Source organism: Rhipicephalus sanguineus, chromosome 4 (genome assembly GCF_013339695.2).
Source record: "Rhipicephalus sanguineus isolate Rsan-2018 chromosome 4, BIME_Rsan_1.4, whole genome shotgun sequence".
Taxonomy (NCBI): Eukaryota; Metazoa; Arthropoda; class Arachnida; order Ixodida; family Ixodidae; genus Rhipicephalus; species Rhipicephalus sanguineus.
The window spans coordinates 50,039,536-50,183,331 of NC_051179.1; the positions used below are offsets into that span (position 1 = coordinate 50,039,536).

At 45.8% G+C, this 143,796-nt stretch overlaps 5 protein-coding genes across 7 annotated transcripts in view; 3 read left to right on the forward strand and 2 right to left on the reverse strand.

The window, feature by feature from the left end:
* The first annotated feature begins 2,922 nt into the window (after positions 1-2,922).
* LOC119389940 (smoothelin) lies at positions 2,923-24,768 on the forward strand. Its single transcript, XM_049414592.1, has 10 exons — positions 2,923-3,005; positions 3,468-3,543; positions 4,288-4,447; positions 5,985-5,998; positions 6,892-7,077; positions 9,289-9,378; positions 19,208-19,274; positions 19,753-19,849; positions 20,317-20,468; positions 24,517-24,768. The coding sequence occupies exons 1-10, from the start codon at positions 2,940-2,942 to the stop codon at positions 24,638-24,640; spliced, it is 1,032 nt and encodes a 343-aa protein (XP_049270549.1). The 5' UTR covers positions 2,923-2,939; the 3' UTR covers positions 24,641-24,768.
* Positions 24,769-34,525: 9,757 nt separating this feature from the next.
* LOC119389943 (coiled-coil domain-containing protein 86) lies at positions 34,526-41,630 on the forward strand. The gene is made up of 4 exons (XM_037657398.2): positions 34,526-34,719; positions 36,742-36,871; positions 39,258-39,332; positions 41,469-41,630. The coding sequence occupies exons 1-4, from the start codon at positions 34,628-34,630 to the stop codon at positions 41,577-41,579; spliced, it is 408 nt and encodes a 135-aa protein (XP_037513326.1). The 5' UTR covers positions 34,526-34,627; the 3' UTR covers positions 41,580-41,630.
* A 4,437-nt stretch (positions 41,631-46,067) lies between these two features.
* Positions 46,068-55,307, reverse strand: LOC119389942 (F-box/LRR-repeat protein 20). The gene is made up of 2 exons (XM_037657397.2): positions 54,416-55,307; positions 46,068-52,487 (listed from the first exon to the last, which is right to left on the reverse strand). The coding sequence occupies exons 1-2, from the start codon at positions 54,959-54,961 to the stop codon at positions 51,720-51,722; spliced, it is 1,314 nt and encodes a 437-aa protein (XP_037513325.1). The 5' UTR covers positions 54,962-55,307; the 3' UTR covers positions 46,068-51,719.
* Positions 55,308-55,690: 383 nt separating this feature from the next.
* LOC119389944 (myotubularin-related protein 4) lies at positions 55,691-93,223 on the forward strand. Of its 2 annotated transcripts, XR_005183189.2 has the most exons (16): positions 55,691-55,832; positions 64,012-64,347; positions 65,245-65,402; positions 66,288-66,402; positions 66,988-67,101; positions 68,214-68,437; positions 69,302-69,527; positions 70,022-70,217; positions 73,009-73,194; positions 74,188-74,355; positions 74,632-75,491; positions 76,999-77,176; positions 82,780-82,884; positions 89,281-89,474; positions 90,922-91,023; positions 92,798-93,073. XR_005183189.2 is itself a non-coding variant. In XM_037657399.2 (15 exons), exons 2-15 carry the CDS (start codon positions 64,022-64,024, stop codon positions 93,000-93,002), a joined length of 3,255 nt encoding a protein of 1,084 aa, XP_037513327.1. In that variant the 5' UTR covers positions 55,691-55,832; positions 64,012-64,021; the 3' UTR covers positions 93,003-93,223. The 2 variants fall into 2 exon arrangements, 1 of the variants encoding a protein (XP_037513327.1); XM_037657399.2 differs by lacking the exon at positions 90,922-91,023 and having other exon boundaries at positions 92,798-93,223.
* A 6,691-nt stretch (positions 93,224-99,914) lies between these two features.
* LOC119389946 (serine/threonine-protein kinase TAO1) overlaps positions 99,915-143,796 on the reverse strand; it is a 46,544-nt gene continuing 2,662 nt past the window's right edge. The window contains exons 2-18 of one of the 2 annotated variants that reach the window (XM_037657401.2): positions 143,145-143,186; positions 141,373-141,645; positions 136,576-136,647; positions 136,370-136,471; positions 136,092-136,137; positions 135,245-135,394; positions 133,603-133,755; positions 129,096-129,189; positions 128,220-128,301; positions 126,942-127,118; positions 118,781-118,996; positions 117,791-117,970; positions 115,924-116,058; positions 114,918-115,316; positions 112,452-112,832; positions 110,813-110,995; positions 99,915-105,015 (exon numbers count right to left, since the gene is read on the reverse strand). In XM_037657401.2, the coding sequence (XP_037513329.1) occupies positions 104,770-105,015; positions 110,813-110,995; positions 112,452-112,832; positions 114,918-115,316; positions 115,924-116,058; positions 117,791-117,970; positions 118,781-118,996; positions 126,942-127,118; positions 128,220-128,301; positions 129,096-129,189; positions 133,603-133,755; positions 135,245-135,394; positions 136,092-136,137; positions 136,370-136,471; positions 136,576-136,647; positions 141,373-141,504 (2,748 nt within the window). In that variant the 5' untranslated portion in view covers positions 141,505-141,645; positions 143,145-143,186 and the 3' untranslated portion in view covers positions 99,915-104,769. The remainder of the gene's footprint in view (positions 105,016-110,812; positions 110,996-112,451; positions 112,833-114,917; positions 115,317-115,923; positions 116,059-117,790; positions 117,971-118,780; positions 118,997-126,941; positions 127,119-128,219; positions 128,302-129,095; positions 129,190-133,602; positions 133,756-135,244; positions 135,395-136,091; positions 136,138-136,369; positions 136,472-136,575; positions 136,648-141,372; positions 141,646-143,144; positions 143,187-143,796) is intronic. The other variant, XM_037657402.2, reaches the window with a different exon arrangement.

Sequence of the window (143,796 nt, forward strand, 5' to 3'; positions counted from 1 at the left end):
TCTCTGATTAGAAGCTCTCTAAGCTCACCGTACTCCTGTGCCGTCTCTGAAAGTTCGATCCACCTGTCAAAATAATGGCTGAGCCGCGCAGCATACTGCGTTGCCGTCTCGCCATCAGCTGGCTTTCCCGTACAGAACCGATCGCGGAAGCCTTCCACAGTGAATCGAAATCGCTTCAGCAAAGCAGCTTTCACTTTCGTGTAATTAGCTGCATCGGTAGGTGTCAGCCTACCGTACACACTGAGCGCTTCGCCACTCAAACAAGTGCTCAAAGCTGTTGCCCATTGCTGCTCCGGCCAATTTTGGCTTCTAGCTATCGTCTCAAACCTGTGCAGGTATGCATCAAGGTCATCTTTTCTCTCATCAAACGCCACAAGCAGTTTGCTTGGGTTCAATCGGAAGCTATGATCTTCCCTTTCGCTGCTCTCCACTCTAGCCTGGACGGGAGTCTCTATGCGCTGTTGCAAACGGAGCCGCTCGATTTCCAATTCGTGCTGCCGTTGCCTTTCTCTCTCAGCCATCTGCGCCTCTCTTTCTTCTCTATCCCTCTCAGCTGCTAGCCTCTCTCTCTCCAGCTCTGCTGCTTTTTCTTCCTTAACTCTTTCTTTTTCTTCTTTTTCCTTTTGGCTGACCCACTTCCGTAGTTCGGCCCCAGACAAACCCATCTTCTCACCAAGGGCAACTAACTTCTCGAGATCCATGATGCCCGTCAAACAAAACCTAGCCGCGTGCACAAAATCTCTGCCTAACTTCGAATTCAAAAACACTCTCTGCACACAGGTTAGCGAGAACGCGGTGCAACACTCAAAATCGTTCGCAAGCACTATCAACGTCTCAAGGCTCTTTCTCCCTACTTTGGACACACTTTTGCACCAAAAAGGTCCTGTCGCGGACGCCAGAATAATTGTCCCTGATCCCGTTAATGGGGTTCGGCAATCGCCGGGCGGATTCTAAGGGCTGGCGTCAAGGCCCTCCGAAAACGCACCACGAAAGCGCGGACAATTTAGAGTTGGTCCTTTGGCGCGCCAGCGAACGCCGGTTGTGGTCCAAAGACCGAGTCAGAGCCGAGAGTCGATAACACAAACGAAAACGAAATATATTCTCAGTTAAGGCAATACAAATAATACAAACACATGCACACTCGGCTGGTACCAGTTACAGCTTCACGGTATAACTCAGATGGTGTTTACACAACGGGAGCTAAACAACAGATCACACGCTACAAATGCAATCGCATGCATTACAACTATTCAATGACCGTTAAAGTCCTGAATATACAATGGCGTATCCAGTCCGCAATACTTGGACGGTAATCGAATGCTTCTCTTCAAGGAAACACTCACGCCAGCTCCAGCGTTGATCGTCGTAGCTCAACCGTCGTCGTGACTTGTCACGGCTCACACGGTGTCGTCATCGGATTCTTCCAGATCGATGAGCGACTGACCGCACACCATCATAAACACGTCTTCTTTGGCTAACGGAGCCACACTTAGCGTAACTTCACCATCACCGGGCCGACTGACTCGCTCCTGTCTCGACTGCCTCCTCGCTCACTGACTGTACTACCGTCGATTGCACGCTTTTATCCCTTCTCCCCTGGGTTCTAGAAGCGTCGGGATGTTTCTTCTGCGTGCAGTACAGCTAAGCCTGGGGAAAGGGCGAGAGCTTTCTCGTATGTTCGAATCGCGACGGCATCGCTCGCGGATGCGTCACCCTCTCCTTCTAGAAAGATCCAGGCCTTGCCAGGCGTTCGATCGTGTTTACGGCGTCTGGTCGAGCGGGTGAGGAGGATGCGGCGCGCCGGCGTCTTTTTATGCTTGTTTTTTCGTCTTTCGCGCTTCTTGGGCGCGCGATTCGCGCCGTTCCGTCTCGTAGCTGTTTGAAAGCGGCCTCGCGCGCGCTTTATAACGCGATCGTTTGTGACAATATTACATTCTTTGTAACACTTCAAAGCGAAATCCTGTTGCACATTTGGCAATACATAATGTAATACAAACGGGGACCAGATTTCTTTCAAGACGTAACGATCCCCAACGTAAGATTTGGTGGTCTTTGGCGATACTGGTCATAGTAATCAATATAACAGATAGCTATTCGTCCCTCCGTTGCATTTTGAGTCTCGAATCAGTACCAGGGAGTCGATAACTACTCTAGGGTTCAAAAATATTGACATGCGTAAGTTTCATGTCAGTGCTCCTTTAAATTAACTTGACGGTCTTAGTCTATTGCATTGTTCGTCCCCCACCTGAAGCTCTTTGCACCTCGTTTGACTTTACACTGCCTCTGGGATCGGCGCACCTTTGACCAAGCGACGATCTCAACCGATGACGTCACTTGATGACGTAATCATGCACACGGCTTCATGATGGCGTGATAAATTTCGAAGATTTGTGACGTCGTGATGTCGTCACAGCATGATGTCATTAGCGACCTGCCACGGTTGTCTAGTGGCAATGGTGCTCGACTGCTTACCCGAAAGTCGCGGGATCAAATCCCAGCCGCGTCGGCCGCATTTTCGATGGAGGCGAAATGCCAGAGGCCCGTGTACTTAGATTTAAGTGCACGTTAAAGAACCCCAGGCGGTCGAAATTTCCGGAGCCCGTGACGCGTCCTTCACAATCATATCGTGATTTTGAGACGTGAACCCCCCCCATTATTGCACGACATCATTACTGGCGCAGGTCAAGTGGCGTTTTTGTACCACTTCATTCGCTAAGGCTTTCGCCTCAATATTCCACCACACTACAGTTCCAGTCGACGCTGTCGCCCCAAGAGACTCATGTGAAATCTAAGAATAACGTGCACTCGCTTCTGCATCTGTGCGTGCGTCATGGAGATAGACAGCGATCGCGCCACGTGTTTGTACATGTTCGCAACCATCTAATTCGTTTGTATACGTCTACCCACTTTACTCTTCTTGCAGAAACAAAGCAGCAGCCATGGCACGTGTCGTAAAAGGCGTCAACATCGACAGTCTGGATGACGAGTTCAAGTTGATGGAACTCGTGAGTGAACTTTCTTTTATTTTTCTTCTTCGCTTGGCAATCGTTATGCGACGAGTATAATACGAAGATATGGCAGAATAATCTAACTAAAAGTGTGAAAACAAGTACCCGTATTGTTTTTTTTAAGTACAACGCCTTTTCGACACTGATACAATTTGTCATGCACTAGCCAACTTCTTGCGTTATTTTGTCGAAGTACAAGATGTTACGTTTATTATCTGATCAATTTTCAAATATACTTGGTTTAATGGTTTTCAAATATATCTTTGCTTCAGTTAAACAAATATATAAACAAAACCAAAACGACAATCACGTGCAACGAAGGACCACAGGCGTTCACAGTCGTTTACACAAGGTTATCGAAGTGCCAGAAAGAATTAAGCTTTGAAACGTTCCAGCAAAGCATTTGCCTGTACCCTCGGCGGTGCTCCACAACGTCTTCCATGCAATTCTTCCGCGCAGCTTGACTCAATTGAGGACTTCGAAGAGCGTAAAGTGGTGCGTTCCAGGCTTCAGGAAGTGAAGGCCGTAAACAAAGGTCAGTGGTCATATTATTATTATTATAATTATTATTATTATTATTATTATTATTATTATTATTATTATTATTATTATTATTATTATTATTATTATTATTATTATTATTATTATTATTATAAGACGTAGTAGTAGTAGTAGTAGTATCAGGCATTGTGCTAGGGCATATGCGACGGGCGTGGTTCTTTGTCTAGGCGTCATCGGAATGCGTACTGCTGGAACACTGATGCCTCAACTGCATGTGGTCGCGCGCCTTCCGTGGGATGCTGTAGAATGATAACTTCTGGCTAAAATTATTTCAATGTTAATCCACAAACCTCTTTTCTAAAAGGTTATCCAAGTCACGTAATCACGCCCGTCATCTCAGGTTGGGCTTTCTTAAGCCTAGGTTTCCAAGTTCTAGCACGCCAGTAGTCAGTGTCTTGAAATCTTGGAGGGCGTATGCTGTTCACGTTCACGACACCGTTTTAGCTCTCATCTTCAGCTCTTTTGCTGTCCTTCTCTTTTTTATACTCACATTCGTTCCAGTGTTAGAGCAGCGAGAGATAAGTTCTATTCAGGCAGACCTTCCAACATTTTTTTAATAAATGGTATCTGAATAAACGAAATGAGGTGCGCGGCATCGAATCACTTCATGCAAATGGAGTGAGTCGATACTGATTCATCGCGAGTGATCATGTAATATAGAGAGAGAATGACCAGCGCACCCTCAATGTTGCTTGCTCTCCTCCCTCCTTGTGGCCAGCCAAGCGCGAAGCCCTGGTACGCAACCGTGAGCAGGAGCGTGAGAACGCCATCCGGCAGCGGCAGCAGGAGGCCGCCGAACAGAAGCAACGGACACTAGCCATGTACGACAAGATGGCCAAGACCGGCAAGCTGGACACCACGCTGTACAAGGAAGGCAAGTGCATTATCTATCTATCTATCTATCTATCTATCTATCTATCTATCGATCATCTATCTATCTATCTATCTAGCTATCTATCTATCTAGCTACTAGCTATCTATCTATCTGTCTAGCTATCTATCTATCTATCTATCTATCTATCTATCTATCTATCTATCTATCTATCTATCTATCTATCTATCTATCTATCTATCTATCTATCTATCTATCTATCTATCTATCTATCTATCTATCTATCTATCTATCTATCTATCTATCTATCTATCTATCTATCTATCTATCTATCTATCTACTATCTATCTATCTATCTATCTATCTATCTATCTATCTATCTATCTATCTATCTATCTATCTATCTATCTATCTATCTATCCGTCCGTAGGTTTTCTGGGTTATCTTGATTATCGAAAATATACACACGATATAATACGCTCAATTAAGAGAGTCCTTGTTAGCGTTTGGAAACACTTTTTGTCGCGAAGATTTTCGAAGAAATATCTTGACAAACATGACAAGCGGAGGTCTGGCAACAACAGTAGTTGTTGTTGTTGTTATTTTCCTCTGGACCTGTCACATACCCAATCAACTGTAATTGAATACGCTGTTATGAATGAGTGCGCCCTCCAGAGCTCCGCAGCCGGATCGCTTGCGCTGCGCAAGAGGAGCTCGAGCTGGATTTTTGCGGTTACTCAACTCAAGAGTTCTTCGCTCACACCAGTTGCGAAATTACGTTCCGAAACCCCAACACGCCTACGGACGAATTTTGAGAGGACAGCAAACTGACGCGCCACCTGGGAGCGATGACAGAAAACACACAGCATCACCACGATCGCTGCAGTCTTCGCTGTCGTAGCTTGAGCTGCCGCGGCCAGAATTAGGAGGAGTACTCACAAGAAAGGTTGTACAGTTTCATGGCTGCAGTATCATCTGTAACACGTAAGCCGCAAGTGTAAACTCACTGCTCGCTTCATCAATGCGGCATCACCTGCGAGCATCAAAACACACGAAAAAGTCATTTATTAGTTTGTTTTCCCGCCTAAAGGTGGCACCACAACAAGCAGTCCTCCATTTCATCTAATGACATGTCCGGATTTTGATACATGGAGCCTATGGGGAGTTTCGTAACTCGCATCACGGCCGCTACGTCGAAAACACGGTCGCGCCTTTCAGTGGGTGTTTTCCGTGTCGTGTACAACAACCATGCTGTACTTAATTATTTATTATAATGTATGGAGATGCCAGGTATCGATTAAAGATCATGCGCATAATAGAAAGGGATCTATGTAGCGCTGATCACTTGTGTTTTGGAATTTTTCTAATACCTTGAGAAGCCCGAAGAATCAAGGTCGAGCAACAACCATGACTACCATTGAAAGCATGCAATCGTTGCAGCCGTCGTCTTCTGCCAAAGTTGCCGCTGCGAAGTGTTCAGTTTCGATGCCAAGCGGAAGAAAGCTCAAATAGCTCGAATGCGCGCGCAGCTGAGCACGGAACAAAATCGTTCGCCGGAATGCAGACGCTCGCACAGCGAGCAGCTTGCTACGTGAAGGCTTCTGAGTGGGCCAGTGTTGCCCGACACTCAGGCCGTTCGCGTGTTTTAAAAATATTCAATTATAAATTAAGTGCTGGACCAAATGCGCTAAAATTTTGCCAACTTGTTTGTGAACGTACAAGGATTAACCAACTGTACACAGATTATGATCCAAAATTGGGTGCCATGGCCCCTTTAACCACTTTTCCTAAACACACAGTCTTTTTGTTTTCTTTTTCGGAACACGCACTACAACAGAGGATGGTGTGGTCGTATTTTACAAAACTTCGCGTGTCCATTTTCCTTTGTTAAAGAGACACTAAAGGCAAATAACATTTTATGTTAGAGTAACAAGTAATGCTTGAGACACATGGTTGAGACCGGTCAAATCTGTGTAGCTCGTGAACATACTTATCAAGAAAATAAAAAAAACTCAGAGGGTCTCTTAGGCATTCACCTGAGGCGACCCGAAGGCGAATGCCATCTTCTTTTTCATCTAAGTCGGTGTATTGATCCTGCCCCGCAACCCTACGAAAGCTTTCTGCTCCTGATGTGGTTTTGCACTGCCTCCGTGATCGGCCCACCTTTACCCAAGCTACGATGTCATGTGATGACGTCATGATGTGACGTTACGACACAGTGACGTCATGATGACGTCACAAATTATGCTGCTCTCTGACGTTTTATGGTGACGTCATAAGGTGATGATGTTTTTTGCATCACTCGTGTTGTCCCCGACGCCGCTGGACGCCGACGACGCCGACGGTCATTTTTCCCGTTTTATGAGGCATCTAAGGTTTTCGCCTTAAAAAAATATATAGGACGAAGAGTCATCTGCAGGCCGGGCCGCTTCTTTGAGACCCGTGCTCTATACGCAATGTTCACGGTGCGTGCGCGTTCAATGTACGCAGGCGTGGAGTCTCAGGACGACGACGAGTCGGGCAAGACTGACCTCGTAGAGGACGCCATCAAGCAGCGGCAGCGTGAGGCCGATCTGCGCAAGAAGCGCATTCTGGCCGCTTACGATGCGGCCGCCAAGTCCGCCCCCGCCGGCGTCGTCAAGACGGTGGACTTCGACTCCTTCAAGAAGGCCGACGGTGAGTCACGTTTATGGCCTGTCGTCGCGGCACGATTGCGAAGGTGTCTACAAATCGACGGACAAAGAAAAGAGATGGCGCTGTTTTGACAATTACTGATACTGACTACGTGGTAATGATGAGACGAACGCTTATTACGCTACTTTTAATCATAATTAAAAGGGTCCTGCAACATTATCTGAGCGTGGTCAGAAAACGCTGCCGATCGGTAGTCGAGGCTCCTCAGTACACGTGAGCCAAACATTATAGCGCAGCACGCGACCTGGAATTTACAATTAATTCTCAGTCAGCTAGAAACTGCTACCTCTTCTCCCGACAAATAATGCCATAAACCCAAATGACGCCGTCATAAACCCAAAGTCCACGGCGATTGGCTGATTTTAGCATCGTGAGCTGCATAGTTCCCGCAGCCACCGCGGGATGCCGCTACGTGCCCGCGCGCGCGCTCGCGATCACACTACACTTTGATCTTAGCCAAAAGGCCAATGGGATCCCGGACTAAGAATCCCACTCACCGATCTTCTCAAGAACGTCAAATAAACGTTTTATTCTCTCTCTTGCGATCACACTGAAAGTAAGCCGCGCGTTCTAAGAAAAAAAAAAAGAAGAAAAGAAAGTGGTCAAGGTCACGACGCGCGCTGACGAACAGTCGTAGCTTCTTGCCAACTTACCCCCCCTTCCCCCCCCTTACCTTCCCTCCCCCTTCCCCGCGTAGCTTTCAGCACGCTCGCTGGTACGAAAGGAGAAAGCAAGCGCTTAAAGCGTGTGTCAAAATTCCTGTAACTCCGCTCGTACTTGACGGATTCTAAAAATTCTTGCGGCATTCGATTCGTGAGGCAAAAGCTCCTTTAATGAAGCCATTCGATGATTACTTGTAAAAGTGTTGCAGTGCCCCTTAATGAGAGAGAAAGACACAGATAGAAAAACGAAGAATGGGAACAGCCATGTACATACCAGGTTGGCTAACCTACACTTGACCCGCCGCGGTGGTCTAGCGGTTATGGTGCTCGATTGCTGACCCGAAGGTCGTGAGATCGAATCCCGGCCGCAGTGTCCGCATTTCGATAGAGACGAAAAGCTTGAGGCCCGTGTACTTAGATTTCGGTGCACGTTAAAAAAAACCCCCAGATGGTCGAAATTTCCAGAACCCTCCGTTACGGCGTCCCTCATAATCATATCGTGGTTATGGGACGTAAAACCTCAACAATTATTATTTACTCTGCACTTGAAGGGGTGAAAACGGCGCAATATTAGATAGAAAAGACAGCAAAAAAAATTAAAGTCAAGAAAAGATAACAAAGAAGCGGTTAATGTAAACACACAGAACCACTTCAGAAGCATCAGTTTCGTCGTGTTAGATTGACACCTTCCATCCCTATATTGTCTTAAAGGGAGCCTTTTCGAAATTATCTTCACACAAGAATGCCTGCGCAGCCATTTAGAAACTTATACTTGTCAGGATGACTTCCCGACTAAAGTTAAGAGGTATTTCTTAAAACGTTTACCTATTTTAGCTTTATTTTAATCTTATGAAAACTGCTCCATAGACATTTCAGTCGAATAACAACCTTTCTTTGATATGGTAATATGTCAATCCTGCATCATAGTTGGTTAAAGCATACATGGTGTAAATATTTAAATATATATATATGCATGCATATAGGTTGAAGTGGAACAACATTCCGCGGATCGGCATAAGTTAGCGTCATAGTGACGAACGAAAGCTTAAGCTTCATTAACGAGGAAAAAGAAGGAAACCTTTTTTTGCTACACAACGTGACGTTACAGTGTTCTTGATGTTCACAGACGATCCTACGCGCTACTTCAAACGCACCTCGGGAATATACCTCTGTTCGCAAGTAAAATGACGCTCGGTGACTAAAGGAACTTAGAACGCTATTTGCTTTCTTTCGCTGCAGAGCCCACGAACGTATGAACTACGCTCATTCCGACTTCTGCATAATCGTACCTAGCTGACAGACATTACATGCGGGACTTACAGTTGCACTAATGTTAAACTCGACGTGCTGGTTCTAGTAAGAAGTAAACGAGAACCAACATTAAAAACGTTCGGTTCGCACGAATACATAATACCAGCGCTGTTTTTCTTTCTTTTTTTTTTTAGAAAACACTAAGCTAACTAGATCCTGTTGAGGCTTGTGACTTTTATGGCTATCTGAAATACATAGCTTGCTTAACGAAATTCCACAGTGTCGACGTTCGAAGTGCCCAAGCCCACTGGCGCCGCCACAGGTTCCTCGACGTTCTGCGCAGCAGGCGGAGTTCCAAAGATCGTCAAAGGTCAGTTACCTGCCTTTTCTTTGCTTAGGTATAAGAGTTGGGGTATGTTATTGTGGCTGACAAGTCACATTTGCGAGCGTAGGAAAAAAGTGCTTGCAAATAGTATTCCCGAGTAGTGCAATGCGAAACAGTTATGTTGCATATATGGTTAGCGCACCTACGTAGGCTATCATAGGAATAGCGTAGGTGAATAGAGCATGCTAAATAGTGTAGCATTCCACCCCGGCAATGCCCCTATATACTATAGTATCGAAGCTAGATATAGCCGTAGGAAAGAAATGCCCAGTAAGTGCCTAGATCTTCAGTTATTTATTCGTCTTTCTTCTTCTATGAGAACCATTTCATTATAACCAATGTTGATAATCTCCAGCATGATCTAGGCTTCACGCATTGCGACAGGGTTTCGACAGTATTGAAGTGTGCTGCGTTTCGTTTTAAAACTGTCGTAACGATAATACGTCCTGTTAGAGAATTCACACGGGTGTGATTATGAATGGCACAGTGGCACGTTTTAAAATTCGCGTCCATAATTTGCCACTGTGCATGGCGATCACGGTAGACTACAGTGTCCGTCAAAAATGCTTTTCGAACCGGAAGGTTGTTGTCGTCAGCAAATGAATTTTGTTTTGTAACGTAGTACTTGTAGGTCACTCCTGTCATCGCTACTGTGAAGAAGTGCCCCGTTCAGTCAAGCAAAGGCTAGCTGACCAGTGTCTGAGGCAGCCGGATATCGTCACGTTATGTTGAGCTTCGAGAGTCATATAATCCAATGAGAAGACACCTGCCACTTGAAGAAAAGTTGAAATCCACAGAAAGTGCAGGAAACATACGTATACGTCTCCAGAAATCATGAAGAAGAATCGATGCTTTGTAGAATCAGAGAAAAAGTCTCCTAGATCCTATAGCCTCTAGGTTAGCACAGGAACGTCGACCCTTGAATGAGCGACCCTTAGTGCGACAATAGTGGCCAGGGTACTTTTGATTAATTACGAAGTGCACCAGCGAATCGGAGCTTCTCTTTTGATTCGTGGTGCTGACGTAACCTGGCTGTAGATGGTGTTATGTATAGGTAAGTTTAGGGAGAAACAAAACATCAAGAGTGCAAGAAAGTAGTTAACCTTGTAGTTTTTCCCATATGCCCAACAAAAGTCCGGATGGTGGGCCGTGAATCGGTGAGCTGCGAGCCATGCCAGAAACGTGATAGACCTTCGCGTACTATTCGCTTCAAAGCAAGCAAACCCTACCCCAGTTGTATTATTATTTTTTTAGTAATGTTGGCTCTCTGTCTTTCCTGTTCATGAGGATAACATAATGACAAAAAGAACGCTCGAAGATAAGTACACTGCACTGGGAATTGTTGACGTCCATGATTTCAACAAGCTTACTATTTCTTGGTGTCGATCTTCCTGCTTCTGCTCAGGCGTGTTGTCGACAAAAAAAAATCGATCGATACCCACAGACATAACACAAGACGTCACAGGCAAATGGAAAGTCGAAAGTGTGGGATCAACAGCGGACCAACAACGAATGCCTAAGGCTGAAGGAAACGTTTTTGAATTCTTGTCTTCAAATAAAGCAACTGGAAACTGCACTGACAACTGACGTAGATAACCGCAAATGTCCAAGCGTTGGCTCTATAGTTAAAAGGCATCCTTTGTACGTCCACTACTCAGAGCTATCACAGTTAGATGGACCGTTTCCGTATAAAAATCTCGTAGAATGATCTTGCTGCTTTTTGAAACAAACCGGTTCATTGTTCATTGCAGTTTCGTTCCAGTATCGTCATATAACATAATCCTTTTGGTGCTATGTCTGATGTATTTCCGTCGTACTATGCACTGACGAATACTTTTTGTCAAACCGAAATATGAAAACAAAAGATACACTTACCGTACTTGAACGTAAATACGGAAGGCGAACTCTCTGAAGAGGAACTCTAAACTTTCAAGCCCGCAAGATACGCGTGCGATAATGCATAGTTCCGATACCGCAGTGGGTACAAAAGCGCACCAGAACTTTGCTTGTCCTTGTAGCGACGCAAGCGCCGCTGCACAGCTGTGTCGTCATTCCTCACTCTTTTTTTTTTCCCAGCATGCCTTTCTTTTCTGAACACCACGTTCGCATGATCACCCCGCATGGTTGTTGTGTTCACTTGTTTTGTATGCGTGGTTAATGCGCGCCGCTTTGACAATGATTTTTTTTTTTCTTTTTTGCATCGTCTGCCACTTTTTGACACTCGAGAACTTTTTTTTTTGTTTTACGAGGCTGCGTAGTACTTAGTACACCTTTACCGTAGTCTTAGTTCTAGTGTAGAATAAAATTAACAACTACGGTCATCGGAAAACCGGCCCACGCGAACGATGATTTTTATTTCAAGTTATACTTTCGCTTTTTGTTTTTCAGTATACAGCAGTATGTATCAGTATTTGCGCCGCAGTGCTCGTACTTAAAAAACAAAATAAAGACATTTCGCGAGCTCTATGGCACTACCTCTTGGTCACGTATAGCAGTAGTCAGGGGGCAGAACATTCGAATTAGTACCACATACACAAATAATTGCGTTCCGCTGAAAGACTCAACACGTTAAGGTCTCCAGTTATGCGATTCTAAATTGCAGCAGTACCCTTTTTTTGCACCAACTTAACCAAGGTTACCAACTTAAAACCCGCAATACGTAATTTAGACCAGGTACACAAAGAACGACCCTAAACTTAAGAAATTCCCAACGCTGCGTTTTCAATCATCTTACTTGGATCGGTAGAACAAGGCTTCTTTCGCAGGCAAGACGTCGGCCCTACAGCGTTACTTGAAACACACAATGTGCTTTCAATGTGAACTAAATGAGGAACATGTATATACCTGCATCTCTGCACTTTTGCAGCTAGGTGTACTGTATTTCAACATTTATTTCGCTTATTTATTTTAAAAAGCACCCGTAACGAGAATTGAACAGGTTTACGTGGCGCCTCTGCTAGCGTGCTACTCCAGTCACTTCTTGGCGGTGAAATGAATTCTACACGATGGACACGAAACACACCCCGACCAAATACGGAAATGAAGCAGCTGCGTGAGACCAATTGCCAAGAAAAACTCAAAGGCGCATTCGTATCTCGGGACGCGCAAGTTGCATTAGTCCGTAGTATTAATACCCGTTCCTCATTGGTGCATAAAGACTCCATACGTATACTGAAAAGCTCGAAGCTTGGAGTATCGGAGGTGGGAAAAGGGGGATGGGAGCACAGGTGTAAATTGTAGCGGTGGTCGTCCCCAGCGGTGCCGGTGACTCCGCCGTCGACGGCGCCGGGCAGCGGCCCGGCGTGGCGTCAGATGTCGCTGACTGGCGACGAGGAGCCCGAGATGGACGCCATGCAGCGCGGAATCCTGCAGAGGCAGCGCGAGGCCGAGGAGCGCAAGCGACGGATCCTGGCCGCCTACCAGATAGCGGCGCGCAGCGGTGCCGGACCCAAGACCGTCTGCCTCGAGGAGTACAACAACCTGCAAGGTACGCACTAACCCCGCAGTACACCGTGGGTACGTATTTTATCACGTATAACCCGCAACATTCTTTTATACACTTTGCAGCTAAAGACAAAACGAATAACGCATAGTCTGGGCTGCAAAGATGGCTTCACCGCAGTGCTTCACAACTGTAAAAGGAAGCTATCTTCACAGCAATACTAAGGGATCATTTTTAGAAAACTTTCCGTGGTGGTTGTGCTGTTGCAGCAGGCGGGGTTAGCCTGGCCTACATGGCCGGCAGCTGCTCCGTCTGAGCATCTCCTGAACTCTAGGGGTCTGTCACCACGTGTTAAACAGCCCAGTGTATTGCAGGAAGGCCATCAAAATTCGTTGCACGCTCCTCCTCATTGCCGCGGGCCCTTTATGAAAAAAAGCATCTTCAAATGTCCAGTGAATCGTTGTTGAGGGTGCGGATTATACGCGAGAAAATACGTATGTTCATTCATGCATATTCGAGAGTAAATGTGCAGTCGGCGTCAAAGGTTTAGAGACCACTAGGTCTGAGAAAACTTTCCAAGCAATTTATGACTGTATTCGGTCGAACTGCACAGTACACGTTGTTCGAGCGTTTGGTAACGTTTGCAACATGCCCGAAATATAACTTCAAGGCTGCCTGCCGAATAACTGGAAGTATTCAGCTTCTTTTGTCTCGCGTTCCCTAGACATTTGACGCTGGCATCATACATCCAGGAGGCGAAACACTAGGTTTCAACGACTCCAGGATGTCCGTAAGCACAGCAGTTTGGCTTTACCGCATACATGCTAATGCTGTAAGAAAGCCACCTTTTCAGCGACTGAATCATATTGGCCACCGCATTACGTTTGGTATCTCAATTTCGTTCTTACATGGTAAGAAAGGTATATCGAGGCCTGAAGGCGAAAAAATGCGCGCGTTTTTTTTTTACATTTTAGCGTCCTTCGTAGCATAAGATGCTTTTTCGCGTGATGTTCTGTTTCTCAACGACCTGGTACCTGCGTGTAAGCTCAGAAACGCGCTGTCCCTCGGTACTTAGCATGTGACGTTCGGCCCAGAATGACATGCGGAATAATGGCCACGTGCCTTGACACAATCATGTTTTTGATTGGTCGACTCCAGCCTTTACTCAAGCGCCAGTTCGTCAACGAGGTGCCTTTAAAGCTCCTACCAATCTTCGCGAAGAAAAGAAAAAGAAAGAAAATGACTCATCGTTTTAGTCAAAACGTGCTAAAATTTTGATCGTATTGTTCTTCTTTTTTCTCTCTCCCTCTCCACGTCCTTTTTCCTTCCCCCATCGGCGTGTACGCAATGGTCGTCACGTGACACCGGCTACGTCGCAGTACCCGAAGACGTGACGTTCGAAAACCCGTACAGCTGCACGACGGGATTCAAGGGCGGCATAGCTGCAGTCAAGACGCCGCAGAAGCAGAGGGCGGGAGCCCGGTAACTGCCTCCGTTCCCACACCCCTTCCTCCTTCCCACTCTCTTCTCACCCATGTTACCTTCTCCCTCGCTTTCGAGTCACCACCGTCAGCGCCCTCACGCGGGCTACGCGAATCGGCAAGACAGACACTCCCCGACGATTGGTTGCGGTCCACAGTTCGACGAAAACGAAACGAAGTCTACACACAGAAGGCGCAAAGCTCTCTGTACTCTCTATAGTTCAACGACTTACCGACAACGAAGTGCTCACGTAACCCTCCAGACCGGTTAGCCAAGATCTCATTACCCCCTTGTGCCGAAGAAACATCAAAGTACTAACTGCTGTGAACGCCTCATACTTCTGGACGGACGGTCAAGCGACGTGCGCGAAGTGTGATTGTTATGTTTCTGTTGCATCGGGGGCGTCGCGCATTGCTTTGTCACTAATCCTTGAACGCCTTTGCGATTGGACTCACGACAGTCTATGACAGGGCCGGTCAGATTCTCACGATTGGCCACGAACATTAAATGACAGGCCAGCTGTAAAGTGTGACCACTAACGCCAGTGAGCCCAATTGCACTGGCGTTCAGGGACTTTTGAGATTGCTCGCGTGGCGCTTCAGTTACTTTTGTTGCTTGTTGTAATTTTTTGTTGCTATTGTTGTTTACATTTCTTGTTTGAAGAAAAAAAAAGGACACCTACATTATCTGTCAAGCTGGAGCTTCGTGAGTAGACAGAGATGACACGACAAGTTGTCGAGTGTTCAGCCATAATATTTACATTGCTGTTTTTAAATGTTAGCTCAATAAAAGAGATGGACAACTTACATCGCGGAAAATTTCGTCTTTTTTTTTTTGCATGTTTCCATTTTTTTTTTTCACGCAGTGAACGGGTGCGCACACTGAACACCACGAATACGTAAATATATGTGTGATATTATACGCCTTGTTTAAATAGGCTAACATCGGATAACGTTCGCTTCAGCCGACATACATGGACAACAAAATAACGCGAAAAATGTCTTTATAACGGATTCTTGCCATTTCATTGCGCGGAAGGGTAAAAGGAGAATGGTCTCAGACAGGCAGTACTTCGATTAGGAGAATACATTTCTCATTTTCCGCGTTTTACTGTAACAAATGGATAACTAGCACTCGCCTAAGAGAAGGCCATCCCACCAATCCTCGCGTGGTTGTGAGGAGCATATGATTTGCCAGATGTTTGCGCTGGTGAACGTATAATGTACATAATTATTTGGAAAAACAAGTTGTCCTCACCATAAGATGTAGTAGTATTATATAAATAAATAGACTAACATAACGATCGTTGGAAGCGTGTGCTTCGCCCCACTCTATCGAACTTTTACATGAACTAAGACTAAGATAGTAAGATCGATTAACATTACTCGAATAAAATGGAGATAGAGTTGAATGAAAAACTTAGAAATGAGGCACTGAATGACGCAATACCACACTAAAGGAAATGCTGAATGAAATCAAATTGCAGGTATGAGGCGCGTGCTGTTGACATGTGCTAAGAAGACGTTCACAGAAACATCTCACAGTGGACACGATTCAGCTCGCGTTAATGAATGTGATAATTGTCGACAACATCGAGAATGAACAGGTAAAAATCAACGACTGCGTTACAGCAGCAGTGAACGAGTCTCTTTTGAGCATTTTCTTCGAAGCTTATAGCGCACAGAAATTCAAGCCCGAGGAGTGGTGAACAGCGGCGCCTCTACGCAAGCCGTCTTCTCGACACCAGCCCGAAGAAAAAAAGCCTCTCGAGTTTCCCACGAACAGGTGAGCACGCTGTCTGCGCCTGCGCAGACGAGATACAACAACACCCCGCTAACCCCGCTGGCTATTCTTCGCTCTCACATTGCCGTGGTGTCTCTTTGCGCGCGCTGCCTGTGTGCGGTTTTTTTTTTTTCTTTTTCTTTTGACGTCACTAACACGGTCCTGCGTCGACCGAGTACCGCTCTGCGTTAACGCTGCTTCTTGATTTCGATGCTTCCCGTCCAATGACAGCTCTTGACAGTTGGAAGTTGCTAGCGTGGGCTCGCTCTTTTTTTTTCTGTCACACTATCGCGCATATCATTCGCTACAAGGACAAGTTGTAGATGATAGGCTATCATTCGTTGTATATATGGTTACTGAGATTACAGTTGTCGGTCTGTGACGTTGGCTCCCGCCATATTTTATATTTCTGTTTTAGTTGTCGCCCCAAAATAACTCGCAATAGTTTACTTGTTTAGCGCGCAGCTATAGCCCAACCAACGTAAGCGCTCAAAAAAACTCACCAAGAGCTCATGCTTGCCTCATGAAAGGTTTATGATGGTCTCGTAAATAAGTAATTTAAGATATCGCTAATAGATCATATATGATTCTTGATGTGCTGGTGTAAAGGCTCACGGATGACTGATAAAGAGCTCGCACTGAGCTCACAGAAACCCTCATCAAAAGTTTTTTTAATTAATCATAAAAGATACGCGCAATAATCACACATGCTCTTGGTTACATCATAAAGCACTCATAGCCGGTCCATAAATGGCTCGAAAAAAAAAACTACACGGAGGGCTCTATGCCAAAATCTCGCTGCTTCATCGTCGTTATAATAGTCGTATGGCTACAACAGGCCACCGATAAGCGTACTTATTGCAAGATTATTTGATTATACATCCCGGTATTCATTTATCTCTTGTAAGTACGCGCGGTAATCATGAGGGTACAAGAAAAACCTCGGACGGCTGCTGTTGAATATTCCTAGCGTGCAAACAGTAAGTAGTACATCTTCATAATGAGTATAACAGCACAAGAAACATAAATTTGTAAGTATAAACCTCAAGCAGCGTTTTTATTGCTTGATTTGAGGATCTGTTCGTTTTTTGTTTGTTGTTGTTAATTGTAGCAGAAAATTAAAACAACAAGAAATGGACTTGTGAGTTTCGGGAACTCACGCACTCCACAACAATAATGGACCTACAATAGAGAAACAAAACAAAATTATTAGACTCACCAGAAAGAGAAATGTTTAGGCAAACAAAATTATTAGGGTGAGGAAATGAATTTCCCGAAAGTGTGTGAATAGCAATGTCGACATATTTAAGCGGAAACAATGCTTTCACCAAATATTGCGCTACGAATTCGTTCAAATGTACATGTGGCTACGTCGAAAGAAGGGAGCTACACGTTCACTTGAGCGAGATTTGATTTGAGCATTTGATTGTTATCGATTTCTGGGATCAGCAAGGGGAACGAAGTCATGCTACGTATCCCGGGGTATTCTTGGGCATACAGGACAGGTAAACACCTTCTCAATGCAAACACACTTTATACAAACACATACGTAAAACAAGACGGGTTATTCGAACTACCGAATGTCTATTAGTATGTTTTTGTTGTTTTTTTTTCACTTTCTGTCTGAACTGTGTTCGTACTATTTCATTTAAGAGGGTATTCAGTAAAATGTAACGGCCCGAGTGGGGAGGAATATATATAAAAATCGGAAATCATATTTTGAAATTTGGTTTATTTTTTTCACATCAATACACTAGTTGCATATTTGCAGCTTGTCTAGCCCCGCCACCCCCTTCGTATAAAGACAGCAACGTGCGGCGAATAAGCAGTTCAAACGTCACGCACACACAATCTTAAATAAGAAAACAAAAACCATCGATCAATAACAGTGAAAATGTATATTTATATCTGAAAAGAAAACATAAAAAAACACCGTATTTAAAATAGGATTTTTCGACAGTACACGTAAACTCTCATCTGTTTGTCTGAATTCGTTCAATAAGTTGAGTGGTCGGCATCGGCTTTTTTTTTTTTTTTTCAAAAAAAAGTTACTGCTGCAGTTAAGTTTGAAAGCAAGAATGTGTATTTCTTAGCTACTGTAACCGCATTGCTTGCTATGCGGTAATAAAAGGTTGAAGCTTGCACCTTACACATATGCACACACTGAATGTTGGTGTTTCTGTTCAGCAGTGGCAAGCATCGTTGAAAGATTTTACAACATCAATAACAAAATAGGTAGCAATAAAGAAAACGTGCGGGTCTTATAAAAGATGTTCTCGCTAGGTTCGGCCAGAATTCTAAAATGTTCAGACGCGCTAGAAAAGGACCCAATTAAAAGAACATCGCGGGCCACTTCACAGAAGAAACGATACAATTCTTTCGCGCTCCCTTTAGTTGCATTATTAACGAATGCAAATTACTCAGCTCCTAAAATTATTAGTAATGTGTGTTGTAGGGATAGTTGGTGTCGGTTTAGTGGGCAGGATTGAGCACTAAAAATTAGACGGGGACGGAGGAGTGCGCACGACAGGGGCTCTCAGGTCATATGTAAAAAAGAACTCCCCGTGTCAGAATTCCAAATCGTTCTATGAAACGCCCATTTGTGTGCACGTCGTGGCTCGAACGTATAAATTTCATTTGTCTATTATTTCGCCCGTCCTTCTCTTCGCTCAGTTATATACAGTTACGCTTTTTTTTTTTTTATTCTTATTCGGAATGTTGCCCTGTGGCATTATGTGTTAAATTATGTGGGAATTATGTGTTAAATTACATTCCGTGAAGTAGCTCTAACAGAGATATGAGTTGTGAAGACCTTAGATTCGCAAGTAGACAGGCGGTCTCGACTTATGTGTGGCCCCTACTTTCAAGAAGCACAGTGGTACTTACGTACGCCAGCGCAGTTCTGTGAAAACCAAGCAGATATGCTCGAGTTGTTGGGAGAGTGACGGCACCACAGGTCGCGAACCCAAAGCACATGGCTTAGAAGCTTCTACTCTCCTCGATTCCAACACGAAAGAAATGGATCATTCTTTTCAAAAAAAAAGAAAGCGCGGGTAGTGGGGTTGTCAATAAAATTTCATTATCCTCTACCTCTCCCTTATTCCCAAGACACTCCCAAGAATGCCTTCGCCAAGTTCCAGCAAATGGACCAGGCTACCAAGCCGGCAAGGCCCAGGTGGGTATGCAGCGCTTTGAAACATTTTGCCGTCGTATTAACTGTTGCTGAAGCGTGTTTTCTCGCTTAACACACGTTCCATGAATCGACGTAAAATGTAACTTTGAAACACCTCTCGCCGGCGCATGTATTTCAATAAATTTCACGTTTTGTCATCTGTATATCTTTTTTTTTTTTTGGCGGACCCTTGCTATATAACATTCATAGAAAAATCTGTCGCTTCTAAAACGACTCGTCAGTCGTTCAACCAATTAACCCACGGCGAGAAAAAAGTCTGCCCTTTTTACGTCTAAACATACTAAAGCAGCAGTTCTCTTCGACGACACTGTGGGTGCAGTTTGTAAGCCTGCATATAGCACGTGTCGTTAACAAACAACATAATGCGGTAATAAATAGCTTCAAGTTTGCTTCTGTGACCGCAACATGAAGCCGTAAGACTCTAGGGAGCGTTACTCACAGTGTATCTTCGTGGTTGCAGCTTTAGCGTTCCAGTTCGTGGAGGACCTGCACGGAGTGCGAGCGACATCAAGGAGATGCTCCTGAATTGGTGTAAAAGCAAGACCAAAGGATACGAGGTGAGGGGGGTGAACGGTCTGCACGAGCTCCTGAACATTGGCTGTGCCTGACAGAACATGGCAGTGCAGTTTAAGAAAAAAGCGGCACACACTGAACTTGCTGCAAGCGTGGCATGTGCAGGTTTAAACTGGTCTGTCAACTTGAACCACGAAATGACCGACGACAACGTTGCCCTTGTGTCTTTCACTGTATAGGTCTAGCCGAGGCACTAGCTGTGAAGATAAAATGCTGTTATAGTTGCCACCATCCTGGAGCTTGAAGACTGCACTTCTGCGCTCGCTTTCGCGTAGAGGAAGGGCGTTTTCATCCATCCATAAGTCAGCTGGCATACTCGAGAGACGTTAAATGAAAATAGTACTGCGGGTATACTGATACACGGGAGAAGTAAGTCGACCTGCGGTACACGTTAGATGTATCGTCTGGTGTATTAATTCATCTTTGACGACTCTTGTATTGCGCTGTGCAGCACGTGGACATCCAGAACTTCTCGACGAGCTGGAACGACGGCATGGCCTTCTGCGCGCTCATCCACCACTTCTACCCGGACGCCTTCGACTATGAGCAGCTGGAGCCCAAGAACCGCAGGCACAACTTCGACCTCGCCTTCCGCACGGCCGAGTACGTGTGGTTGTCTTATCGAAATTGCCTCGTGAAATATACAGGGCGAATACGTTTGTTTTTTAAGGGGAAAGCCTTAGATGCCGCATGTCCGCCGCGGTGGTGTAGCGGTTACGGTGCTCGGCTACTGAACCGAAGGTCGCGGCCATGGCGGTCGCATTTCGATGGAGGCGAAATGCTAAAGGCCCGCGTTTTATGCGATGTCAGTGCACGTTAAAGAACACCAGATGGTCAAAAACCGCGGCGCACCATCGCAACGCCTCCAAGATATGGTGCGACCGCACCGCGCGCCCGCCTCTCTCGGAGGCGGCGGCAGCGAGTAGAACGCGATAGCGTAATCAGGCCGTGTTCGTATCGCCTTCTCAATCGCCAGCCTGCCTCGCTTCTCGGTGGAGAGCTAAACCGTGCCGCAAGGAAAGCCAAAGTGCGGACGCCCTCCGGCTCATATCTTTATTTGCATCGACCTCGACTTTTCGCTCACGGACAACGCTGCTTTTTCGCTCACAATCAAAGAGGACGCCGACATCGGAATTTCTGCGGAACGAGCTCTTTAACGATGTCGCGTTAATATTTCCGGAGCCATCCACTACGGCGTGCCTCATAATCATTTCGTGGTTCTGGCACGTAAAACCCCAGATATTATTATTAGATGTCTCATCAAACGTGACCGTCGACGTAAACACCAGTGATTCAAAAAGGCATGTGATGAGGTCATCTTATGACGCAATCATGGTGTCACATAATGTGACGTCACACGATCACTTCATCACGTGACATCATCGCATTGCAAAACCACGTTGGGTGCAGAAAGCTCGGGGGAAAGGGGGGGGGGGTATCTGTGCGATCGACTGAGAAGGAAAAAAAATGGCTTTCGCCTTCGAGTCGTCTTAAACGAATGCATAAGGGATCGTGCGAGTTTTCATGTCTTTGTTGTAGTAGGACAACAGGATCTGTCGTGCTTCTGTATCAAGATGGCGGAGAGCAGCGTACGTGATTCCGTCCGGCCCTGGAGCCGATGAGCGTCGGGAAAGTGAGATTGCTGCTTCCAGTTCTTGCATTGTAAAAGGTACATCAAGGCGCTCATCAACCTCCTGGGAGTCGGGAAATGTTCCAGAGAAGTGGAAGTGCAGTCGCATAGTTGCGCTGCTTAAACCGGGGAAGTGCCCTAACGAACTCTCATCCTACCGGCCGATCGCCTTAGCCAGTTGCGTTGGCAAAGTGATGGAAAGGATGGTCTTGTCGAGGTTAGAGTGGCTCTTAGAGAGCAATAATTGCTTTCCTGAATTCATGAATGGCTTTAGGAGAGGCCGATCAGCCATTGACGGTGTCATCAACTTGGTCTCCGACGTTGAGCAGGAAAGATGTCGACGCAGATTAGTGGCCGCAGTTTTTCTTGATATAAAGGGCGCCTACGACAATGTCTTGCATTATGCCATCCTTGATGCACTAGAGGATTTAGACATCGGCGGCCGAATGTATGCATGGATTGTGAGTTACCTTAGTGGCCGTACCGTGTATATGTCGACGAGCGATGGAGATACCGATCGTTATAATATTATCCGCGGAGTTCCCCAAGGGGGTGTTCTCAGTCCGACCCTCTTCAACATCACGTTGATTGGACTTGGTGCTGAACTTCCTGACACGGTGAAGGTTAGCACATATGCTGACGACATCTGCATATGGGCGTCTGGAGCTACACGTCCTCAATTGCGTGCCCGACTGCAACGTGCAGTGACCATCACAGCAAGGTACCTACGACGTCAAGGTCTCGCACTCTCAACTGAAAAATGCGCACTGCTAGCATTTACGCGCAAACAAATGACGAGGTACCCAATAATCGTGAATGGGACCGAGATTCCTACGGTAGCACAACACAAATTCCTTGGTGTCATCATCGACCGGAATCTATCGTGGTCTAAACACGTCGCTGCTATGAAGACAAAGCTGAAAAGTTTTGTCCACGTGGTTCGGTTCTTGGCAGGAGCAAGATGGGTCCGCCGGAGGCTGCTCTCCTACAACTGTACCAATCTTTATTCGTAGGATACTTACGATACAGCATGCCCGTGCTCTCCAACATGAACCTAGTTGTGTGCGCACGCTAGAAAGCATCCAAGCTCAAGGTTTGCGCACATGCTTGGGCCTGCCACGGTGCACATCAACCAATGGTACTATCGCCGAAGCTCGGGCTTGTCCCATGGATGTATATAGACTCTGCGAGCCCCTTCGAGTCCATCTTCGCTTGCTGACCCGACACAGGCAACATCCCCTATCAGCACTCCCAGTTACCCACCCAGACTGCTGTTATTCTAGAGCTCTATCGCGGCACGAGAACATTATGCCATCAAGATTCTCTCCAACATCTATTCCTGTGACACCTCCGTGGGTTCTACCTAGACCGCTTGTTAGGCTTCAGATACCTGGGATTACGAAGAAGTCCCTGGTACCATCTATCGGCCTAAAGCAACTTACCCTCCTGCACATTTCTACAATGTATGGCGGTGCGGCACACGTATACACTGATGGATCTACCACCTCACGTGCTTCCGCCGCAGCCTTTGTCATTCCGCAAATGACCGTCGCTAGAAGTTTCAAGTTGGATCACAAGACCACTTCAACTGCTGCGGAACTTGTTGCTATTCGGGAAGCAATACGATTCCTTTCCGCAGAGCCCGCTCGAAGATGGGACGATATTCTGTGATGCCAAAGCTGCTCTCCAAACCATCGATTGCATCATGATACAAGGCCCGTATTATACCTTATCGATAGAAATTGCTGAGCTTCTTGGCAATGCTATGAAAAATGGACATCATGTAGCATTCCAGTGGATACCTGCTCACTGTGGCGTGATGGGGAATGAAAAGGCTGACGCCGAAGCTAAAACAGCTTTACATAATGCCCCGGAAGTGTGCATTGCGTTTTCGCGAGCAGACACTAACGCCTTACTTCGGCAAGTAATGCGCACCTACACTTCGGAGCACTGGAACAAACCAGAACGCCGGCACAAGCGGCTTCATAAATGGGACCCAGAAATGAAGTTTCGTATGCCTCACAAGCTGAAGCGAAATATGACATGCATCATTCACCGCATTCGTCTTGGTGTGGCATTCACAAGACGCTATGCCCACTTGATCGGCTGCAGTGACACAGTTCCGATTGTGGTCATTGTCGGATACCAGAGACACTTCAACATATATTTTGCGCGTGTCCAGCGTACGCACGAGAACGACAAAAACTGATCTCATCGATTGGGCAGTATCATAGTAGGGCCTTTAACCGATGAGGTTGTGCTAGGTCCTTGCCTGACGTCAGCAGCACAAGTGTGGTCATCGATGCAGCGTAGCCTTCTTACAAGCCACTGGACTGGATGCACGTCTCTAGATTTGCCCCAGCGTCACGAACTATATTCTCATCTCCCTACCTTACCATCGTCATTCATCACTCTTTCGCTCCCCTGTCCCCCCTCCCCAGTGTAGAGTAGCAGGCCAGAGCAAACTATAGCTCAGGCCGACCTCTCTGCCTTTCTGTAAATAAATTCTCTCTCTCTCTCTTCATGTCTTTGTTCTGATTTTTTACCTTTTTTTGTAACTTGTAGTAGCTACAGTAGACAAAAGCGATAACTGAATTTACACGAGATTTGGTATAAATTGTTATTCTGATTTTTCGATTATTACGTCTTTGTTTTTTTCTCTATTTTCTTCTCAGTCGATTCTGTATACCCCCCCCCCCCCCAGAAGCTTTGTGCACCTCTGTGGCGCTGCGCTGCCTCTGGGATCGGCCCGCCTTTGACCATGTCATGTAATTACGTCGTCATAAGTCATGATGACGTCACAAATTTCGGCGATCTGTGACGTCATTATGACGCCCCATCACATCTCGTATGACCAACCTCGAAATCTCGTGTGACGTCATCCGATTTCTTGGTGCCATTCGCGTTCTCGTCGACGGCGGTCACTTTTCCCGTTTGATGAGGCATATAAGGCTTTCGCCTCCTCGGAGTGCTTCGCGATGTCCCACGTGACAACACTGACGTCATCCGTTTCTTGTCCAGGGAGCAAGCGGGAATCTCGCCGTTGCTCGACACGGAGGACATGGTGCTGATGAAGAAGCCCGACTGGAAGTGCGTCTTCACCTACGTGCAGAGCCTGTACCGCAACCTCGTCAACAAGGACTGATCCCCCGTGGTAGAGAACCGACAACTCACACATATCTAGTCTCTCTAACGTTTACTTTTATCGTTGTATTTTTCAATTGTGAAGAAAGAAAAAAATGAATACACTGCGCGTTCACGAGTGCACACAAACCCCTCGCATTTCCTCGATACGCAATAATATTGTGTGTTTCTTACGAAGGGCTTCCTTCACTCGAGAGATGGGCATTTCTTTCGTTTGTATAAACACGAGACTTTTATACTTGCCTTGCGATGTTTGCTGTAGGATAGTGTACTGATGAACAGCGGAGACAGCCGGGACCTTGGATGAAGAACTGCATTTGGAATGCAAGATATGCAAAATGACTTTGCCGTAGTTGTTCCTTGGCTTGTCGGCTCATAGTTGAGAGAGAGAGATAAACATTTTAATGAACCTGGAGATGTTTGCCTGGCTGTTCGCCTGACATGCTACTCCAGGTGCTGGGTGACGATTATGATATATACATTGATAACCACATAACACATACAGTCACACAAGTTTACAAAGTTTCGTTCAGGCTCGTGGCCCACAAGAAATTCAACAGCGCTTTCGTGGCACGTAGCGCACAGGTGCTGCTTTGCCATGGGCCCAGAACATGTCGCAACTCTAAGCACGATCCCCGTTGAAGATGCAAGGCTGCCTTCAGAGACTGTCTCTCTGATGCGTATCGCTTGCATTCACAAAGAACATGATGTAGATCTTCTTGGACGTTAAAGGGGTGGTGCCACCAAATTTGTGGCTTGCGCGTTCTTTGCTGTAAGCGTTTTCTATAGCTCCAGGAAGCATGATGCACGCACCAAGATTCATGTATTCTCGCTAAATAATTTAATATCGCCTTTTGATGTGGTCAACTTTCGGTTTCGGTTTCTGGGCGCCGAGGTTGGGCAGTGACGTAGAAGTGTAGGAGGCGTGGTCACGTGACCACACAAGGCAGTGACGCACTAGCCAGGAAGCGATCGAAACTCGGCGAGTGATGTAGCAACCGATGCTTTGCCGGCACTATAGTGAACTAGAATATATTCTAGTTCACTACAGCCGGTACGTACGGTACGTACGTTGCGGAAGTGGCGGAGGTCCGGAGGTCACTCAGGTTACTACTGCAGATTTGGTGTGACGTCACTGCAACTTTCGTTGCCCATCCTACAGATCTACGTCAGTGTTGACGCGCTAGCGATGGGTTTCGATCGGGAGAATGGGCATTTATGTACACTTTGGAAGTGAATTAAAATATATTCTAAACGTTTGCTGTGTCCGACCCTTCGTGTGGAGTGTCCTTGCATACAGAGGAAACCCACAACAGGCTTGTTATAGCCTCGAAATTTGATGGCACCACCCCTTTAATCTTGCTCCTGAAGTAGTTGGTGTATGCGACGTTCAGTCTGATGCGGTGCAAGCATGTTTCATCTTGCCTGTTTAGGTCTCGCGGCATATCAAAGTTACACGATGGGTCAATCTTGTAAAGTGGTCCATACTGGTGTTTAGCATCTGTCCAGAGGGATCGCTGGAGCCGCCAAGCGTGTGCCGATACGATTGTCGCGGCATCTTTTCTCGAGAAAGGTATCTTGATGATTTCTCTCGAGGCGTCATGTCCAGCTTTGGCAGCGTCATCAGCCTGGACGTTGCCTTGTATTCCACAGTGGGCAGGTATCCACTGCAGAGCAATGCGGTGATGGAGGTCACAGGCTTTGTTGCATAGATATTTGATGTCCATGACGAGTTGGTCTTGCGTGCGTGGAGACTTCAGAGACTGCAGCGCCGCTCTTGAGTCGGTGAAGATGACCCAAGACTCAGCTGTCTGATCTACAATGTAATTAAAAGCAGCCCGTAGTGCAGCCAGTTAAGTCGCTGTAGATGAAGTACGGTGACTAAGAGTGGTAGAGATGGTGACATTGGCAGATGGAATCCATACACCAATTGCAGACGATGTAGGTGTAACAGAGCCATCAGTGTAAATATGACGGTGAGCCCTGTAATTATTTTCCACGTGCTGTAGGGTGAAATATGTTAGTGCTGGTCCGGGTGTACGTCTCTTGTTCTTGAACCCAGGCACAAAAGTGATTATTGACCACGAAGGAATTTTCCACGATGGCTCCGTAGGCATTGATGCGCTTTGATAATGCAGCGGAAGCAAGCTCCGCACCACAAGACCGCTGTCTGAAGCAAGCGGGTGACCCGGCACTCTGGTGGCATAACGCAAGTGAACTCGAAGAAACTCCTGCTGCAGAAGCACTGCAGCTCATAGGCGTCTGCTTTCGGCAAGGGTTCCAATACTTGATGTGTTTTTTGGTAGGCCAAGGCACACTCTCAGGGCTTTCGCTTGAGCTCCAGTCAGCGCTTGTATGTTGGTTTGGGAAATGCCATGTAACGCAGAAAGGCTGTATCTTAGAAGACCTTCACAGAGAGCCGTATACATCCGCAGCAGGGCACTTACGGAGCAGCCCCCGGCGTTGCTTGATAACATGCGGAAGATGCTCGCGTATGATGCAACTTTTTCCTTTAGTATTCGAACTTGGGGCGTCCATGTCATTAGCCTGTCGATTGTCACTCCCAGAAACTTATGACTTTGCACATACCGAATGGGAGAATTCGCTACCTTTAACGTATAGCGCGAAACATCACGCCTCGTAAAAGCAACGGCGGCACATTTTTCTGGTGACATCACTAGACCTCGCCCGAGTAAGAATTTTTCGATTGAATTGAGAGCTTTTTGTAGTCTTGCTCGTAGGACACGCCTGTTGCGACCACTGCTCCATATACAAATGTCATCTGCATAGAGAGAGATTTCGACCGATGCAGGGATGCACTTCTCCAGTCCAATGAGAGAGATGTTGAATAAGGTTAAACTTAGAACACCGCCCTGGGGAACTCCTCGATGCACTGTGTGCGGGGCTGTGTCACCTTCTCTTGTGGACATGTAGACTGACCGATCAGTGAGGTAGTCCAAGATCCAGCGGTACATACGACCGCCAACTCCGACAGACTTCAGGGCGTATAGGATGGACTCGTGAGTCACGTTATCGAACGCTCCCTTGATGCCGAGGAATACGCCGATAGTGATGTTGCCCGTAGCTTTGTTGATTTTTACGCAGTTAATGAGACGAATCACATTGTCGATGCTACTGCGGCCCTTTCGAAACCCTGACATTTGTGGAGGGTATGCATTCATGTTCATCAGCAACCAGTCCAGGCGCATCAATACCATCTTCTCCATAAGCTTTCCTACGCAATTGAGAAGAGCAATGGGACGATAGGAGTTAAGGTCCGTTGGAGACTTGCCAGGCTTGAGAATAGGGATGACACGAGCTCGTTTCCAGCAAGGTTCAAGACGCCCACTCTCCCAGCTGGCATTGAATATGGCAAGAAGGTGCATCTTCGCCTTGTCGCCTAAATGCGTTAACTCAGCGTAGCTAACGCAGTCAGGTCCGGGAGATGACGCCTTGTTCACCAGTGCCAATGCTCCAAGCAGTTCCATGATCGGAAAAGGTTCATCCGCCTCTGTGGTGCTCGTCATCGCTAAAACCTCTTGTGCAACACGAGGCAAGGTTGCTTGCGCCACTACTGCAGTTATCTTAGAGCAGAAAGCCTCCGCCACGTCCAACTCGCTGCTGTTACGAGATAAAGCAACTGAACTGAAGGGATGCAGTTGAGTCGGTGGTTTTTAGGCTGCGGACGATACCCCATATTCTTGACAGCGGCTTTCTTGGGTCCAGTTTAGAACAGAAGGCCCGCCATTGCCTCCTATCTAGCTTATCCAGGTGACGTTGGATTTGTTTTTGCATTCGCCTGGCATCGTGAATGTCATCTGCAGACAATGTCCTACGAGCACGTCTTTCAGATCGGCGGCGAATGGCCCGGAGCCTCTCATACTCAACGTCAACCGTTGAATGAGTTCGAGGTGGTTCTAGGCGTTTGGTGCTACTTTGTTTTGCTTGATTGAGCACAGCCACAAACTCCTCATACGTCATTCCAGATGGGTCTGAATCTTCGATTGTAGCGTTGTATAACTCCCAGTTAGTGCAACGAACCACCCTTCGTTGCGTGTACTGCTTAGGACAGCCCAAGGAAATGTAGGTTGGCACGTGGTCACTACCATGACTTTCGATGTCAGCAAACCAGGTTGCCGTGGACATGAGGTGCGCGGAGATCATGGCGACATCTAGGGCGCTGCACCGGTCATTCTTGAAGAAGGTTGGCTGTCCATCGTTAAGAATCGCCAGGTTGTTTCGATGTGCGATATCAAAAAGGCGTCTACCGCGGACTGAAGTCTTTCGACCGCCCCAGGCAGGGTGATGCGCGTTGAAGTCCCCGGTTAGTATGTGAGGTCCAGGTGTGCCATCTATTATGTCCTGCAGCCTGTCCACATCAAATGTAGCACGAGGTGGTATGTATGCCGCAATCACCGTAAAGGCCAAAGTGTCCCATTTCACTGTCACTGCAGCATATTCATTGGATGCATCGGCTGATATGTGGTGAACATTGAAAGTTAAATCATTACGAACAGCCAAGAGAACTCTGCTGGTATCCATTCCCGTCGAAGAAACTGTGATGGTGTATCCTGAAAGACGAATGCCGGTGCGCACTCGGGACTCTGAGATGGCGATCACCGGAAAGCGGTGCTTATATACAAACTGTCTGAAGTCGGAGAGCGAGTAGCATGAACTATAGCCGATACAGAGAAGAGGCGCGTTATTTCTCAACAAACAGTAGCGTTTCTTGTGCCCATAGCTTATACGGTATAGTTTCTTCTGCGCAACATCTTCTGCGCTTACTGCCACGTGTAAAGATAGATCAACGTTAATTAGTCTCACTGAATTAAGCTGGACGGGCAGAGATCGATGAAGAGAAAATAAAGATTAAGTATCCTTTCATGCTATCCTGCACCGGGGTGGGGAAATTAGGGTTCGAAATAAGGTCATTATACATATATAACACAATGGAAGGGCGTTCCAATTACACTCCTTCACAAAGGCCCGTGGATCGCAAGAAGCGCAGATAGCTCGTACACGGTCATTTTCTGCCACGTTAAGTCGTGTCGGTGCCGTGGGATTCTTTATCGCGTGAATAATGCAAAACTTATTCCTTGAATTTCCTTCGCGGTGGTCGCAAGAGAGTCTTTTGGAATTCAATGTAGATTGTGAGTACAATGTGGCTTGTGATTATGCAGACAGATAGATATAATTGAGCTTGACATTTATTTCTTTTCTTTTTTTATCAGTCCCCTTTTATTCCGCAATTTTGTGTGTTTGCTGTACCATCCTCTGTGTCATACAGGTGTTTCAGTGCTCGCCGTCGCAATTAGCCTGTATACTCCAAAGAACATACTATTGAAGACCCTCACGCTTTTTGTGTCGCGCCCTCATCCGGTGTATAGTGAGATCTTTTGTAAGCTGAATAAAAATGATATGCAAGACAAACAATACGACCTGACTATTGCTTATTGCGTTTCGTGCGAATAAAAGATAAAATGAGATTAAGGAGTCCGTAGCTTCGCCCCACTCATCATCATTCACCCCGTGGATATGCTGTGATTTTTGAGGAGAAAACGACTAGGAAATCCTCGCCCCTAACGCAACGCAGTGCTGTGACGGTGACGCGACGGAGCGTTTGACAGCTGTGGGAATGATGCCTCATGCGATACAATCATTTACTATCTGTACCGCGCGGTTGTTGGCTGAGGGTGGTTGCAGCTCTACGGTTGCAGCACGTTTGTCAGTGTTTGTCTGCTGCACACGTTAAAACCGCCATCTATAACAAACGGTATGTGTTCCTCTTGTTTGCAACCCAAGCGAAATGTCATAAAATTATCCGCCGTACATCTATAGTAGCTTAGCACGTAAGGTGTATTGCTGCTATGCTCAAGGGCGCGGGTTCGATTCCTGGCCAATGCGGTCGCATTTCGATGGGAGCGAAATGCACAGAACAACCGAGGGCTTAGATTTAGATGCACGTCAAAAAACCCCGGTGGGTGGTCGAAATCAAGCCGGAGTCCCACACTATGGCGTGTCTCATAATCATATCGTGGTTTTGTCACGTAAAACCTCACTAATTATTTTTGTCTCATAAAGTTTTCAATGCCTATTTTTGCTGTACTTAGGTTTAACCTGTGGCGCATTTCACCCTCAATCCTCTGAGGGGTGCGCCAAGTCTGTCCGTGCCTTGACCCAGTCGGACCGAACTTAATAATAATATCTGGGGTTTTACGCGCCAAAACCACGATATGACTATGAGACACGCCGTAGTGCGGGACTCCGGAAATTCAGACCATCTGGTGTCCTCTAACGTGCAATGACATCGCACAGTACACGGGCCTCTAGCATTCTGCCTCCACCGAAATTCGACCACCGCGGCCGGGATCGAACCCGCGACCTTCGGGTCAGCAGCCGAGCACCATAACCACTGCTCCACCGCGGCGGACAGTAGAACCTGTCCCGTCATTGTTTGCATGGCTATGGCCATGCGTGCTTTTGACGATAATGGCGGCCGAGTACCCCTGATGTTGCATTCCAAGAACGGTTTAGTTCCCACCTTTGCTCCCGGAAAGCTGTGGACCAAAGATGCTGGTCACCGCTTCATATTCATTTATGCATCCATTGCTACTCTTGACTTCTTTCACACTCGAACAATCGGAGGGGGGGGGGGGGCAGTTCTGTAGAGACCCCCCCCCCCCTCCCGCCCCTAAATTGAGAACCATGTGCACGCCTATGCGGCTGTCGATGTAGTCCATAAGAAGCACAGTGACAAATAATGTACAGACACCAAGTGGCATGCCTGACGAATTCCTAGATAACATCCGTACAACGAAGCCCTGCTGGTGCATCCGCAATTTTTCGTCCGAAACCGGACATGGGCACACTCACGAGGCGCTCCTAGATGACTTCATGACCATCCTTATCTTGTCAAATCGTGACTCACATCGATGATCGTTGCAGTGTGAAGGCAAATGCGTCCCGTCCCGTCCCGTCTTTATTCTTCTGAGACAGCTCGCGTTTGAGATGAGGATCCGGCTCTTGGAAAAAGTTATAACGCAGTACCACGTGAGTCATTACCGGCTTTTCGTATCGGGAATCGTGGAACGTCGTGTGTCAGTGACGCGCCCGCCACCCTCCTTTCTGCCGAGAGTCGATTAGTTGAGCGCATGATAAGATCGGAGGGGAGCCCCCTCGAAGGTTTTTAGCGAAAGTGCGCAGCGCTTTTCCGTATCAATATATGGATTGTGTGAAACGTATGAATGAGAAGCCGGAAATCTGGCGTTCCTTCTGCTCATTTCCCTCCTAATTCCTTTTTTTTTCTTTTATGTTTCGCTAGGTGGCCATTTTTTGTCGGCTCCAACAGCATGAACCAGCCCACCAAAAAGTGTTTCTACGAAGAACTTATCGGGACGGTGGCGCACCTCGCGCCTTTTCTTATCAAACAGCACAAGTTCAGGTGCCAAATTTTTCGGTCGATTTCACTTCGTCATTGCTTCGGGCGTACAGCTAGGACTCTTTCTTCTTCGCTGCCGTTATCGCTCGTATCCATCACGCGGCGCAGAAAGTAAAAATGAAGCGGGAAATAGAACGCTACAAGGGCTTTGCATTATATTCTCATGCGATTTCCATCTAATCGCAGATCTTGTCACTAGGGGGCGGAGTAAACCAGAGCTGTCTAAAAGTATTTAACTGATTTAACGCCGCGTCGACTTTTCGAACCGTCAGACGGTGAGGACGAGGAGGGTCGAGTGCTTACGTGCCTCTTCGCACCAGAAAGAGTCAATCCAACAAACAAACAACCATCATGGCGCCGAAGCGTCGCCGCGTCGGAACACCTCGACGAGCTGCCAAGGTTAGCCGTGGAGACAGAGCGCACCGTGGCATCCTGAAACCCGCAAAGTGTTCCCCGGTACCTGCACCATGTCATCAACGTCTAAAGGTCGCGACGGCGTCTGCAACAACGGCCACTGCAGTCGGGCTCCCGGTGACCACGGCGGGCCCGTTGCAACCTCCTCCGGTTAGTGACGACGACACGGAGTCTTTGTCTTCCAACAGCAGCTTTTACGCCGCGACAACACTTTCTTACTCGCCCTCTTCATGTTCCGACGAAGAAGTTGAGAACATGCGGTGCTCCGTGGATCGTGAAGAACAGTTGGACTCGTTGGTGGCTGACGCCTACTCAAGCTTCATCCTTGCGCAAGAGTCCGGAAACTGTCGCAGCGACGCGACGCCCGCCGCCGCGTTGGCTGTACGTGCGCCAACATGCAATGGACCGCTCGATTCCGCCATGGTCGAGCAAGTTGTACCCATCCACCAGTTGCCTCAGCCCAACGTGACCGCGCGAAAATCCACGGTGCCTGACACATAAGACGAGATGGCCGCCATATCGCCACCCGTGCTGTCCCCGCTTGCATCCCCATCTACCGGTGTCATTCTTCCATGTCCTTTAGGACTGCACAGGCAGATGCAGCTGCGTGAAATGCAGCGCCATGGCGTGCGCTTCAGCTGGGAACTATCCAACCGCACGCATGACTGTCCCCGGCGCAACGGCTGTCTAAGTTTTAATTGTTTTGAAGGGGTCTTAAATGGTTTTAAGTTTTAAACTCACGATCTTTTGATTGCATTGTAATGAACGTTTATGCAGTAAAAAGCTTCTGAAAGCATGACTGGCTCCCAAGTCCCGTGGTGGTGTTTTCGGGTCTCGATCATCACCGAGTATACCGAGGCTCAATTGCTGCGCATGGCTGCGATGTACCAATAAGCTCCAAAAGCCCCACGGCCCTCTAAAAAAAATTTGTTTTCTAGACTGCATGCCCCGGAATTCGTCGAATCTGTTGCCTGAAAAAGGTTCGCGTCACAAATTAACTGCAGCCCCACGTGTCTGCGTGTAGTGAACCCGAGACGCACTGCGACAGCGACAAGTGCAAATGTTCCGATGTAAACAGGGCAAATGTTATGAATAGCCACGAAGGGAAACTTACCACCGAAAACTATAATCCGGTGACTATAATTAGTCGTCGTGTGACTCTGTGCAGCGGAACGGTTCCCCATTTCCATATGTGGGCTTTCTTCCTCCGTGCTACAAGCGGCGCGCTTTCAACGCGTGTAAATAGGACTCGTATGTCGCATGCAATTTTTTTTTAAGTAATAATAAAACTACCATGGTGAATTCATACGACAGGAAAAAATCAGGAAGGAAGACTTCTCATGGCGTACGAAAGGGACAGCTTATTCATCAAAATATTTCAGGCTTGAGTCAGCTGCCCTGAGGACAAAACCACAACGGAGCTACTGACGAATACATGTGTTTGCTGCAGCAACAGTTCGACAGTGACTCGGCACATTTAAATTCGGATTCAAGGTCAGCACAGCAAGAGCAGAACACAAAACACATTTGCCTAGGCAGAAATATCTGAATCTACCTTGTAGAAGCGGCTGGAAGCATTAACACAGCTATTGTCTCCAGTCGAGATAAGTTTAGATAAACAGATGAAACAAAAACAAAATATCTGTATTCAGCCTTCCGTCCTGGAGATAAACTGCTGAGCTCATGTTTCAGGAGTGTCAACATCTGCTACGTACCAGTTTCTGTGGTCTGACTGTGGTGGTGTACAGATTACGGTTCTCACCGACGAGACCATGCACTAGATTATGTCAATGGGACGGGCCAGGGCCATCACCATGGCCATCACAGAACATCTATGGGCCATGTTTACAGTGTACTGTCGCCATGTTGTACTTACCAACATTACTAGAACAAACTGTACTTACGTTACGGTCCCTAGAACTAGGGACCATACTTATGTTCTTACGTGCCCGCTGAAAAGGCCACATCAGTGACGTCACGATCACCATATTTAACGACGTACTACGTTGAAGAGTAATTGTAGCCGAGCCAAGTCATGAAGGCAGCCGTGTTTACAAGACGCCGTTTGCAACACGTGCTGTTGTTTCGGTAAAGCACCGTAGGACGACTGGTAAAGGATAACAACGCACGATCATTATGACCCGCTCCAAAAAGAAGAAGGACGACGTCGAAGAAATTCCAAGAGGCGTTCCAAAGTCTGGTCGAGTATGGAAAAGCGAGAAAAAAAGGTGCGGTGCATGTTCGGTGTGCTAACTCTTGTGGGAAAGTGCAGTGGAAAATGCTGGTAAAACAAAAACAGGCTCTTCTTACAAGTGTTTCTAATATTTATAAGAATATGTGCACCTATAATATCTGAAAACTTTTGGGAAGTGCTGTTTTATATATAAGAAAAAAAAATTCTTCCGTCAGCGCATCAAATGCTTCGTTTGTTTTCTCGGGGAGATTGATTATGTTGTCATCTTAGTGCTTCAACTTCGCCTCGCAATCTTGCTGGTTAAATTATTTAAATGGCGTTTAAGTCGGCGATTAAATTTTCATCGCTAATGATTGAATATTACGAAGTCGCGCTCTAATCATGCATCATTTTCGCCACTATTCAAGGTGTTGTCGGGCTTACCAGATGCTACCGTACACAAACCGAAATTTATATCTACAGAACAGTGTTGACTCACTTAAGCTTATTTTATTTGATCGGCGTGACTAGCTATCTGTCTGAGGTACTCTCAGACGATTGCTCGTGTCGTAGACACAATAATTTCCTCGAGATGTGCATACATGCCAACTCTCGCGATTTGCCCGGGAGACTCCCGAATTTTCAGCAATCCTCCGAATTCTACGAGCACGGCCATAAATCTCCCGAATAACAGTGCTAGCGCCACCGTGAAAAGAATATAGTAGCTAAGAACATCGGTCCTAAATTTTTTTGATTGCGTGCGGAATGCTTACGTTACTTTCGCCGCAGTATAAGTGTCATGCGGAAAAATGCATTAAAATTGACAGGGGCTACAAGCTGACACGAGACACAGAAGATTTTATCCCTTAATTACACACGCGTGCATAACTAATGTAGTAATTACGAGTACCACTATCATCTCTGACGTCTACAACCTTTACTGGCAAACATTCTTCATGACGTCACCGCGGCCCTGAGAAACAGTAAGTTTCTCAGGGCCAGGTTTCTTCTGCCGCGATCTGGCACAGCCATGCAATGTAAACAAGCTGGGGAAAGTTTTTCACACCTAGCAGTATGCATTATTGTCATAATATTGAGCCACACTTATCTCCTAATGATCCCTAAAGGTCTGTTTTTGCAGACATTCCCGCCGCATTCACAAGCACGCGTAGTAGTAGGTGTGCATATCAATAACGAAACAGTGCGACTTCTTCAGGCGCGAGACAAAACCAATGGGAACGACATGGTTTTGTCCCTATCTGAAGAAGTCACGTTGTTTCCTTATTACTATGCATAAAAAACTAGCCTAAAGCTTGACATTACTAAGTTTATGCAACCTTTTCGCGGTGCTACTTGAAAGTTCCCAAAATGTAAGCATTGCCGCAAAACTGTTGAACGTTGCGAAACCATTCGCAACGTTGCTACAACGTTTCATAAGCAATTCTTGCTGCTGTATAAGGACTGACATTGGTTGATAATGATGATTGTAGATGAGGTCGTTTCCTTCGTATCAGAAGACATTGTATTTGAAAAGAATTTTGATATTTTGGTCTCAGAAATTCCAGTTTGCACACATTATCATTTGGAACTTGCTTACGGCCAGTTGCTGCCTTACACGAGCACTGTAACACTGTTATGACCATTAAGACATGCCCTGTGTAGTAGCTTAATTGTTACTGTTTAGGCAAGTATCATCCAGCCATCGCACCACCCACATTAACACGATATCATCTGTACAGAACTTTACACAAAAGGTTTGTTAAAGGTGCAGGCGGCACAGGTAATGGTGCATCAGGCTTTACCTACTCATTGCAAGGCTCAAGCGTGCACTGCGCCATGTGGCATCGTGTCTTGCACTCCTCGAACTCAAGCTTGAGCCTTCTGGTTACACCTGAAGCAAATGCCAGTAACAGCAATACCATTTAGTCTGTACAGTATTCTAGTGGTGCTTATTGCTGCATTTAGATAGTAAGCACCGCTAATTTATTTAATTAGCACGAGCTTGCCTCTTCTGCTCTAGCTGCTTAGTGTTTATACTCAACATAATGCAAAACTTGTATATGTTGAACCATTTCAGGTTCTCCAGCATGGTGAAGGACAGGCCTCTCAAGACATCTTGGAAATTTAAGATGGAACAGCGTGCTGAGAGAAAGGCATTATTGGCACTTGACCGTGAAATCAAGGAAGAAAAGAAGAGAAAGATTGAGGTAAAGCTGAGCTTTCCAATAAGTGGGAACGGTGCGGCATTTATAACATAACAAAGAGATGCTGGGGTTCCGTCTTTTTGCTGCAGTTTCTTGTGTGCCAGGTTTTCAGGTACCAAAAATACTGTGCCCATTGTTCTATCTAAGCAAATGGTAATGGGATGACAGTGCCGGTTTCTCACTGTACCACATTAGTGCACAAGTACACCAAAGGATGATTGTAAAGGAACCAAAAATTAGCACATCTTCAGAAGATCTCCATCACACTCGTGGTGGCTTTCTAACAAGAAACAGATTCGCCGTTTAAACATACGAGACAATCACAAACAAAATGGAACCCTTTTGAAATACATGATTTGGTGAGACACGAGAAACCTTGTAGACAAAGAAACCTGCACTAAGAACCATAAAACTGAATATTGAAATGCAATGAGGCCTCGTCTATGAAATCCTTGTAACACGCAGCCGTTCTTACGTAGGACAAACGGGCCGTTGTATAAACGACAGGCTTCGTGAGCACGCCAACAATGTAAAAAACAAAACGGGGGGATGGCTTGCAATTCATTGCAATAGTTGTGGCTGTATTCCGGAATTTCACAAGTGCAACATAATCGCAAATAGCAACAACGAAATGTCGCGTCTCATTATCGAGGCTCACAAGATCTCGGGCTTAAAAGAAAAATGCGTCAGCCAAGCGTCCATCTCACTTTCCGACAAGGAAATCGCGTATCTGTGTGGCACAACACGTGTATATTGATTGGACCGTGTTGTTGGTATGTACTTGCTGTCATGCGCATTGAGTTTTGCCAGGTATATAAGGTCACGTCGCTCTGCTAATAAAATTTGTTGACAGTGTGCGCTCCGTGTGTGTCTTTTGTGCAGTATTAGCCAGAAAGATGTTGCTTAGTAATGATGCTATACATGATCCTACACATATGCCTTTCCTTTGACGAGTAGGTACTCCCTTCCCGTGCTAAGTACAATGATCTTAAATAACATGACAGAAGCTTGAGACACCTTGGAATTTCAGTACCTGTTGCATTTTGAAAAGTCACGGTACCTAATTCATCTGTGCACTCTTCAGTGCACAAAAGTAATTCTTCACGACGAATGGAATAGTAAAGGTCTTTTATATCTATTGAGAATGCGGAAAGCTTTCTTGGTCAATGATCCTCTGTAAATTGAATAACATCTACTGATCATTACAACGAAAAGGGTCATTAAAAGCTAGCAGATCTGTAAGCAGGCATGTTATGGTGAAAAAGTCGGTTGTACTTCCACATGTCTGGACGTTTGCAACGAATGCTTCCTTTTAAGCATTTCAAAACATCACAATAAAAGTGGTTATTCATGGTTTGTCCAGGAGGTACCAAATCCTTGTGGACAGTTCTGTTAATGTAAAAAATACACAGTCAGCATGGATATCACAATGCCTCGAACCTGGTGTGCTTTTTTTGGTTGCAATGAATTTGGCGACTTTTTGCTATGGTGACTCTTGAGTGGTTTCGGTATAGTAGCCATAAACCCGCTTATAACATTTGCGAGGAATCTGGGATCGTCTCCGACTTGTTGCCTCAGTTCTCTACAGACAGAAACATGGTGGAGCTACTGTTCTTTACTGAGCATACTTGGCACAAATTTTGCAGAAATGTGCCACATTCTCAACACAAAGGACAGAATTCATTGAACTGTGCCGCAAGATTTTTCTGCTGTATCACAGGAACTCTTTATGGCGAGCCTGTGATTTGCAAGGAGAGCTCTGTAAACTTCTGCTGTTGTTTTTGCGGGTGTGCTCATTGACAGGTGTCCGGAATGTTCTTCGTCATCAACAGACATACGACTATCTTTTAAGCACTTATACCATAAAAATGTCTTGGCTTGGCTTATGTCGTCGACTCCAAAAATGTCCACTTGCATACTACGGGTTTCCGCTGCAGTTTGGCCACGTTTGAAACAAAACTTGATCCAAATCCCTTGCTCCTTAAAGTCTGTCATATTGATTGAAAAGAAATGTGCCAAATCAGTGAAACATAGCATCACAACACCACACTTCACAAAACAGTACTTTTTCTTAGCTGCACGGATGTCAGCACACGGATACACAAGGCATACATCTTGATGGAAAAGGCACACTAGCAAACGCGGACTGTGCCTCTTCTATCAAGATGAACACATACCAACTAGCCTAGATGTCCGTTTCTCTCTACACATCTAGCTGTGAAAACATGTACTACACCCACTTTGCACATGCTGTTCAAATTCCCTGAACTTTTGGGTAACACATCACATATCTGCATGGTAAAGGCTACGTGTTGCTGTATGCGCATGTGTCAGATGTGTGCACAGTTTTGGTAGCTACTCGGTTGACTATGAGTTAAACCAATTTCAGGAGAAGAAGAAAAGGCGGGAAGAAAACCTGAGGCGACGTGAGGAGAATGCCAAGAAGTCTGAAGTAGTGCAAGTGGTGAGTCCTCACATCTCTCCCCTTCCTTTGTAACGAAATTTGTGCACGTAAGCACGACACAATCACTGTTTTCAATTGCAGCAAAAGATGTGCAAAAGTTGTGTCTACACGTACCTACCTGCTATAGCATGCAGAATATATGTCGATGTGTTTGCAGTGTGCATTTTTCAAGACTCTCAGATACCCGTATTGTCATCGTGCATCTATGTAATGTAGTGTATGGCTGTAAAGAATGCACGTTATGTATATTGCTTAAGTGCTTGTTCATACATAGGAGGTAACTGTTTTGATGCCATTGTGAAACATTTGGAACATAGCTGTAAAGGCTATAGAATATGATGAAACAGTACCTTGGTCTCGGGGGTCTCGTTTCGGTGCATCTCAAAAACCGGTAACTAGCCTACACTACCAAGGCATCACACTAAGCTAGGCCACGCCATCGTCTGTGCCATCCATGTTGAGGACAAGACTGTAGTGATGAGTGGAGTAGCCACCTTAAACGAAGGGAGTTTTTTCACGTGGTTACAATAGGTAAAAAGCAGTTGCACAGAAGTCTTCATATCTTATAGCCTTGGTGTTCCCCGTAACCCTCTACCAGAAAATCAATGACAGCATTGCCAGCCAATCCAGTGTCCAGTAGTTATAGCAGTACTCCATTTCCAAGGTGAGAAGTTTCTTCAAAGCATCTGCTCTACCCCTGGAAAGAGTCAAGTGAGTCCACTAAAAACCACCAATGGCTCTTGAGAGGTGAATGGCCCTTCTGTGTTGGACAAGCAAAGTGGCCGATGCACCTAAAGGCACTTTACACAAAGCAAGTTTTCACCTGAATGAAAGCAACCTGAAAATAAGGCCCAATCACTTGTGTACATTCATTAGAACGATAAGGATCAGGTCATTTCTATACTCTACTGTCCATAATGCCACAAAAGTGAAACCTGGTACTGACATCGTAGGAACCTTTCTGTTGCCACATTCTTATGAGACAAAGGTCAACATCCTGGGAATCATTCTTTCAGTCGTTCTCGCAGGTGGAAGGATTTACAAGTCCAACTGAAAGTTTGCCGAACTCCATCCTGGTCACTTGATTACAAAGGAGGCATTCTTAGAGAGATGCTGGACTTTCAGCATCAATGCCACACTCGGCTCCGTTCTTTCAGCGTTCTCCCAGGTGGAAGGATTTACAAGTCCAACTGAAAGTTTGCCGAACTCCATCCTGGTCACTTGATTACAATGGAGACATTCTTAGAGAGATGCTGGACTTTCAGCTTCAATGCCACACTCGGCTCCAGGAAATGTGTTGCTTCTCTCCAAAACTTCAGTGCCACATCTCCTCATTGGCTAATGTGCCATAAGTAACAAGACGCATTCACATTGAGGCATTCGGCATCTGGAGCGGTGCAGAATACAGTTCCATGGCGACGAATTCTGCCAAGTAGGCCGTATTCATGCTGATGATTTCATTTCCGGGTCTGTTTTTGCTGCCACTGCCACCGGAGCCCCTCGCCACAGCTAGTCAGTATGCAGGGCGGCTATTGCGCCATCCCCCATGGCAGATGTGTTCGCCAGAATGCCCAAAAGTATAATTTCTCCTTTCTAAGTGGCTGTCATCAGGACTAAACTACCACAAAAAAACTTGCACGATCACAACGTGCTGAATGGACGCCAGTGAAGAGAGAAACACAGTAGTATACTCAGCTGCCAGAGCTCACAGCAACTCTACGGGCTAGTGGCAGAGCAATGTGAGCGACGCGGCATTTTGGTGACACGAAATTTCCAGTCGGTGTACACATAGAATGCCCCTGTGTGAATGAGCCTTTTAGACGTATTGCAAATGCAGTACTGTGGCTGTGACATATTTGCACTTTCAATTCCAGTGCTTGCTGGAGCAGGTGCATGTTGTTATGTACCAGTATTTTAGGACTCTCTAAGTGCATGCAGCATGAATAACATCTGATGCCTATCGTTCCACCTGGGAAAAAAACATCAGATTTATGCACTTCGTGCTTATCCAGAAAAGCTTCACAGTTTGGACTCAGTGAATCCATGCATAATGCATAATCCTTGCTTTGTTTCTTCTTTGATTAGCTACAAGTAACCATGTTAACAGCAGCTTTCCCTCTCCTTGCAATGCCACAGATCAAGAACACTGCCAAAATCAAGCGGATGTCCAAGAAGCAGCTGCGACTCGTCAAGAAGGCTGACACTACAGTCGTTTCTAAGAAATCCTCCAAGAATGCTGGCCAATAAAGGTGAAGGTGTAATGTACAGAATATGTGTAAAGATTAAATTATGTTCACTTACCTTTTGTTTGTTTCCAGCTTTTCTTCACTTATTTTAATTGAATACTGCGTACCTTCTTGTGGCAAACAGCTCAAAAATAAACATGGAGGAATACATGCACTCCGCTGCATGTCCTTTGTATTTAGTTTGCATTTGGCCGTTTGCCAAAAGATGGAATAGCACAAACTCACTCAACAAAGTCCTTCTGAAGCATGCCTTCTATTGAGGAGCATACTAATATTTGTGGTCTTGTGCAATGCTCCCAAGCTTTCAGAACTAGAAGTAGGCGAACAAAAGCTTTTTAATAGCTGCTTCTGCAGACTAGCACGACTTCTATATTGCTTCGCACCCAGTGCGGAGATTTCACATAGAGCCACTTCATGTGGCGAGAGTACGCGACGTCTGTTGGAAAACCGGGCTTTCTTAACTCATTTGTCAGTGATTATGAAAATATGCATGACATCCAACAGCAATAGTTTATGGGACGTTGGTTCCATAAGAAATGCGAATTTTTTTTCTCTATTAGTGTGTAATGCTTCTTACCTAGCTGGTGACTGTATAGGTTACAATACCAACTACAGGCTGGAACATTTATTTGGAGGAGATGTTCCCAGACAAAGCGAGGATATAGCTTTCTCTAACATTTCGCGTCCCACAATCTTTTGCTGTTGGCTGTACGAACTACATATTGCACTTAGTAATAAGAAATAGTAGTTGGTTACTGCCTTGCGTCCTTGCACGCCACTGTCCAGTAGTAGCATGCCGCAACTTGTAGTCCCATGGTACACAAACTAACCCAGCTTCATACACTGTTGTGTTCAATAATGCCCGAAAACCAAGCAGAAAGCAAAATGCAAAAACGTGGGTTTTTCCAAGCTTTTTATTCAACACGCCGCATCAAACAAAAAGCAGTGGCATGATCACTTTATCAGAAGAGACAGGTGAGTATTGCGTGCCTTCTCCTTGCAGTCGGGTTGTGTGCGCAGCCGTACTAAAAGAAATAAAATACAATTGGCTCTTACGCACAAGAGTTCACTTGCACCTCGACCATTTCAAAACCACCTGAAATGGTTCACATGGGCAAGAACACACAGCACAGTTCTCATAGAATCGCAAACTGCCTGCGCATGTAAATGCACAATGTTCTGTTGGCTCTACACGTTGCCCCGATGGCAGCATTCAAAAAGCAAGAACGTAACCTTCATCAATTCTCTGCACGAGTCAAATAAATGCAATGATGAGGAAATTAGCACAACTTGCAGATAATGTAACCGAGGCAAATCCCGACTACGAGCGTCTTTATTTAATAGGGTCATATTTATCAGCCAGTACAATTTTACCCACTGCAAAGATGTACGACTGAGCTCAAAGACGGAGGTTTGATTCCAGCCACAGTAGTAATGTTTAGACAGCAGTGCGGCATGCCTTAGAACTGTAATCCGGTCTTGGTGTATCCAATTCGAGAATTTTTATTAGCCAGTAAAATTCTGAATAACACAGGAAGATTCCAATATTGTTCCATGTTTTTCTGAATATCTCATATTTGCTGCAAAAGCACACTTTGGTTAACATCCATTGTAATTGAGTTTAACAGGTTAAGACTGAACAATGCAGAATTGCATAAAATTTCTGTGTTCATCTAAGAGTGTAAGGTAGCCACAAAGATGAGACAGCAAACAGGCGCTGCCCATAAATGCTGGTTTCTGCTTAAATAGTAGTTTTAGAATTTGCACAGTGGTTTAACAAGCTACTGTCCTTATTCCTCCTATGCACTTATATCAAATGTAGAACTGCACTCTGCAGGGCATGCAATAATCAGCACATCAACGGAAGTGCTGCTACTGCGAAGCTCAAAAACTGTTTGCTGAATGCCTGATCATTGTAACAGTGAACTTTGTCATGCAGCAGCTCTGGTTATCCCCATTGATCTTGCAAAAACGTCTCGAACGAGATTGTAATTTGGAGCATATTAAGCAGAAAAAAAAAAATAATACCGCAACGCCTGCAAAGAATAAACTAAAGCTTTCCTTTGAGTAGCATATGAGCCGACGTGTGCTTCAATATCGGCTTTCAAATATGCAACAGTTCAAATACAATTCTGCCTATCACTCGGGCTTGGCACACATTTCTGCAGTGACACTGTTAGTGTGTGTCAGTCAGACAGTAAACAGTCTAATTTAGCGACAAAGTGTTTGCACCACATTCTCCATCACATTGTAACTAAGCCAGCATCAACCAATCAGGTGTACACACATGTTTCTACATATATGCCGTCCGTTCCTCAACATCATAGCATTATCTTTTTAGTATCGACAGCAGCATTGCGTGTGACAGCAAGCCAAATACGTAGCAGTTTGCACTCCAACCAATGGGTAAGCATGAAACGAAGTACACCTGCAGTTACAGTATTTCTATAGCAGGCAATTATCGTAAGCAGCAATGTGTGGGCAAAATGACAAATACTCTTTGGTGACAAAATATTAGTGTCAGAACTCGGAAAATCAAATATTAATATGCATTCTTTCCACAACTCCTTCTTCAGTGTACTTACATGTAGTTACGAACATTTAGCCATATTTAATTCATTGCAATGGCATGCATACACTTAAGTGCTTCACGTGGTATGAACCAGCTGTAGTTACCATAAAACGATGGGTATTAGTCATTATGTGTGTAAGTACTGTGCAACATAAAAACCTCTGAAGAGAACTTGCGGTTAGCAAAGCTACAATGTATACAATGATGATCACAAAATGCCTGTATTCGATAATTTGTCATACAAACACTTCAATATTTGGCATTCATAAGTCACCTCACCCTCTAGCAAGAAATGTTACATCATTAAGACTCTTCAGCGGCAAGTCAAAAGTACGTCGTCTTCGCCTTTTTTGTTTGTTTGTTTTCTTGTTTTCAAGCGAGCCTAGACAACCTTCATATAAAACCTTAGTGCACATATTCTTCACTAAATAAGCCTTTGCTGAGTGAAGGAACTCCCTTCAGTAGTTAAATATAAGATGGGAAAAAAAATTTTAGCACAAAAGCTTTTTCAATAACTTTACAACAAAACTCTATTTTGGGGGTGACCACAGAACCAAGGTCCATTTGTCAGAGGACTTAGCTGACTTTCCAACATTTCCAATAGCATTCAATAATTAAAACTGCCTGGTATAAAGTACTTTGGTATGAAATGTTTTAGGAAAAGATTTCCTAATATTATTTTTTTTCTTTTGCTTGCACCTCTGTTCTGAATCAAACCATATTATTTCTTATCTTCTTCTTCAACTTCCCATAAAAGTTACATTAAAGTACATTACATTACCCCTGTAAAGACAAAACTGCTCATAAGTTGCATGTATAACAGTGCAAAGCAATGCTAAAATATAATTTATAAAATCAACCCAGCGTCTGCGTGGCCACGCACCACTGCATTCAGTGCTATTTTCTACTGGTATCACTGTGACGCGAGAGGCATCTTTAGGCAAGTTTTCAAGAGTTTTGCAGATAACAGTTTGTGACACCAAGTCAGATGTCACAATCTAGAATTGCCAGAAATTATTTGTGTATTGTGTATTTATCTACTGGCTTTCAAATAATGAACAGGCATTTTCACTATTAATAATATGCGATGTTCGCATCTAGTGTATTCACAATATTAGCAAACTTCTGTTATTAGAATGCACATTTATAATTATTCGTTCACTAAAACCAGAAACTTTGTACTCAGATGGAATAAGTTGTTTGTTCATGAACTTGGGGCGCTTCTACTAGTACGAATGACAGTGGCTTAGCTGCAAAAGTATGGCTCACTAAATGACGTATAAAAAACAGATTTACTGTGTAACTTCTTTAATTTTATGCACTTTGGCAAAGGGGATGAAATTTCTCACAATTTTGCTCCATTTTTTTTATAACCTATGAAAAGTTGACAATTGAAAATATTGACAAGCTATTGCGAGCAATATTCATGTTTGCAAATGGTGATTCAAAGACTGAATCGTATTTGACGTTTGAAATACACATGCACTCCCATAAATTTCACTTTCGCAAGTTCACTTTCAGTGCAATGTGCTCCTCAAAACCGTGAAGCTTACATGGAGATGAAAGCAGCACAGACACAGCACTCCTGCTTTGCACTTCAAACTGATTCTGAACTATAAGCCAGCCATTATCGCAAATAATACTACGCAACACAGTACGCAAGAACAAGCAAACTGGCAATCTCACTGCACCGGATGAAATTTATACGTACATTTACAAGATCGCTTTGTAACGGTGACATTGATTTAACAAAAAACTGCATTAGCACACCAAATAAGTATAAGGTACAAAGTAAAAAAAAATCACAATAAAAACGGCACGAATTTAACTGGTTACTGTGTGATGTTATCCACTACGTGACTGTAGTAACTTTGTGAAATGTGCATTTCACTTGCTTTTTGGTACCACAGTTTAGTGCTCTCAATACGGGTTATGTCACATACATTTCCAAATACAAGTTATCCAAAGAGTGAAGATCCAAAGTGGCACCAAAACCGATTCACTGCCATCCAGATTTCATGAAAATAACAAAAATTCAACACTGATAACCATCTTCTTTCGTTTTTTTTTTTGGAAAGCCAGTAGAATTGCTTAAAAGTTTCTTTTTACAACAAACTACCCGATACCTCTTGAAACAATAATGACTGTCGGCGTGACAGATGACAAGTGACCAAGTTCCTGAAGTGCATGAATCCATTCTAAAAACACACTAAGATGCAAGCTACAAGCAAAAAGCACAAGGCAAGCTACTGCTCACAGTCGCTGATCATACAAGGTGTACAAATTCCTATAAATGTCTCTTTAGAGTTGTTGAGGAACATCGTGTCAAAGCAGCAAGATTTTTCTTTGCCACTTAACCCTCACCCATCTAAGAAAAGACAAGGTTATCGACAGCTTTAAAATCAACACCATGTACAAACATATCCACATATGCCCGACGTTTTAAAACACGTGCACGTTGATTGGCCACGGGCATAAAAGCCATCATGCCACCACAGAGAAGACAGTTACCTGTGTACGAATCTCGGTCACCGCAAGGTTGCACTGTTTCATCAAACATGATCACCAGGCACAAAGACAGGATCAAGCACAGGAGTGTAGAAGGTGAGTTGGTACAGCATGATTAGGTGTTTTAGCACAACTCAAATTAAGATGGCAACATGACTGAGCACAAACTTCTAATCGCCTTTTATTCTGCGCCCCGTGTTGCCTTTTGCTCCTTGCCTCATCCTTTCATTTTTTTTTTCCATTACTCAATCTGGGTTGCGATTAAGTGCCCAATCGGGTTGAAGCAACATAGAGTACAGGATATGAGATAAGCAGCCTTTCAGTATTCATATCAGAGATGCCACCTATGATTTTCAATTAATTTTATTTTTGAATATCAATTATCGACAATTAAATGACAAATAATGCTTGACACTGACACTCTCAGTTTGCGAAACGCTCAACCCCAACAAAGTGGCACCCAGCTGCATGCAGCTCTTTCAAGTGAAGAAATATGAAACCTGTTCTATCGAATAACTCTCTGGGTTGCAAAAGTGGTACGGATCAGCTCTGTGCATACAATGTCAAAGCGATTCTCTTTTACTAAGCGGCACTACAACGACAAGTGCAGCATACAACACCTGCAGACGTGATGACCATGTTTTAACATTCCCAACATCAATGTATGTAGCAAAAGCATGTGAAATACAAATGCACTCAAAGCCAGCTAGCCTCATGCCATTATGACCTACAGCGCGATACATGGCAGGAAGCATGGACAGCATCATCGATGAGATTCTCAACACAGTGCTATGTACAGTTAGCATTAAATAGGCCGCGTATAAAAGCTATCTACCTTTTGCTCGTGGAAATAGGGTTGTTTGCTCGTATTGCTGACAAGATCCGACATCGATGTATGCGAAGCAATGTAAAACATGTAGGAACCATGGACAGAATGAGTGGTTTCTTTTCTTCCAGACAGCAGCAGACTGTTTTTAAAATAACAAGTGAAAGTGACCGGGGATCAGCACTTTCGGCTATCACTTTGAAGAGAATTCGTATGCTCTGTTATCATCTCCTGGAAGGGGAAGGAGAGCTTTTACACACGAATGCAAATTACTGCTCTCTTCGACTGAAACCGTAACCTGTTTCCTCTAAGAATCATACTCTTTGTTCAGCTTAGTGCTCACACAAAAACTCTCACACTATGTAATATCTATGATACATATCCACATAAGATGCACTGATGCAGTCAGCTTTTTCCTGTTAGAAGATACAGCAGATGCAAACTATGTGCAGCACCAGTGGATGCTGGCGATGCTAAGCTCACACATTATGGCATACCACACATGGCAACTGCGTTCGGCTTTCCATAAATCATCCAGACCTCAAAGGTGGCACAAAAATCACTAGCAGCCGTGCGTTCCTGGTAGCGTTTCAACCATTCAGCACTTTTCCTTTTTTTCGTTCTTTACATTTAAATGAAAATACTGAAACCCTAGAGACAACAGAACAAAATCGGATTAGAACATAATGTTTACAAGTTAGAGGCAGGCAGATTAGCCATAAGAACCAATTCACCTGCAAATAGGCGACACCAATTTCTTTAAAATTCGCACGGCATTCCTGGTTACTAACTTCCAGCTACTCTTTGCTCGCTCGAGTAAGATAGTTCGGCGCAGTGACCAGTACACATGGGTGTCACTATGTTTCTAGTAAACAGCCGAAGAGAGCACCTAAAGAAATTGAGACTTCAATAAAAATACCGGATTTGGTTCTATTGAAACTAGCCAACAGGCGTGTATGGAGAACAGCACTTCCTCATAACGACCAATTAAATGTGTGCTCCCTGGTCATTAGTCTTTTAATAGTGTCCAGCAAAAAGAAAAAAAGGAAAGAAGATGATGCCACAACTTCATTAAATCTATAATGCTGCTGATAAGAGTAAGAACCACGTGATGTTCTGGTGAGTAGAAAATAACAGATATACCTTGAAGTGACAGAACGCGATAAGTAGCACAATGTCCAAGAAGAGATACACACATTTTCAGTGTTTGCTGCTGTAGAAGAAAAACTGCATAAACCATGGATATATTGAGGAGATTCTGCAGTGCAAACTGCAAAGGTTTCCAACTGTGCAGTCATCGCAAATTAAAAGCCAACTTTGAAATATTAAATTTACAACAAAAACAAACGAGGTATTTACAAGAAACAAATGACCAATTGGCGTAAATTTTTTCAGTGAGAACAATAGTGGTTCCACTGCAAATGAAAAGTGCTTCTACAACTGTGCTCAGCTACTGTTCTCATGTCCAAATATACAAAGAAACGCAGCGTGACCAGTGAACGGACAGACAACTTTGGGGGAAATAAGATTTCATTCTTCAATGCAAATGTTGGGGCTGAATAATGTCTACCCTAGTCGTTGAACTGCTCAACCAGCAGGATCAACTTTACAATAGACTTTTTCTTTTAATCAAAATGTTAGCTCTCAAAAAGCCAAACTGGTTTCCTTTGCCATTTCCTGCCTGTTTTCACATCAGCAATTTTTTTCACGAAAATTAATTTGGCTAATGCACCGTTCCAACATCACACATAAGTGCCTATGCCTATGTTGTCTAAGCAGGCAAAAAATTGCTACGATTTTTTCGCCAAGTACCACCAACCACTTGTCGTGACAATAAGCCTAATTCAAGCAATAATCTGCAGAGACATCTGCTGAAAACACAAGCTGGGCGGGCACACAAAGTACCATTTCAAGTGTTCTAAATCTAACTCGGCAAGTTAGCAAGAAGTTAGGTTAGAGTTAAGCTTAGAAGATGTCAAACAGTACCCATTCAGACTTGAAACATTACAAACATTTCCTTGAAATTAAGGGTAAAGCAAGTACATTTGGATTAAGTGTTCCAAAAATGCAGGTGCCTTTCAGTCATTTGGCAACTGCTACCAAACTGAGGAAAGCTGACTGGTACTACACAACTATGCTTCTCAAACATTAGGCATGCTTCTGGGCACCATAGTGGTCAGATAGATGGCTCTCGGTCATTAACAGTAAAATATTTGCTTCTACTGGTGCAGGCTGCTCGCAACATCCTGAACTATAACAGGCCCTGTGGTATGGTGAACGAGAAGAAAGGTCACCAGGTTTACGCTAGAAAAAAAATCTTGTAACGAGGATCCGAAAAATGTTTTCAGTGAACAAATGTGACCATACATTACTAATTTAGGATCATGGTACATGCTACACCAATACCATAGCCTGTGTGGGCACAATCATCCCCACACATCATGCAAAAAAAAAAATAATAAATCCAAATTACAACATATCTAGCTGAATGGTTACGAGAATTTTTTTTATGTAAGGCATAAGCGAATCAACGAGTAGAAAAGCTGCAGTCTTGCTCTCTGAAAAGGTTTGCAAGTGTTTTTCCAATCATTCGACATTATGTGCCATTAGTTTGCGAATGCACACGAATGCACACTGTAATTAAAAGAAAGATTACCTATTATCATTGTGCGGCAAGCGAAAGTCGGAAGCACATGTCGGAATCTTTCCTTTTTCTATCACAAGATGTTGAAATTTCGAAAGTCCGATTAACTCGTACAAAACATTACTTGTTTCAAAGCCGAAATGCAGATTAACATATAGTAGCTTTCTCCTGAATAGTTATCGCTATTCTAGGATTAACATCATTCCCAAGCACGTTTTCTTAACAAGTGGTTGCAGTTTTGATTATTGGAAGTCGGGCACCCAACATGGTGTCACAGCAGCACAAGTGATGGCATCACATTTCCTTTTCGCGCGGTGCAGCGTCAAGGCATATTGCAACCTGCTTTCCAAACCTTTTTTTTTGTGCTGTCAAGCATGACATGTACACTATAACATGTGCATTTTATCTGTATCATCAAGTTGCCTCCTCAGAGATTCAGAGAGGCTTGGTACTGATTCATTATCGTTATTCTATAGAGAAGAAAACACATGGACGAGCAAACCACTTGCATTGTTGTCTGCACTGTACAATTCACGAGACTCTCGTAAGATCAAAAGAGAGGGAAAAAAAAAAGAAAGAATTACTCCAGGCAGACTAACAGTTAGGTGCAGGCTTTCACTTTGAACAATTATATTCTCTGCATTTGGAAATGATGTGCTCTATCACATCGATGGCTCACACTGGTAGCACGAATACTACCATGACAGTAAATCACAAACATGGAGAAAGGTTCAGTGCTTGTCTAATATGATTAAATAGATGAAGTTACAAGCAGTGCACTAGTATGGCATTCATGATACCACAAGCAAGCCGTCTGCACTCTTTAGGCCAACTTGTTTGATTTACCTTTTGTGGTGTCCTTACACCTATGATTATACCTGCAGTTTGCTCAATACTGAACATCAGACGAGTAATCAAGGTTCAGGTGAAACAAGAAATGCAAGTTTAATAACGATTAGGCAATTTCCTGCACTGCTGAAGCGTTACTACCAACAAGTAGGCATGACCAAATTTCACTATCACAAAGACTGCAGTACGCAGTACCTACAACCCACATGCAGTGAGGAATATCTTTACAGATGGCCGGTGCTTTCAAAGACGCAGTTAGCAAACTGTGGAATGGAAGTGGTGTCTGTACATGCGGATCATAGTCACTGGTATAATAGGACCACGGCCAAACGGTTTGCGGCCAATCAACTTCATATCTACACTTTAAACAAAACGGTTGCCGCTGCCGTCGATAAAATATGCTTCAAGTTTTGTAAAAACTGAAACAAAAAGGTTCTAATGCAAAGCTTGAATTGCACCTGTTCAGAATGTGCAAACAACATTTACGTAAGTGCGGGCTTGAAAGGACCTTTCGGTGATAACATTCTTCCACGTAGCCACCAGTTCTTTCACCACATTTCAGAAAACCATCCGAGCTTCACAAGTAATCGTAGATGCAGCCACAAACGCAAGACCGTCGACACGGTTGGCACGTAGATGATTGGTGCTTCGTGTCTAGCTTTAACAATTTCTTGACTACCTTGACCTGCAGCAAAAGGCAATTCCTAAAAGCACCCATTGCCCCCAAGCCTTCTCCATTTGACTAGAGCACAACGCAGCAGCGGCAGTAGCGTGGCCTGCCACCCCCGACAGAGGGCGGAGGTGTGACGGGTGCAAAGTAGGCGTGCACCTTGAGGTCTAGCAGGTGACTGCGAAGCTTGCGGATGCCAGCGCGGGTGATGAGCTGGCAGTCATACAGCTCTATGCGCTGCAGGTTCTGGCACGCGACCAAGTGCTCCAACGAAGCATCCGTTATCAATGGGCAGTTGTCCAACTCCAGCACGAGCAAATGCTCAGCCGCACCAGCGCCTGCACCTAGGTGCCGGATCCCCTCGTCCGTCACGAGCTCACAGTGCGAGAGGCTCAGCTGCTGAAGCTTGGGGCAACCATTGGCGAGATGCATCAACGTGTTGTCCGTGATAAGAACGCACTCCTCAAGGTCCATTTTCTCGAGCGAGTGGCAGGAGCGGGACAGCGCCTGGAAGCCACTGTCCGTCAACTGCGTGCATCCAGCCACCTCGAGCGTGCAGAGCGCGTGGCATCCCTGGCTGAGAGACACAAGCGCGGTGTCGGTGAGGTGCGCGCAGTTGGAGACACACAGGAAGTGAAGCTTGGGACAGTGCTGGCTAACGGCCTGCACCGCGGTGTCGGTGATGTTGGTGCACTCGTGAAGGTTGAGGGTCTGCAGGCCTCCGCAATGCTGGGCCAGCTTGGAGACTGCCTCATCGGTGACCATTGGGCAGCCCTTGCTGACGAAGCTCCGTAGCCGTGGGCAACCGGCAGCCAGAGCTTCCACACCATACTTGGACACCTACGCACAGGTATATGCAGGCACTGAAGTGAAAGCAGCAAGTGCACTGGCTGATTCAAGGCACCACTCTCTACTGTATGCAAGTTTTCACAGACACGATGTGATGTGACCAGCATAAAGAACAACTAAGACGCAAACACAACACTCGAGCCATCTTATTAGTTTTTTGCACTGTATACTTCGTGATTCATAACTAACTCAATCAGCAAACCAATTGACACAGCGCATGATTGTGCATTTCCCTGGTATGCTCAATGCATGCATCTTCTTTAGACCACTGACTAGAACACATGACACAGCATCGATTCAAACCTCTGAAAAGTGTGCTACTCTGTAGACATAAAAAAAGAGATATCCCTATTTACCAGCGAAACTTTATATGGACATTGCATAATAACAAATAAGGAAAACCTGGAAGCTCAATGCAAAGCTTGAACTCTGAGCAGGGTAAATTAAGAGCACAATTGTAAAAAAAATTACTAAAAATGCAATGGGTGCAGAAAGTAATGCGCCGGCCTCCTGCGGTATGGTTTCAGCACCTTTTGCTATCTATGCAATAGAGTAAAATCTCGTTAATTCGGCACTCGTTAATTCGGAAAATCGCATAATTCGAACATGTTCTCTGGTCCCGGCCAGCTTATGTATTCACACTGTTGGGATCAAACTCGTTAATTCAGTCATATTTGGCCACAACCTGGTTAATTCAGATGAGTGCGCCAAGCACGAAGCCCCGCAAACGAATGAAAACGGCATTGGCAGACAGCTGAAACGGCCGCGGGCTTTCAGAACCAATGCAAGTAGACAGTTGGGCCAGTTGGTGATTCATGGTCGAGGTATATCGCGCGGAAGAAAGCAAGGACAAGCAGATGGGTCGCCGTCCACAATCACGTTCTTGGCACGTAATAACGCAGTTCACAATATGTTTCGGATTAAGACACGGGGGTTTTGCCACTTACACATTGTGAGCAAAGTTGCAAATGACGAAAATTGCGACTTTTGCACTGCTCTTATGCAAAATAATTACTGGATTTACATATTCCTCAAGAAAATAAAAGTGCATTGATGTAATGGACATTTATTTATTGTTTTCTTGATACTTTCGATAATTCGACATTCAGAGAGTTTTTCCAGTCCCATGTAATCCGAATTAACGAGCTTTTACTGTAGTGAGCTTACTTATATAGGCACAAATGAAATAACACGGTCAGATGTAAACTCCATTTACTGCAAAAGCTGTATGGAAGGCATACACTAGTCAGAACCTTGCCTCGAACATGGAAATTTGCACACTCATCTACCCCGTCCTAAGCTTTCACAGCCCGCAGATGAAGCCCAACACCTCCCCCCTACCCCCGACTACTGTACCGAAACCAGAATCCTGGATAAACACTTGCTGGGGAGCTTAAGCAACACTGCAATAGGTCTAGTAGACAGCTTCGGCATTTCACAAAAAAATAAAAATCTCGTGCCAGTCTCCTGTACATGCCTCATTTTCTTACACCGTAGTCTTGGTGTAGTTCTAAATAATGCGCTTAGCGCAGCTCCACTACCATGAAACCAGAGGAAGTGTGTAACATGGCCAATCCAGCGATTCCCTTGGCCCTGCTTGCGCCACGAAAGCGAGGGCGCCACCGCCTCGGCAATCGCGTGCTTACCGAGGCGGTGGCGCCCTCTCTTGCGCGGCGCGGGTATCAGCCTGATGTTTCAGAAGCGTTTTTCGCGATTTTAGGTACATTGTTGCAATTATTTCTTAGTTATTTCCGTAGTTTATATAATTTGAGACATTGTTGGTTTATTTTTCACTGGTTTTGAGTATTGTTAACCTTGTTCTAAGCCTGTATTGACCACTGTGTGACCATGCGACATAAGACGGTGGATGGAGCCGGGCCCCTAAAGTGCTACGCTCTTCAAAAATCGATGCGACGCACCTGGTCGCACCAGGAAATGTTGATCTGTTCAAGCGCGGGACAGCCTTGGCCGATCGCCTTGAGTGACAGGTCCGTCACCTGGCAGCACGAACCCAGGTCGAGGAAGGTTAGCTTGCTGCAGTGCTTTCCCAGGCTCTGGCAGGTGCTGTCCGTCAGTTTCTTGCAGCCGTTCAGATTCAGGTCCTCGATGTTGTTGCAGTTCTGCGCGAAAGTCTTTAAGGACGCGTCCTCCACGCTCTGACAGCCGCGCAGGCTGAGCTTCTTGAGGAAGCCGCCGCATCGGCGCGAGATGTTCTCCACTACGGGACCCTCAATGTCGGTCTGAAAGTTGAACAGGTCGATCTTCTGCCAGTTGCTGCCGTCCAGCGCGAGCTCGTGCCACAGCTTGGACACCTGGGCGCAAGCGCAGAGCGAGACAACATCCAGGTAGGAGAAGATGCGAAGCAGCAATTCCTTGGGTAGCTTCTTGTTGATGAGGGCATCGTCTTCGGCCGCCGTGACTCCTCTGACCAGCACTTCCACTTTAGCCTTGGGCGCCAGGGTCATCACTCGCTGAGGGGGCGAAGCGAATCCCGACTGGTGACGACTACGCGTTTTGGTCGCTCGCCATGGCACGCGCGTCGCTTGCTTTTGTGTTCTTGCGTGGAACAACGCAGCGTCTCTTCCCCCCACTGCTGTCGATGAAGGGGATATTCGCGAGGAGGGCTCGCTTACCGCGTTAAGGCAGGTGACGGCTGAACGCAGGCAGCTCCACCCTCGAACAGTGAGACTCTGAAATGCTGAAACCAGGCAAACTACTCACGCGCACCGCTTGGTAAACACGGCGACACGGGTGTCGAATAGTAAACACGCCATGAAACTCATCGCGGGAAAGCGAGGAAGGTGGGGTGGGCTTGTGGAGGGAAACATGATAGAAACAGCAACTTTTCCTAAAGCTTCGATTTTGAATGGTCGCTAGCGCCACAGTCCTTTCATTCGAATATATTTAGTAATGAATTGTTCAAAATTGCATTTCAAAGTTTTTATTTTTTTTATTGTTCGTGCGTCAAGAATGTTGCGCTTTAAATTGGCGCGCAAATTGTAAACCACTAATACTAATCTAAGCCTAATTTTCAAACTGGATATTACTAAATTGTTCTCGCATTACTCACTTAAGTTCAAAATAAGGAATTCATTAGATTTCAGCGGTTACTACGTTACTTTATGATTTGTTCAAAGTTTTAGCATCATTTGAACAGCTGCGCCACCTGTCCAAAGAGTACGCTAGAAGGATTTTGTTGTGATGTGACGTAACTCATGGACCGCAATCGATTTTCTGCTAGGGCCCTATTTACGTCATGATAATCAGCAAAATTATAAGTACTGTGAGTAGAGAATTCAGTTTGCCTTCTCACATCTGAGCTTCTTGACGTTTAAGGTAAGCCCCGATGTTATCCACGCACGATGTAAAGCGTTTTGTTGTCGTCTATCGCGTTCGCGAACGACTCGGTACTGTCGGGCATCGCTGTGCCCCGACGCTTGTAGCGTTCCGATTGCAACCTTGCGTCGCTACAGATTGCAGAGGATCAAGCGGGAACATTCTTGAGCGTTCGAAGGAACGACCTAAGGTTTGTTTTCAACCGTGACGCGAACTGTTCGTGTCGGGACGAAGCTTAGCCGTCGCGGTGAAAGTGGGTCATTGTGGAAGCGTTCTTCCTCAGCACTGACTCGGGAGGGGGGGTTGTTTACATGGGCGCTTCTAGAGTGTTGGGAATCGAGATAGCGCGCTACCGTCTCACAAAAGCATTCCAGTCGTTGACAGGACGTAGCGAGTGCATATTGCAATGCACGCACTGGCGTTGTCAACGGACGTGCTTGTCGCGATCCAGACATCTCGACGCGTCCGGGGGAAGGGGGGTTGTCACGAACGTCAGTAGTGCAAACAGGCGGCCCCCCTTCCTTGCTGTGCTTTCTTCGTTACGCTTGGCCACCCTAGCCTCGCACGGCGCCCCAGGAATCTGCGATCGGGAATGCGAAACAGTTTCCTACGTTTCCCCGCGGTAGCCGATATCGAAGAAGGAACGAAAACACTTGGCTGGCGACGAAAACAAAAACAGCAACAAAAGCGCTGCGTCTGCGCGCGAGGTGAAGGAGCGGGCGCTCGCGAAGTGACCTTCAGCGAGTCGCGCGCACTGGAGAAACTGCGTTCACATTCTTCGGTACAGGCGCCGACGCGGTCCACCTACGGTTTTTGTTTCTTTTTATTGTACGGCACGCGACAAGTAGCTACTACGGACTACTCGATCGAGCACTCGTGTATGCAGCGGGTAGCCGGCTTTGCATCCTGTTCGTCCGTGTCGCGGAAACCCGAGCAGGGAAACGCTTGCTTCCTTTTTCCGTCGCTCGCCCGACCGGCGGTCGCTCTAGCTGGCCTGTATGTATGTTACGCCGCCGTCGCAGCCTTGTAAAGCCCAAGGAGGGGCGGTGTGCCCCCACCGTCGTAGTCGCGTATCCGTACTGTCCCTTGGCGCTTGCGCGCGCTCCATGTAAGTACGCGTACACTTAACCATCTCGCCGCTATGCGCAGCTGCCAGGTGCGGGACTGAGCGTGTAGCGATAAATACGTTAAGTCCATTCGGTGGGGGTGGTGCACGCCTTTGAAGGAAATTTCCGCCGCTGCTGCCTCTTTAGTGGGTCTGGAATTGACAAGGACTGCCAGCTACTGAATGCGGAATGTTATGCGTGGCTCTCTCGCATAGGTCAATCTTACTTGCTAACGGGGGCCAACCTGACAAAGAAGTGAAAGACGGGCGTTTCGAAATGTGAGCGCGAGCTTGCCAACCTTTTCAGAATACTAAAGAAAAAAGTTGTTTACACGATCGTTGTGTTCTCTCTCTCTCTCCACACTTCCTCTTCGCAGTTCCCTTGTCGCGACGCGCCGATATGACAGCTTTGTTCAATTGCTATTGTTGACATCCTTCCAACGAGGAAAGTTGCTGCAGGTTAGGTGTTTGTTTTGCAATTGATTGAGTGCGGAGTTACCTTTCATTGTAAACTGCCTGTCTGTGAACATCACTTGTGAAAGATGTATAGTGTGTAAATAGGCAAAATGAACTGAAGAGAGCACTCGGCATGCGCCATTCCTAATATGGCTAGGGTCTGATAAAAGGGTATAAGTGGAATTCGACTCTGCCTGATTTTGTTTGACTGGCTAATCAGCTAGCCATTTTTAGAAAGCCAGGGTATGTACTGCCCATCGTACATTCTTTGTGAACCTCGACCGTGGTAATTCGTAAACAACGCATTCCTGTAAACAGGCTACATTTTCATAAATAAAGAAGTTGCTCCAACTAATTGTTTGGCACAGAGTAACATAGCTGGGGTTAAGCAGCAGGTGCAAAAACATTCAGACCCACACATCGCATTGATTGTGGCACAATACATGTAAACACGCCAGCACTGCACTTCGAGGAAGTTTTAGAGACCACGGGGTCTGCAAAACATTTAAACTTCTGCATAGGTGTGCAACATTTTCATTATGCATTGCCTTGGTCAGACAAATGAGCGCTTTAAATCTACGCTGAGAAGAAAAAAGAATTCCGTGGCATCTGGTCTCCCAACTCTTGCACGCAATGTCAGTACACACCACGTAGCAGACGCTCGCAGCCTCCTCTGTAGTGATGCTTCGAGAAAAAAAAAATTTCAGCAAGCACTGAGTGCTAATTGGGCAATAGAACTGAAAGTTGAGCAAGTTGGTAACAGTTTGTTGCTGAACTGTTACACATGCCTTCATCTTTCGTATTTTGTGCCCACTCAGTTCCACATTTGTTAGCAACCTTACCCTTACATAAAGCATACCCACCATATCATTACAGTTTGTCACAATCGTTCTGTTACACCCACAAGCTTTTACACAGGCAGCGCTGGGAAGGTTCATTCATTTCGTTTGTGGCTGTGGCAGTGTTTCCACTGCCACAGCTGCTGCACTTATGAGACTACATGACCCACAGCTGGCCTTTAGGCAGTGTCACTTGCGATTCAGTTACTGTTGCCGTCCCACCTGGATGTTGCCCTCCTACCCGGAAACATTTTGGGCATTTGTTTACTCTTGCATGTAAGATTGATTGTCTTTCTCTCTTTTTAACACATTCGCTGAGTGCAGCTGGCAAAGTTTTAGCAAATGAGCCTCTTCTAAAATTGTCAGCTAGAATTCTTCGTGCAGAAACTGCTGCCATATATGCAAGTGTAGCATAATACATGCACTAACACATGCACAAGCACATCTTGTCTCTGACCAAACGCAAGGATGGCTATGATAGATCTTGTTTGCATGCTGGGACTGCCGATGGGAGACTGCCGCTCAAGTTTTTTAACTTGCTTAAATATGTTCCCATCACACCCTTAAAGGGACATTAAAGAGCAAAACGATTTTTCTCATATTAGTAAAGTACTCTTTCACAATACCAAAAACACCACGCTTGCTGCGAGAAGGCGCTTAGTAAGCGAGAAAACTTGCAAAAACAAAATGTGGGTGGCGATGCCACCTTGAAGTTTCTGCGCCATTCGCCGTGACGTCACATGTTTTGATGGCGCCTACTAGGGACTACGTAGTTCCTAATCGGTAAAAATGAAGTACATTGACCTCTGAGGGGGCCATAGACGTAACATACCAGGTTTGGGGTAATTTTGTTGAGCCAGAATGAGGGGGGGGGGGCGCCAAAATACGATACACTTTGAAATCCGTGACGTCACGCAAGGAGATTTCGGCGCAAAATTTAAAAATGAAACATTGAACTTGATTTTCTGCTCTATTAGTAAACCTATGATGTCGAAATTAACGACATTAGACTTCTCGGAGCACAATTTATCGACCTAAACCAATTCATTGTTTCTCTTTAGTGTCCCTTTAAGATGCATGCACAGATGCTTACTGCTCTGAGTACTTCAAGGATTCCAAGCTTTCCGCTGACACTGGGCCATGTAGTGTTGGATTGCAAGTATCGCACTGTGTCTTTGTGCCCGGTTTTGAGCCGAGCAGGAATCCGAGACAGAGCGCTAATAGTAGATATGTTCTTTCACTCTTACTCCTTTTCTTATCCGCTCTCTGCAATGACATCCAACACTACCTAAAGCAATGGTCATTGACATGGGGGTCATGATAGCCTTACATAGCCCAAATACCATTCCACACAAGCAAAACTGCAACAACTTCCGAACGTTCAATATTGCATGTGGCCCTACAGAGCAAATTCATACTTGAAAAATCAACCATAGTATAATTGTGACATTTGATTGTTACAGCTATGAATTAGTTTTTGGTTTACTTGGCTGTTCACAACTTAATCTTATCTCCCTCAAGCCGCATCAAAAGCCATGCTATTGGCCTTAGTGTTGTTTTTATTCAGTGGACTTCTTTTTTTGTTTCTGCACTATCAGGACAAGAAACAGTTGGCAAAAGGAAATTATTGCCAATTTGCACAGTGCTTGCAATCTGTCTGTGTGCTGCTGAAAACTTATCATGCAAAAGTTTGAAAAAGAAAAAAAGTGCAGCCTATCACCAACAGCAGAAGTCAAAGCCCTTCCAATGCATTCTATCTTATCAGACGCACAACATGTGCACCGCGTCGCACTTTTATGTGTTGCCATTCTCGCAACAGACAGCGAAAGGCGTCTGATAAGGCATTTCTGGAGTACCTCCAAGAGGAGTAGTGCAGTTTTGGGACTGTTACCTTGAGAGTGAGTTTTTCTCTCTCCCTCATAGTTACACCAGTGTGGATCAGGTTAGTGTAGAGCATTCCTTCAGTAGAGCAACACTGTCTTAGTGTGACCTTGATGCAGCGTCGTATTTCAAAACTTTAGTTGAAAACAGCAATGGAAAAGTGACACGTTGGGTAAGATTACACCTTTGTTTTATTAGACTGTCTTACTGTGTGTTTTGACCTGTTGTGTTATGAGCCGTTGACCTTGGTGAATACAAGCAGTTTGGCAAACGTATTTTTAACTTCCGCTGTACGTATGCTCATGGCATGTTTGCACGTTGGCAACAAGATGCGAACAATTTACTAAACCCACGTCTGAGTCATAGTTTGCTGCTAATCGCCATGCTATTTTTAAATGCAACCGGTGATTTATCATTCAGCAGGTGGTTCGTGTATGTAAGGCAACATGCGTTGGCTATTCATTTGTAGTATATATTCACAGAAGGTCTTCTTTGCACGCTGTACTGTGCAATTGTGTGAAACATAAATGCATTTTGTGACAAGTTTAGGAGTGTGCATCTTGAAACAATTTCTAGTCTTGGGGGCTACCGTTATATTGACGTGCAGCTGCAAAGCTGCTTCATTTGCACATTTGCAGCATGAGCAGGGTGATCGCTGAATATTGCTATTTCTAATGTCTGTGTTTGCACATAATGTGTTTAATTACCTTCTGTCTCTACTGCACTGTTTTATAAAGTTGGCTAACGATGTCGCTGAAATGCCCAGTTATATTGGTGCATAGTTAATAGCACTTAGCAGCACAGTTGTGTATGTCAAAATTTTTCCATACAAATTTAGCCACATCGTGAACAAATTAGTCGTGTTCTTTAAAAATTTTGTTTTGCCACTGTTCTCGAAGCTTCAGGTTCGTGAAATTCACACAGCTGCAGAAGGGACTTAAAAATTCTGGTCATTCAGTGAATTTCCTCAACTTTACAGAATGTGGACTAAATGTGAGAATGCTGTACAGGACATCAGATGGGAGAATGTCAATTATTTAATGTTTGAACAGCGCCTGTGCTGCCTCTTGAACAGTGTTTATTACGCAAAATGTCCTGCATAGCAATGAAATAAGTGAACCTGCGGCATAGCATGTTGATAAGTGACAGCAAAAGCAAACATCTAGCCATATATCTACCCAATGACTTCTTCTACTAAAACACTTTTCGAAAACACGTTAACTTACTATTAAATTGTGCAGTGGAGGTCTCGTCACAGGCATTTCCAGATGTGTCCCAAACATTCTAATTGTCTTTGATTTTATCGATGTTGTTTTTGATGCATAGGCATGCACAATTGTGGATGCAACAACTGAAGGGTTCAGTATCATTCTCTGTAGCTAGGAACATCACTAAATTACACCGACAAGCTGTATGTGGTAATTCTGTTTTAGGAACTTCATTTGGTTTCCTGCAAGGATGGCGAGACTCGCAATCCCGCATGCCTTTTGTGAGAAATAGGTAACAAAAATGCATGCAAGTATAACCAAGAAACGCAGGAAAGGTACGGCAGCATAGCGACCTGTCAAAAGGACAGGTCATTGTCCTCTCGGTAGTGAATCACAGGTTTGGAGCTTGCTTGCAAAAAAAAAAAAAGAGCAAAACCATAGTGGTGAATTTATCCCCTTCGTGACCTCACTGAAACAAAATGCCTTCGAAATATTTTGTTGGGGAGACATTTATCAAATGATGCATACTTGTGCATAGCTCCGAAAACATTTGCAGGCCCCTTTTAATGATGTGAATTCCTTCATTTGTTTTCCAAAAATTGCATTTTTTGTTCACAGGACGGTGAAAGAATATGAACAGTAATGTCAAGAAGAACTCCTGTGTTCACATGTAGGTGCATAAAAGCATGACAGTGGTCTAGTAGAAATTCAGGCGCTGAACGTCTCGACTCTTAAGCTTTGTGCTGTGCCGTCACAGTTACAAAAGTACCAACTTAAATAGGGTCTTGAAGAGGCTACTCCTTCGTCTGGAATGCAATTAATTGACATTCTGTTGAATTAATTCAACAGAAGTGAAAACGATAGTGGTACGCAAAATACATACAAAAGCACCTGATAGACTAAAAACAAAGTTGGAGGACGCTTGATCTTCGCCTCAAGAGTAGAACGTGATAGCGTAATCGAGCCCCGTTCGCATCACCTTCTCAATCGGTAGCCTTGCTTTGCACCTCGGTGGACACCTCAAACATGCCGCAAGGAAAGGAACGTCTGTGCGAGTAACATTGGCCATTTAAAACTATCCTAGAATGCCTACGGCAAGTGCATTTGCGATATGCCCACTACGCCATAATTCTTCCTCTTGCGAATCAGCGAAGTACCCACTATGCGTCTGTAAGGCAACACGCAAACGTACACAGCTGCTCAATTTGTTGATGCTTTTGCTGATGATGATGATCAAATATGTCCGAGTGCTTTGTGATGGGTGGGCCTTTACACCCCTCGCTTGTTGAGCAAATAACGTCTCTTGACGGCTGCCGTAATTCTGTGCTTCTGCCACGCAACATTACATGCGTTAAGAAGACCCCTCGCATTACACGACATTCGTATAGGGGTTTTTTTTTTTTCGGAAGCAGTTCCGTGCAATGGTATGGCTGTGTGGTAGAACACCTGCTTGCCACGCAGACGGCCTGGGTTCGATTTCCACTCAAACCTAAGTTTTTTATTGTTTATTTTTCTGCATCTGTCTTCAATTTTCGCTCACGGACAATGCTGATTTTTCGCTCACAACCAACAACACTGACGCTGACACCGGAATATCTGCAAAACGAGCCTTTTAAAGCTATCGCGTTAGAACTCTACTTGCCAGTAGGCATTGTTGTGGATGGCAGAGCAGCTACTCCAAAGCATTGGCACACTGACTAAACACACTATAGGCATCATATAAAAGGAAGTGGCTCTCTTATGATGTTGTAATGCAGAGTAGGCAGTTATTTTCACACAGTGCATGTACAGTATCTTAAAGGGACACTAAAGTGAGACATTAAACCAATTTAGATAGATAAATTATTCTTTCAGAACTGTATTGTTATTGAATTTGTCATCATAGGTTAATTATAAGAAGTGGAAAGAAAGGTCAATGTTTAAAGTTTATTTCGCGCCGAAACTTCAGTATGTGAACGTCAGTGTGACGTCCTGAATTTCAGTCTTTTTGCTTATTTTTTTGGCCACATTGTTTTAGTAAAAATATCTGAAACTTGCTATGTTAAGACTTTGGGTCCTTTAGAACACAAGTTAAAACAATTTTTACCAATAAATGATTACATAGGCCCTAGCAGATGCAAGTCAAAATCTGTGGCGTCATGTTGAATGGTGTGGGAAAACTTCGATGAGGCTTCACCACTAGTATTTTCTTTTTGCACATTTTCTCACTTGCCAAGCGTCTTGTTGCATTAAGAGTGGTGCTTTTGATGTTGTGAAATCATAATTCACTAATACCAGACAAGTCGTTTTTCTCTACAGTGTTCCCTTAATACAGTGCCATAATCCCGTTGCATGCTCAAGGTTAAAGAGCAGTGAGTAAACTTACCACAGACCTATTGAGAGTAGTTCTCTTGTAATGCATGTGGCCTTACAGTAAACGTTTCCATCCAGCAAAACACTGCACCCGTTTGTGCGGAGCTTATGCTATACTCCATGATCATTAAGAGCACACCGACAATGGGAGAGTTTCAAGACAAAAAGATGTCCAAACTCTTGGTATGTGCAACTCCGTGTGGCGTCAAATGGAAAGCGTTAGTGAATTTGTATACTCGGACTGGTCGTAACACTACGGACTGCGGCCATGTTGTAGAGTACAGTTGGGATGCATTGCAACACCTCTAAAGCAGCGAGTGCTTCATCCCTGCATGCAGGGTCCTTGGCATGGAGGCCGGGGAAGGGTCCCTGCCCATCGACGATGGAGGTGGCAACCCGTCGAGTTTCCTAAACCTGAGTGGGAGCGAGGCGTACCCCAAACGGGCATTGGTGTCGGACGACCCGTCTCTGGTTGTGCCATTCCCGTGCCTGCCTGGCGAAGCGGTGGAGTTCCTGGGCCGCTCGACGCAAGGCGTTGTGGCTCTCTCGTCGTACCGCTTCTTTTTGGCAGGTCCCGATCAGCAGCTGAACCTTCCCCTCGGACTACTAGAGGCAGTCGAGTGTCGTGACATCTTTTACCTCCACCTAATCTGCAAGGATGCCCGCTCTTTCAGGTGATTTATCACTTGCCCTTGCACATTATTTTTGTGTTTAGATCCGGAAAATTGAATTGGGAGGAAAGTCACAGGTTTTGCGCACAGAAACAACGATCTGATTATGAGGCTTGCTGTAGTGGCAACTCGGGATTAATTTTAACCACCTGGGTCTTTTTTAATAGTCTCTTAAATGTAAATGCACAAGTCTTGTTACGTTTAACCCCCACCAAAATGTGGCCATCATGACAAGTTTCAAACCTGCGACCTCGCACGGAGCAGCGCAACACCATTGTAGATTCTGTGCCACTGTTGCAGGCTGTTCTGCAAAATGCCCTAAGTAAGTGGCATGTGAGCCAGTGGGCAAACTGGGACTCGTAAACTAGAAGTCTAGAAAGTTTCTACTATCTGAACATACCTTGTTTACTGACTGATTTCATAATTTCGCACTACAATCACACATATCATCATCATCATCAGCCTGTCTACGCCCACTGCAGGGCAAAGGCCTCTCCCATGTTCCGCCAATCATATCTTGTGCTTCTGTTGCCTGTGCTTGGCAACCTGTGCTGTGCTGTGCAACCTGTGCTTGGCAATCTGTGTTGCCTGTGCTTCTGTTGCCTGTGTTGCCTGTGCCTGGTCTTGTGCTTTCTGTTGCCACGTTATACCTACAAACTTCTTAATCTCATCTACCCACCTAATTTTCTGTCTTCCCCTCACGCGTTTGCCCTCTCTTGGAATCCAGTCAGTTACCCTTAATGACCACCGGTTATCCTGCCGACGTGCTACGTGCCCGGCCCATATCCATTTCTTCTTCTTAATTTCAACTATGATATCCTTAACCCCTGTTTGTTCCCTGACCATCACACATATATATGTCATCAAGTGCATCTTTGTACATCTCTCATATATTTTCAGGTGTTCGTTCGCCACAAATGAAGACTGTCAGAAGTGGCACAAGCGCCTCACCAATGCAATCCAGTTGCCGAATCGGCTGGACGACCTGTTTGCCTTCCGTTTCTACCTCTACTGCCGTGAAGAACGTTTCGACGACCTTTTTTCCTTTCTAAAGAGTGGTCAGTTTGGTGCCTCCTTGCTTCACCCTCTTGAGATGCTTTTTTTTTTCTTTTATATAAGCAAATAGCTTTTTCTGACAAGCCAGATATCTGCCCAAAAGTGTGCGCATGCGCGAATTTCCATTTGCATATGGCAGGAGGGTCGTGTAGCCTATGTTTCGCTCGCTTGCTTGTTTCTTCGCTGGGTAATGAGGATGATACCATTCCTCACTGCACTTGGTCTGCATCATCATAGCTGTTTGCCTGTTATCAGGTATAAGAGGGAAGCACACCGTGTGGTTCCCGCAATAGCAAAAAAAGAACACTAGCAATGAAATTGGAAGCTTATGTCATCTGATAGCATATAAAGTGCTACCAACACAAAGCGTGTAGATAAAAAGGTATTTGATTGACTCATTACAAAAGGTTGCCTTTGCTGCTACAACAGCATTACACAGATAACATCATGCTTCAATCGTCAGAACACTGTTAAAGTTTTAATCACACTATTGCTAGATTTTCCAATCAATTATATCGATCCACAAGGCTTTGCAGACCATCCAGCAGTGTTAGAAAGCTATTCGCTTACATAGATAATCGGCTTTATTGTTTCTGCCTAATATTTATTCTTTAAATATTCTTTACTTATCAGAAGCTTAAAGTTGATGTGACATGAACTTGAATCCAAAGCGTGCCATGAATGAACACATGGTTTCGTTAAAACAGCAATGCAGTAGACTCTCAGTTACTAATTAGGAGAGCTCTTATTCCTTTGTTTTAAGTTCATGGTGCTGTACTGCTAGTAGTGAATTTGAATGAACTGAATAGCTGGTGAAACGAGCAGATGCCGGTAAAGTGATTGTGCTAACCTCCTATCTAACCTCCTATTGCATTTTGCCATTGCAGATAGGCCAAGTTTAGACAAAGACACTTCCCTCTTGCACCAAGAATGCAAACGTATGGGCTTTGACACAGACCTCGGGGGCACATGGAAGATCACTAGCATCAATGAAAAATTCAAGTGAGTTGCCGTGCCTTTGAGTCGCTCATTGCCTTAAGGAGGTAAAACTGCGTTTTTAGGTGAATGAGCCTCATTTGCAGCGAATATCTATTCAGGGTTCATCGCTTAAAATGGTTTTCGCGCAGATCTTGCATTACACGGGACAAGTCATGTGCATTGCCTGAGGGAGTGTGCAGGTTTGGGAAGTCGTAGAAATCTTGTACAAAAGTTTTTCGCGCTTTTCATGGCGCTTTTAATCGACTGTTGAGAGAGTAGTTCCACAACAGCATGCAGGAAGGCAGAGCACCAATGGAGGTTTTACTGTGCAGCGTACAGGCGCAGATCATTATAGCCTCTAGCTCCCCACAATTGATCGGGAGTACTGCACACCTCTTGCTTATAGTGGAGTCCGGGAAAAAAAAAAAATGATAGTTGAACCCTGCCACAGCTCCATAAGCTTTGACATTTAAAACGGATGTGTGCCTTTGATCTGCAGGGAATCTGCCTTAAGTTGCGTAAATGCAATGTGTAACATGCAATGTCTGATCTGTTCCTTCATCACTCGCCCACTGATGCTTTAATCTGTTCAATGTTCCCTTTGTGCAGATTTTGCAGCAGCTACCCGCGCTACTTAATCGTGCCCGCTTCAGTACCGGATCAGGATCTTGAGACAGTGGCCAGTTTTCGGTACTCTCGGAGGATTCCCACAGTTGTTTGGAGGCAAGTAAAACTGCTTTTGCAATTCTTGTCCTAGTGGGAATGCAGATTGTATGTTTTATTTGTTATGAAAGGAAAGATTGGCAAATACAAGTTTGTGGCAAAACACTACAAGGAAATCCATAGGGATTTCTTGAAAAGAAAAGCTTCATATTTGAGGGAAAATTTGCCCTGGTGTGGGGTTGAAACGCTGTACCATATGAGGATGAACTTTTCATCAATTAGGAAGCTTTTCATTTTGAGGAGTCCACATGAATTTTCTTGTCCCTTTGTACACAAACGAGTGGACGCAAATTGTCCCTTTCATAACCCTTCCTTCACCTTGCGGTGTTCCATAGACCTGATTTGCCATATTGTATATTCATTAAATATTCAATGCATAAATTCGTATTTGTTATTCTGATGCATGACTATATAGTTGTCTTTGCTAGTAAGCAGAAATCTGCACAAGAAATAACAAGGGAGGTGGTCCAGCGATGATATTTTACCCTCATGATTTTTCGGCGCTGTGTTCACTTATTCTTCTCATTTTAAAGCACCAGGTCTAAGAAAGTTTTAACATCCACTAAATTAGGACTTGCAAAGACAGTGCAAATTGACCGTATGTGGGGATATTATTGCTGGCATGCAAGACCTAAATGCAGCTAAAGCCAGAACATCAGGAAATGGATTGGTCCAATGTAGAAACCAGTGGAAGTAGTCTTAAGTTTTCTGTTGGCACTGCTCTCTGAAAAGAAGCCTCGGCTCATTCGATGGCACATCGGTCTGCGAATACCCAGCAGTCAGGCTGTTCCTTCCTCTTCTTTTTCTTTTTCCATGTGGCAGCTTAAAGTAATAGGCAGGATTAACACATAAAGGTGTGAACTGAGGTGCGTTTACACCCAAATACAGTTGAACCTCTTTATAAGAGACAGGCACAGGGGAACAGTTCTTGTCCCTTATGTTAGGTGTCTCTTATAAGGAGGGTACCATGTTCTCATTTTCTGATCAGTGCCTATTTCAATGTAGGCACACTTGTGTTTCTTATAACCAATTTCTTTTATAAAGTGTCTTCACTGTAGTTCAAGTAAGAATGGTTTTTTTTTTCTTACATCCATCTTTCTCTCTTCTATTAGGCACCACTTGTATGGCACAGTGATAGCACGCTCGGCACAGCCGGAGGTTGGCTGGCTGGGCTGGCGGAGCCCTCAGGATGAGACCCTGATCCAGGCCATAGCAGATGCCTGTAGCATCGACCCAGGCCCCGCCATCTGTAACGGACTTGACAGCCTGCCCGACGACCAGAGGCTTGACTCTGATGCATCCGACTTGTCTCTACTGAACGGTGGTCTGACTGCCAGTGAGTGCTGCTGTCGTCATCGCTTTACAGTTACTTTACGGTGAAGTTAACGCTTGTGGCTTCTATTCCCATCGCACCGCTCTTAAAAGCGTTTTCTTAACCTTGTCGGTTTCACCATTAATGACAGGTCATCTAAAGTGTTCATTTCTTCTTCAGTGTGTTTCGCGGTCTGATGACATTTCACATTTGAAAGTGTAGTTAAAGAAGTGAAGCTTCTACACTTGTATTGCTGCAGAAGAATGTCCAAGCAAGCTATGTTGTTCATTTCAGTCTCTCTGACCGTGGGTAGTTCGTTTACTTTCACAAACATTTGAAATAGGACGGTTTGAAGAAAGCAGTACCCTGTTAAAGAGGCACAAAAGGTAACGTGAAGTCAATCTGGACTGGTGAATTGCTCTTTCAATGACACGTTCACTTCGTTTATCTGAAGTTTGATCATTGCTAGGGACAATGAACACCAGACTATTGAAGGCCTCTCTTTGCACCAAAATATCTGTACCGGTACCCATGAGTGATGTCTTGGATTATCAAAGTATCTTCTTCTAATGGCTCACAAAAATTTCTCGTAATTCTTCAAATTCCTTTAGCACAGGAATGGAATGCAATTCAATATTTTTTTTGCCACTAAACCAGGTACACATTCATGACAAGCTGATGCAGAAATATGCGAGTCTTGTCACTGCCTGTCTTCCATATCGATAGCCTTGCGCTATTATCGCAGGTTTTCAGTAATACGTAATGGCAATTTATCTTTGCAAAAGCGTAGTTTACATGACACCTTTAATCTAACATTTATCGTTAGGGTACATGTACTATTAGTGTCCATGAGTGCGAAACGTATCCTAACCGGCGTGCACCTCGCAGGCATGCACTTCGAGCCACGGCCGGCACCACAGCGCAAGATGCTCATCCTCGATGCTCGTTCCTACACTGCTGCTGTGGCCAACCGAGCCAAGGGCGGTGGCTGTGAGTGCCCCGAATACTACCCCAACTGCGAGGTGCAGTTCATGAGCTTGGCCAACATCCACACAATCCGCAAGAGTTTTCATGCAGTGCGTGCCCTCTGCTCCTCTACAGCTGATCAGTCTTGGTAGGTCTGGGTGCTCATACTTTGAATGTTACAGTAGTCTACTCTTTTGCAGCTCTCACTGATGTATGCAAGGCGTGGGACTTGTTTTCACCTTGCCCATGCCTTCCATGCCCATGCCTTCTTCTGGCTCTTGATTATTAAAGTGAGCTAGACCAAACAGAAGCTTCGAGGTGGGATTGGTCTTGTGCAATTGGCAAGCCCTCTTCCCTAATGCAACTGGCTCTTATTTCTGATTGGCTGACATGTACCCTATAGCCTTCACTGCAATGTGTGGAGTTGATGAGAACGTGTATAGATAAGACAAGGTGCTTCCACTGCCACCCTCCAAGTTGTTGCCAGATGTAAGCTAATGTGCTTGACAAGATAGCCAGTGCCTGGGCTTGTCACTCTTGCTTCTACCGAGCTTTCTCTTTCTCACGCACTCTTTTGGCACAAGCTCTCCCTTGGCCTTGTCCCATTACTCATGGCTGTCGCTGTGTGTCGCCATTTTTCAGCTGGATGTCGACCTTGGAGTCCAGCAAGTGGCTGCACCACCTGTCAGGTTTGCTGAAGGCTTCGCTCGTTGTCGCCAACGCCGTCGACCTGGAACGGCGACCGGTGCTGGTGCACTGCTCGGATGGTTGGGATCGCACGCCTCAGATTGTTGCCTTGGCCGAACTTATTTTGGACCCCTACTACCGCACTACTGATGTGAGCAATTGATTTGCAGCACTTGGATTTGCTTGGTGTGAGAAGTTCAAGGGCATTGTCACCTGTGGTCTCTCCCCTCTCTCCCCTTATGCTAGCAGCTCTCGAATTTCGGGTGCTTAGTCGAGTTTCTGTACAGTACAGTCCACAGTTAAAGGGGGACGCGGCTTTCGTATCGCGAAAAATGGCAAAAAAATCGATTTTTTGAAAATCACATTTTCAGTTTCTGTAGCCCTTTTTATATCCGATTCCAAAATATCTTCACCGAAAACCGCGTAGAAGTGCTATAAAAGATTGTTGCGCCTGCCGAGGGTGGCGAAAATTATTGGGGAAATCGCAAAAAAACACTGATTTTCAAAAAATCATAGCTCCGCAACAACGCCACCGGGCGCCTATATCTTGGGCTCATCGGAAAGCGCATTTCTCCGTCTTCAAATTCCCCGCCGCAGCTGGCTCCTCCCTTCGAAAACAAGCGCACAAAAAGCAAATGTTCGAAGGTCGTTTCGAGCCCTCCGATTGGCCGCGTCCGCCATGTTGCCCCAGCGCGCCTTGCCATTGGTCCGATGCTCGCTCCGGGAGATCGTCGTCTGCAGCTCGTGCGTCTCGAGCTCACGGCTGTCGAAAGTCGCGCTACTTCGTTGCGTGTTCGCAATCGCTCTGTGTTCACGGCTCGACGATAACTTTGAACAAGAACTACGTTTTAGTTTGGAGCTACTAGCGGAAGCTCGGTGGGATTACGATGGCGCGCCGCACTCGTAGCGAACATCGCAAACGCGCGTCTCGGACCGACTCTCTAGCATTGACTCGTCGGATCCGTGGTTGGAGGTTCTGCTTATGCGCACTTCGGACGTCGTGACGAAGATGATCGCAGGACGACTCTTTGTACTCGCGACTACGCATTACGTACTTTGAAACATCGGGCACCGCGGCCGGCGCGTCTACTGCTCGAAGTCGTCACTAGGCCTAACTCCGCTCACGGCGTCGGCACGCGAGACGAACCTCGAACTTTGCGGGCAAGAGCAACGCGTTAGCGTACTCGCGGCAGTGTGCTTCTTCGCAAGGAACGAAGCGCTTCCCCCGCCGGCTCCTCGGTACAGCGGATGGTCATCTTACGCATCGGCAGCGGACCCCACGGCCAAGCTCGTCGCGCAGCGGGCGCGCGTCGGCGTCCCGCAATGCGAGGCCAAACACGTTGCGCGCCTATTTTTCGTCGCCGCACCTAGGCATATTGCGCATCGTCACCGAATGCCGCCACCCAGCACATCGCGTGCCGACTTCCCGGACTATGCGGCCGAGCACTTAGAGGTGAAATAAAGCACTGTTGATGCAATTTAGGTGCGCTTGGGGCCGTGCTTGGTATCGCCGTAAGCGCTCATGAATCATCTGAAAAAATAAAAGCCTCGCAGAAAACCGTGTCCGCGACCGGGTGAATGATGAAGCGCATCGCAGGCGAGGTTTACAAATTAGCTTGAGTGAAACAGGGAGATGAATTCTTATCTGCCCAGTTCGCGTCTTGAATAAACTGCTAAGGAATTCCTATTCCACCAATGTCTTGGCCATAACTGCCTGTTATTTAGGAGGAAGGGATAGGTTGCCATGATGAGAGCCGCTCTTAGTATCCTATAAAATGATTCAATGATCAATTGCAATCAAGACTGTTAATTATGTTAATGAGAGCATGAATACAAGAAAGCTGGCAAATCATCATAGTACATGACCTACTTGCATTACAATATCTTGTTTTTTGTCATGTCTATTACACCACTTCATAACTTTGTTTAAAATTCATGCTACATGTTCTTTGTATATCAGAAAAGGATTTTAAGAAAAAAGAAAGAAAACAAAGGCACAACCGATGAAAGGCCACATGTGCAGGAGGTCCAACCTTATAAAACACCTTAAAGATCACACTCTTCTTGTGTTTTAGAGAAGCAAGGCACCTCAAACTAAAGACAGGGCTCTCAAGAAAGTGCACATTACCAAGGACTCAAAAGATTACACCCCAGTGCCTTTTGGTGAAGTAATATCGTTGGTACAACTTTAAAAGCCGTTTTCTCAAAACGACTTTTCTTGCTTCCTGCTTCGCTTGTTCCGCTGATTTCTCACTGACCGCTGGGTCTATTTCAGTTCCGTTTTTTGTTCTATATTGCTTGAAGCACAGTTCAGGGCGTGACATTCTTGCTTTTTCAGTATGGCCTTTTGGTAATTAGGTATTTGACGAGTTGCACAAAGCCTCGATGCCTGTTGCACAGTCACCTCATGAAAAATGAAAACTAAAAAAATATTTTGTTGCAAATAAAAAAATCTAAGAATGTCATGCCTGCAATCAGACACCTTAGAATGCATAGCACTTTGAACGAGTTTCCTATTGCATTTTTTAAGCGAGTCAGACTCGGAACAAGAGCAGAAGGTGAAATATATTGTAAATCAAAAAGTTGTAAAGATATATTCATGAAATTTCTACAGTAGCATTAAAAAACATTTCAAATAAGTGTGCCAATTTTCATCAAAATCAATGAAGAAATAAGAAAGTTGGTACCGAAAGCCACGTCCCCCCTTAAAGAGAACACTTGAATGAGCCCATTTCATATTGCTGTCCCCCTAACTGCAAGTGGGTGTGGAAACATTGTTTGTGCACACCACTAGTCTTATGCAAATCTAAGCCACAAGGCTGTTGCAAGGGAGCGAAATCCGAACGTGCCCTGTATACAAGTGTTCCCATTAAAAGTAGACCCGTCTGTACATCAGCAGGCTGTGCACCAACTTTATGTGCATTGGTCCTGCTCTCTCCCAGGGCTTCCAAGTGCTGGTGGAAAAGGAGTGGCTGGAGTTTGGGCACAAGTTTGGAGATCGTTGCGGCAACAGTGCCACGGCCGACGACCTGGGCGAGCGCTGCCCGGTATTCCTTCAGTGGCTTGACTGTGTGCATCAGCTGCTGGCACAATTTCCGTGTGGCTTCCAGTTCAACCAGCAGTATTTGGTGAGCAGGTCCTTCTGCATGGTTCTGTTTACCTGTAACATGCTTGGAAAGTCCAAAGTATTTGGCTCTGCTTATATACAACCTTAATGAAAACCAATAGATAATGAAGCCAAGGAAGGTATAGGGGACGTTAATTGTCCTGTTTTAACTGTATTGTAGTAATTACGATATAAATGTGAAGGAAGTACAGTGGACGAACAAAGAAACGTGCCCTTAAAATTCCCCTCTTTGACTCCGCTTACGCATATAAAGCTTGCTAGTCTTCCTTCTCGCGCTCTTCTTCAACTTGCAACAAAGCTGGAGCTGTAACGATGACGAATGAGCTGTGAATTTGCACCATGGTATCAGCCACGTAAATTATTCGTCCTGTCTCATTGTCCTTGCTTAAGTTTTGCTTCACATTGAAGTGTTGCCCATTGGTTGCATTTACAAACAGTGCAATCTACGTTATTTGGTTTATAATCTAGCTTTTCTTCACTCAGAATGTAGAGAGTGTGGCACAGCAAATTGCTTGCAGCTTTTTATCTGAAAATTCACTCAACACAGTTTAAGTGATAAGTTTCCATGTCGTTCTCCTTTTTACGTATGTCATTCACATCACGGCTTTCTCATTTGCTATCAAAGTTTTATAGCCATCAGTTTGTATGTGCCCTGTGTCTAGAGGTGTGAATCGATGGCAGTTGTTTTCGCAGCCAATGTCACACGGCTGTCAAATGCTCTATCTCGTAACCGTAATGGCACAGGTGTCTGTTGTGACACAGTGTTTTCTCTCTACTTATTTAAAGTAAGGCACTGTCGATGTTAAAAGCAGCAGGGAAATGCTGCATTGCCACGGACACTGTTGCCACGCCGTGACAGTGAGGGAACGTAGTGTTTAGTGGCTGCATGAGTCGAGCCTTACTAGTTAACCTGTTGGCAACTTTCTCACTTTCTCAGCATGCTACATTTGCCATTTTGTGTTCACCTGTGCGCCAACTGCACTTGCTTCAACAGGTCAGGCTGGCACAGCACACTTACTCAAGCCTGTTTGGAGATTTCCTGGGAAACAGCACCATGGAACGGCAGCAAGAGGCAGTAGCCACAAGAACCTTCTCGGTTTGGACCTTCCTGAAGGCCAGGCCAGAACAGTATTTCAACCATCTCTACAGCCACACAGACCAGGTGAACATTGCTTAATCACCCTTCTAAACGGTTGTTACATTTACCGCTTTCCAATATAATTGCACCAGCATCTTGGCGTAACTGGATCACAATGTTTTGTTCTCTTTTGGCGCATTGTTCAATTGTAGTGCTGGCAGCTGACTTTAGGATGGTGCATGCCTTCTTTCATCCCACAACTGCCATATGTTTAGGATGTCTGTTACTTCAAACCTAGTCTTAGTGGTCCGTTTCTGGCATGTGAAATGAAAACGTTCTCGTCCATTCCATCAACAACAGGTCCTGAGGCCTCGGTGCCAGGTGCGAGATCTGCACTTCTGGAGCGAGGTGTATCTGCAGCCATCTACAGGACTGTTGTCACAAGGTCCGCCTTCCACACCTCCATCGGAGGCCCCGGAACCAGCAGAGGAGACACCGCCCGAACCAGCCGGCAGCGGCGACACGTCGTCAAACCTCGTCAAGACCAAGTCCGTGGATTCTCTGTTTGCAGGCAGCCAGTCTGAGCAGTCGCCACCGCCCGAAAAGCACCAGCGGCGGCTGAGTGACCCGAGCCTAAAGGGTCTGCAGTCGGAACTGCACAGCGGGCACGACGAGATGGCCACCCCATTGGCTCATCGGCGCAGCCTGAGCAACGGAGCCCTGAATGGCAGCCACGAGGAGGTGCGAGCGGATGCCAAAAGCTCGCCAGTTGCAGCAGATCCAGCCCAACAAAGTGCACAACAGACTGAGCCACAGCAGCAGCAACACGCGGTGTCCTCTATCGAGGATTCAACCGACACACTTGTCAGTGAAGTTGGTGAAACGTGCCCCTCAGCCATGGCAGAGGCTGTGGAAGCGCAAGTTGAAAAGGACAGTGAAAAAGAAGCCCCTGTCACCGCAGAGGTGATGATGTCGTCCGCTCTGTCGCGGCAGACGCACCTCCTCAGCAACACGGCCAGCACAAGTACGACGGACATTAGCAGTTCGGCCGTGTACGTGTTCCCCGAGGTTGCCGGGGAAGACCTGCCATCCAACAAGTGCCCATACTGGCTGTCGCATAAGAACGGTGAGACCATGCTGGCTGCGGCCCGCAGCTCTCTGGCACGTGCAGCAGCCATCAATGGCCGGGGTTCCCATTACTCTACGCCCCTGCACTCTAGGTGAGTTCTGGCCTATCCTGCTTTCTTGTTGGATAAGCGTAATATAGCTGTCATGTGGCTGCTTCAAGCTTATCTAAAATAGCATGCTTGCCCAGTGTTCACTGTTGCCAGATGCTGCTGACTAAACAAGCGAATAATCACCACAAAAGAAGCCCAAAAAAGCAGCGGCACTCCTGTGAATAAGCCTAAAACAAGCGGAAGTTCAAAAAAATGTTCTCATTCTTGAAAATTATTTTATAGTGTGAAAAAAATACTACAAGCACATAAGGAAGGTGAAAAGGTTTGTTTATATTATTTTTTTCGTTATTTATTCATTTCACATAATAAAAATAGGTGCTTGAATGACTGAAAACACTGAATGTTGTTTCTTGCACTTCAGAACTGCACACTACACAGAGTCATCATCACTGGTTTCCAATACATCTGGAAAATCCATGTCATCCAGTTCCACAAAACCATACATGTTCTTCGAATTGGACACGCGCTCCGCGCCGCTCATTCCACGTGGTTTTCGAGCCGGAGGCACAAACGGGCCTTCTGCTTTACTGTTCACATGTAAACAAGAGAGAAGAACCTTCCCAGTCAAAATCACCGACTTCCCACTTCGTGAGGCTTCACTGAAAGTGACGTCGGGGTTTCTCCTGAGTTTTTCTTCCTCCATGCTGTAGCACCTTTATAAATGTCGCCAGGAGGAAAAGAAGGGCCTAGGAGCACTAGATAAGTGCTTGGGGGGCGGGGGGGGGGGGGGGGGGGTCATACATTTTGACTCAGGCCATGTATTTGATAACAACAAATATACATGCCGGGCACTGACATCATAATATTTCCTGAAAAAGCGCGAGTAAGCCCAAAAAAACGCGACAAGCAACTCTAAGAATTTCCAAGCCACTCAGCCAAAAAAGAAGCCCAAATCCGCTTATAATAAGCGGAACTGGCAACTCTGCCAGTTTTGCTTCATGTGCGTGCCCACAAACAAGTAGTAGTGAACATTATGGCAGAACAGCGCAAAAATGGGACAGTGAACACAGAGGGCACAGTGCTGGCTATTGATTCACATTCTAGCTGAATTGATAGTGAGCACTGTGTCCTGTGCGTTCGCTGTCCCATTTTTGCGATGTTCTGCCTTACTGTTCATGAACCAGCTAGCCCTCTAAAAGAACCCTTGTGCAGTTCAGTACAGTAAACTCTCAGGGAACAGAAATCTCTTAAATTGAAGTACTGCTTAAATGGAACAAGTGACTGTAATATGATCGGTTTTGTACTTCAATTCTACACCCCTTTCGTCTTTCAGTAAATGGAACTCCTGTTAAACGAAACATATTTTCCTGGTCCCTTCAGGTTCCGTTTAACAAGAGTCTACTGTAGTAGTGACATTTGAGTTGTGCAAAGGATGTCGTAGATTTGCCTTTTATGGTGCTGGAAACATTTCTTCCCCTATGAGGACACTACACTTGCTTGTCTCTATAAATTGCCTGTTTATAAATTATGCCACTATTTTTGCGTTCAGAACTCCCAGTTCCGGCTATCCAGCTACTCCCTGTGATGACAGGCTCCTGCTGGATCCTGTGGCATCCAGAACAACTGCGGCCCCCTTGCAGCAGCAGCAGCAGTTTGATGTGGACGGATTGGCATGCCCTGTCGACGCTGTGCAACAAAGGTTGCACCAAATGATTCTAGAAAATGAGGTCAGAATTTGATTCTGTTGCTTTTCTTGAATAGCGCTAGTTTTGCTTTTGAAGAACTTGAAGAACTGCTGTTTTACTCGAAACACTGATCATTGTTGCGCTTGTCTGCTAGGCGATCTGTTGCTGTCTTAACACATATTTGAAGCCTCGTACTGTTGCAACTACAGCTGCTAACCAATTTTTTTGACACAGACTGGGCTGCAAAAGTGTCCAAATGAACAGGCATTGTGAAAAATTAATTTTGAGAGTAACATTCATTTCAGTGTCACTCAAGAGTCCCAGCAGTGTGCACAGTTTTAGTTTATTACTCTGTGGTCTGCAGCATTGAGGTAATACAGTTAAATCCTGACATAACGAAGTCTGTAAAATTGGTGGTTTTGTTATGAAATACAGTCGATCCCGGATATATCGAACTCGAAGGGGATCGTGAAATAGTTCGATATATTGATAATTCGAAATACGAAATATGCGTATTTAGGGCTTTAATTAAAGCACTGCAGGCCTCGACACAGTTTGCCGAAATTGTAAAAAGCGCGAACATAACGATTCGCTCACATATGCTAAAGAACAAGGCGAGAAGTACTTCTTTTGCAAGTTAGCGCACTTTATTTCGCGTGCAAATAGTCCATAACTTTTCTTGCTTCTTGCGCGCCATGAATTTATCAAGTCATCGTCAATATCATTGAAGCTTTCCAGATAAGTAAATTCAACACCTTCGGCCACAACAGCGGTGATCGACGCTTAACGCTGATGCGAGCTCTGCAGCGCGGTAAAGGGTTTAGCGGTGGCAGCGGCGGCTGGCATCTTCAAAGCGCGTGGGTCCATTTCCGCAGCACCGGCAAAGTCAGCTATGATCTCGGCGTCGATGCAATCAGAAACAGCTACGTCGTTATCTGCACTGATAAAGTCACTCGCTGTGCTCCCGTCCGATACGGCGCCCGGAAACGCTAATAAGTCGCAAAATTCACTGACGCACCGTACGCCGTAGTCGGCGGTCATGACGCGCTCCAAGTCGTCACCTGGCACCAAGGCCTGTAAGGAAACTGTGCACGACGGTGCTTTACTTGACGTTGTTCCAAGCACCGGTCATCATTTTTATCGCTACGAGCGGGACAATGTTTAGTTCGACTCCCGAATGACGATTTATCAAGAACGGAGCGAGAAGTACACATGCCACAAGAGACAACGCTAACAACGCTGCACGAAGAAACATTTCTCCACCGTCGACATGTTGGCGATACCGATGGCACTTGTGGCTTTGTAGAAGGCAGCCGCTACTTTGGCGAGAAATGTGAAAAAAAGCGTAGCCTCTGAGATCTGCATTTTAAAACCGAAAACACTAGAAATACGTCACGTTGCGGATCTCGAAGGCCATGCTTTGCGGGCCTGCATGCCATCGTGCGCAAACAGAGAAGGAAGGGAATGCAAACATTACAACAAGGCTGCCAAGTCACTTCGAATTCTCATTTTGGTGCCCTCGGCAATCAGCCTCTTTGAAAAACACTAGCCCATGCAGTAAAACCTGCGGATCGCGCGTCAAATATACCGGTGAACTGACAAGCGCTGTGCAACGAACTAGAGCAACGCAATTTCGTCACCTGCGCGCGACGAGGGACTGGAACTTATGAGAATGCGGCCGAAAAATGATGAGTATTTGTTAGGAAAAATGCACTTTCTGGGCTTCGGCGCGGGGCAGCGTTCGATATAGCGGTTGTTTCGCTGTGCGGGAGTTCGATATACGTGCACACCAGCCCCATACTTTTGCATGGGAAATTCAAGGGGATTTCTCAACTGTTCGATATAGCCATTAATTCGATATATACGAGTTCGATATATCAGGGATCAACTGTATAAACCCATGCCCTAGAAACAAATGTTCTCTGTAAGTCATCACCACTCTCTGTCACTCGTCGTGTGCCTTGTTGCCAAACTACAGGAAACTTGTTCTTCCATCATTTATAAGGATGACGTTGTATTTGATTGCAGTCTACAGTAAAACCTTGTTCATTTGAATTTCATGGGACCAAACCAAATCAGAATTAACTGAATGCTGAATTATCGGGAGTATCGAGAAAACAATGAAAAAAAAAATTCTATCGCATCAATAACATTTTAATTTCTGCATGGATTCACAAATGATGTTCTTATTTTGCATGAGAACAGTGTAGAGGCTGCAGTTCTTGCCGTTTCTCGACCTCCTTTGCAATGCAACCGCGGTGCAAGGCTAATTCACCCACAATGCACCGCGGTGCAAGGTTAATTCACCCACAATGTGCTCTGCACCCCATCTTGTCACGTTCTGCTGCCACCAACACCACCATGTGCACATGACTGTGCCTTTTTTTTTTCGCCATATGGCCGGCGACAGATCGTTCATCCATCATCATCTTTGTGGCAGGCAAGTTTTATGCCATCACACAGGCCACGGCTGAAACGCTAATCTTCAACAGCTTCCGCCATGTTTCCCTTTTCTGACACTGCACACATTGCACAGAGTCAAAATGAAGCTACTGAGTGCCGCACCTGCTGCAGAAGGAACCGTTGTCGCTAACAACAGTCATAGGCAGCATCCACGCAGTTCTGAAGGCACACGCGCAGCCTCTGCACAGATTCCAAACGAAACTACGTAGCGCCGCGCCACATCTGCTACGGACGAATCCATGAACAGCCCGATCGCTAGTCACGCGACTAAAGAATCTGCGCAATACTGAAGGCATGTGCAGCCTACACACGCCAAGTTAAGAGAAAACTGTTGTTTGTCACAGCTGCTGCAGATGAAATCACAGTCTCTTTCGACATGATCATCGATAGTGCCGAGTAAAAACTAAACAAGTTGGTCACAGCCACACACGGCTCACGCTAATGCGAATAGTAAATTTTAGTGCGAATAGTGCGAATAGTAAATTTTAGGTCCGAAGCGAATTCGAAGCGAATAGTGATTTGGTCGAAGCGAATGTCTAAGCGAATTCGAATAGTTTATATTACATATAATAAAGAAAAATGAGCATATCTGTCAGGACTCAACTAACCAGCGCAATATTTTTAAAGTTGAAAGAAGGCATAGGCATATGTCATTCTTATTGGTTCAAAGGGAAGTGGAAGCAACTTTGAGTAGTAGCAGGATTTGGCCTTCGGTAGAATGCAAGTGATAACATGTAAAATATGTTACGTTTTAAAATCGTTAATTCGAACTCAGTTATTTCGAAATCCCGCATAATTAGAAGGATTTCTGCGGCCCCGTATTTTTCAATGTAAATTTCAGTGGATAATTTGAAGCGGCGGTCAGTACCAGCCCGGTTAATTCGAAAACTTTAGGTGCCATGTGCCAATTCCCGATCCCGATTTAGCCGCAAATCTGCAGAAACGATGGCCCTTAGGAGCCACAAGGCAATGCAATGTAGCGATACTAATGAGTGACAAGTTGAGCACCCGACTGCCAGCGCAAGAAAAAAACAAAACAAAAAGCGGTCTCGTGGTCAGCTGAAATGTGCGCCTGCGGAAAAGACCTGCTTCACTGCAACACAGTGGTGACACGTGGGCAGCATGACGCATGCTTCTCTCAACGTCAGTGCGTCATGATTTACCCATTCTTTCTGGGAAAATAGGGAAATTAATAAAGGGCGGTCTGACGGAATTCGCGATGTATGCGAACCTCCGATTGGCGGTTGTTCCGGCAATTTGAGCACTTGCACTGCTGGCGGAGTACTCACCTACAATGCCCACTTCGAAAACTCAGTTCGAAAACTTCAGCGATCATCTTTTCCACCTAGAACACATAGCGAATTCCGTCACACTGGTCATTATTAAATTCTTTATTTTACCAGAAAGAATGGGTGAATGGTCGCATCATGACGCGCTGACGCTACGAGGAGCAGGTGACATGCTGCCCGCGTGTCACCACTGTGTTGCAGCGAAGCACGTCTTCTTTTCCGCAGGCACGCATTTCAGTTGACCACGAGACCGTTCTTTTTCCTCCTTTTTTTTTTTTGCGCTGGCAGCAGCGAAGTCCGCCGTTTCCCCGGTTTAGCGGCAAAATTGGGACCAGGTATTGCTGGAAAACATAACCCTTAAGCCCGAACCACACGTACGCTGGCCGAGCGCGCGCTGTACGTTGGCTGTACGCGCTCCGGAGGCCGCGCATGCGCAGACGAAGCAAGCGCGGCAAAACGCGCGCGGTACGCGAGTGTTTGCGGCGACTGATATCGACCTTGAGACGGCGCGCGCTTGGAAGCGCTTGGAGCCCAACTGTGGCATGGCTGTTACCAGCACCGGCTTGACCGACGGATGATGATACACATCATATGAAAAATTTTAGTTCTTATTTACTTTTGCATGCATCTAACAATAAAAAAGGTAACAGAAAGAGGTTTTGTAAGTATTCTGATGAACTATCAGTAATTTTGTACGAAACGATGTCTTGCACGTATGAGGAAGCGCGCGCTTCGCGTGCGCCTTCGCGCGTAGTGTGTGGGTGGAAACCGCCATAACTCACCGGAGACGCCCGGGCTGCGCGCGCTGACGCGCGCCCCGTGCGCGTTTGGGAGCGTACGTGCGGTTCGGGCTTTATAGCTGCAAACCAGCAGGCACGGCAAACGACCACCTCTGATTACTTCCAGTAATTCAAAGTTCCTTGCATCCCGCTTTTGTATGTTTGGTTAATTCGAAAACCCGCCTATTTAGATTTTCACAGTGCCAGTCACTTTGAATTAACGAGGTTTTACTGTACGTTCATTTAACCTTGAAGAGGGGCTTCGCGGCAGTGCAAATTTCTCCTGAAAAGGTGTATTCACCTTATAGCACACCTTCACTGCAGTAAAACCACCTTTACAGGGGGTTACATGCGGTTTATATATGTTTATTCGTTCATTTCGAACACTTCGAAATTTCCTGGAATTTAACTTCGTTTCGAAGCGAATTCGAATACTGTAATATTCGTTCGAATATTCGAACAATATTCGCACAAGCCTACTGTTTCGCACAAGCCTACTGTTTACGCTTTTTGCGTTGCACATTTGTGGAGCCTCGCACTCGGCGTGTTCCGAGAAATGTCCAAATTAGCTGGGTTACAGCCACATATAACCGAATAAACAACAGCTTTGACATGTTTCCGGCCTTTCAGCGCTCCAAGCACACGTAAGCATGGCCTTTTAGATCAGCACGTGCTACTCAGAGATGCCGTCCCACGCGGTGCAATTCAGACACCCCCTAATGTCGTCCGATCTTGTATGACTCACGTGCCTCCGAGCTCCACGAACTGTCCGAATTAACTGAAGTGCGGGTAAATACATCTGAATTAACAAGCCAGAAGCTTATGTACATGTTTGATGGGACGAGACAGTGCATCCGAATCTACTGAATTTCCTAATTAACGGGGGTCAAATTAACGAGGTTTTACTGTATATGCTTTTTCTAATGCATTTTTTGGGGGAAAAATTGAAGGGAAGAAATGGTTGATGGTTAATTCCACTGCTGCCAGAAAGCGTATTCATTATTACGTTGCTGACTGCTCACATTTATAGATCTCTACATCTCTACCTTTTTTTCTACCGTCTTCTTGTGTGTTTAGAGAGAAGTCGTACTGATCTGCTGCTTCTTTGTTGCAGGCAAAAATAGAAAGTCTAGAAAACGAACTTCGCAGGGTCAGGCACGCACTAGAGCGCTCTCTTCACGTCAACGGCAAAGAGGCATTGGAGTCTCTAGAGGACGCTGTGAGTTTTTGCTGCGACTTGTTCACCGAGGCATGATTTTATGGCATGAATGATGTGTGCATGCATGATTTAGCTTTGTAGGTGTTGCTTTAAAAGCTGTGTTCCTAGCATACCGTATAAACCTCTAAGCTTTTCATAGGTATCTCTAACAAAGCCAACAAATTTTCTCACTTTAGATTATGTTGAACAGCTTTTAAAAGAAACCTTGAAAATCTGGGAAAAACTTTATAGTGTCTATCTTGTCTTTTGTAGCAACATGAGGTGAAAAGAGAACACAAGTTCTTTGACAGTCTTTGGCTGTCTGCTATTTGCATGCAGGAAAAATCTACATGTGTGTGTGTGTGTATACATCAAATTAAATACATGCTCTGTACCATGCTGCTAAGGAGAAAACGAAAATGTTAAAATCAGCTTAAGCACTATGGTGTCAGCCTTTATACATTAAGCGCTCAAGACCAGGGAAGCGGCTTCATGCCATTAATCTTGTCACACTTGAAAGCATCACGAGTAGAGGCTGTTTGCATCTTGTACACCCGTGAGCGGACCACGGGCGCGTGTGCCAAAATTGCCGTGTGTCCCCTCTAGGGACAAGCTGTCTGCCGTCGAGAGCATTGCTCTGGTGAATCAGCCCAAGCAATGCACTCGATAGCAGACGGCTCACTGCTACAGTGAAATCTCGGTATAACGAACTTCAGGGGACCGCGGAAAAATGTTCGTTACTCTGAAAGGTCGTTATAGTGAAAGCCCAAAAATTTACCATAACAATAGAATTTCAGTAACGCAAACGTCCTACCTTTGCAACGGTACGTCCTTGAACTCGTTTCTCACAACAATGCACACGTGAACGTCAGACAAGGCACGTTTATTTGAAATAGTCCGTGATCGTTTTTTTGACGGGTGCAGCACAAACTCTGCGTCACGAACGATTCTAGACCATCCGCATTTTTATCCGCCGCTTCGGTCCGTGTTCCGCTTTTTTCTATGAATATGCGGAGTTTCCTCAAGTAGTCCAACGCATCTGTGGCCGACACGGACTCGTCGCGATCTTCGGGTGCTACCGTGACATCGTCGTCCATGTCATCGCTGCAATCCTTTAAGGCCCAACTGCATGCACGCGAGTTTTGAGCGACGGCCGACAGGATTTGCTGTCGCAGAGGGCCATCCATCGCCGTCGCTTGTCGCAGGGGTGCAATCGCGAAACGATGCTATTTCCGATTCCACACGGCTGGCTGATCGCGCTGATAACGCGGACGGACCGTCGTTCTGACCACTGGCCAAGCGTGAAAAGCACGAAAGGCATTGGAATCTGAAATAGAATCGTTCCGCGATAGCATCCCAGGTTTCTGGAAAGCCAGAAAGCATCGCTTGTCGCCCGGAAGTGAGCATGACGATATCCAACAACATGGCAGCATCTCTGACCCAGTGACCCTTGCTTCGGTTGCAATTTGCTCGTGATGCTTCCAATCGGCGCGTACTTCAAGGAATGCAAGTTATAGACTACCTTATTTACAGCCCCATCTCACGCGGAGAGCGAGGCAGCGGCCGTATTTTGTCGTTATTTATGATCGACGGTTCGTTTTGATGTTTCGGTGGTAGCTTGCTGCATTGGTGGTAGCTTGCTGCAATGTCAACATCGTCGTCGTGTGAGGTAGCCCTTCTCCCTGTGAAGCAACGATGTGAGGCGCTGTGGCTTTTCTTAAACGTTCTATGACAGCAAGAGGAAACGTTGTCGAAATGCGCCTCGTGGACTAACCCCAACATAACGCAGTTTGCAAAGTGCGACGTAGCGTAGGCAGCGTACGCTTCCGGGCGCCCCATGGGATCACAGCAGATACTACTGCCGCGGTTAAACATAAGATTGCGAAAAAAGGAAGTCCCGAAACGCTTTTATGGCATCTTTATCTCAAACAGGACAATAATAAATTTGGCATGTTGTCATTCATCTACTCTGTAATTCTTTTTCGTAATTTGCCTGCGTGCGCGCAATAGTTTTCAATCGAGCAGCGCGACGGAGCCCGTTTGTCGCAGTCGCCTTCGCTCGAAAGTCGCGTGCTATGCATGCGGTTGGGCCTTTACAAAACCTGATGCGTTGTCGCCTCCGCAACGAAGGGCAAAAAAAAAAGTTCTCCGCCCGTGTCTTTCTCCTCCCGTGCCATCTCGGGTTTTAGCGGGAGGGCGTCCGCTCTTCGCGCTGCGTCGTCTGCTACCTTACAGCTCCGACTGCCATGACCGATACACTGAAATCTAAGAATCCTCACATTTCGGGATATAAGTTCGTAGTACTGAGGCGTTGTTAAGATTACACGGGAATTAAATAACGATCGTTATTCTGAAATGTTCGTTAATCTGAAGTTCGTAGTAGTGAAATATTTTTACATTGAAACTATAAGCAGTCAGCACGGGATTTCTTAAAAGTTCGTTAATTTGAAATGTTCGTTAATGTGGTGTTCGTTGTAACGAGATTTGACTGTAGATGGCATAGACGGCAATTTCGGCACATGCTCCCATGGTCCGTATACAGTAAAACCTCGGTGATACAATCACGGCTCGTACGAATTTTGGGGTGATACGAATTTTTCTGTGGTCCCGGCCAAGGCCTATTAGCCTGCAATGTATTGGAGTGCGGTTGTTGCGAACCGATTTTCACCCCGCAACGTTTGATACGAACATACGCTAGCGCACAGGTACGAACAGGTGCTGCTCGCGCTGTCGCGGAAGACGCGGCCGTCCCGCACGGGCATGCGCGCTGAGCCTCCGAGATTGTGCGCCCTAATCTTGGGGGTCGTTATGCACCTTCACGTTTAGATTAGAGATGATGTCGCTTTTTTTTTTTTCTTTTTTTTTTTACGCGTTGACGCGTGCTGCTGTGCTCGAGGCATCAGCGTCTTTATACGGCGTTTACACGTGCCTGCCACGTTGATGAAACCCATGTCCTCGCAATCAGACGTTCTATAAAACAAGGCTGAAACTTGGGCTGCGGGTCCATCATGAAGTCCCATGAGAGGTGAACGAAGACCCCAAGAGACGAAGCGGACGGTCTTGGCGAATTAGCTAGGCCTCGCAGCGCCCGCATGCGAATTCTCCGATTTGCACGGGAAACTTCCGAATTTCGAGCAAACCTCTTGATATGTCGGCACGGCCGTAAATCTCCCGAAAAGCGCCCGCAATGCTGTGGTGTCATGCAGAACCGCGTAGAAGGATTAGGAAGGGGCTACTAGCGGTCACGGGTCACAACACATCTGGTTCATTAATTACACATGCACGCACGCCCCATATATTAACGAGTACAATCATGATCGTTGACATCTAAAAACTTTACTGGCAATCATTCAGCGCTGTTGATGACGTCGCTGCGGCCCTGAGAAACACTAAATCAAAACGTATGCCAACTTTCTTTTGTCGCATCCTATTTTTTCATGTTTTCTGGTGATACGAATTTCGGATGATACGAATATTTTTGGTAACCCCGCGAGATTCATATCACCGAGGTTTTACTGTACCTTTGTTCTCGGGTGTACATAGATCTTGTCTTTACCTGGCTTTGAACTAGGTACGCTGACTATTTCAAAGGTTACTCTCTACCAAATACCACTGCTTGCTTTGTGTTGGATTCCTGGAGAGGGAGGTGGCCACGCCTGCATAAGTAACGTTACCTGAGATGTCACCTACTGGGAAAACGCAATAAAACTGGGTAGACTGCATTTCCTTTCAGGTCGAAGTGTGGCCAAATTATCTCTGCGGTCGACTGCAATTTATCAACACAAACGGGACTTGCCACGACGTGGATGTTGGTATCTCATTTCCATGGCAGTAGCACTGACTTCTTATTGCTTTTACTTCATTCTTCTCGCTTACAAAGGGCCTGTGCTTGGTAAAACTTGAGTCTCGGTCACCTTAAAACAGCATTGTTCTAATGCTTTCCTATCTGCGGCAAAAGTAGCACTTTCTTGGGCAGTCCAATAGATATTTCTTTGCCAAAAGCAGTACATGCCTCATACTAAAGTGTGTAGTACCAATTTATGGTGGAAAAAAATTCTGTTCCTTACAATATCAGTGCTAACAAACGTGTTTATATAAGATAATATGACGTACTATAATATGCCAAATATGTGTAACAAAACTACGAAACATATAGAAATACATTAAAGTTACACAGCATAAAAGTTTTTCATAACATACATTTTATACACAAGAGATTCATGCATTGTATAGGCAAATTTCATCGTTCTGTGTTCAAGAGAAAGAAATTGACGGATCTTGGGAAAGTTTTAACTTACGCGAATATTGCGTCTAAACTTCAGCGCCATCATGTTGGCTTGAATCCATGAATTTAAGAACAGTTTTTCACATTTTAAATGTTTGATTTTTGTATTATTAAGTGGAGCCCTTTTTAAATTAACAAATAAATACGAATGTGTCATTGTTTTCAAAGTCCATGGCATTGCAGTACCTTAGTTTGTGAATTCCAAGGCAATGTCATTGCAGATTTTTTATTTTTACTATGTCTCGTTTTACTGACTGTTTTGCTGTTTCCAGAAGTGTAACTCGCTGGCACGTCTTAGTGGGTTATAAGTATTTTTCTTTAGTGTCCCTTGCAACAGAATTTGGTTTGGGCCAGTAACAGATTCTCTTAACAGCCTATAACACCCAGCAGTTAAGCAAACAGTGCATGCAAGTACCAGCACATCACCTCTTGAGGTGTTGCACTGCACCAGGTGCAGCTGCGGGAGGCATCTAATCTCGGTCATGGCAAGGAAGCAAACATCTCAAGTCGTGCGTCACTTACGGCACTTGGTAATGGTGTTTTGTGTTTCTAATTTAAAGAACTCCCCCATTCGGAAACCTTTTGTGATGCATCCACCAGCATTTCGTTCGAACACAAAATTTTGCATGGAGGCTGCTCTACAGCTGCATTACCTGAAGATAAGCTTCTTACTTGGCCCAAAGTTTTGTTGCAGTTGATTCTTGAAGGGACACTAAAGTGAAACAATGAATCGATTTAGATTGATAAATTGTACAGTGAGAATTCTAATGTCTTCGATTTCGCCATCGTAGATTTATTAATAGAGGACAAAATCGAGGTCAAAATTTCATTTTTCTACTTTGTGCCAAAATTTATGCGAATTATATCATGGATTTGAAAGCGTATTTTTCGTATTTTACCAACCTTCGCTCAACGAAATTTCCTGAAACTTGGTATGCGTCTGTGGCTTCTCAGAGGGCAATGTACCTCATTTTACTCATTCGGAACTACCGTATTTACTCGAATCTAACGCGCACCTTTTTTCCGGGAGAACGAGTCCAAAAATCGCATGCGCGTTAGAATCGAGTACCGAAAAAAAAAAAAGAAACTCTGTTATCGTATTGCCATCGACATTTCAAAATGGCCGCCTCCTACGCGCCTTGGCCATTTCTGCCATTTTTTTCAGTTCGTACGTGTGCTGAGGAGATTGTCATCTCGTTCTGCGTTCGCATCGACGGCATGGAAGTGCCGACTCCAAATACTCGACGAGTGTACCACAATGCTGCATTTAAAAGAATAGTTATTACATGTGCAGAGAGACGGACGGAAATCGGGCCGCATCGCGGTCGTTCGGAGTTCCCGAAACGTGCGTGCGAGACTGGTGCAAACAGAAGCAGAAGATTTTTTACAGCAAAGCTTCACGAAAAGGTTTCAGTGGACCAAAGCAGGGCCGGTTTCCCGTAATCGAAGAGTGTTGACAGCGACAAGGAGTTGTCCGACAGCGACGAGGATTGATCCATTACGCGACTCGTATCGCCGCCGTACTGGCGACAGTTTTAGCGGCAAGGCCCGCTTTTTGACTTTGTGTTTTACTTTTTTGAAACTTTAGTTCTTTAAAACCCAAATACTTGTTCTTCTGAATGTGCGAAGTTTGACTTCTGCGGACTTTTTTGTTCTTTTCTCGCACGAAAAATGGGTGCGCGTTACAATTGATGTATTACTTTTTTTTTTTGTCGCGGAAAACAGGTGCGCGTTACAATCGAGGGCGCGGTAGAATCGAGTAAATACGGTACTTAGGACCTTGTAGATTCCGTCGAAATAAATGACATCACGGTGTTTGATGCTGGAGTTGCATGGCGGCATCGCCACCCACATTTTCTTTCTTGCAAATTTTCTCACTTATAAAGCATCTTTTCACTTCAAGCGTGGCGATTTTGGTATTGTGAAAGAGTAATTCACTAATGGGAAAAAAATCGTTTTTTCTCTTTAGTAACCCTTGTTTTCCTCAAGTGTCCGAACACGTTTTTTTCATCCATCCATGTGTTCCTTGCTTCAATGCCCTGCTAGCAAGCTGCCCTTGTGCATGTGATGTGTTTGCGTGAGTGTGTGTGGCGAGCGAGAGACTGACCCTGTGACGGGGTGTGCCCTCACAGCCGCTTGGGTTGGACTGCAGCGGGGATCCTCCGTGGGGCGGGTGCCAGGACGGTAGCAGCTCGTCGGAGTTGAGCTGGGAGCAGGTGGACGAACGCGATGCCCGCGCCACACTCTGGGTGCCGGACCACGCGGCCTCACACTGCAGGGGCTGCAATGCCGAGTTTTGGATTGGGCGGCGCAGGCACCACTGCAGGTGAGTCTTCATTGCCAACCACCTGCTGCGGTGGTGTAGTGGTTTTGTCGCTTGACTGCTGACCCAAAGGTTGCGGGATCATACCCCGGTTGCGGCAGCCGCGTTTCGATGGAGGCAAAATGCCAGAGGCCCATGTGCTTAGATTTAGGTGAGCTTTAAAGAATCTCAGGTGCTCAAGATTTCCAGAGCCCTTCATTACGGCATCTCTTATACACTCAAACCTCGTTATAACGAACACGGATATAATGAATTATCGGTTATAACGAAGTAACTGAAGAATAGTCTTGTCATAGCTACAGTGTTACAAATAAACGTTTATAACGAATTTTCGGATATAACGAAGTTATTTTCGTGGCAGATACGACTTTGTTATAATGAGGTTTGAGTGTAATCATATTTTGGGACCTAAAACCTACAGTTTATTCTTTACTGGCCCTCTCTTTACCAGCAGCAAGAGTAACTGTCCTTGCTGTATACGTGCAGTTACTGCATTGTAGGCCTTGTGGACCAGGCTGACAATTTTAGCATTAATGTATGTGACAGTTGTGTGAACACGAGGAAATACCCCAGTGTCTCCCTCTGCGCACTTAACAGCCTCGAGCTGTACTAGTAATTTGTACAAGTTATTCAGTCAATCAGTCGAATCAATGAAACAAAGAGGCAAACAAGCAGTATTTATTTCATCAAATGTATACATTAGTGCCATGCCAGTGGTGCCATGCTTATAGATTCCACAGCTTCTGCTTTGCTTGCCAGAAACAAGGTCAGTTTGTCAGCTCTGTTTGATCGTGCACTTGAGTTTAAGGGGCCTTAGTTTAAACCGGGAAAGCTTTGCAATATTTTTTCTGTGCATCCTGTGATATCAGTTAGCCAGCACCATAGAAGTACCAAACGCTGCATTGCATTTGGGCAGTGTCAAGCCAAGAACTGTGCTCGTACTTGATGGATTCGAAAATTTTTGCAGCGATGGATTCATGAGGCAATAAACTCCGACAGTGAGGTCTTTCAATGATTGCTTGGAAAAGTGTTGCAGGGCCCCTTTAACTAGGGGTGTAAATAGTGAAATTTCTACTCAAATCGAATTCGAATGTAGTAGTGCTGAATGTTTGACAAAAACATTGACTATCAAATCGAATATTAAATACCAAGACATGCATACACTTTGAAGTGTTGATCGTTATGGAAGACCTGCTTATTACAATCGGCAGCAAAGAGGGGGGGGGGAGCATGAACTGCCTGTGCAGTGCAGGCATGTTCAATTTAGTTCCTTTTTCACAATAGCCAAGGTGGATAGAAAAACGACTGTTTGCTACTCGCAGAACCAATGCTTGCTTGCCGAAAAAGCAAATCAGATTGCAGGACATATCAAATCAAGTGAATCGAGAAGTGCTCAGTGAGCTTTAACAGATGGAGGCAGCTAGAACCAATCTTTGATTACTTGCCACAGGACCAAACCTAAATGTCCCTGGTAGGCTTTCTACGGAGTGCCAAGGATCTCTGAAGCAAGTCCTGGCAATTAAAAGGGGCCCTGGAACACTTTTTGAACATGGTAAATAAGCCTGCCTAGTCGCTACAGCGTACTCGCATGAATACCCGAGCCTGATGTTACTGCTGCTACAGCTGCTCCTACACACATGGCAGGGAGGCCCTATAGCCCCCGCCTAACTTGCCTTCAACCTTGTTAGGATTCGTGCTTACGCTCTAAAAACAGTTGCATATCCTTGGGGGCGCCTTTTGTCACTGTACAATAATCGTCCATCTTGCGCGTCTTTCCTTCACACGTGCCTGGTACTTTCAGGTCATGGATAGATTGCGCATTACCAGCACGATGGAGCATTCTTGATACAACTAGCGAACTCTCAGTTTTCAAGAAAGGAAACACAAGCAGCCAAATGGCGATTGTTGTGTGACAAAAAATATGCCCCAAAGTGTGGTCTTGTCTTTAGAGTGTATTACGATGCAGCGACAAACGTGATGGGTTATGGCCAGGTTTCTTTAGAATCAACAACATAAGCCGGCATCTTTAGAAAGGCCAGACATGGAGAAATATTTGCAGGTAAAGGAAGAAGTGTCGCCTGTTGATGGGCAACGCCACCTGTTTACCAACGGGGGCCCCTTGGACAACCTAGCGCAATGCCTAGAGTTTCCTACTTGGATTACTAGAGCTAACTTTGGCACTACAATCATTTCAACTTCTACGGGAATCGTGGTTAGTTGGTGGGTTTGTCCAACCTTCGTGCCTTTCACTTCAGGCATCCTTGTCACTGTATTTACTACACTTCGACTTCCTTCATTGGCATGAATTTTGAATCAGTCGCATTTTTTCGAATGCCGTAGGGGATAAGACTCTGCATACATGCACAATTGCTACCAATTGTGGCTCTTATATAACACGTCGTTTTATTGAAGATGCTCAATTGTGCAAAAATGTCCGAAGGACAAAGCCGCATGCCAACAGTAATTTTCATGATCGCTGAACCAGGCACTAATGTCAGAGTTCCCTCTAGCATAGTTTTGTGGGAAACTCTAATGGTGCAATGAACCAGTTTTGGAGGCTATTCTAAAAGTAAAGCTTAGCACGATGAGTGGAGCAGTGCTTCACTCTTATTAGTCACACATGTGAAGACTTCATTGTAAAATATTTGAGATAATGCCCATTTCATAGCAGACACTTCTTTTACACTTACTTCAAAAGGCATTTCAGGACCCCTTTAATAGGGGCAGCACTCCGGTGACAGAAGGGTTGTGTAAACGCAAACCTAATGCAGCATAAAAATGTTGTCATGTCATACATTCGGAGTGCTGCCGGAGTTTGATATCAGACATCAGTGCTGCTGTATGTTAAAACATAACTTTTCATGAGTTTTTATTTTCTCTATCTTAGTCACAAGCAGCATCTCCTCATTGCTATAATTATATTCTGGTCTAATCACGAAATTGATTACCCTTTGCCAGTCATTGCTGCAAGCTGTTACGTGGCTGCTGGCTTTAGCTTTATTTACCACCCATCCTTCATTCATTTTTTGTCTCATCTGCAGTCGATGCTTGCCACCTGCTGTTGCCACGCCTAGTAATGAGGACCACGCGTGAAAAGATATTGGAAGCAATTAAGCTGCGCACAAAGAGCTTAAACATTGATTCGTAGAGGACAAGTTCGAGCTGTGGCTGCCACAGTTCTTGGCATAAAGCAACCTACACTCTTGCTTTAACTTGCGTACTTTGCGAGCTATTTAGACTGTTTGCTGTGTCACGAGAGTTTGAACGAAAGTCCGGTCATGGATGCCGCTCACCCTCTGAATCCATGCGTCGGGGCTGTGTTGCAGGAACTGCGGCCACGTGTTTTGCAACCCCTGCGCGAGCCAGCTGCACCCTGTTCCTCACGAGCAGCTGTACCAGCCGGTTCGCGTGTGTGGCACGTGTTTCGAGGCACTGCGCAGCCGCCCCTGCCGCCCGTCCGCTCTGGTCCCCGCAAACTCCCACAACGAGCGGCTGCTGGCCAAGGCACAGCTCGCCGCGGCTTCCACATAAGACAGGACGACGAGAGCGTGTGCACACCCGCACGTATCGTGCGAGCCGGCTCTTGGCGCATGGATGGCGTTTCACATCTGCCTGCCCTCACCATCCCACCCCGCGTTTCACCATTCTCATTCGCCCGCGACGCAAGATGCGAGACGCTTGGGAATACAAGCGCAGGAAGAGGGAGGCGCACCAGCGTGTCTAGTTTTTCCGTGATGGGAGTGGAAACGAAGGTGGCAACAAGTTCGCTCGCTGGAAGGGGAGGAGGGAGGGTGCCGCCGCGCACGGCTCGTCTGAAAGCTCATCCAAAGACGTTTGTACAAAACAATAACGCGTTACCGCGGGAGTACCCGCAGCTTGTACTGTATGCACGGCTGCTCATGCTAGTCGCTTTTTAATTGGGAAGATGAAACCACCATCAAGAGCTTTCAACACGCGCTTTAGAAAAAAAAAACGATGTAGGTGACATCGATAGCGGTTGAGTATTAACCTTCAGGGTTTTTTTTTTCTCTCTCTCTCTCTTTCTCTTCCCCAGCAGTTCTCCTTTATGTGAAGGAGGCATACTTCTCAGGTTCAGTCATTCTGTACAGCTGCTGTGCCACTTTCAAAGCATTGTGTTTGCCCCCTTCACTTACCCAACTTTTACCCACCCTTGTGATCTTGCACCTTAAAAGCAAGGAAGAGGTGGCTTGCTTTCTAAGAAAGATGCGCTTGTCAACTGACGTGATGCTTCAATGTAGTGTAGGTCTACGCAATAGCTTGTGGTGTCTTGGAGAATGAAGAACATAAAGGGAAAATAAAATAAGGATAAATCTCCATTGTTGTAGCTGCCGCGAACCTATAATTCCATTATATAACAGTCTACTGGACAGGCCTGTGACACCACAAGAAATTAGATTGTAATCTGTGGTCTGTCTTGGCACCTGAAATTGGCACTCAATTCAAAATGAACTTGCCACGGCGAACTTGCAGCCTTTTCGTTCCCAACTCCCATTGCATGCAGACTGTGTTAGAAAAATGTGCCAAAAAGTGCAGAGGGGCATTTTGTAGTCTCCTGCGTCTGAAGTGCTTTGTTTTTCTAACACGGCTGGGCTGACAGTGTTTTGTTTCTTCTTTTTTCCGACTTCGCTGCCTTTATTCTGCCATGGTGATATGCAGCGGTTTCTTGTCACAGTGCACACCGCTGTTGGTTGCATAACGTGGAGAGCGCATTAGGAGAGTAGACAAATTAAAGCAACATAATTGAGAGGTTAAACATTTTGTCTTTCTTGTTTTTAATGGCACCTGCTCCACTACCTGTCTCTAGTGGTAAATATCATTCTTTGTACTAGTGGTTACATTGAGGCACCTCTGCTGAGCATCTGCGATTTGACTGCCGTTGATTGGACCTTTGGTATGTTTGGTGGGTTGCTGTACGTCTTGGGAACAGATACTGCATTCGTGTGATACTTGTACCCTGTGTTTACTGGCATTTGGAGGTACGAATATAGTTGTCAAATGTGGTTCACCCAAGGGGAGCGCATTCAACGATGACACCGGGACTTCGGTCGTACGAGTTCACTGCCAGCTGAGAGTACTGGGCTCTATTGGAAGCGACCATCTGCACTGACGTTCATATTAGATGGTTGCATATTTTTGCTTTAAATAAACTTGTGTTGAGTAGGTAATGCCATCAGGCTACCCGTTACACTGCTCGTGCCCCCCTTTGAGTACTTGAAGCAACAGATTGTCATTTCCTCAACTGCCAGGGTTGTTATAAAATATTAACTGTAACAGAAGTGCTCTGCTCAAAGCCCTGTTCTTGATCGTTGAATGTTACAGTTTTTACTGTATATCTACACTTTATTTTATTGCCCAAAGGTAGCCACTCCTATTACCTCAATTCATTTGATTAGAACTTCATAGAATGCTCTCAGTCCTGTGAATGCCCTCTACGTGTCCTCAGTTCGAGGAATCGTCGAACAGAATTGGCAACAAAATTTATTCGGTTGATGTTTTATCGTCCAATTGCAAGCTTAGTATATGAGAATGCCTCATGAGCACACTAGCCTTTTTCCATCACATTTATCATGCCAGCAATGTTGTGAATATTGCTTGCTAATTGTCTCTACCGCTAGGCTGGAATTTTTGAGCAGAATATAATAAAAGCTTGTTTGCATTTTTGTTCCATTGTTACTTATTCTGAAACCGACAAAATGTATTTTGCTTGGTTTTGTTTCTTTTTTTTTAAAGAGCTAAAAATAAGCCCCTTCTATTATTGCGTGTACAAAAATGGCCACTGGATGCATGTGTGTTGTAAGCACTGCACCTCTGCCTTAATTTTTTTTTGTTCTTTGTTTGTGTCCGTAATATAATAGCCACACTGTAACATAGATTTTCTTTTTTGAATACGATGTTTGGTCTCTGTAAGCTTTCAAGTCAGTGGCTGCAGAGGACGTTTTTTTGTTATTTATCACCGATTGCATCGTGCGTACTAAAAGCCAAATTTAAAATGTCAACAGTGTAAGGCTAGGCAAACATTTGACGTTCCACGTCATGCACCTTTTAGCTCATGCCAGACAGTATAAGCTTCAAAAGAGAACAGTTTGTTAAGCTTTGAGAAGCCGCTATTTATCAATCTTTATTAGTCGAGTCTGCGTTATCAAAAAGTTGGATTTTGTTTTTGGCTTTTTCTCGGAGCGACTGACTGCTCGCACGTCTGATCTGAAATGCGGGCCTCACTCTATTCCAAGTCCATTGAAATTCTCTCCACCACTTATTAAGACGTAGTGCCGGGAGAGCCAAGACATTGCGCTTGTTTCTAAAAATTATAACGGTGCGCCAAGCTGCTCTATTTTGTGGCACTTGGCACACTTGGTACAGTTAGTGATGTATTATACTAACATATCACTGGTCTTTTATTATTATTATTATTACTTTTAAAAGTTTGCTAATGCAGGTGCCACGCTTTGTCAAATGTTTCGTTTATGCTGTTCTTGAATTAAAAGTAACGGAACAGCGAAAAGAAGTAAAGATGTTATGCTAATGAGGTGGGCAACTTTGAAGCCCACAGTCTAGTTTATAATAGCGAGTGCATTCAAATAGCTGGAGGCTGTGATCTGCAGATGAATGTGTCTCTTCTCGAACATAATGTGTTTCAATCCTACATTTTTTTTTCGTCCAGTCACAGTTTGAATCTATTCCAAGGGATTGTTGCAAGCACGAGTACATGAATCGGTTCGTGAGTGTTATCTGGGAAAATCCGAGTATACCAGGTTTTTTTCCCCCTTTTGCAGTGTATTTGCTTACTACTATAATTTTTCTGCTTTGCCTTTTTTTAAAGGGTTCTTTTATAATCATTTTCGAGACGGCAGTTGTGTTCATTGTGTTGTTCCTAGGGAATCTGTCCATGTTTTTCTGTGTACAGGACGTGAAAGATTTTTTCAAAGAAAGGATTGTGAATACATTTGCCCAGAAGTGTACATTTGACTGCGTTTTCCATGTAACATTCTAGAAAGGGGCAAGCACATAATAAAAGTTTTGAATCTGTTTGCCTACGATGTTCTTGTATCACTTCCCCCCGCATGTGAATCTGATTGACAGTATCCATGCTGAGTAGGCCAAAGCATGGATTGTGTTTCTTTGGAGTGTTGTTCTTTTTTGACACTAATCCACTCTCTACTCTTGTTAGTGCCAACCTCGAAAAGTATTTAAAAAGGTGAATTTCCAATGTACTTTTGCAAAGCTAGAAGGCCTCATGCTTTTTCGTTTTTCTTAACTAGTGTTGGCTACAATTGGCTATTGTTGCTGGCGCATGGCAAGAGCAGCTAATATATTTAGCACGCACGGCAGCTTCCCTTCGGGAAATTTGCTGCAATACATTTGTGATTATTTCCTGCATTGCAAGCTCCAAGTGCTTGAGTACATCAAAACACCTTCAAAAATAGGCAGGCAAAACGTCTTAGCACTCCTACGTCGTAAATGTAGGCACCATAAATTTTTACATAAATGCGAATAATTTCAAAACAAAGACGTGCACGACCTGTATCTACTACAGGAAGGCAAAAATTATATTTTTTACGATGGCACAAAGACGCCAACTGTTGAACATAGCCACGCAGTTGTCCTTTTTCTTCCCGCACGGTTCGCAGAATACGATCTCTCCTTTTATTAACGTGATTGCATTAATAAAGAGCTCATTTCACTGAAATTTCGGTGTCAGTGTCGTTAGTTGTGAGCGAAAATTCGAGATAGATGCAAATAATGAAATAAAAATGTTTGGTGCGGGAGAGAATCAAATCCAGGCCTTCTCCATGGCAAGCAGGTGTTCTATCACGGAGCTACGCCAGTGCGTGACATCAGGTGACACTGCTTCGGAGGAAAATGCTATGAGAATGTGATGTAGTGGGTGGAGTCTCCTTAAAGCATGCGATATTGCTTGGCAGAATCGCAGAATCACACCAGGCGTCAAAACAAGTGAACTGCGCAACAAGTGGGTGGTTTGAGGCTGCCAACCCATTACAAAGTGTGCTCGTCGCGCAGGTGCGCGACACACCTTTGGAAGAATTATGCTGTAGTGGGCACTTAACTGCACATCCATTAGATATACTAGGATAGTTTGCCAATGTTACGCGCACAAACGTTCCTTTCCTTGCGGCACGGTTGAAGGCAATGAGCACGAGGCCTGATTACGCTATCGCGTTCTATTCTTGAAAGACGAAGCTCAAGCGTCCTCCAGATTTTTCTGTAGCTAGGTGAGTCAAGTGTCCACAGTCGAATAATCACTATACTAGGTATATCTCCTTTCGGCATGGCTGAGAAGGGCAGCACAGGAGCAGACACCTAGACCGCTAGAAGACCTGAAGGGAGGGATGCCTCGTATTCACCGGGTCTAATCGCGTGGGATAAATTTCTCCCCCGTCGGTGAACACCTCAAGTAAATTACAAGAACACAAAAGCTGCGTGCACATCACATTTTTCTTTCTTTTGCTCTTCACACTCCTTTCCCCCGACAGTTTCCCGCGGTTTCGCATTCACCAACCGCTCGCGCCATGTAGCGCAGTGGTGTATGGCGGCCGGCATGTCCCATTTCACTGCTGCTAGCAGTTTTCTTTCGGATGTTGGTTGAACTAGAATCTAGGTCCAACCCCATAGAGTTCCAAATAGTAAATGTTGCCCGGTAACATATTTAGTCCGTTCTGAAGGCACTGAAAAACGCAGACTCTTGCCTCATGAACCGTTGAGGAACGACACCTACAGTACTGGTAAGCCAGTGTTACGAAATGCCTACGGTGTTCTGCATTCAAATGCAACAATTTCTTTATGAATGTCATCATTAGAGACCGAATTTTAGGCAAATGCCTATTTTGTTCCTTGCGTTCCTATAGCCCCATTTGGTATATGAGCATGAATTAGAGGTTAAGAAAGGCTTTTATATTTTTATAGCACCTATAAATGCCATTTTTGGTGTTCGTGCCTAAATGCCCATAAGTGCCTATATATGCCCAATTTCAAGATCAGCACCTATATGAACACTATTTAACCTCAAATTTCACTTCCAAGTGCAGTTAGAGATCGTTATTTATAATTTACCTTGACATATATTGTCCATTACACTTGGACAGGCGCGTGCACCACGGTGCAGTATGTGTGCAGCTACTGAGTAGGAGTGTTGAACACTTACAACAGTAGCAGAACGCTCCCCTATCTTTGGTAGAGTTTACTGAGCAGGACATTGCAGTGTGTCCACCACTCGGCTGCTTCACTGTTTCAGCAGGCCAAATGGACCGTGCGGCTCTGAAGGCCTTTAAACTTTGTAGCACCTGACATCGGGACAGCAGGACGACGTGGATCCATCTTGTGCATAACCGTTGCCATTACAATAAAAAATAAACTAGTGCTTCTGGCTACGTGTTGTCGCTGAAGCAATGTTGGGGATGGAGAGCTATGAACAACATGATGCGGCCACGTCTCGAGTATCGAAACTGGTTGGTAGAATTATAGCAAATTATTTAGGGCACTCCGATACGTGCCAACATATTCACAAGGTTTGGATTGTGTGGGCGTCCATTTGATGCACACAAATGATGACCGCCATAGGTACAAAGAAAAGCATCCATTGGGGAACACCAAGAGAACATGTTTTTCTATTACAGGCATACATTACAGGTGTACGTCCAATTTTACCATACCATTCTAGCTCGATGAAATCGATGGTTTGACGAAGCATCGTCTGGTCGGGAAGGAACATGAAGAAACGAAATGACTGTGAACAAGGCTACCGTACGGTAGCTGAAACGTCTTTTTTTTTTTTTTTAATGCTTATAAAGCCTTTCATTTGGTCGGCGTTATGCATTTCATTTCGTTTCTTCTTCACCATTCTAGCTCAAGGTTCATCCTAGTGTAACCCAAATTTTGCAGCAGACCACATCAATACTTGGGAAGGGTATTGCCCAAAAATTACATCGGGCCGACTCCTCTGTATAACAATGGAACATAACAGAATGAAGCCTCAAATCAGTGACCGCAGCACGTGGAAGCTATTCAAAAATATTTTCATTCCGACGCCTGTGACAACTTATGATGTGCCGTCGCAAACATTTTTTTACAGCGGTGCTGTTGAAGGTGGGTGGAGCCTAGCTATGCACCACCGCGCCATGTAGTGAAAATTTTCAATAAAGGTTTGTCGACAGTAATGCGCTTTCCAGTTTGCTCTCTTCGTCCTTGCTCCAGTTTAAGTTCTTTTCCTGAATACGCACTAACAAGCCCAGCCCCAAGTGCTTACAAGTTGTTTTAATACCTCAGTCCAAATGCAATGAACTACAAGTCCAATAAAAAAAAGTTGTTCTTTTTCTGGCGTTTTCTTCCGCAAGATCTGTGTCATGCCAGCAATGTGCACCACTTGCGATGGCAGGAAACAGCCCGCAGCAAATCGAGACCACCACGCTTTCTTCCGAAATCATTTATTCGCTCGTTCACTGGCAAAGGTGCATGTGACCTTGTCTATACAACCCAGTTGATGTATTTTTTTTTATACAGCACTATTTACATCAAGAGGAGAACTGTTGGGCAGGGGCCAAGTTGTAGTAGCACGCAATAATGGAGGAAAAAAAAAAAACATATGGGGTCAACATAAAAATGTAGGTAGCATGCCCCGATAGTTTTTCTTTGTTTGGTGCTTCTAATGTGCCGAAGAAAAAAGAAACTGAAGGGACAGAGAGAAAGACAAGACACACACAAAAAAAGAAGAGGGAATAATGGGCAGCTTATAAAATACTCCAAGTGCTCATCGTCACTGTAACGGAAGACTGTTCGTCTTGAAGGACATCCATCTACTTGGCTCGTATAAAATGACAGCAACAAAGTGCACAAGAACGTCTTGAGCTGTACACGAACAGTGCACTAACTTTCCACATTTTTTTTTTCCACCAGCCCTTGGAGACATGACCACTATACCAACAAGCAGAGCTTGCTACTACAATGGTTGCAGACGAGTGTGTGGTATGCGGCAACAAATGGACCACTTGTCTCAAATCTTCGTTTGTTTGTTTTTCTTTAGAAAAAAAGAGCGACCTCTAGTACTGCAATCTTGTAGTATCGCGAGCGCACAAGTGATGCGACTGTGGGAGCAGTGAAAAAAAAAGAAAACTGAAGCTTCACTTTGTCCGGGCGACCGAAGATTTGGAGTGAAATCGGTGGTCACATTACGTACAACTCGAGACAACTTCTAGTTTTCCACGCATTTCTGTGTGCCTGGGCTGTAACAATTTTTTTTTTCTTTCTTTGTACCGTGGTCTAAACATTTATTGGCTAACCAAACACTGAATTGCGCCCTCCTGACAGCGGCTTCTAATGTGGGCATTACAAAATCGTCGCTTGTTGCTTTTTCCTTTTTCTACAGGAAGGAACATCACACGGATTTCTCCTTTCATGTTTTTTTTTTATCCAAGGCTGATCTCAACGCAATAGCTATAAAACGTATGGCACTTGAACTCAGTCCAGTCCAGTGAGCGCTGCCCAAATGTGAGCAGAAACGTGAAGAGAAGCTGCGTCGCTAAGAAGTCCAGATGCATTAAATTTGAGTGGCAGCCACACGATTTTCTGAGGGGCTTGGTGTTGCGCGGTGCTGCATTGCCCATTTTGTGTCACGCAGTAACCATTCTGTTATTGATAGTAGAACACAACACCGTGTTAGCTTCTAACGGTAACCGCAGGAATGTATTCCAACAGGAATCAACGCAGCACGGTCACGGTGTCGAGCAAAAATGGGATACACAGGCAATGACGACGCATCAAAAACTCTCAGAAGTAAATTCGGTGTGGCTTCCACCTCAATACTGGTTAAACGAGCCTTGTAGCTTGAGCAGTACAGCTGGTCAAGCTGTCGCTCAAATTTAGGGTTAGCATGTGCAGGCTACTTTAAAAAGAGGACATCTTAGTCTCGGGGAATGCAAAATGACCAAGGAACGGAGCTTCGTAGAGATAAAAAACTCCCATCTGACAATGGGAGATTTCGCTGCATTTCCTAAACCATTCCCGACAAGCACCCGAGTTGTCGTATTCAACAGTGGTAACATTTAGTACAGATGTTTGTACACTTTGTGCATTCGTTTACTTGCTAAAAACTAGGGTTCGCAAAGTTCGCGAAAGTGGCCACGATTAGAAAACTATGTTGCCACCGCACAATTTGCCTTTCTCTGTTTTTTTCCCTTCAACTCCCCCTCCGCAAGACTTCTGCGATTTGATCTTCAAAACTGAGCACAACAAGCCAATCGAGTCTAGACGGCCTCGAAAACGGTGCACCAGAAAAGGTCACAACTTCAGCAGTGCCCATCGCACCGGATTTTTCGCAGTACTCGCGATTTTCTATTGAACTCTAATGGTATTGGACATTACCGCCAGCTGTGCACTAAGAAAATTAAGGAGGGTGGGTTAAAAAAAAACTGAAAAAAAAAATGAAACACCTGCACTGATTAAAGACTTCTCCGAGTGGGCGTAAGAAGCAGAGCACAGTGATTTCTCGTTCAAAAAAACGAGGGGGGGGGGGAGCATGGGAAAGAGGGGGCAAAAAGGGTAAGGGTACCCGCCTTGATTTGTCTAAAGACAGCTAACAGCAGCACATTACAACAAAGAGGAGAGGTAAAAATGTTGCGCTAACAGGAAATTTATGTAAAGGATGCAGAACGCACTGGGTACAGCATTTAAAAAAAAAAGGGGGGAAGTGTTTTAGCACCGTAAAATGGCATGCCCCTAGAAAAAGAAAACGACAAAGAAATGGGTTTCAAGTCAAAAAAAAAAAAAAAGGAAAGGGCAGAAGAAAAAAAAAACGAGAGGAACGCACCATAAAGAAGAAAATCGACCTATAGTATTCGCACTTTTCTCTCCCCGCCACACTCGCTTTCAAAAGACAAAAAAAATGCACACGGACCACCCTTCAATGGCACTCCTGAGTTGGATGCGCGGCTGCGGGCCCTGCTCGCAGAACGCGCTGCACTGACCGAAAAAAAAAAGTATCGGGGAAGGAAAAAAACAACCAAGGGTCAGGTCAACACTCCACCAACCATGCCACGGCAGCCTCGGGGTGCCAGATCCAACAACGAGAAGGGTTTTGTTGAAAAGGACGGGGCAACCACTCAACACAGTCATACCTAAGGGACAGTCCGGGCAGTCTGCCACCTAACAGCCAGGGCCAACATTCCAACAGCTGGCAACATTTCCACTTCCAATTTCTGCCTCGTCAGGTCTAATGAACGAGCACAAATTGCCGCGCAGGGTGTGTGTGTGTGTGTGTGTGTGTGCTACAATGCACGTAACTCGCGTAATGCTGTGTGGAGGTGCAAACGAGCTTTAAAACATATATGGACTATTGCTCTCGATACACTGCAGGCATACTTCGCCCCACTTTCAGTTTTGTGGACCCCTGAATTGAATATATAAGTCTGCATCTGCAACTCTGTTTCCATCTACGTATGCACATGCATCTGCAAGTCTGCAACTGCAAGTTTGTAACATGTACATGCAGGTTCTTTTCATTTATGGCCACTGGTTTCCACAGTGTCCCTCCTCTTCCCTTAGCCTCGCATTCACCTCTTCCCACTGAGGTCAGAGAGTGTGCTTTAGATAATGAATACTGCATTAATTCATTCAATTACGGTAAGCTAGCTATCGGGGGGCCTGAATGAAAGCGGAAGATTCATTTCAAATTGGGCATCATTGCCAGCGACAGTACCAACCAAACAATCCATGCAAAGACCGTTTCGGCACAGCACCCCAAGGACACGTCACATGGCAATGAATCTGCAGTCTTCCTCCCAACACATCATACACCACAACGCAGAAAGTAAATTTGCCAGTGTTTGCTAAATGTGAAAAACCTAAGCACTGCTAGCATTACATCAACCAAACGAAACGCAATCGAGCCTTGACGAACCATCGGAGAAAACGAAGGGAACGCTTCGTCGGTAATGCTTTAGGGCAATTAGTGCTGCACTCCTATAACGAAGGCAGAAACGCAGAACCTGGCATCCACTCCATCTCAGCAGCAGCTCAAAATAAGTGAACAGGCAGCAAAAATATTGAATATACTTTGAAGTGTAAATAATAATCACAATTTCATACATTACATTACTATAAAGCACAACAGCCACCCATGAACAGCAAACGTAAGTCGTCTGATGCAACGGCGTAGCCTCTTGCGCAGCAAAAAAAGTAAGTCTCAACAAAAGAACTGCCTCAGCTAATTATGGCATCCACTCTTATAGTAGTAATTATCACACACTGTGAACAAGGTATTGTTCCGAGTAACGTCCTTAAATCTGCACAATACAGCCTGGAACACGCGTCCTACTCGCACCTACGAATTGAGAGTCTTCAAATTTGGAATGACAAGCCTTATGTTTGAACATCGAGGAATTCTTTCGCACTATCAACATCACGCAGGACTACCACCTAATTGCATCTAAAAAAATGTGACGGAGAATGAAGGATGTGCTACTATGTGCCATGCCCATTCGAGCAGTGTTACAAATTCTGGAGAGTTTCTCCCAAGTGAACACCACAAAACACATTGAGCGAGGCTGTGCTCAGTCGCCTACACACACACAAACGAGGCTGTGCCCTGCGCTACACAGCACGAACAAACATGCCCGAGAGTGCAAGTCTCCCCATGAGCGGCAATGCCACGCGGCTAATGCTACAACCTCGCTTCATTCGCCACTCTTCCCAGGTGTCAAGTGCAGCATTTTGGCACTAAGAGAATTTTTTTCTTTTTTTATATTTCATACAGCCAGTGCAATGTGGTTTGAATGACTTCAGGCATTTTTGTCACATGCTGTATCCCTAAACCTAAAGTCTCTCAAATAGCCGACTGCAGTACCTCGATTACAACTCCTTTAGGTAAATGAATGATTGAGCAAACGGGGCAACAATTCCTCCAGTTCTATTCTATACCACCATTCTCTCCACCGGTCGTGACTTGACGATCCTGTTGACACTGCAGCGGCAGCGCCACTCTTTCTGATGATGGAACACTAACAGAAATAGCATTCGAGAATCGCAAATCCTGGTGTTGGACCATACTCATGCCTGTGACAGCTGCATGGAGTTAGTACATCCAAAGGATGACAGCTGGACTAGTGCACGCAACACCACACCACACCCGTACCATACACATCAGCAAGGCTGGACAATCGACCAGATACAATACACATTCACACTGGCCTGTGTGTGGCAGACTACCATGACTGACCATCGCAGTGCGTGACAAGGAGAGGAGGAAACGGGGAAGGGGGGAGGTGTTGCCTCAGAGGGCCGTGTGGGTGAAGGAGCTGGCACTGTTGCTGTGGGCTAGGCTGAGGGTGCTGCCAGCCAGGCTGTCTGCGTCCGACGAACCTAGGGACTCCCGCGAGGCCTCCGCTATCTCAACCGGATTGAAGCCCATGTGGGCACTCTCCTCGTCGAAGGCCTCTATCTCACGCGACTGCCGCTCGCACAGCAGTCGTTGCCGCTCAGCTTTCTCTTCTTGGAACTGCTGCTTCTCTAGCTCCATCTGCAAGGGACGGGCATTGAGTTACGCTTAACAAAACATGCTGAGAGGCTAGTTGGTGATACATTTTCGCTCACAATATTCTAGTGCTACTTTTTTAGAGGACAGGACAGAGAAGTGCACGACAGGACGGCAACCGTCCTGTCGGACAGTAAAAGGACAGTAAAAGAAGGCAGATACAACACTTCTCATATTTTCTCATACAACCCACACCTTTAAACTGCAAATCGTCGGAAATAAAATTGGAAAAAAAAAAAAACAGCAATATCTTTGCGTATTGCCACGAAGCCATCTTCCTTTGCATTACCGTAAAGCAGTGCCGTGAAGCCAACTCACACCCCGACTTCAACTCAGGCTTTTTTGTATATTTTGTGTGGGCTATACACGAGAAAATAGAGTATCTGCGCATAATCTGGAATGACAGCAGCACCTGTCAACCTTCGCAAATAAATTTTGTGCCTGTGTTCTTTTCTTGCCATGGTCTAAACTAAAGCCCCTCCATGCGTTTTCCGCCGGCTAGGTTAAGTAGCGCCAACTCGTCCGCCCCCTCTCCCTTTACACCGGTTCCCCGCCTAGCGGAAGCCGAAGTGCCGCCATGATGTTTCTGCATGCTTTTCCGGTTGATGCACCCAAGGAGAGAGTTAAACCTCCTTGGATGCACCTGCCCCATGCCCGCCCACGCCCTCGCGACGCAGAAACACCGAGCGAAAACTCGCTCGGCGGCAGGCAGTTTACGACGAACCTCAAAACAACAACACTTGCGAAACGGAGAAGCAAATATGCGCTTTCTCGCGTGTGCACATGCGTGCGCAGAAACAAGATGGAAGGAAAAAGCGGAAGGAAGTGGCTCAAGAACTTCCTTCCGGAAGCTTCGGAACCGGAAGTGGGCGTCGTCGTCGAACAATAGATGGCGGTACTAGCGTGTACTAGATAGGGGCAGTGGGGCGAGGGAGAGCTGGCGGCAATGGCGCGCAGTGAAGCTCAAAGTACGGAAATTTTAACCTGCCGCGTGGTGGCGTTGCTGTGCCTTTCACCTGGCACTGGCGGCGCGCATGCCGGGCGCGGTCATTTGGAATGTTTGGCGCGCCTCGACATGTTCTGCTGAACTTTTTCGCGCTAGCGTCTTGAATTGGGCTGGTTGGTACATACTGAATTTTGAACGAAGAAACAGCGCTAGAACAGGACTAAGACGAGAGGACACAAACACGGCCCGGCGCTGACTAACAACCATATTCTATAGCGTTTGCACGTCAATATGTACAGGGCAAAACACAATCAGTATACACATCGGGGACCGTAAGCAGTCATCTGGTAGATCACTGTAGGAAATGTGATTGCGAACCAGTTTTTAAAGATTGTGAAGTTCTAGGCACTTATCCCTTTCAGTCACGGTGTGTACAATTGTACACATCAACTTCGAAGTCGCATCACGCACCGCGCGCTTCTTCAAATGACCTGAAACTTAGTGTGCACATTCGTGCAGGCTTCCTGAGTGCACAACAAGTGCTTATTCAACTTCATTTTGCTGTATATTACTGCAGATCATCACTTTTCTAGAGACACTACCGTGTTCGACGATCGTTCGACGTGCGACGTTCCAGGACCAACGTCAAGAGTTTTTTTCTTTGCTCGAAAAGCATACAACCAAAAAACAAACTGTGCATGCATTTTGGGCCTAATAGTTAATTCATTTTATGCAAGGATTGAAGCTGACTGATTGCAGAATAATTAGATATTTAATTACATGCTAATTAGCATTAATTACTGTAACTCACACAAAACAACACATTCCTTCATTTTATTTCTTGGAATGTAATACTGAGTGCCTTGAAATCATGCCATGGAAATTTGATGCATTTGCAGACAGTGCATCATAATTCGTGACTGAAAGGGTTATGTAGAGCAACGCCAACGTGAAATCTTTGAGGCTTTTTGCATCCAGATAAGTGGAGACTTGTGTCAGCGCAGCTTCGCTATCACTTTGCAAAAATGAAATGTATCTTTCAAAACGCTGATTTGGCAATGTTACAGCGCTATCTTGTTCCCCGATGTTTATACTGATTGTGTTTTCCCCGGTGTATATTGACGTGCAAACGCAATAGAATATGGTTGTTAGTCAGCGCCGTGTTTGTGTCCTCGTCTTCGTGCTGTTCTAGCGCTGTTTCTTCGTTCAATATTCTTCGCGTTATCGCGAAGGCCTGCTTCCCCCACTGCTGCAGACCTAGTTAACTTTCTCGATTACCTGGGCAAATGGGAAGCCTGCAGCCCTGGAAAGACAAGATTTCTAGGTGACTCCACGGTGACAGGACTGAGAGTCACCATTGCCAGCACTCTCTCATTACTTCAATACCTTACAGAATCACTTGGATTCAAGTACATAGAGCACCACTACGGTATTGTTCGACAGTCCAGTGGCTGTAACGCTGACCCGTCGCCAGAGCAGTTTCTGATCACTGTGAACTGCCTTTCATTCTACAATATTGCCCGAAGTGTTGGTGGTGCCAATGCAACTCCCGACATCGCCAGTTCACCGCTTAATGCGCACGACAGGACACACCAAAGAAAATCGATGACCTGCTCGTGCAAGGCACGTTGTATGAAGCACAGAAATGTTTGGTTTCAACCCCAGCTCCTTGTAGTCACCACTTGTATATAGTTGTGGAGAAGAGTGACTCACGACTGTCTATTACATGGCAGGTTATGAGCCAGGAAATGTGTTTTGAAGTTTGGCTGTTCATCGTGAAGGGACCTTCTTATAAATCCAAGTGAGGCAGCAGAGAATCGGCTCCCGTCAGGGTTCACAGAGCAGTGTGACTGGGGCGGTCTTCTATATCCATCAGAGGAGCTTTGCATTTTCACCTCTACACTTGAGGACCTATTCACAGAGTGTTTTAGTGTCAGCGAGCTTCACACAAACAGCATATCCGATGTTGTGGCCCTTGTGAGCAAGAACTTTCTTCCTTCCAACACCGTGGGCTGCACAATTCACAGTTAATAATAATATGTGGGTTTTAACGTCCCAAAACCACGATATGATTATGAGAGACGCCGTAGTGGAGGGCTTCAGAAATTTCGACCACCTGGGGTTCTTTAACGTGCACCTAAATCTGAGTACACGGGTCTCAAACATTTTCGCCACAATTCACAGAGAGGAAATTAGTCTCAAAGTTGTTTCTTTTTATGTTCTTACGCACCTGCTCTTTTTTGGTTAAAGGCCTGAACAGAGCTAACAGCATTAAGTGTCAGAGGGCCAAGCACCTTAAACTGAACAGGACTACTTAGATGAAAATTGTGCGCAAATTCATGACCCTTCAACTCGCTCACGTGCATTGGTTGCCGATGTATCTTGTTGTAAATAAAATGTACCTGCTTGTTTTCAAATGCAATAAGCAGTTTTGGCAGACTGAATTGTTAAAAAGTACGCGGATTCACTTCAAAGACTGGATAAGAGCGCAGGCGCATCAGTAGGTTGGTAGGCGGCCGGCCCAGCGCGCTTGCGGCGCCCAGGTGAAAGTCGCAGTGGCGCCATCTTCCGTCGTCGATGCAAGTGGCCTCACCGGAGAGCTCGCCCTCACCCCACTACCCCTATCTAGTACACTCTAGCGGTACTTAAAAAAAGCGGCAGTAGACGCGATGGAGGGGCTTTAGTCTAAACCTTACACTTGACAGTTGGTGCAATATTGATTGTCAGTGCAAGACCATGCTCATGACATAGGAATGTCTTGATAAGAGCTGTAAAACCAGAGCCATTCATGAAAACAAACATTCATTTCTACCTGGTTCCCTGGATTCGTGTTTTTCCCTGGTTGTGACAGAATGGTCAGGTATATGTGTCACCAGTTCCCTTATCCTGTGTCTGACACACAGCCAGCCAACTTTTAGAGCAATACAGTCGAACCTCGTTACTACGTACCCGCTTTAAACGTACTAACGGTTAAAACGTAGTTGCGACGAATCCCCGACCGAGTCCCATAGAGCCCAATGCATTCGCTGACCGCTTAAGCCGTAGTGGTTCGCCTTATGCCTACCGGTTAGTGCGTACCCTTCATACCGCGATAACTTTTTGTGCCATAAAATTTTACTGCGCCGCTCAACTTCCCGATGCCAGAATGTGCCGCCAAAGGTCTTCCGCCTTTTTGAGAAGTGCGCAGATCAGTCGATCCCCGATTCCGACTTCCGCGCGATTGCGGCGACGCCTTTGCGGGTAAGCATCGGGAAAGAACGAAGGCGAGGTGGCGGCCACCGACGAACGCGCCGACATGACTTATCGCTGACAGCCTTATCACAATAAGTATCTTCAGCTATCTGCTCGGGCACACGTGTGGCGCAGCGCTACTTTTTAAGCCTACTGCACGCTTTTATTAGGCGACAACCTGAACGCGCTGGGCCGCCGATCGTTGCCGCTTCGTTGTGCGCGGCCGTCTTCAAGGCTGAAGTTGAATTAATGGCACAAATGCTCGAGCAGGGACGAAGAACTTCAGCCATGTACCAACTAGCCCGACAGCAAACGCTACTAAGCCGTCATCAGGCGCGCACCGCTTTGTAGAAGCGAAAGCAGATCGCTGTTGCGTAGTTAGCGTTGCGGGTCGCGGGAGCCGAGAAACCTCGCTGCATTGACGCTATCACACTAAACGCACGTGTACGATACAGCAAGCGTAGCGCGGGTGTAACCATACTGCACGCTTTTATTAGGCGACCACCCAACGCGCCTCCGTCCGCTGCCAGGACCGCTAGAGCATCGCGGAGTGCGCATCGCTTGCATGAACCTCGTCATCGCTGCGTTAACCGAACAAGCTACTCGCCGCATCTGTGCACGATCTGGAGCGAAGTGGGTACGAACAACATTCCCGCGATAAATGCGCGCGTGTGGCACAGCAAGCGGCCCGGTAGTGACGGCGTGAGCAGAGTAGGCGACGCGCTGCACGCAACTAGCCGGGAGACGATCGGCTCCACGCGGCCGTACCGCGTTTCACTGGAACTGTGTCAGTTTTCGTTTAGTAGCAGATCGCGGTTAGACGCACGCACATATACCGCGGAAAGCAGACACTGTCCGTTCTGTTGCTGTCGGTCACTGCGTTGACCGCGTATCCCGGACCCTGCAATAGTTTCGAAATGCTCTTCGGCGTCGCCACTTACGTGCTATCGGGCGGTCGTGCGAGTGTGCCAGGATCTTTTCTCCACTTTGGCGAAAAGAAAGAAAAGGCTTTGCGGTGGGTACTTTCGGCAATATTTGCTGTGGCACTCTTATTTATTTGCTGGAGGCGATGGCGTCCGCTAGGAGATGCAAATTTGTACTTGGTGTTTAATGCGTACTACCGTTTAGTGCGTAGTTATGCCGCGTTCCCGGCAGGTACGTATTAACGAGGTTTCACTGTAGCTCTACTCTTCCCACTACACACCCAGAAAACGATATTGCATGTGCTTTTGACCTTGAACTGCAGACAATGTCAATTTCCTCCTCGCATGTGTGTCGTCATAGCAACAAACATGCACTGTGTCAGTTTGTTCTCTCCCGCACATCCCTCTCCGTCGGTCGGCAGGAGCCATGAGCCTGTGGACGTGCGTGCCTCATGACCTCAACACTTGTCATTTGACTCCCGTGTAATAAAAAGAGAAATGTGTAGATAGCATGGCGTTGCTTGCCGCGCGGAGACGTTGACGCACAGGACACCGCCACAGCATGCTTTCCGCGGTAGTTGCTGCTATCGCTTGACATGCTTGGTTTAACCATGTTCAACGATGTCATTTTTTTTCTACGATAATTCCTACCTAGCTAAACTTTTCATCATCCAAAACGCACCTTCTGCTCCAGCAAGGCCCTGCGCACGGACACACGCTCCTGCAGCTCGTGGCGCTCCCGGTTGCGTTGGGCCTCAGCCTGCATGCGGATCTTGGACTGGAAGGCCATGAGAAGCTCCAACTCCTGCTGCAACTGCTCCTTCAGCTGGCGCACTTCTGTGTCCTGAGATTCGTCCAACCGGATCTGAAAGCAAAGCAGCATAGGAGGACTTTTTCAAAGGGCGTATTCCAAGAATCGCGTATTCCATCACTTTGGGCAATATTTTCACTTATGCATGGCTAATGACACAAAGCACGTTCTCCCACAGAAGCAAGGGTGCTTGGTGCCACAAAAATTAATCTACGTATTTACTCGATTCTACCGCGCCCTCGATTGTAACGCGCACCCGTTTTCCGCGACCAAAAAAAAAAAAATAAAGTAATACATCGATTGTAACGCGCACCCATTTTTCGTGAGAGAAAAGAACAAAAAAAGTCCGTAGGAGTCAAACTTCGCACATTCAGAAGAACAAGTATTTGGGTTTTAAAGAACTAAAGTTTAAAAAAGTAAAACACAAAGTCAAAAAGCGGGCCTCGCCGCTAAAACTGTCACCACTACGGCGGCGATACGAGTCGCGTAATGGATCAGTCCTCGTCGCTGTCAACACTCTTCGATTTCGGGAAACCGGCCCTGCTTTTGTCCACAGAAACTTTTTCGCGAAGCTTTGCTGTAAAAAATCTTCTGCTTCTGTTTGCGCCAGTCTCGCACGCACGTTTCGGGAACTCCGAGCGACCGCGATGCGGCCCGATTTCCGTCCGTCTCTTTGCACATGTAATAACTATTCTTTTAAATGCGGCATCGTGGTACACTAGTCGAGTATTTGGCGTCGGCACTTCCATGCCGTCGATGCGAACGCAGAACGGGATGACAATCTCCTCAGCACACGTACGAACTGAAAAAATGGCAGAAATAGCCAAGGCGCGTAGGAGGCGGCCATTTTGAAATGTCGATGGCAATACGATAACCGAGTTTCTTTTTTTTTTCGGTACTCGATTCTAACGCGCATGCGATTTTTGGACTCGTTTTCCTGGAAAAAAGGTGCGCGTTAGATTCGAGTAAATACGGTAACTCTTCTGGGAATGATGCCACTCATCGGTAAGCTCCTAACAACAATCTTCAGGTTTGTGTTAAATTGAAGGTGGTCCCCCTATGTTACTTCATACATGAGAAAGCAGAAAGACAATAACATGAAGAGAACTGCATTTGATTCAAAATGTTATCATGCCACCTGCAGTACCTGCAAGCTTAGATGATGCCTTTAGCACTAAACATCTACACATATAACAGAGCACATTGGACTATAATAACTATCACTGCATAACAATAATAAAGGAGCAAAATTGCTGCACAAGGGCTGTTGCATCCTGTCCCAAACAGAACGTTTAGGAGTACACCAACTGACACAGCCTCATGCCATCTAAAATCCATTGGCAGGCTAGTTGGTTAGCTTTTACGATAGAGTGAGAAAGGGCGACTTGAGAAGGATGTAGAAAGAAAACAGACAAGGACTGTGTTGCTGTCTTTCTACGTCCTTGTCAAGTCACGCTTACTCACTCTATCACGCACTCGTGCAGTCACAGAAATAAAGAGAGGGACTGACCGACTGCTTTTGGAGCATCTCGGCAATGCTCTGCTCGTACTGTTCGCCCAGGATGGCCAGCTTGCGGATCTGCTCCTCCTTGAGCTTCTTGATGACCGCCTTCTGGTCGTCCCTCGGCGTCGAGGCCAGCACCTGGCTCTTCCACGCCTTGTACTGGCGCGTCTGGATCTTGCACGTCTCGCGGAACTGCTTGCGGATCTGCAGCTCCTTGTGCTTGAGGCTCTTGGGCTGCTGCTTGACGGCCTGTGCGTGCCGCTTGTGCAGCTCCCGCTCCCTCCGCGAGCAGTACTCGTGCTGGTTGGCCAGCTCCGTCTGGTGTTGCTTGCGCACCTGTTCCTCCCGCAGCTGGTGGACGCCCCGCTGCTGCCTGTACTCCAGCTCCTGCAAGTTTGGAGATATTCGGGAAAATGAACATGGCGGATAATAGTCTCGATGCTGCAACGAAGCCGAAACTCTGTAAGCGTGTGAATGTTCATCTGTGGAAGGCCAGGCTTCGGAAAAACTGACGTGCCGACAAGTTCACGAATTGCATCGCCTTCTCATTCACCAGCCATGCCTTCCTTCTCAGTGGACAGCTCAACCATGCCTTGAGGCAAAGAGCTTTTTTTTCGCTGTTTTATACTATCCTAGAATCTCTACTACAAGTATACTTGCGAAGCGCCTACTACTCCATAATTCATCATTTTGCAAATTATCAAAGTATCCCCTACATGTCTGCAAGGCATTTGCTCATCTGAACACTTCGTTGATGCTGTTGCTGATGATGATGAATTACGCCTGAGCACTTTGTACAGTAAAAGCTCGTTAATTCGGATTTCTAGGGACCGGAAAAAATGTCCGAATTAACCGAATGTCCGAATTATCGAATGGTCCAAATAAACACAATAAATGCAAGAGTTTTTTCAACATACCTTTACTTTACAAGGTAATCGCGGATGCGTCTCTGTTTTCGAGAAGAAATTCGCGCGCACACAATTTTTCTGAGCCCTTCAAGGTCCTCAGCAGCTAGCATGCTGTCTGCAGTGCTAAAACAAAATTCTTTAAGGACAACGAGGGCCTCCGCGGCTTGCTTCACAGTACGAGGGGGCCTGTGTGGCTCATAGTGTGGCTGCTCCTCTTCAGGCTCTCCGTTCTCGGATTCGTCGCCATGCATCACTTCCTTGACGATTTGCTCATCAGTCAGAGAGCCGGCAGTGGCAACGCCATCAATGCCGATATATTCGTCGAGTGTCATTGCATCAGGCATAGCACTTCCGAAATCCTGACCGTCATCGGCACCGTCGTTCGGCGACACTTCAGCCACTGCGGCATCGCTGGAGTCGGGTACAACAAAGCCACTGTGCCTGAAACAGTTGGCAATGGCGTGCGCAGGCGTGCTCTGCCACACATACGCGAAGAATGCTAACTGCGCTCAGGAGACTCACGTCCTATTGTTTGCCGACGTCATGGCACAGGAGCTACTTCTTGCCGCGAGAGCCCATTTTTCAGGGCACGCAAAATTTCTACTTTGGTGGTGAAGTCCTTGGCCTCGTACTTGGGCCGCTTCGCCGGCGTTGCCATCGGCGGAGAGAGCGTTCACACGAGAAGTCAGCACAAAAGCACCAGCAACGATCAAGCTAAAGGACTGAATTGTTCCTCGGTAAAACGGCGTTCAACGATGCAGCACACCAACGGGAACAGAGCAACAAAAATGACACCGCGCGCCAAACTCACAAGAAAAGACGTTCAATCGGTCTCAAGGCAAGCCAAGCCGATAATTGATGTCCATGGCGATGCTGCGTTTGAGCTTCACTTTTGTTCCGAATGGTTCTTTTTTCGTTTTCGAGCCTCGCCAGCGGCCCGAAAGTTGCCGAATTATCCGATTTGCGGTCAAATCTGTCCGAAATAACGAGCGCCCAGTCTCAGAGTGATGCATATATTTACAGGGACCAGATGGCGTGTCCGAATTAACCGATTTTCCGAATTAACGAGAGTCAAATTAACGAGCTTTTACTGTAATAGATGAACCTTTAAAGCACACGCTCGTGCAATTCAGATGGTGTGACACCTGGTACGAATGTAAGCTACTGTCACGCAATTTTACATGTGTTAATGCAACTCCTCACACAACATGACACATGCATAGGGTTTTTTTACTAAACAGTTTCAAGTGCTGGCATGGCTTTGCGGTGGGACACCTGCTTGCCACGCCAAAGGCCGGGTTGATTCCAGTTCAAAGCCATGATATTTATTATTTGCATTTTCTGCGAATTTACACTCACGGATTATGCAGACTTTTCTGCTCACAACAAACAACGCCGGATGCTGACACAGACGCCGGAGTTTCCGCGAAACAAGCTGTGTAACGCTACTGCGTGAAAACCTTTTGGTACACGCAGTTGCAGGACAACATTAGTAACACGAGTATGCACAGTCAACCAAACCATGTATCAGCATAAACAAATGTTTGTTGGAAGGACTGCTTGCCTGTGTGGTCTCGTGGTGCCGCAAGAGCATGGAGTGAGCTTCCTCCAGCTGGCTCTGCCGCTTGGCAAGCTCCTCGCGGAGCAGTTCCTGCTCGAGCCGGTGGTACTGCAGCAGGCGCCGGCGCCGGTACTTGCGCACCTCCAGCCGCAGGTAGTCGGCCTGGTGCCGCTGCAGCCGGGCCAGGGCCTCCGCCTGCCGCTGCTGCAGCTGCGCCTTGTGGCCCCGCAGGGCGGCATCCCCACCGCCACCACTGCTGTCGTCGCTCAGCTCCTTCTTGATCTTCTCCTTGAGGTACTTGTACTCGACCTTCTGCTGCTGCTGGAACCGCTTGGTCTCTTCCTCCTGCTGCTGTGCTATGGTGCGCGTCAGCCGCTTCTCCCCAGCAAGGTTGTGCTTCAGCTGCAACACACATCATCATCATCATCATTTTCAGCCTGTTAATGTTTAGTGCAACACGAAGGTCTCTTCCAATGATCTCCAGTTCGCCCTATCTCGTGCGAGATTCCATTTTATCCCTGCGAACTTCTCAATTTCGTTACTCCACCTAACTCTCCCTTCCTAGACTACATTTCCCATTCCTCCGGCTTCCACTTTTCGCAGTGACTGTGCTGCGTGCAGGCCTTTTTATGTTACGCTAATCATTTTTCATTCCATAGCATGCTGCGTGGTCCTCAAGTTTTTCTCTAGTTGCTTTGTCGAGTCTCCATGCTTCAACCCCATGTGTTACACATACACACAAGGGACGCATTTATTCCAGCGGTCAATTCTCTTTCGGGATTTTACGTGCCACAACCTTGATATTATGATGAGGCACGGCATAGTAGGGGACTCCGTATTAATTCTGACCAACTGGGGTTTATTAACATGCACATAGGTTCCTGCATTATAACCCACAAGAAACGTGGCTGCCGTGGCTGGATACTGAACCTATGCCCCCCGAGCCTACCAGCACAACGTCTTAGCTACCACGGCAGGAAATGCCGATGAAATGTCAAAGAATGCCCACCTTTTTCTCCAGATCCTGTTGATGCTTCATTTGTAATTTTTCTAGTTCTTTACTAAACTGTTGTAACAAAGTTTCATATTCTTTGTCTAGCTTCTGCTTGTGATCATCCATTTCTTGTATACATTTTGCTTCCATCTGAAACAAACACATCGGTACTTTCACCATGTTTTCGAGGCACACACCATAGGACAAGGCTTCAGTTGCATTTTGCTGTATTCAGCTCTTGTTAGAACATGAAGTAGACATGCCAATGCTATGCAAAAAAAAGGTGTCGCAAGTACAGTTCTTAAAGAATGAAATGAGTCCCTTTAGGGTTAGGTAATGCACGCACTTTTGTTCCCACATTCTTTAGTTCATGTCACATTGGCTTTGCAAGAGACCACAGAGGTTCATAATAGCACACAAGAGGGAAATGTGGCACTAGTGTCTATGGGAGTTGCCACCCATGACGCTTCAGCTGGCATGGGAATGATAGGTTGTACATGGATTCGCCAATACTCGGGTACAAGTCAAGAAAAAAGCGACTTTTCGCCATCAAAGGACCGCCCACCAGCCAATGGCATCGCTGTGTCGTCGTGACGTCGCAGCCGACCGCTTTGCGCCTACAGGCAGCGCTTGGACCCAAGCTCCTATGAGTGCCTCCACGCCATAAAATAGCTCCCCTGGAAGCCTTCATTTTGAGCGAAGATAAAACTTTACTCAATTTCTTTTATTTCCCCGTTACAATACAACATGTGAAAGAGTTTATTGGTCAGGTGGAGCAGTGAATTGCATCCACAGCGGCATCGTTTCTGTAAGTCAGCGCCTGCACAAAAACAGGCGTAATCGCGCCTTGGCGAGCAATAAACGAGAGAGTAACAAAGCAATCACCCTTTGAGAGATTCTAAACCAGACAGCTGTCAGTTTTGCAGGCACATGAAGCGGGAACCACCTGCTAACGTTGTGTGCTATGCAAAACTGCAATATCAGCAACTTAAAATCAATGAGAAATAAACAAGCGGTTATCGCCACCTGTCGCAGTCACTTGTCTGACAACAAGCGTGCAAAGCAACGTACATCACAGCCGCAGGAGGGACGAAACGGCAGAATGTGCTACACTTCACGCACGAGACAAAACACCCGCAGAGGATGATGACCGTCGCTTTGTATCACACAAGGTATTGGAGCGCCGATCAACGGAGCAAATATCAGCAGCTGTTTCCAGGCAGCGCCGAGCGCTTACGCAGCAATCGAAGCACCATGGCAATCGTCGTTACCAAACACTGCACACAACACATAAACAAAACTCTTCGTTGAATTCAAATTGGAATGAACGGCGCGATCTCACTGATGACACCAATGGAGTGTCGCGAACAGCGGAGGCGGCCATTTTGGCTGAGGTCCGTAAGCGTGGAAGAACACGCTTTTTTCCTCCTCTCCTGAGCACGGCGCGAAGGCAGTCGGCCACGACATCATGATGACACGGAGACGCCATTGGCTGGAGCGGGGTCCTTTGACGGCGAAAAGCAGCTTTTTTCTTGGCTTTTACCCGTGTATAAGCACCTTCCTTTGAGCTCCGTGTGGCCTGCAGCCACATTGTTGAGAGACGAAGTTCAGCAGTCCCACTTCACCACCTTGACCCGTTTAGGCTCCTCATTCACAAAGAGCCTTCTTTTATCCGAAACAAAAGCCAAAACACAACAATAAACAAAGCCACAAGTGCACTCGAAGGCGCAAGCACGAAGACTAGGCAAATCCATGTAGCACCAATCATTCCCATGGTGGCTGAATGATCACAGCACCACCTCTAGTAAACATTGTAGGAAACTCTATATAAGACAAGCAAGAACGAGAATGACAGCACTATGTCAGCACTGAGGTCACTCACCTGCTCTAGTGCCTTCTGGTGTTGGCGCCGCATTCTCTTGTAGCCCGACATTTGTTCGTGCATCTGGTTCTCCTGCTCATGCTCCTTCATCTGGCGTGTCACTATAGATGTTGTCCGTATCGTTGCGAAGTTGTTGGTGGCCCCTGCGTCTGTACTATTCAAGCTGGTCGACGATGAATTCTGGGAAGGGAAGTGCACAAGGGCTCCTTTCAGAGGGCACAAAGGGAAGAATCACCGCAACCAAAGCAGTTTTACATCATGGACAACCTAACGATTGCCTTTTGCTTGCACACATTTGTGCAGTATTAATTTACCATTTGGCACAAGAGTATACAAGACTGTGGTGTTCAACAGCTATTCCATAAGAGTCTAAGCACTGACATGTGGACAGATGCATGGTGTTATTGATATTCTTCAAATGTGTAGTCATTTTTCCAAGGTACTGCTTTTGTGCACATTGCCAGCCATTGCATAAATATATGATCATGTGCACTCACAAAAATTTCAACAGAGTGTTAACTTAGGTGGGTTGGCATGTGCTGCTTCAAGAACTAGCAACAACGCAACGCAAGACACCGGAGACACTGGACAAGAGAAGAACGCAGCAAGTACACTATGCAGCCGTATGAAAGAGAAAGAGTTACTCTGACACACTTCACAGAAAAGCTTTGCAAGACAGTAATTTATGTTAATTTATGTCAGTAGGGCAGTATGAACTGATCCAAGTATGTTTTCCCATGTCGGCCACTGAATTCCTGTGGCCTGTCAAAAAAGACCCACTGAACGGGTTCTACTGTAATGGTGCATTCAGATGACAAACGAAATTACTCCTTCGGCCTCTCGTTTTGGACTGCGCATGTGTACGGCGGAAGCAGCCCGACCACTCGCATTCCTGCTGTCACGTGACTCAGCTGTCCCATGGATCGGTCCATCGTCTGAACACACCGTAAACATCCAAAAGAAATTCAACCGGAGAACGGAAGTGCGTACGCTGTCCCGCGGATGTCGGAAGGAGGAGGGTGGGTACGAGTCCATCTCGGAGGCCGGGGGCAGGCTGCTGGTGCTGCTGCTGTGGCTGCCCGCGCTCACATTGCTGCTGCTCTGCTGGCTCTGGTTGGAGCGCAGGCTGCTGCTCTTGCTGCCCTCGCCTCCGCCGTTGCCCGCACTGCCGCCCCCGTTGCCACCCGTGCTCACTTGATCGTCCTCCTGCAAGACAGGCACGTCATACGTGGCAGTTACCATAACATGCTAAACCACAAATAACACAGGCTGCACACAGATGCAGCAGTAGTGCTACTTTAGGATAAATACAGAAAGGCTCTGCCCTGTCTGCATCCCCTCATTTCTCCACTAATAAAGGGCCAGTAAACAACACCGCAGTCCAAAATGTGTGATGAAGCAGTAACTGCACATTTGTACGGTGTGAACATGCTGCCGCAAGAACTTTGCGAGTAAGTGCTGTAATAAGGAAGTTATAGGGTATAGAACAACCTGATTCAGTCGGTTTCGGTTTCTCGCTCAATCTTCCCATCCTTCTCAGCAGCGAAGAGGGGTAGACGTAGCCTGTTGCTGAGACTACACCCACTTCAGCAACGTAACACGACGTCTGCGATTACGTCATTGGCACACAGCCAACGACCGAGCAAGGCTTTCTCCATGTGTCGCTCGTGAAGGAGCGGCGCTAGGTTCACCTTAGCGGCACATTGAAGAAGCACTAACTGCGCAGCCAAAACCACATCACTGCAGGGCCAAGGCGCCGTTTCGTAGTGCAGAGGACCAATCAACGAAGTTATTGCTACATAAAGTTGCCCGTGGGCAAGCTTACATTACTTCGCAAACGAGGAGGACTGGACAGGCACTGGAGAGTGGCGCAGGAATTGTTTTTTGAAATGGAGCATATGCGCGGCACACAGCACTGTGATATTTATAAAATGTGATCGCCGTGCCTGTCTGCACGAATTGGTGAGCTTCTTTGGGAGATGTAAAAAAAAAAAAGAAAAAAAGAAGTTGGAGCCTGTTTACTGGCCCTTTAAAGGACATGCCAGCTAGTGATGCAAAACTATCGGTGAATCGACTATCGATGGCATCGACAGTTTTTTTTTAAACTATTGATAGTGCAAAGAAACTATCGACAGTACTACTATCAATATCAATAGTGCGATCGGTAGTAGTACCATCGGTAATATTACTAGCGATAATACGCCCTTAGCAGGAAGTTAGTGCTGGTTTCAGGCGTATTTCACAACCTTCGCGACATCCCTTTACTAGCCAGCAGCTAGTAAAGCTGGTAAATTTCGCCGTTATTAACCAGGGAGCCTTTCTTAGTGTCTTTAACTAGGTAACTACTAATATACCTATGTTGCCAGATGCTTCGTAGATGCCATAGTGTATTATGCCGTAATTGTGACAGTCTTATGAAAAATTTAGACAAATCTTTAATCTTCTAAATTATGTTGGAATAATGGTATCGTGCTACGTGATGGCAGGGCGCCCGGCGTCGTTTACAAAATACCGTGTGCCGACTGCCCCTCGTCATACATCGGCGAGACCAAAAACTTCCCCGAACGGATTAGGCAACACGTCAACGACGTCCGTAAACTCAACAAAGAACGCAGCGCCGTCGCCGAGCACGCAGAGACGTTTGACCACAGAATAGACTTCAACGGAACCGCCATCCTCGAAAGTGAAACCAAGTGGAGGAGGAGGTTACTACTGGAGTCGTAGCATATACAGAGGACCACTCAAAATATCAACCGTTCACTCGGAACTCTCCCCCCGGTGTATGCGCATGGGCTACGCTCCTCGGTAATGCGTGGGGTCGTTAACCGCCGCGAGAGTGCCTTAAAGAGGCCGCTGCCAAGCCGCCGCAGTCCCCCCTGAGGAAGGAACCGAGCTGGTTCCGAAACGTCGGGTTTTTACGTGTCTTCGTAACTTTGGTTGGAGAATAAATATCAGTTATCTCAATATGCAAACAGTGAGATACAAGACAGTGGGTACAAGATAATCTATCATCTCTCTCATTTCTATGACTACTAACCGGTAGTGTGTGCTATTCCAAAGTAGGTACAGTAAAACCTCGGTAATTTGTACTCGGTTAATTGGGAATCCCGGATAATTTGTATTATTTGCGCGGTCCCAAATTTTTACATGTAAATTTAACCGGATAATTGGTGCGGCCAGTCTGCGACTTCCCGGTTAATTGGCACACTTGGCCGCGACTTCCAAGATATGCAAAGGGTGTTGCGAATCTCGGAGGCTGTAGCTAAAACATGCATTTTTTTTTTTGATGTACGGATCTCGAAGGCCATGTTTTTTTTTTACCGGAAATACGTCGTAGACGCCATGTTTTAGCAATTGCCAGGCGGCGATGCGTGCGGTTGCAATCATGATCATCATCATCTCAACAGCGATGTTAGCCACTCTAGCGAAGTGAATGTTTTGTGGAGTCTTTGTGCCATTTGGATGTCGGCTGGCGAGCATTGTGCGATTCAGTGCGACTGCTCCATTTGTCTCCTGTCTCCGCTTGAGTGTCTTCCCTGTGAATTAGTTGATTGAGGTGTGCTTGGAAGGAAGATGCCGAAGTACAAGAGCTTGTCCCTGCACGAAAAGGTGTGCTTAATTGAAGAGGCCAGCAAGTCGACGGCGTCGAAAACGGCTCTCGCCGAAAAGCACCACGTGCCTCTGTCAACGCTGTGCAACATCATCAAGAATAAGGAGAAAATTCTCGATGCTTACAGCAAGACGCACTCGTCAAAGCGTACACGAGTACGCCCGCCTACGTACGCCGACGTTGAAGCAGCTCTGATCGACTGGCTGCAGAAAGCCAACGCAGCACACCTTCCTGTGAATGGGACCATATTGCGTGAGAAGGCCAACCAGCTGGCGCTGCAACTTGGACATTCTGAGTTTAAATGCAGCAATGGATGGTTTTGCCGATTTAAGGAGTGCAACAACCTGACATTCGTGACTGTTTGTGGCGAGAGTGGCAGCGCGGATCAGTCTGTTGTCGACGGCTGGAAGCAGCACACCTTGGCTCCACTACTCGCCAAGTACGAAGCAGCAGATGTTTACAACCTTGATGAAGCTGCTCTGTTCTACAAAATGTTGCCTACGAAGACGTTCGCATTGAAGGAGGCAGACATTAAGGGGCGGAAACAGAACAAAGATAGAATCACTGTTTTGTTTGGTGCAAGCATGTGCGGTGAGCACAAGCTGCCACTGCTTGTTATTGGGAAGATAGAAAAGCCTCGTTGTTTCAAAAATGCACGACTGCCATCCAAGGATGACCTGATCTATAAAAACAACAAGAAAGCTTGGATGACGGCTGCACTCTTTGAAGAATACGTGCGGCACCTTGACCGCAAGTTTGCGGCCGCAGGGCGCAGCGTTTTGTTCGTCGTCGATAATTGCCCAGCTCACGGCGACATTCAGAACCTGCAGGCAATCAGGCTGGTCTTTCTACCCCCGAACACGACGTCGCTATCGCAGCCGATGGACCAGGGAGTCATACACCATACCAGGAAAATATATCGCTACAATCTGTTGAAGCGAATGCTCCTTTGCTATGACAACGGAAAGGAGTATAACATTGACCTCCTCGGTGGTATTTGCCTCATTGTTCACGCATGGAGGCAGGTGGAGGCCACCGTTATTCGACGGTGTTTTGAGCACGCCGGTTTTGTGGAAGAAGAGGCAACCTCCGCTGAGTTTGCTGTCACCGCTGTCACTTGCCCGTTTGATGAAGAAGGGGAGACTCTCTGCGCTTGATATGAGGCTTTGCACGCGGACGAGCAGTGCACTCCAATCGGATTCTCCGAGTACGCAAATGTCGAGTGCACAGTGCAGACGTGTTACGCCGACATCGACAGCGAGATAGCTGCGAGATCGACCGATTCGGCCTCTAATGTTGACAGCGATGACGAGCCCTCCCGAGCACCCCCTTTGGCGGATGTCATCGATGCCTTGAGTGTTGTGCGCAGCTTCGTCGAGTGCAACGGCGGCGAGGCTGAGATGCTGCGCCTCATTGACAGGCTGGAAAATATGACTTTCAGTGCTGGGAACTACCGAACGCGTCAGTCATGCATGGAGGAATTTTTCTCCAAGTAGGCTGACTTGCCACAATAAAGGTGTGACTTCCGTACATCACGTTTTCTGGCTGATTTCTTTGATTTCGCGTTGTTTCGGATAATTGGGAATCCCGCTTAATTGGGATATTTTTCTCGGTCCCGAGGCCTTCGAATTAACGAGGTTTTACTGTACATAAACAGCCATCACGCTGCTGTAGATGGCGCGTGCATAGAAGCCTTGATAGTCTGTGTGCGTTCTCGCTTACAGTCCGTTCACGCCTCAATGTATGTTGTGATTGCATACTTACCATGGTAATTAGTTAAATAAAGAAATTTGCAGTTAATTGGTGCAACAAGCCGTGCCATTTTTTCAATTTCATTTTACCTTGTACATGCTTTTCCGCTATGATTAACTTTATATGGCAATCACGCGCACATATAAACAAAATAGGCGTAAACCTCTATAATTGGCTAATTGTAGTCCGTTAGAGTTAGTACGGTTACTAAGTTGGAGGTGCGGTTGCTAACAATTTAGTAACGGACTAACCATTCGAGTTAGTACAATTCAGTTACTAACAAGGTAGTGAATTTCACTAAGCTGCATTTCACTATTAGTATTTTGTTAGTGAATATGCCTACCTTTTTTTTTTTAAGAGTGTACTATCGATAGTGGTGTGAATAATGATGCTGTTACAGGTCGGCGATATTGCAAAAACATTTGCTATAGCCTACTATCAGCATATGCTTAATTTAAGAGTAATTTTTGGCTATAGAAATGAATTATTTTCGCAGTGACAATGGCGGAATATGTCCATCAATGAATTCATATTGAAAAGCAACCAGTTACACCATACAATTAACAAACTTAACTTAATTATCATTTGTCAACCCAGAATTCTGGAGAAGCAACACAAACATGTCAACTTTCTTGCCCTTCAGCCCTGCTCCTCCTGCTCAACTACATACCACACACCCAGGGAACCAAGTTTCGCGCTGTTACTTTCTTTGTTCTAATTATGAACCAACTAGCCCTCATCAAGTTGTTACTATTAGCTTTTCATTTTTCTTTATGATGAAATCATAAAAGGCAATATAAATTTGAAGCTTCGAAGTTCCACCACATTTAACTGCTTCCTTTCCACTACAGCTGAATAGTTTCAACTTAATTATCATTTGTCAACCAAGAATTCTGGAGAAGTAACACAAACATGTCAACTTTCTTGCCCTTCAGCCTGCTCCTCCAGCTCAACTACATACCGCACACCCAGGGAACCAAGTTTATGTTCGCACGGTTGACCTTATACCATCGATAGTTCTTTTTTACACTCAATAGTTCGATAATGACTCAGCTATAGATAGTACCGTCAATAAATAGTTCTGCATCACTAATGCCAGCACTTCAGTGGCAAGAGGATGAGGTTGCCTTCCACACACAACACTGCAAATTTTTGGCACGCTTTGATGAGCCCTCACAGTGTGCCTGCATCAGTAGGAAGTGGGACTATCAGAAAGCTAGTGGGCACATTTTGCTGCTTTTCTACAAGGACACAACTTGCAAATACAGTCAACGTCTGATTTTTCGGACTCTCTAGGGACCGCAAAATCGTCCGAAAAAATGAATTCATACTTTCATATTTCGCTCAAGCGGTCAAATCGCCACAGCCACGTCCGAAATAGCATTATTGCCTCCCAGTACAATTATCAGGCATTTTGGTGCGCGCCAAGCCTCTCGCAAATACATTCGGTACCTGCCGCGAACCACGCTTAACTGCGTGCCAACCGCCACTTTCAAGTTTGCATCTCGTGATGAGCGCCGCTGATACTGCAGCAAAGCGCGGGATAGATAACGGCTCTCTCGCATGGAGCATGAAGACTGTGGCGGAAGAGCGGACGACTCGTCCGACTTTCCCCGATGCGTGTGCGCATGTAAACGATGCGTACACACATCGCCAAATCTCCGCCGATACGCAGCATTTGCTGCCGTGTGAAGCCAATCGTTTCTAGTTGTGCGCAGCACATCGCCAACTAAGCTGACGCCGTCACTGTACTGCTGCTGTATCGTACGCACGCATTTATCATGAAAGCGTGATCATGATGCGCACTTTGTTCCTGACCGCACACAGGCGCGGCAATGGCGAGCTGGTTTCGTCCGTGAAGGCAACGCGTCTGTGCCGCGCACCTAGCGGCCTTGCACAAAGAGGCAGCATGAATGGCGGCACGGCGCGTTTGGGTTCTCGCCTATTAAATTCGTGCAGTATGCGTCCAACTGCGCTAGGCCACATGCACTACCGAGCAGCTAACTGAAGATGCTTATCGTAAGGGCTGTCAGCAATTAAGCCGTACTGGCGTGTTTGCCAGCTGCCGCCATCACGCCTCCGTGCATTTCCGCTGCTTATCCGTAAAGACATCGCCGCACGGCGCCGTGATAGCGGCCCCTTTGATTTTCTGGTCTGCTTCACCCAATAACGCTTCGGCATTGCGGCAAAGCTGACTTTCGACCTCTGCTACTGTCGCCAGCAGATCGACTTGCGAAAGCGCTGCTTCGAACCTACGAGATGATAGACGCGGAAGAGGTGGGGGCTTCAAATACTGTCTTTCGGACCTGCAATTTGGGCAGAAAGTCCGAAAAATCGGACGCGGAAGAGTTTCAGAGTCCGAAATTTCGGACGTTCTAATACATTAACCCCTTAACTGCTTTGGACGAGCAGAGCTCGTCCTGCCCAAACTGTCCCCAAACTGCTTTGGACGAGCAGAGCTCGTCCTAGCGGAATAGGTACTCCCCTCTGGCGTTCAAGACAAGAGGCGCTCTTCTACAGCTTAGATTGCGTGTAATCCACCAGATGGCAGCATTTACTCGACAATTTATTTTTCTCCTGCGGAAAGAGCGCGGTTTTTGTATGAAAAGATGGCTTGCGGTGGCGGTCACCCATGCATAACTGGCTCTTCAACACGAAGAGGCTTCTCATTTTTGTCATCTTCTTCGAGTGATGATCATTCGGATACAGATGTTTATCTTGTGTCCGGAAGTGAAGACAGCGAAGGCGGTGAATTGAGCATCTCCTCCGGGGATGATGAAAACAGCTCGGAAGCGAACATCGCGAGTGCTCGCCAGTGGATCCTGCTTTATGCGGACAATCCTCCTGTGAAGCCTCTTTGCTTTCCATTCTTGGCCATTTCAGGCAAGACTTTCAACTTGTCACTGCCAGATGACCTTATGGAATATATTCAGCAGTTTCTTCAAATGTGCTTCGTTTGCTCTCGGAAGCGAGGAGAAAACGGGAAAAAATTGAGAAAGGAAACTCGATTTTGGTGCTGGAGCTGCAACGGGCCCCCTTGCATTATTCCGTGTTTTGATTTGACTAAGTATGTGGCACAAATATTTTTTCAACATCGACAAGCTGCTTTTTAGTACAATCAGATTCGAAATCAGCAATAAAAAAAATAGGCACTTTTGGTTGGGAAATTTTCAAAAAAATAAAGCACTTAAGGGGTTAACATCTATGGGGCTGGTGACGGTGCCACGAAAGAGTCCGAATTTTCGAGCATGTCCGGAAAATCGGGCGTCTGAAAAATCGGCAGTTGACTGTACATATTGACAGCAGCATCGTAACACAAATGCTAATAATAATAATTGCTGGGGTTTTACGTGCCAAAAACCACAACATGATCATGAGCCGTGCCACAGAGTATTAATTTCAACCACCCTGTGTTTTTCAATACACACCCAAATCCAAATAAGGCTGAAGTTCAGGGGAAGTTGGAAGCTTGAAGAGGCGAAAAATTTTTCCAGGCGGGGTGTCGCCCAAGCCAACATTTCGACAAGCAGACTTGTCTTGTAGCGGCCCTGAAGAAGACAAGGCTGCTTGTCGAAACGGTGGCTCCAGCGACACCATGTGTTCATAAATTTTTCGTTGTACCTAAATCCAAGCACACGGGCATTCTTTGCCTTTCGCCCTGTAACGCTGAGCTAAGCACATGAAAGAAACCAAAGTTTTCAACATCCCGTGCGGCTGCATGCAATACCACTTGCTACCAATTCACTCAAAGCTCAGATATGCACATCAAAGAAACGACGAGCAACTTACCGTCGAGTCATCCTCGGCCTCCACTGCATTGGCCTCGTTGTTCTCTTGCGAGTCGATCATGAGAATTTTCTTCATCTTGCGGTAGTTGAGGTTGTCCAGTTCCCGAACTGCTGCCTTTGTCCGTTGAATTAGGTCTACTATTACCTTGCCAGAGCGCGGCCGTGTCATGAACGGATGCTGGACGGACACACACAAACAGCATGTTAGTACCAGTGTCGCCAATTGCGTTTTTTAATGGGTCGATAAACTGAGAAGCCACTAACTTTTGACTATAGTTCGCAACGAGGCTGCTAAAACTGTAGAGCAAATTGAAATAATATAGGCACTTTCAAATGTGATATAATCATCATCAGAGTTGCGGTATGGCCACTTGGCTAACAGCATGTTAACAAATCAACCAGGGATGAAAGAGAGCTGAAACTAGGCGTTCACTTTCAGAATGCAACGTTATGGATCCTATGCAATGTCACACGTGACGAAAAACAAAATACACATGACAAATGCCATTTCTGTACCCCATAAATGCACTTGGTCAATAGTTCCCTTGAAAATTTTTAAAATCTGTGGTGCTTTACACAAAAACCCCGCTGGTATGAAATTTAATCGCAACTTTTCAAAATCTCCAGTACTTTTCTAAAAAGAACAGATCTTCACAACAAACATTTCCTGATACCAACCTGCATCAGCTTTTATATGGGACAGACACTATGACACAGACTCTTGATACATAGTGCCCGACAGCTACAAGCAGTGTAGATTTTTTTCAAAAGCCATGAGATACAAAAGTGGTGCATTCATGTTCGTGCGAACAAGCCCCGGTTGATCCAAACATGTGCCTCTCTCTAGAGTTGAACCACTTTTCATTCACCTATCACACCTTAAAGGTTATCATGAAATCTATTTGATCGTTTTAACAACATACTTGCTACACCTGCAAGCAATCATCGATTGAAGGCATTTAGCAAAATTCCATAATCCACATCATTAGACAGATCCTTCTAGTAGTACTTGCAAATTGCCAAGTTTGGTCATCGGCCTCTCTGGAATAAAGTATGTAGCTAAAAAACAATAAAAGGCCCAGGAAGAAGAGGTCAAAAATCCACGGTGTAATGGCGATGCTCGCATGAGCATACTCAATGTGGTTTCGCCACCCCTCTCGTTGTTACAGCTTTTCTAGCGCACCAAACAGCTTCTCATAGTGCGAGTGCCTTTAGTAATAGTATTAATGCACCAGAAACCAAAAAAAAAAGAACTATTTCACGTGAAGTACTACCACACCTGTAATAAGTTGACTGCTGTGGGCCTATCTGCAGGGTTCTTCTGCAGGCAGGAATTTACAAAATGCCTGAAGACGTCCGACCTGAGGAATTAGCATAACCAGTGTTAATCAAAACAACCTCACTGCGGCCCCACTGCATTTTACATTTTGCATTTCACAAACCACTCCCCTACAACTGCAAATGGGACGATGCTGCACACCTAGAGGAACCAATGGGCCAGTTTGTTTTCTTTTCTTTAACTTTCGAAAATACAGGAAACACATGGCAAAATTCTGTTGGCGCAAGCTTAGCTTGTAAAGTAAAACTTTTGAAAGAGCTTTCATAATTGAAGCCTGACAGCAAGCTTCAATTATGTCACCATTGCTGTCGCTGCTGCTACAATGTGGGCTGCAGCAACTACATTTCGATGACTGTGGAACACAATTAGCATCTAAGAGAGCTAATTACAGGATTGAAATTAATGCTTTGGCCTACTAAAATGTATAAGCACAAACTAGGGATCTTCAGCAGAGGTCTGATTGAGAAATTGAATGAAGAGAAGCTAAAAGGACTCTCACATAGCAGATGTTTGCAATAACACCAAATAAAAAAAAAATGATTGAATTGATTGTTCGAAGCTTACAGATATTTGGTCTCTAACGCTAAACAAAAAGTTATGTTTGGCTCTACAGTCATGAATTCCAGTTTTAGTTTACAGGATTGTAGTCCCAAACAATACGATCGAACCTTGGCATAGACAGGACACCAAGTTGCAAGTGTGGGCAAAAATCTACCCATGTTCAAAAAAAAAAAACGACGAGGCGTCACTCAACTACCGATGCCATCAGAAGTTCTTGCCAGGTTTCAGCAGCAAATGAATGTGAAAAGCACTCACCATTCCCCTCCAGTGAGTGTGGGCGAGTCATTCTGGGCGATATGGTACAAGGCACTCATGGCATTCATGTTGAAATAGGGAGGCTTCCTCTCACCTATGCAGAGAGACAGAAAGCTATTCGGCTACAAAACACTTCAACAGCATTACAAAGCTTCCAGCTACATTGACCAAATCCTTACATCTACAGAAAACAGTCATTTTTAACTGCCTCTCAACGAACGTCCATAACAGAACATTTACGGAGATCTTTTCTCAGACTTTTTTTTTTATCAGATTAAAGGGTCCTGAACCCCCTTTCCAAGCAATCATCGAATTACCTCAGTATCAGAGTCAATTGCCTCACAAATTGCTTCAGTGTGCATCATGACCTTGAGTGCACATGATGAAACGTGGTCGCTCTCTCTTGCCATTCTTGTGCGTACTAGTGCTGCTACTGTGTAACTTTTAGTACACTGTACTGTGCCACACCAGTACGTGGAGACACCCCCATGGCAAAAAGCGCACTTGATCCAAACACCGCTCCTGATTTATGTCAGCTACCAGCCAATAGCAGCAATCTGCTGTTTGACAACATACAGCCGGTGCCTTGCCTACCGAAACGGGTGCAGCTTTGTTTTACTTTTGTGAGGACATCCATTAGTAGTGATGGGGGTATGTGGCGTCCCCTGGGCGTGGTGGCAACAGGGGACATCCGGCCTGTGTGCGGGCAGTGTGTGCGCGGACGGTGTTGTGGTTGGACGAGAGTGGCGCGGGATTCGGGGAGTGAGGCCTAACGAACATGACAAGTGGGGGCTCGTCCGGGATTGGACCGACTGAAATTCCCGATGAATTCGTACAGTTTATGCTGCGTCAGACAAATGGATCGGCTATCGAACGCGAGCGCATAGCATCTGAGCTGCGGCAGGCGTTAATGGCCGCTCCCGTGGTTCCCGGAGGCAACGAGCGCCAACCGGCCTTTGTTGGACCGCCGGCTACACAAATGTCGGCGACGGTGACAGCGCCCATTGCGACCACATTGCCTAGGTTTGCGGGCTTCCAGGATGTGCAACACCCGGAGGAATTCCTCAGCAAAGTGGAGAATTTTTGCCTGATTAACGGCATAGCTCTGGAGGACCGAGTTCGCCGCGTCGTTACCGCGGCGCTTGACGGAGCGCGAAATTGTGGCATCGTTTCGCGGGTCCCTTCGCTACGTGGGATGCCTTTGTCACCGCTTTTCGACGGGAATTCGCGTCGGCCGACGAAAAGAAGCGCCTGAAGGAAGAGTTGGAGGCACGCACTCAGCACCTGGAGGAGAACTTGAAAGAATTTATTTATGTTATTTCCGAGTTCTACGACCGAATCGGAGAGGAGGTTGCCGACGACGTCAAGGTCGACAGAGTGCTGCGCCAAATGCACCCCCAGCTGCAAGACTTGGTAGCGGTCAATCCAAAAAATCCCAGTCAATCCAAAAAAACAATGCATCATGGATGCTTGCTTGGACGAGATGCTAGAAGCAGGCCTAATCAGGCGGAGCATAAGCAGCTGGACAAGTGCACTAGTCCTGGTGGGAAAGAAATCCGGAGGCTACCGGGTGGCTGTCGACTACAGACGCTTGAATTCCTGCACAAGGGTACCAGTGTACCCAATGCCTCGCACTGATTGGCTCCTGGCTCAGCTAGGTAATGCACAATGGTTTACAAGCTTTGACCTCTCCCAAGGGTTCTTCCAAATTCCACTGCGGGAACAAGATGTTGAGAAGACTGCATTCATATGTCATAGGGGCACCTTCGAATTCACAAGGATGCCGTTTGGTGTGGCTGGAGGCCCAGCCACATTCCAAGCTTTAATGGACAGGGTTCTTGAGGGCATAAACCACAAATTTGCCATGGCGTTCCTTGATGATGTCTTGGTGTACTCTCCAACAATAGAACAACACCTGTTACATGTCCGTGAAGTCCTTGAACGCATCAAGAATGCAGGGCTTACAATTAATCCAACCAAAGTACAACAATGCACCCAATCCCTTACCTTCCTTGATCACGTTGTATCTCCAGGAGAGTGCCGACCAGACCCAGAGAAGGTGCGTGCAGTGGCAGAGTACCCACGGCCATCCAACATGAAGCAACTGCAGGCATTTCCGGGCTTAGCTGGATATTACAGGAACTTTATTCCACAATTTTCCCTCACTGCTAAGCCCTTAACCAACTTGCTCAAGACTCAACAGAAATGGCAGTGGACGAGCATTGAAGAACAGTCATTTGCGACTCTCCGAGCAAGGCTGGCAACAGATGCAGTTCTGAGCTTGCCAGACCTCAATGCACCATTTGTCGTTGAAACAGACGCCAGCAGTGTTGGTATCGCCGCAGTGGTGCTGCAACGTCGGGATAACATTTTGAAGCCAATTTCATTCATCAGCAGAGGCTTGTCGGATGCGGAGCATAATTACACAGTCCAGGAGTGGGAGTGTTTGGCCGTCGTATGGGCTGTAGAGAAATTCCGATCTTATTTGGAATTCACAGAATTCGAAGTGCACTGTGATCATGCATCATTGGCTTGGATGTTCACCACTGAGCAGGCATCTCCTCGTGTGCGGCGCTGGGTGCTACGCCTTCAAGGGTTTCAGTGCAAAATTAAGCACCATCGTGGGAAGGCCAACATTCCTGCTGATGCCCTAAGCCGGGCACCTGTTCAGCCAAACTCCAAGACAGCAGCTGAAAGCCTGCCTGAGAGACTTTTGCCACTTAACTTGGACACTGACGAAGGCTCTGTCATGTTTGAAACCTGCCTGCCAACCACCATTGAGGACCTCAGTGTTATAAACTGTGCGAAAAAACTAGCACAGGAACAACAACGTGATGCTCTTTTGTGTGACATAACGAGAACTATCCAGGGAGAGTGCCTGCACAAAGGCACTGCCGAAACCCGTCGTCTGGAGGATCTGGCATCCACGTCTCATCTAGAGCCACCAGGACTTTTGGTGCAATGTCGCGGCGACCGCACAGTAGCCTGGTTGCCTACTCACCTTCGCCCCTTGGTCCTGCAGATGGCCCATGACCACCTGACAAGTGCCCATGCAGGATTCTACAAGACACTGCGGCGCATCAGAGACAAGTTTGTGTGGTTGGGCATGAGCAATGACACATCGAAGTATGTCCGCAGTTGCTCAGTCTGTCAAAGGACGAAAGCACAGCATTGCAAACCCCAAGGATTTATGGCAAGCCAATGGCCTGCAGCACCAATGGAAGAACTTAGTATTGACTTAATGGGGCCGTTACCTACCAGCCCTCGGGGGCACAAGCACTTGCTGGTCATTGTTGACAAATTCACCAAATTCATTGAGCTCTTCCCTCTTCGTGCAGCAACAACACAGCAGATAGCCAGCCGTGTGGAAGAGTTCATCTGCAGACACGGGGTACCTACTGCTATTTCTAGCGATAATGGGAAGCCCTTTGTTAGTAAATTATGGAAGAACCTGCTTAGGCGATGGAGCATCTCGGAGCGCCACACGGTGCCTTACAGGCCAGCCGGACAGATGGTCGAGCGGCACAATGGCACCGTGAAGCAGTGCATTCGTGCATACTGCAATGAGCACAAAAACTGGGACCAACACATTCCCGAGATTGCTTTTGCAATGCGAATCGCTGTAAGTGCTGCTACTGGATACACCCCGGCCCTCCTCTGCTATGGCCGTGAACTCCGAACACTCTGGCAACCCACCGAAGACAAGCAAGACGCTGAGCCTGCGGTATCATCTTCTCACGCATTCGCAGTAGAACTTCAGTCCCATTTGGCAGAGGTCATGAATGCTGCACGGCAGCATCAGCAACATGCTTGGCGTGCCCAGAAGCAGCACTACGACCAGCGACGCCGAGCCACAACATTGGAGGAAGGCGACCTTGTCCTGCGAGAAACCCACATACTCAGTGACGCTGCAAGAGGCATCTCATCGAAGCTGGCACCAAGGTGAAATGGTCCATTCCGCATCTGCGGACGTATTGGTGCAAACACTTTCAAGCTCGTCGCCCCACAGAATGGGAGAGCTTGTGGCGAGGCCCATGCCGACCAGCTCGTCAAATACCATCCTCCATGGTCAGCGGGGAGCTTCACGCTTCAAGGGGGGGACGGGCTGTGAGGTCATCCATTAGTAGTGATGGGGGTATGTGGCGCCCCCTGGGCGTGGTGGCAACAGGGGACATCCGGCCTGTGTGCGGGCAGTGTGTGCGCGGACGGTGTTGTGGTTGGACGAGAGTGGCGCGGGATTCGGGGAGTGAGGCCTAACGAACATGACACTTTTCAAAGATTTTCCTGACACACAGGCGTGTCATACACTGCGTACATGGTCGCTACTGACCAATCTATACAATGTACTACTTATTCATTTCTAATGCCAGGACCCAGAGAAGGGCCCTTTCATTGGCTGTTTGTATACAGTTTCACAAGCACCTTTGCAACTTCGAACACACACAGCGTAATTTTCTCGTTGCGTTCAACACGGAGGACAAAGACATCTGAATTATTGAAGACATACCCAGTTCAATGCACGTGATCCCCAGGGACCAGACGTCCACTTTCCCGTCATACTGGCCTTCGTCCATGGCCAAGATAACCTCGGGCGCCATCCAGTACGGCGTGCCCACAAACGAGTTGGCCGGGCTGATCATGGACGCCGAGCCAAAGTCCGCTGCAGTGGCACAAAATAGGGCACACAATCAAACTCCTCCCGTGAAAAAAAAAATGGCAGCTGGCAGGTGTACCAGGGTGACTAGCATGCCACATGCAACCTATAACACTAAACGGTTAAGGTAGAACTGAATGGATGGATGGAATAACTTTATTGAAGTAGAACTGAAGGGATAGATTTCTTTTTTTTTTCAGATGCACACGCGTGACACGCCTACTAACAATAACCACAAGAATGCACGGGGAACGTTACCTATGTGAATGATTGTGTAAATGAGAGCAAAATAGTACAAAAAGAACTTCATGGAGGGTGGAGACAAACTGCACATCTTCCGTGTTCTATGTTTTTCAAATTAAGCTACAATGACAGCTATTCTCCCATCAACTTTCTTCGGCATCTGTGTATGTGTACGAGATGTGATCCTGGGAGTCAGCCAGCGCCATTCACAGCAATTTGGCAATTGGTAAAGCACTGCACATGCATATTGCAGAATATGTCGAATCAGATCCCAGATGTGGCGAGTTGTTTTTGCATACACTTCCATTTCCCCCTATCTTATTATTTCAGCATATCTATTTATAAACCCGAGGTAATTTCCCTAAGCTTTCTACTTGGCTTTCTGAAGCGATGTACATGAATGTAAAAACTGCACATTGTTAAAGAACAGACTGCAAGGTGACCAAGAACACTTCAGACCCTACAGAACAATAGTGCATACAAATAACTGGGAAAAAGTCAAATCCCTTTATGACAAGTTTCATTACAACTCCATCTGACTTTATACGCCCACTCAATGAAATAAAGTGCTAACTGCACGTCTTTATGACTAGGTCACGTAATCACACTAAAAGATGCAAAATTCACAGGTTCTTCACGATGCATTTCACTAGGTCCTACAACACTCAAACTGGATTCCTAAAGGCATTAAGCCTGCTCTAGATTGAAGTCACAAAAATAATCGTGCCCATATCAAGCATGCAGCTGCTTAACGGATCATGGAAGTGAAAACACATATTATGTTGTAAAAAAAAAAATAAAGAACTGATAAGCGCGCACAGCACGCATCTGGTCTAGTTTAACATGACTGCACAGCGCAAATGGAACGAGGATAGAGGAGGAGGACACAGCACAGGCCACTGCACATGCTGTAACAAAAACAGCAAAAACAGAAGCTACAGGAGTCCCACAACCGAAACATATCTTTGTGGAGCTCTCAGGATGAAGGTGACAGTGCCTCTGATCGCTCCGAGCTGGAGCGTGACTGCTCAAAAACAAAAACAGCCGAATGAGTAATGAGCGCTCAATTTCAGTCAGCAAAGTGTAAAGTGTGCTGCCAGAGCCCTATACTACATTTGACACTGACGGGCCAACTGTACTGTCCAGTAAATCCTAATTGCCAAGTTTGTTAACAGCGAGCGTTCTTTCCTGATTCATTTGAAAACACAGAGCCCTATGGATAGCTGTACAAGTACATGCACAATGCCCTCACCAAGCTTGACTGTGCCGTTTTCAGTGAGCAGGATGTTGCCAGCCTTGACGTCTCTATGTATGCGGCCCAGTGAATGCAGGTACTCCAGACCTTGCAAGGCATCCTTGCATATTGCAGAGATCTCCTCCTCCCGAAGAGGCTTTTTGTGAACTGTAATGAGGTGGGGCAAAGGAAGGTCAGGCACACAAACAGTCACGTCCCAAGACGGTACACTCACATCATAAAAATGGAGACATTTGAAAATTAAATACTCAATTCTTTTCTTCCAAATTTAAGTTAAATCCTGAGGTTTCACGTGCCAATGACTTCATATTACGAGGCTTGTCGCTGAGGGAGACTCCGGGTTTATAGTGATCACCTGGTGTTCTTCAATGTGCGCTCAAATCTACGCATGTGGGTGTTTTTGCATTTCGCCACCATCAAAACTCAGCCACCATGGCAAGGTGATGGAACCTGTATCCTCAAGCTTAGCAGCAAAACACCTTAGCCGCTGCTTATCACAGCAGGCACTTCATTCATCACGAAAGTTTAGAGTTGACATCTAGCAGCGAAGTCGTAGCAGCCGCAATGCTAGACAACAGATTTTTATGGCTGGAACCGTAACTCAATCGTGCCATCTCTCACGCTTTTGAATATGGTGAAACATACACATCTCATGGCACATTTGACGCTGTTGTCCAAGTCCCAGTGGATGCTGTTGTTTGCCTCCTGTACATCAATATAGTATAATTTCATACACCTTACAGGACTTTAAACAGCGAGCCTGGACAAGAGTATTGGGAAAAACGAAGTCGGGCCACACGGCAACTCAGAAAAAGATACACCGCAACAAAATAGCAAAACTTACCTTCAATGATATCTGATGCGGATCCGAGACAGTACTCCATAACAAGCTGCAAAGAAAAACACAGAATTGGCATCTTTGTTTCTCCCTCCATCCTTAAGGCAGGCTTGTTTTGCCATAAACATTTAGTCAACTGAATACCACTGCTGTTACTCATGTTTCACAGTGGGCTAAAGAAGCTAGGAAAAAAAAAACTTCCGAAACATAAAAAGTATGGGCTCGGCACTTCGCTAAAGATCTGTATGCTGGAAAGAATTAGCCAATTTCCAGCAAACACTTACCCAGGCGGTGTGCTCTTTTAAATAACAGCCCTTGTAGTCTATTGTGTTCTTGTGCTTTAACTGGCGCAGGAACCTCACTTCTTTGACAATGTCTTGCCATTTCTGGAAGATAAAATAAAGATCAATAAAAACTGACATGTCGGCATCTGGCATACCCAACCGAAAGGCTGCAGATTTCAGCACAATGCTTTAAACGAGTGTCTCACCTCTGTTGACTGTTTTCCTGTAAATGACATCTTTTTGATGGCCACGACTTCTTTGGTCGTGACGTTCCGGGCCTGAGGCAAAAGATGAAACAACAGAAATTAGCGCTCATTTGACAAACAAGTGCACTTTCTAAGCCTTGTTTGCGGCCACTAATCACTAACAGGTTACGAATGCATGAACAAAGCTAACTTCTGCACTTTGCATACCAATACAGATGTTCAACAAAGTGCTGGTTCAACGAAGTACAGTGGATTCTCGTTGATACGATTCTGCATAATACATTTTTCGGCCTAATACGTTTTTCTTTATATATACCCAGCCAAAGTCTCTTGGAAATAATGCATTTTCATGTGTTTAATACGATCACATTTTTGCCCAGAATTAGATAATACGACCGCGAAAGAGGTTTTTGACCAATATATACAGAAATCCTACGTTTATTCTTCGATATACTAGCTCAAACCACATTCCAACGAGCCATGACCTGCACGGTGCAGAGCCGCGGAATCCGCAGCAGTGTCAGTTTTGCGTTGCGGCGAAAAGATCGTTGCCAGGTGTGGCCGCTGCGTTCAATGATGATTGTGCGTCAGGCTATCCGCCGTGCCAACTAGCAAAACCTTTCAGTGACATTTGATATGAATGAAATGTTTCGCATAAAAAAATATGAATGACTATGAAAATTCACATCTTCCTAGTTTTTTTTAAACCTCTTTGGCTAATAGGATTTTTGCATATGTTTTATCTTCCTCATCTCTTGAAAAATGTATCAGCGAGATTTCACTGTACCGTGTTCAACAATGATGCCGAACAAGGAACTAAGCTCAGTATTGCAGATTTTGTATAGCAATACATTATTATGTTAGTGTGAGCTGTATTGAGTTACAAATAGAATTTTTTTTTAAACCTTGTTTCATCGTAATTATGTCTGCGCTGCCTTGTATAACGTGAACAGAGATGATAGGGCCAATGGTGAACAGAGAGGATAGGGCCAATCAGGCTGCAGCAGATGCAGCTTTTCTTCCTGCCCTCCTCACCACTATTTGTACAAGCCCAGTACATTCTCGCAAGAATTAAAAATACTGTGAGCACAATATTCACAGCATTATCTACATGACCCTTTACGCCATCTAACCAACTTCATGCAGGCTGGTTGAAACCAGGGATGCAACAGCCAAAATAGGATTTGGAGCAATTTTTGGAGCAGGAAAATCTCTCTTTTGGAGCAGGAAAATCCAAATTTGGGGCAGGTTACGGGAAACAAAAAACTCCGTTTTGGAGCTCAAAATTCCAAATTTGGAGCAGCTTCACAAACAAAGCTTGCTTTTGGAACAGTAACAAAAAAATATATGCAAACATTTCGATGTCACCACCACAATCTTGTTTTCAGTGCATAACATGCTCAATAATGCCAGTGAATTCTCCGGAAACCAGTAAGGCCTTGTGCATTGGTGAATTTGAACCAAGGTCCTTTACACCTGGCCTACGCCACTGGCTGATCACGTCACTGTTGCAATCCACTTCATTCAGCACCGATGCGCTGAATTTTGTATTCCGCCCTGCTAAGAAGATCTTAAGGAGAAAGTCCATTTTAAAGAGAGCCGCCATATGTGTATATAGTTCAAGAGAAAAGTCTAAGTCCGGTGTTTATATGTCATGCAACGTCTAAGACAAACCAGCCAATAAGTACAATCTTCATAAGTGCGTCCTCCCCCTTATCTTTATTATATATGCATATATATATATATATATATATATATATATATATATATATATATATATATATATATATATATATATATATATATATATTAGGGGTGTGCGAATATCAAATCTTTCGAATACGAATCGAATACGAATATCCACCTTCGAATATCGAATCGAATATCGAATATCAAAAGAAAAATACCTTATTTTATTTAACATGTAACTATTTGAAAAAAAAAAAAACATTAACAGCCTGACCGGCAACAAAACATACACTGATATCTCCAGAACACAATGTCCAGGCTAGCACAATGCACATCACAACGCAAGCAAGTATCACGGCACAATGAAAGTAATGACTAGATGTTATCCCGAAGAAATATGAGTTGCTCCACATGATCAGGCAGCAGGCGCTCCCTTCTAACAGAGACAACCCCCCCCCCCTTGCCACTGAAAAGGCACGCTCGCTTGGAACGGAAGTGGCTGGTATAGGGAGGCACAGGTGCAAAGCTTTGCCAGACTGGGGTATCTGAAGGTGCCTACAGTCCGCCACCAGTCACGTGGGTCACTGTCTTTCTTCAGAAGTGGTCCCGCATTGTGAACGAGTGGTAGTGCGGCACGTTCCGGCAGCATAATATTGAAAATGTACGGTTACATGATCGCCAAGAGCGCGGCACGTAGGAGATGCACCAGCAATAAATATTGGGGCGCTCGTCGCAGGCAGATATCGTGCCTGCGTGTACTTACGATGTTTATCGCTCCTCTCGGCAACGTTTCTAGCTATCCGAACGCAGCAGAAATGTGGAAGACGAGTTCTTTTACGCATGATAATCGAATCGCATATTCGAATTTTTCCAATATTCGAAGTTATCGAATATTCGAAACTTTTCGAATACACGATTTTCGAATCGAATACGAATATTTCGAATGTAATATTCGACGAATATTCGAAACTTTCGAATATTCGCACACCCCTAATATATATATATATATATATATATATATATATATATAGAGAGAGAGAGAGAGAGAGAGAGAAAGGGAGGGAGGGAGGGAGCTATGCACAGCGAAAGTCGGCATCGTTTCATTGAACGCAGTGCCTGTCGCCACGTAGAGCCGAACCCTTCCTAGTTTCGTGCAGCGCGTCTCCAACAAAGCGGACGCCATCACTCACGGGTCGGTCGCGTGCTCTACCGTACGACAGCTTTTCCCGAGGAGTATTCCTACCCGCTCCGCTCGTGACCGCATGTAGGGATACGGCAAAGATTTCGTTGGGTTAACAATGGTGAGCTGCTTTCATTTCTGCAAGCGACACGCAATCTGCGTTTCCGCTCAGGTGGCGTCAGCCAACGGCATACTTGGGTTCGTCGCCTATATTATGCGTGCAATATATTAACAGTATAGTACCAATAGCGCTGTGCCGCACGTGCTACCGAGCAGATATAAAGATCCTGATCGCGATAAGGTTGCTGGCGATAACTCGTACTGACGTGCTCGTTGGTATCTGCCATGAAGCATTCGCGCCAGGAAAGCGGTGACCGCACTCGCATCGCCGTCTAAATGATTAGTCGACCAATGTCCACATTTCCAAAAAAACGGAAGGCCTTTTTCGGCACATTGTGGTGTCGGCCTCACCGCGACCGGGGGGGAGCAAGTACCTTGATGAACTCTTTCGGCTAAGGCGGTCAGGGTTTTCGCGTGTAGTACTTCTCTAAGCAAAACTTTACTCGTCAGTAGATTTAAAAAGACTTTACTGTATACAACCCGCGAATTCGTGCACGTGAGTACTGCTATTTGAACAAAGGCAACGTTGAACCGGAATCCACCAAACAATAACGACATCCCCGCTAAGATTTGCAGCACGTGTCAAACGGCTCGTTTGTCAGTTAACTTTCTTTGTGCGGTGCTTCCACATTAAATGGGCGTTCGCCTTTGCTCATGCTGAATGACCCTGTAAAGCAGCATTTGAACCAGCAGTAAAAACTTCATTTACGCCCACCGGCCCACCATCAAACACATCGGAACAGATTAACGTCCTGTTTGAGTCAAGCGCCACTGGGTCGAATTGGATTGGATGAAAGTGCCTCTGGTGCTTCTTTCAACATTAGGTCAGCCAATACGGGCTTCGTTTTGCGTTAAAACAAGGCTAAAACTAGCGCAACCGAAAAGTTTTGCGGTTACCGGGGGCGTTTTGGCGCAGCGTGGTGCAATTTCGAGAAATATCGCGGTTTTGGCGCAGCTCGGCGCAGAAAAATGAAATTGTATCAAAATGGCGCAATTGGCGCAGCTGTTGCATCCCTGTGAAACTATAGAGCTTGTGTCAGCTAATCAACAATGTGAGACATAGCTGCATCTTCTGATAAAAAAGGGCTACCCATTGTACGCTACTAATACTTCCGTGAAGCTTGCTTTGAATCCACACGATGCAGAGAACAATCAGTCTCATTATTAAAACTCAACTTGTAATTTCAGTGATGTTTTAAGATAACCCATGCAAGAAAAAAAAATTAAACTGTGATCAGTGGAGCATACTTTTCATGTTATAGATGTCACAATTAAGTCTCGCTTCATGCATTTCTTTCAAGGACACGTATTTCCAAGGAATGGAGATATTTTCAGGAAATTATCAAATCCTACTTGGCCTGGTAACTTTGCACGCTATTATATATTTCTGCACAATACACTTGTTTTTAAGCAGCTCCAGGACATCACACAATAACTTATCTTAAGTGTCTTTAGAACACTGCTGTTTACTATGTCCAATCTTCCTTTCTCAAGTATCTCGGAGTAAATCTTCGGATAACTGCTGAAGTTGTCATTAGGTAAACAGCGAAGGCCCACACGACAGCTGCACATGAACTGTTATTTCAAGTGATTTTGCTGTGGACCACACAGACGACTTAGAAATTATCAAGTAACGCATTTACAGCAATGAGGAAGTGTCATCAGAAGTTTAGCACCCAAATCGCCAGTGTATGTGTTGTCTTGACTTCTCTCTCGTGTCCCTGTATGTACGCCTAGTCTTTTATCGCCAGGACTGACTCATTTACTCCTATTTCCAGGTAAAGCATAGAGTCAGGAAACAGGCTCACATAATAGACTGCTCCGAAACTGCCGTGGCCGATCTCGCGGAGGTCCACAAAGATCTTGTCGGGGTCATCCTTGTCGAACAGCTCGGCGAGCTCGGGGTCCTTGAGGTTCCCGAGGCGCGAGAAGGACGGCATGCTGCTGGGTCCTTCCTCCGAGCAGGAGGTGGAAGAAGGGTGGGGGGCTGGCAGTGCCCACTACCGGGGCTGCAGTCCCCCAGGGGGGCCCCCTACAGGTCGGCGCTCGCAGCCCGTCCTACCCATGGCACTCCTGCCACCCTGCACACACACACACACAGAAGGCTGATGCATACACACCTTTCAACTACCAATTGCACATGCCTACCACTGTGTAAGCTGCGAAATTTGTGACTCTCCCACAGATACAACAATGCTAACTTAGAAGGAAAGGTTTGGAACTGCAAATACGAACACCCTGCAGTAAAGAGCATACCACTCTCTTTTCCCACATGGTTTTTCATCTGTTCCACCGCAAAAGAGATTTTTAGTACATTCGCTGTTCCGATATACTGAACAGAGTTTGCATAACAGCACGTTAACAGATATTAGTAGAGATTTCTTGTGACATATCTAATCACAATGCCTAATAAAGTCATTCTAGATGTTTTTGCATTCTAGCTGTTTTGATATCAGTTACTCGGCAAACGTGACAGTCTGTTTTGCCGACGCATGTGATTTGATGATCTCTGCGCAGACAGTGTTTTTGTTGGTCTTCTGTACAGAGCTTCTGTATCTATTGCATTTCCTCCCGATAAACCAGTGGTTGTTAGTACAGTACCTTGTCAATCGTTCTATCACCATCCTGTCTCTAGCGCTGTTCCCGTCCTAAAAACATTCTAGCGTTGCACGAGTGTTGTCAAAAAAAAAGTTAGGAAGAAACATGTTTCAAGATTATGAAGCTGCCAGACATTGACACAAGATGCAATGGAGAACACACACTGTCGCAGCAACGATAGATCTGTTTGCCTGGTTGAATTTCACACTACCGTTTGACACCACCAATCTGGCCCCTAACATTGCTGCCTTTAGTAAAGTGGCGAAATCGAAGAAGTTTGTAAACTGGTAGCCATGACTGAACTAGCCAAGCACTAAGTTGTGTTCAGTTTATTTGTTCTAAAGCAAGTGCTGCTTTCCGTTTTGGGGGTACCCTGCGGTTCCCTTTCTGCAAATCACACATCTCGTCTCTGCAACATGCCACATAGTGCCTGGTGACGTACTGCTCTGATGTGAAAACAAAAAGCTCTCTTTCCTGTTTGTGTGTTTCCGCAAAAGCTCTGATGCCTTTTCGACAAACGTATGAACCAATTAAGCTAGCAAATAGTGATACACCAGTAGAAGGAAGGACAGAGGTGGAGCCTATAACAAATTCATGCCAGACTACTTTTCCACAATCTAGGAGTATAGACCAATCTTTCATGCATACACATACTTTACTGTAGAGTGCCTTCTTTTTTTACTTCTACTTGCACACCCATTCTTTTTATCCTTACGAAAGCTACGCTCTTGGGTAAAAGAGGTTCTCTAGACATTGTGGAGTACAAGTTTGTCTGTTTACCCAACTTGATAACATCTGGTTTGATTGATGAAGTTGGAATGCAACAAGTTGGTCAAACAGGCACCTTTAACTTATCCGAAGCAATCTGATGAGAATCACAGTGGCTGAAGTACACATTTTGCCTGTTAGCTTGTGTCATAAAAAAATGCTTTCAAAGGCCAAGAAACGTCTCGCACAAGATGTTAGAATATACAATACTCACTCTACATCTCTCAGCATATTTTTCAAGTGGAAGTAAGTAGAACTGAAAGGCAACAAGAAAAAAAAAAAAAGAAATGCCGTCAGTGCCATTGGCATGTGATGCACAAATTGCCTAAAGCGATAGACAGTAAGAAACAATCAGCACAAACATGAACGCAACAAAGGATTTCATTTTACGAAATTCGTTTTTGTATTGAAGGATAAGAATGTGTTGCTTACAGTGAGTTCAAGGTTAACAGTGTGATAATAGCTTCATTGTTTCTAAAGCTACCCGACAACGCCAAATCAAAGGATTCAGGAATCACTACCGTACACTCTGAAAGCTATTGGAAATTCATACAGCAAAGGTAAGGAATGCTGGTTCATTTGGTGTGGCACCACACAGGTCTGTATAAAGGGCTGACCGTGAAGGAGAGACAATGGCTAACAATGCTTCTGTCTGCGTACCCATTCCCACAATAATGGATTCCAAACTAACGTGTGGATTAGCTGACCCTGGCTATTACGTTTGAATAGCATATTTCGAAATGTGCAGCTCTCTTCACAGCAAGCATGCATGCTGCTGCAAATGAAACGAGGGAATTCGAATGTTACACCGAGAGTACACAGCCTTCGCAGCACTTTGCGCATTCCCCACACTGATGCGTAGTAGG

Excerpts from the sequence above, each read along its gene's own strand:
- LOC119389940 (XM_049414592.1), top strand. The coding sequence starts at position 2,940 with ATGGCACGTGTCGTAAAAGGCGTCAACATCGACAGTCTGGATGACGAG. Across the intron at positions 3,006-3,467 it reads AGTTCAAGTTGATGGAACTC|CTTGACTCAATTGAGGACTT; the intron begins GTGAGTGAACTT and ends TCTTCCGCGCAG. Across the intron at positions 7,078-9,288 it reads CTCCTTCAAGAAGGCCGACG|TGTCGACGTTCGAAGTGCCC; the intron begins GTGAGTCACGTT and ends GAAATTCCACAG.
- LOC119389943 (XM_037657398.2), top strand. The coding sequence starts at position 34,628 with ATGACCCGCTCCAAAAAGAAGAAGGACGACGTCGAAGAAATTCCAAGA. Across the intron at positions 36,872-39,257 it reads AAAAGAAGAGAAAGATTGAG|GAGAAGAAGAAAAGGCGGGA; the intron begins GTAAAGCTGAGC and ends AACCAATTTCAG. Across the intron at positions 39,333-41,468 it reads AGTCTGAAGTAGTGCAAGTG|ATCAAGAACACTGCCAAAAT; the intron begins GTGAGTCCTCAC and ends GCAATGCCACAG.
- LOC119389942 (XM_037657397.2), bottom strand. The coding sequence starts at position 54,961 with ATGACCCTGGCGCCCAAGGCTAAAGTGGAAGTGCTGGTCAGAGGAGTC. Across the intron at positions 52,488-54,415 it reads ACATTTCCTGGTGCGACCAG|GTGTCCAAGTATGGTGTGGA; the intron begins GTGCGTCGCATC and ends ACCTGTGCGTAG.
- LOC119389944 (XM_037657399.2), top strand. The coding sequence starts at position 64,022 with ATGGAGGCCGGGGAAGGGTCCCTGCCCATCGACGATGGAGGTGGCAAC. Across the intron at positions 73,195-74,187 it reads AGTTCAACCAGCAGTATTTG|GTCAGGCTGGCACAGCACAC; the intron begins GTGAGCAGGTCC and ends TTGCTTCAACAG. Across the intron at positions 77,177-82,779 it reads AAATGATTCTAGAAAATGAG|GCAAAAATAGAAAGTCTAGA; the intron begins GTCAGAATTTGA and ends TCTTTGTTGCAG.